This window comes from Physella acuta, unplaced genomic scaffold, assembly GCF_028476545.2.
Source record: "Physella acuta isolate Inbredline_101_S28 unplaced genomic scaffold, ASM2847654v3 ptg000641l, whole genome shotgun sequence".
NCBI lineage: Eukaryota > Metazoa > Mollusca > Gastropoda > Physidae > Physella > Physella acuta.
The window spans coordinates 117,863-235,418 of record NW_026732160.1 but is presented as its reverse complement, the minus strand read 5'-3'; the positions used below and the strand labels follow the sequence as shown (position 1 = coordinate 235,418).

Below are 117,556 nucleotides of genomic sequence, written 5' to 3'. Positions count from 1 at the left end.
TTCCTCTGAGGATTGTTGTGGTTTCTAGTTAAGTAGTCCGCTATTCTGGCGCTGATATGATCAGGATTTTAAAATGGTTTATAATTGCTTTGTCTTGTTTATATTTTGATGTTATTTATTCAAACTTTGTTTTGGAGTGTGGCTCCACTTTGCTTTATGTCCTGAATGTTAGTTATTGTTGTATTAGGGACTGTTTTCTTGTGCGTAGTATTGTTTTTTTTTGTTCGTGAATGTGGTGTGTGTACAGGGAATATCGAGACCTGTGCGTTGAAGAGTTTCTGCGTTACATTTATGTGGTGTATGGACGGTGGTCCGAAATTGGGTGTTTTGTTCCGTTGAGTTCTGTTTTTGTTTTGTATGTCTTGGGTGTTTTGTTTTGTCTAGTTTTTTATATAAGTTTTGGCTCCATATTTTGTTAAATACATTTTATTATATTGTTAAAGTTTTTGTTTTACTCTTAGTAGTTTTTTTTTAATTTGGACTAAGGTTAAGGATAAGATTTAACCACCCTGGGTTTCACCACGGTTGCACTGACCCGGACAGTTTTATTGATAATCCTAGGGCAGATAGTATAGTCGTCCTCCCCCTAGCAGGGCTTACATTTATAAACGAACGAATACACTTTAAAAATTGCAAAGCCTTTAATAAAAATTATTTATATTTTTAATTAGTGGTTTGCTAAGTGGAAAAGTGAAACGATGACAGAAACCGGAGGAGGGTCGCATGACCTGTGTGGCAGAAAATGAGTCAAGAGCCAACCAGGCAGTCCCTGTGTGGACCAGACTTGATGACAAAACTTTTTATTTGATAGAAGCGGGAGAATCACTGCCAAAAAATATGGTAAGCATACAATATCTATACGATACTTTTTTTTTCAAAAGATGCTGGGGGGACCCTTAGTCAACTTTCTTGAAAATCTTCATTTTTTTCCTCTAAAATCACATTTGTTTACCTTGATTTTTGGTGATCTAGTAAAGATTGGCATCAATTTTTTTTTTAAATTCAGTAAATTGCTGTTTTCCCCAAAAATGTTATCGGAAAAGTAATTATTTGTCAAGGTTATTCAATATTTTGCTAATACATGCACTTATATGACAAAATAATTTATATAGTCAATAAAGCTTAAATTTGAGTTTGCTCACTTTTGTCAATTTTACGGTATAGATCTCGTGGGAATTAATTTAACTCAAAATTCACCAATCAGAAATACTTCAAATGGCCACAGTATGTTGCGAACATATGTATCTATTATGTAGTAGAAGGGTTTGGCTGTACTTTAATTTTTTTTAAAAACTGTGAAAGTTTTAGAATTGTTTTCATAGAAAATCATATGATAAAAAATGTATGCATTTTAAAAATTTATCAACTAATTCATTTTGTAAGATATCAAAATTTCCTTATAACAGATAGTCATTTGTGTAAGCCCTGCTATGGGGAGATACCTAAAATCTACCCTTCTAGGCTTAATCTAACTAACTACTGTCCGGTCAGTGCAAGTCCGGTAACCCAAACTGGTTAATAACCTAACCTTAGTCTAAATTAAAAACAAAAAAACTTTTAACTATTTAATAAAATTTATTTATCAAAAATCTGGAACCAATAAAAAAATCATAGAAAAAGAATAGATAAAAACTGACACAAAACAGACAAAACAAAACCAAACAAAACATTACGTTCGACCATTTGCTGGTGTTGCACCGACTTATGTCTAGGATGGTCCAGGCCCTGACACACAGAAACCTCCCTTCATCCATTCTCGACATCCAAAAGTCCACACCAAACAAAACACTACGTAAAACCACTACGTACAATACATTACGTAGAAAACAATACGTACACAACAAACCTTTTACGCCAAACAAAACAATTCATATATAACAAAACATTACGTTCGACCATTTGCTGGTGTTGCACCGACTTATGATGTCTAGGATGGTCCAGGCCCTGACACACAGAAACCTCCCTTCATCCATTCTCGACATCCAAAAGTCCACACCAAACAAAACACTACGTAAAACCACTACGTACAATACATTACGTAGAAAACAATACGTACACAACAAACCTTTTACGCCAAACAAAACAATTCATATATAACAAAACACCCAGCCAAGTTGCCCAAACAACCTCACTGGAAGGGGGGGGGGGGGAGAGAAAAAGAAAAGGAAAACATAAGAAAAATGCACGGTAATGGCAGATATATACATAAATATATACACAAGTTCAAAATGCTACCTACTACTTCTATCTAGCTAAAGCCTCGAGTAAAACTAATCCTTACTATACAATTCTAAAAGCAATTCTCAAAAACAACTAACCACTGTCTAAAGAAGAACTAGCAACTTAAAAATAACGTGTAAACAAATTCATTGTAGAACCAATCTTTCCTACACAAGGAGCAGCCCGAAGCCATTGGTCTACATCAGGGGTCTCCAAACTTTTCAGTCCGAGGGCCGCATTAACTATCAAATTTCAGTTCGGGGGCCAGTTTCTTCCACGTATGTCTTTGATTTTTCTGGGCAAATTTCCTCAGCAATCACCGACAAACGATTTTTCCTTGGAGAAAAAGATCTCCGCGGGCCGGACGAGAGGACTTCGCGGGCCGCAACCGGCCCGCGGGCCGTAGTTTGGAGACCCCTGGTCTACATAAACAATATCCATATTGATAACATTAAAGTTAACACACTCCGCTAAGGCCCCAATGAAGGCAGACACAAAGCAAGCGATACTCAACATGACGCTGCACGAAACAGCACACACATTAATTCTAAACAACCTAAAACTCGAGGCAACTAAAATATACTAATCTAATTACTGTCTAAAACAACTGACTATTGACTAAGCCAATCCTAGTCAATAACAACACATCATAAAACAATCAAGTAAATGCACACACGCATTCACACCAGTTTAGGAAACACTCCTAAACACACTGACCTAAACCACGTGGTCCGAAACACACGCCACGGGTTTAGAAAACACAATAATACATTTTTAAAAATAACAAAATAACACACCACGCGCATACCAGACATGCCGATGCTCGCTATCTCGTTTTAGACGAAAATGAAAGAAAACGAGAAACATCGGCAGTCTCATTCATACAAATCACTTAAAGATAAAGTATAAAAAAAAACAAATACCTCCACGCGTGAGGTGCGCCACGCGCCCACACAGAAACCTGACCCGACCTACATCTCGCCGCGGGTCAAAAGAAAGGAAGAAAATCGTCCGAGCGGTCAATTTATACTGACCGCTTCGGACGGAAGGGGACCCCGTGGCCGTTCCCCATTGGACCACCATGCACTCCCAGATTCGCAACAAATAAAATAATACAAAATAATCCATTCACCCGCTCACATTTGTCATGTCTACTAACAATATGCAAGGTTACTTTGCATTGTTTTTATTTTTTTTTTCAGATATTTTCATTCTACTCTGTACCTAAAAAATGTTATATAAATCGTCCCCAAAAAAAATAGTATTATATTGTTAAAAAGTATTTTAAAGTTAATATAATTCCAAAGAAGCACGTATTTTATAACTTGTAAGAAAATGTATACGAGAATATATATATATATATATTGTGACCTACTTAGGTCGAGTCAGGTTCTATTTTTATTTTGACATTGTATAATTCCTTATATGGAGTGATTGTGCAACAACCGGAAAATTTCCACTGACTTATTAAGGGGTCTAAGACATAGAAATTTTCCATTAAGATCTGATTGAATGATTCTAATCAGATGACTATCCCAACCAATGGCTACATGAGTTGAGGATAATCTCCCCTGTTGCAGAAGTCTTTAATTGCCCCGCACACTCGCAACACGAGGCAGTCTACAGGGCGATTTTACCTTGATCAGACCAGGCCGTCCATATTGTCCGGCTATAGACTCTGACCATTTGAACGTGAGAGAAATTAAGTCCTGTGTGTGCCTTGCTTTCTTAAGTTGATTTAGGCTTCTAGTATAATATTACTCGTCGCTGAGTTATTCCAGAAGCTATAGCAGTGTTGTGTGGCCTGTAGTTATTTAGACAGTGTAGAAATCTGTGATAGTGTTTTTCCTACATTTTGTAAGTTGTGTTTTGATATTTTATACATTAAATATTTTAACTAGTTCAACCTTGTGTTTTGCCACAACTGTGTTCGCTGATTAAAGTTGTATGTAGATTGGATGAGTGTTAATTACAATAGTATCACTAGTTTACCCTAGACATAGAATTCGAGCCCTAGTGTGCCGTTGTGTTAGTGTTCATCCACTTAGGCCGTAAGGCATTTGCATATGACCCCGAAAAAAGAATCCGGGGACGTTCACCGTCTATTTGGCTGATAGATAGGGAACGTTACAAAGTGGGGGCTCGCCGAGATTTAGTCTGTCGTTCCAGTTGTTGGTCATATCAGTTAAATACTAAGGTTAGTTGGATTTAGTTGTTTTTCTGTCCAGTAGCGCAGTGTTCTTTCAACGCGCGCAAGCATAGAGTTATCTAGGTCAACAGCCAGACGTGTCACGATAGGAGGTCAAGTACACGGCCCAACGCACCGTGTTAAGTTAGTGAACCTAGGCTTGTTGTGATTTGAAAGTTAGTGTTATGGAGTCTTTTTTGGCTAATCCTACTTTCGAGGAGGTCGAGAAGTTGAGTAGAAAAGTTTTGATTAGTCTTGTTAAGGAATTGAAATTGGATTATTCTGTTACGCAGAAGTCAGAAGTGTTGAGAGATAAAGTTGTTGTTCATTTTATTAATGAAGGTGTATTTGATGAAAGTTTGTTGGCGGATGTATTACTCCGCGAGGAGAAATCTCTAGAAGAGAGAGAGCTTTTATTAAAAGAAAAGGAGTTAGAGGCTAAAATTGCTTTAGATAAGAGGAGGTTGGAATTAGAGTTTGGTCAAGTTAGTGATGTCACTTCTCTGGTAGATCCAAAAAAGTTGTCGGTAGGGCAAGTGATTGCCAAATTTGGGAAATTAGTTCCTAAATTTGATGAAACAGATTTGGTCGTTTTCTTTAACTCATTTGAGAGTTTAGCGAAGACATGTGAATGGCCCGAAACTTCCATTACTGCTTTATTGAGTTCGGTCCTTACTGGGAAAGCTGCAAAAACATACCAGGCACTCTCTCACGACGTTCAAAATAACTATAGTTTGGTCAAGACTGCCATTTTGAAGGCCTACGCACTGACGCCCGAGGCCTATCGGACAAAATTCCGAACACTCCGCAAGTCACCCACTCAATCATATGTGGAATTTCTCTTTGAAAAGGAGAAAATATTCTCAAGGTGGCTACACTCTGAGGAAGTTTCTGAGTTTGAGAAACTCAGGTCACTTATCCTAAGGGAAGAATTCCTATCGTCCCTGCCTGAAGAGATACGACTACACATACTGGATAACAAGATAACTGACATCCAGAAGGCTGCTGAGTCGGCTGACACATATATGTTGGTGCATAAGAAACCACCAGTGTCAGGAAACCGCCTCAACCCTGTGCTTCCCCTTTTTGGCAGCAATCCTCCTGTTGGCCAACACGTGAAGGCATTACAGTCCAGAGAGAAACCAAGATCAACTCTCAATCGTCGAGCAGTATGCCAGTTCTGCAAAAGGCCTGGTCATCTTGTCAAGGACTGTTACAAACGTCGTCAATATAACAGAGAGGTGGTGCGTACTTCTGCGCACTATGCTCTACCCCCTCAAGCAGCCAGTTCAACTATGAACTCTAGAATTCTAAAGGACTCTAACCCTAAGTGTCCGCAAGAAGGTAGTCAAGTCTCCACACATTATGTGCAGTCACATTTTGACTGTTCTCGCCACCATCCAGTTTCTTCCGAGTCTACCGATCTCGAGGGATCGAGAAAAGTTGACTTTTCATCTTTTATTGCCGAAGCCATCATTAGCAAACCAGGTGATCCGTTGTCTCAGCGGAATATCACCGTCCTAAGAGACACAGGAGCGTCACAATCACTCCTTTTGAAAAGTTCAATGGACATTACACCTGAGACGAACACCGGAAGGATTTCCATTATCCAGGGAGTGGGGACAAAATCTACTGTAGTCCCTCTACACAAGTTTGCCCTGAAACATCATCTCGTCGAAGGTGAGGTCATTTTAGGTGTGATAGATAGTATTCCTGTCCCAGGAGTACATCTACTTCTAGGGAATGACCTTGCGGGAAGCAAAGTATACCCCTGTACGGTTTCAGACCCTTTGTCAACAGTTCCAGATAATGATAATGAACTGTATCCTGCATGTGCGGTGACAAGAAGCCAAACCAAACAATTGGCTGACATAACGTCTGAACCACACCTACCATCATCGTCAAGAAATTCGACTCCCAAATTGGAGTCTATGCTTCCAGAAAACACAAGTCTGGGCTTACCCCTGAGGATATCTCAGGAAGACATCATTAAAGCTCAACAAGTCGACGCAGAACTCAAAGCAACGGTCGAAAAATCTCTATCATCTGACGATGGAGAATATTTCTCCGAGAACGGCCTCTTCTTTCGTCGCGCTATACCAGTGATTGCCTCACCAGCCGAACCATGGTTGGGTAGAAACCAGCTGTGGGTCCCTCCACCTTATCGGCATGAAATACTTAAGCTGGCACATGACCATCCAATGTCAGCGCACACAGGAGTCACTAAAACGACGGCGAAGATCAAAGAACTGTTCTTTTGGCCCAGAATGAGAAAAGATGTGTCGCGTTACTGCAGAAGTTGCTCGAACTGTCAGTTGGCCGGAAAGCCAAACCAGACAATTCCTAGGGCCCCTTTGAGTCCGATTCCTGTATTAGAAGAACCCTTTTCAAAAATCGTCATGGACTGTGTAGGTCCCTTGCCTAAAACCAAGGCGGGCAACGAGTACCTACTTACCTTTATGTGTTCAAGTACCCGTTTTCCCGAGGCGATTCCCTTACGGAACATTAAGGCAAAGACTGTAGTCAGAGCCATGACCCGGTTCTTCACTACCTTTGGATTACCTAGAATCGTGCAAACAGATCAAGGCAGCAACTTCACCAGTCACCATTTTCAGGAAGCACTAGCCAAGCTAGGCGTTACCCACATCACCAGCTCAGCCTACCACCCTCAGTCTCAAGGCGTACTTGAGAGGTTCCACCAAACCCTCAAAACCATGCTAAGAACGTTCGCTAATAGTAACACCCAATGGGATGAGTTTGTTCCTTGGATTATTTTCGCTGCGAGGGACTGTGTCCAGGACTCTTTAGGCTACTCGCCTTTTCAACTTGTGTTTGGACATTCTGTCCGAGGTCCCCTGAAGCTGATCCACGAACAGTGGACAGGTACCAGCGATCATCCTGTGGAAAACTTTGACGATTTTCACGTTCGACTGAAAGCCGTGTGCGAAATGGCTCACAAGAACTTAAGAAAGGCCCAAGTGAGAATGAAAGAACTGTATGATAAGAGTTCTTGTAAACGAACATTCAATCCAGGCGACAAAGTTCTTGTGCTAGTGCCTAATCTGAACAATGCGTTATCCTTGAGATATTGTGGACCCTTTACTGTGCATTCAAAATTAAGTGATTTGAACTATGTTGTCAATACGCCCGACAGAAGAAAGAAACAGACAGTGTATCATGTTAACTCACTGAAAAAGTATTATGATAATTGTAACAATTTTCATTCCACAGCTAAAATTACTTTACCTGTATGTTCAAATGTTTCTGATGATGTGATACATGATAAATTGAAACCCCCAAAATTGGTAAATTCTTCCTTTTTAGATAATTTGAATGTCCACCTTATGCATTTGTCCACAGAGGAAAGCCATAGATTGTCTCAGTTATTTGAGACATTTCCCTCTATTTTTGGGGATGTCCCCAAAGAAGCGAAGGTTCCACCTCATGATGTAGACGTAGGTGACGCAAAACCCATTAAACAACACCCCTATAGAGTTAACCCGGAAAAAGCTGCTTTGATAAAGGATGAAATTGACTATATGCTCAAGAATGATATCATTGAGCCCAGTTTCAGCAACTGGAGTTCCCCATGTCTCCTAGTACCGAAAGACGGTGGATCTTTCAGGTTTGTGACCGACTTTAGGAAGGTGAATGCGCTCACCAAAGCTGATTCCTATCCATTACCTCGGATAGAGGACGTTATTGATAAAGTTGGTCAGGCTAAGATAATTTCCAAAATTGATTTACTTTCAGGATACTGGCAAATCCCCTTATCTGACCGTGCAAAAGAAATATCTGCTTTTGTAACCCCTAATGGTTTTTATAGATACAAACGTATGCCTTTTGGTATGCGCAATGCTGGTCAAACTTTCCAGAGGGTCATTAACTCTGTCATTGCTGACATAGACCAATGTGAGGCCTACATAGATGATATAGTTGTATTTTCTAATACTTTTGAAGAACATATTGTTCAGTTGACTAACCTTTTTAGAAAATTGTCTGAAGTGAATTTTACTGTAAACTTACATAAAAGTGATTTCTGTAAAGCTTCAATTACCTATTTGGGTTATCAAGTGGGAACGAACCAAGTTCGGCCCATTGAAGCTAAAGTAGATGCTATTGTAAGGTTACCACCTCCCAAAAATTGTAAAGAGATCAAAAAGTTCCTTGGGATGGCTGGTTACTATAGACGGTTCTGTCAAAACTTTTCAGCTATTGCTGAACCTCTTACTGCATTATTGAAAAAGGGTGTTGAGTTTAAATGGTCAAATAAATGTCAAGAAGCTTTTTTAACCATTAAGTCATTCCTATCTAATGCTCCTGTTATGGCTGCGCCAGATTTCAGCAAGCCCTTTAAACTTGCCATTGATGCTAGCAACTTAGCCATTGGCTCAGTCCTATTTCAAGAAGACAACATGGGAATTGACCATCCCATTGCCTTTTTTTCCAGGAAGTTAAATGAAAACCAAAAGAATTATTCTACTATTGAAAAAGAGGCTTTAGCTTTGGTTTTGTCATTACAACATTTTGAAGTCTATGTCTCTTCTTCAACCAATCCAGTCAGAGTGTTTTCTGACCATGATCCCCTGAAATTTACCTCTAAGTTAGGACAGACAAATCAAAGAATATTGAGGTGGTGCTTATATTTCCAAAATTTTAATCTGGAAATTTCACACATTAAGGGTAGTGATAATGTTGTGGCTGATTGTTTGTCAAGGATGTAAAATCTTATTGCACACATTAATCATGTGACATGTTTTGTGGTTCATTAAGACCACACACAAGTGTTGTGTTTTAACATGGAAATGAGTGGTATGATTTTTGATTTTTTACAAAATTCCAATTCTATTGAATATTTTGTTTATTTCCAGGTGAACCTTAATTAAAGGTGGTTTTTGATTCTATGTAATCTTTTATAATAATATGTCTCTTATGACTCAATTGATATTGTAGCTAGTCATTGAAATAAAGGTCTTACCCTGGCGGGTTTACCACTTTTAATATCCTCATGGAAAAATTGTAATACCCTTTTTTGAGGGATTTTGATGTATAATTACTTTTTGAAGGGTTACTTCCCTTTTACCAATTGTAAAAGTTGGAGTTACTTCCCTTTTATGTTCAGGGATATTTTCATCTGGTATTATGATTTTGATTGCCTACATTTGTAAAACATTTTTTTTATTCCATTGCCAGATTGGTTCCTTATGTATGTTTTTGTGGAACCTATCTGTCACTTCCAAAAAGGGAGGGGATGTGACCTACTTAGGTCGAGTCAGGTTCTATTTTTATTTTGACATTGTATAATTCCTTATATGGAGTGATTGTGCAACAACCGGAAAATTTCCACTGACTTATTAAGGGGTCTAAGACATAGAAATTTTCCATTAAGATCTGATTGAATGATTCTAATCAGATGACTATCCCAACCAATGGCTACATGAGTTGAGGATAATCTCCCCTGTTGCAGAAGTCTTTAATTGCCCCGCACACTCGCAACACGAGGCAGTCTACAGGGCGATTTTACCTTGATCAGACCAGGCCGTCCATATTGTCCGGCTATAGACTCTGACCATTTGAACGTGAGAGAAATTAAGTCCTGTGTGTGCCTTGCTTTCTTAAGTTGATTTAGGCTTCTAGTATAATATTACTCGTCGCTGAGTTATTCCAGAAGCTATAGCAGTGTTGTGTGGCCTGTAGTTATTTAGACAGTGTAGAAATCTGTGATAGTGTTTTTCCTACATTTTGTAAGTTGTGTTTTGATATTTTATACATTAAATATTTTAACTAGTTCAACCTTGTGTTTTGCCACAACTGTGTTCGCTGATTAAAGTTGTATGTGTGAGCGGCTGGAGTGTATTTTTATTATTTGTAACTTAGAAGGCGAATGTATCGTTTCGTTTCATGTCGTAAATTGTTCGTATTTTTTAGTTGTGTAGTCCCGTATTATGGCGCCGCTGTCTCACTGTTTATGTCCCTGGTTATAGCTAGTTTATATATATTTCGTTTATATTGTTGTCATTGTTTATAGTAAGTGTCTTTTTATAATATTCTGTTGCATGTTTCGTCGTGTTTGGTTTGTTATCCGTGAATTAGGGACTATTTGTTTACGTGTAGCGTGTGAGGTGTGTGGAAGTCGGGTTCCGGCTTGTTCAACTCTGTCTTTTGTGTGTAAAGCTGCGGTGAAGGGAGCAGGCAGTCTCTCTGGTCATCCAGTGAAAAGAATAGCAAATTCGCACCATCCAGCCTTATTTATTTTGTGTTTGTGTTCGTCGTAGTCCTGGACGTAGTCCGAAATTGGGTGTTGTGTTTGATGTAAAAAGTTTGTTTCAGTGCAACCGTGGTAGAACCCACAGTGGTTGAACCCTAACCTTAGTCTAAATAATAAGCTACTAAAATAAAACAAAAACTTTTACAGTTAATAAAATTTATTGCATGGAACCAAAAGTTATAAAAAAAGAATAGATATAAACTGACACAAAACAGAACCAAACGAAACAAACTTTTTACATCAAACACAACACCCAATTTCGGACTACGTCCAGGACTACGACGAACACAAACACAAAATAAATAAGGCTGGATGGTGCGAATTTGCTATTCTTTTCACTGGATGACCAGAGAGACTGCCTGCTCCCTTCACCGCAGCTTTACACACAAAAGACAGAGTTGAACAAGCCGGAACCCGACTTCCACACACCTCACACGCTACACGTAAACAAATAGTCCCTAATTCACGGATAACAAACCAAACACGACGAAACATGCAACAGAATATTATAAAAAGACACTTACTATAAACAATGACAACAATATAAACGAAATATATATAAACTAGCTATAACCAGGGACATAAACAGTGAGACAGCGGCGCCATAATACGGGACTACACAACTAAAAAATACGAACAATTTACGACATGAAACGAAACGATACATTCGCCTTCTAAGTTACAAATAATAAAAATACACTCCAGCCGCTCACATACACGCCCCCTAAAGCTTGCGGTCACCGCAAGCTAACAAACTTGAAAAAAACAGCCCACAGGGCATAATCATAAATGTTACCAAAAAACTTTGCAGGAAGAACTTGCAAAAAAATCAGCCCACCGGGCACAATCATAAATTTTACAAAAAAACAATCTTTGCCAGAAAATCAGCCCACATGGCATAATCATACATGTTACAAAAAACAAAACTTTGCAAAAGAACTTGCAAAAAAAATCAGCCCACAGGGCACGATCATAAATTTTACAAAAAAACATTGTCAAAAAAATCAGCCCACAGGGCACAATCACAAGTCTAGCCTACTAGGGACTCTGCGCTCCCTGACCGACCTACGCAGAGGTATGTCAGGTACTGTGGGGTTACCGGCTGCTCTGGTCCCCGGCAATTGGAAAAAAATCAGCCCACAGGGCACAATCACAAGTCTAGCCTACTAGGGACTCTGCGCTCCCTGACCGACCTACGCAGAGGTATGTCAGGTACTGTGGGGTTACCGGCTGCTCTGGTCCCCGGCAATTGGACCTTATAAATTATGTGGCTGTAGCCTGGAGTAGCCGGCGGTATCACTTTGACCGGCCTTGGGGAGGGTGGTTGAGCCCGGGGAGGCACATATCTCCTGATCTGGGTGCTGGCCACCCGGCGGGTGCCAGAAGGGCCATCTTTCTTTTTAATGGCGTAACACCCGCCGGTGATCGGAGGTACTTCGACCACGACGTAAACTGTCGGGTCGTCCAGGTCTGCCATCTTGCGTCTGCCTAGTGGGGGTTGTCTCAGAAGGACCAGGTCGCCTATGGCCAGTTCAGCTACAGGTGCCTTTTTGACCTGCTTGTCCTTCTTGCTCGACTCTGTCTGGGGGCATCCCCCAGCACCACCACCCGGTGCCTTAATTAAGGATGGGTTAGGTGGAACCATTGCCTCTAGTTCCTTAGATTGGTCCACCTTTATACTGGTTATGCTGGCGTGTAGGCAGGATGTTGGGCCTGATACCACTGACGGATCTGGGTGAAAAGGTTGGTCTAATGGCTGTACCACCTTGTCGTCTTTCATTCCGGGGTCCCCTTTCGTCGCCTGAATGGTTGGTACACTCTTGGCAGACACCAGAGTCCTTTCGCGGGGGCGGAGGACCTTGTCCCCTCGCCATACCTTCGGTGTCACCCCTGGGGGCTTGATCAGGTGGGCCAATGTGGTCAGGTCCTGGAGAACGTTCATGCCTAACAAACAGGGTGGAGCTGATGAGCCACCCACTGGATCCTTTATCACAAGGAACCCCTTGTCGCGTATTTCTTCCTTGTTGATCTCCAGGTCAGTAATAAAATAGCCATTGTATGGGATGGCCAACCCATTTGCTGCCCTCAAGGACAGGGGTGTGTCTGTTCTTAGGATAATGTTCTTGAGGCTCCTGTTACAAAATGTTTCAGTGACCGTGCTGACTTGTGAACCACTGTCTATAACGGCCGTCACCGGTACACCTTGTAAATACACAGTCAGGGTGGGGCACTGTCCAGCCAGCTTGTGAATGGTGGAGCTTAGGCTCTGCCCACCAGCAGTAGTAAGACTCTGAATCACTGCGGCCTCCTGCTTCTTTGAGTTTCGACAATTGCGGGCGAGGTGACCTTGCTGGTTACAATTGTAACACATTCTTGTTTCCGCCTCTGGACGTCGGCGGGGTACCCTTCGGCTAGATGACACTTGAGGGTTCTGTGCCAACTGAGTCAACAGTGCCGATAGCTGCTCTGCGAGCTTGTCCACCCTGTCTTCCAGCTTAGACCTGGGCAGGGTGGGTTCTTCCTTGGGGCGGGCATGTAGAGCTGCCACATAGGCAGGTTCTGTCCCTGGGTCCTCGTCTCCAGACCATCGAATGGCCGCATCCCGTATGGCCAGGAAGGGGATCTTAGGGTCCCTGAAAACTAGTTCTTGCAACTGACGTCTGACTGAGGACTGGCTCAGCTTTTCCATAAACTGGTCCCTTAGGAACTCAGCATTCGTCTGAGGGACCTGCAGGGTGCCCTGTCGGGCAACAAGGGCCTTGAAGGCCCTGTGCAGGCGGTGCGAGTAGGCCCTCACCGACTCGTGTTGGCCCTGCACAACCATTTGGAGTTGCGCCATTAGCTGGGAGACGCTCCTCTTCTCCCCATAGACTTCTCGGAGGAGCCTGATGGAGGCCTCTGGGTCACGTTGCAGGTCATCTCCCCTGCAGCTCAGTTCTTCTCTCACAGCTTCCCCCAGGTACTGCCAGAGAAGGTCCTTCCTCTCTTCCACTGAGACGTCTCTTCTGGCCCTCCAGAGAGACTGGACCTCGTCAATGAATCGTTCCACCTCATAGCCGTGGCTGTCCCCATGAAACTTCCGGATGAGGATCTCCCTGGGTGGAACGATGCTGGTGGTTTGTGCCACCTCCGCCATCTCGTCCGAATTGGGTGTTAAGACTACAAACAATTCCTACGCTAAACAAAAACTAAACACATATGGTTCCATAAAGGGCCTATCAAAACAAAAAAATCTAACTAAGCTACACCTAGCCCTAGCAAAAAAACAAAAATTTAACTAGACTAAAGCACTGACCCCACTCGTGCTACCAATTTGTAAGCCCTGCTAGGGGGGGATACCTTAAAATCTACCCTTCTAGGCTTAACTAACTAATCTGTCCGGTCAGTGCAACCGTGGTAGAACCCACAGTGGTTGAACCCTAACCTTAGTCTAAATAATAAGCTACTAAAATAAAACAAAAACTTTTACAGTTAATAAAATTTATTGCATGGAACCAAAAGTTATAAAAAAAGAATAGATATAAACTGACACAAAACAGAACCAAACGAAACAAACTTTTTACATCAAACACAACACCCAATTTCGGACTACGTCCAGGACTACGACGAACACAAACACAAAATAATTAAGGCTGGATGGTGCGAATTTGCTATTCTTTTCACTGGATGACCAGAGAGACTGCCTGCTCCCTTCACCGCAGCTTTACACACAAAAGACAGAGTTGAACAAGCCGGAACCCGACTTCCACACACCTCACACGCTACACGTAAACAAATAGTCCCTAATTCACGGATAACAAACCAAACACGACGAAACATGCAACAGAATATTATAAAAAGACACTTACTATAAACAATGACAACAATATAAACGAAATATATATAAACTAGCTATAACCAGGGACATAAACAGTGAGACAGCGGCGCCATAATACGGGACTACACAACTAAAAAATACGAACAATTTACGACATGAAACGAAACGATACATTCGCCTTCTAAGTTACAAATAATAAAAATACACTCCAGCCGCTCACATATGTAGATTGGATGAGTGTTAATTACAATAGTATCACTAGTTTACCCTAGACATAGAATTCGAGCCCTAGTGTGCCGTTGTGTTAGTGTTCATCCACTTAGGCCGTAAGGCATTTGCATATGACCCCGAAAAAAGAATCCGGGGACGTTCACCGTCTATTTGGCTGATAGATAGGGAACGTTACAATATATATATATATATATATATATATATATATATATATATATATATATATGTCTGCTGCTGCCACCAGATCCCCCCTTTCACATGTCTTCTGCTAATTTGCGATTTCTTCATCACGACAGACTGGGGAGGAAGTGAGTTAAATTAAAGCTTGTAAAAAGCCAGCATTTTTAAAAGTACCGAAAAATTCAAAATAGCGGAGATTTTTGGGGGGGTGCAATGACAACCAAAATTGTTTTTAACCCTTTTTTTTTTTTGCTGTTTAATACTTTTACACTTTCATGTTGTGCCTAACACGATTCAAAGTTTTTACTTTTTAAATTGTAAAAAATAGAGAAAAAAAAACGCGCCTATGCCCCTTAATTTGATTGTTTTGTTACTTCCATGGACTTTTGTTGTGTCCTAATTTCGCTGTGCAGTTTTTTAGTCGCTGCACATCTTGTCGCAGGCAGGTTTTCTCATATCGTGTGGCACTTAACCATACACGGACAAGATTGCAAAACTTTTTTTTTGCACGATTACAACAAGACTTTCTCTTTTGGTATAGAGAAAGTAAATAAGTAAACACAATTCGTCAATTCGTCAATTTACAAGGATAATTATTTTTCAAACAATTTTATACTATTTTAAAATGACGAAGTACATTTTCAGTAAACAATTAAATTGTTAATGTAATTCCCTTCCCCCTGTCCATACGTCTACAAAAGTCGATTTTTTTTCTTTACAACACAGCATTTAGTCTGGCCCCTACCCACGAAGATCTGTCCGGCAAAGGTTAAACCTGCCAGGAGCACGGGGATCCCACCGGCATAGAAATTGTGGTCATTGGGGCACACAAGCCATCCCACCTCACCAAGGCGCTTTGTCGTTAGGATAGTCCGGGTGCTGCAACGACGCCATAGGTGGTCCGCCTATGGCCTAAGAGTGTTCTGCCCACACGCTCACACGATTAGGCATTGCTACTTCGCGAGATCAATACCAAGGACCGCGATTGCACGGTGTATAAATCATTCTACACAATGCAAGGGAAGTCGTTTGGCAGCCAACTTTCTCCGTGACAATGGCAATCGTTATGAGCGGGAGGACATTTTAAAAAGTTAAACACCCTCGGCAAAACCACTGTTGACGTAGCTTCATCACCCAGGAAGGGGTCCCGGAAGACACTGAAGTTGAGCCAGATGAGATAATGAGATATATTCAGACACGCGGACGTTAAGGGAGCAGTATCACCCAGACTAAGGGAGAGAAACAATAGTAATATAACTTTTACTTCGGCGCCCCACGTTTTTCATCGCTTATAGTAGAGTGATCGCTTGCATTATTGTGATGTATAGCATTTATTTTCTACTTTTTAGTTCAATCAGAAAACGTGGGTTTTTTCAAACTTTTTTAATGATTATTATTTAATGCTGCCTTTTATTTATTCTATACACTGAACATACTGTCACTAATTATTTTTTTAAACCAATAACATTTAGTAAGCCAGGTCCTACAAATCCTATATGTTTATTTCTTTACATTTACGGATAAGCTTGGAGTATTACAATTTTGTTTACTAAATTGAAATAGTCGCGTCCGCCGGCGCCCCTGCACGGTTCGATTTGGCGCCCTGGGCTATCATGTGAGCGCTATGCTGCATAATTTCGTTTTAAACAGTGCGATAGACTATGGATAGAAAGGTTACTAAAGTCTTTAAGTGAATCAAATCCGGGCGTCCTCCGGCACCCCGACAGGGTCCTATTAGGCGCCAGGGCCTTCCCGTGTACGCTATGGTACCTACGTTCGCGTAAGTGAGTTCAAAAGACTATGAATAAGTTGGGTACTATATTCGTTTACTAAGTTGAATCAGGCGGTTACGCCGCACGTCGTCATGGTGCGATTTGGCGCCCCGGGCTAGACTGTGGACACTTTGAGTTTTTCTTTGCGTTTGTGTTTTCTTTGTGTTTGAGTTTGGGTTTGCGTTTGTGGTTGTGTTTGCGTTTGGATTTGGGTTTGGGTTTGGGTTTGTTTTCGTTTGCTTTTTTTCTTTGCGTTTATGTTTTCTGTGTGTTTGTGATTGTGTTTGCGTTTGTTTTTGTGTTTTCGTTTGTGTTTGTATTTGCGTTTGTGTTATGTTTGCGTTGTTTTTTTGTGTGTTTTGGTTTTGTTTGGTTGTGGTTGGGTTTGTGTTTGCATTTGGATTTGTTTTCGTTTGCTTTTTTGATTGCGTTAGTTTTTGTGTTTTCTTTGTGTTTGGGTTTGTCTTTGCGTTTGTTTTTGTGTTTTCGTTTGTGTTTGTTTTATGTTAGTGTTATGTTTGCGTTTTTTTGTGTGTTTTGGTTGGTTGTGGTTAGGGTGGGCAATGCCGGGTTTATGCTGATTACTAAACACACAAGTTATGGTCCTGGCCGGGACGGCTAGTAGTTATTTAAAATAGTAGTGTATAATTTGGTACCCTGTCAAAACGGCCCGGGACAAATCGGCCCCGTCAAAACGGCCCCGTTAATACGACCCCGTCAAATCGACTCCCGACAAACCGACCCCGTCAAAATAGCCCCGTCAAAAGGGCCCCGACTTATTGGCTCCCGTCAAATGGGCTCCCGTCATATTGACTTGCGACATATAGGCTCCCGACAAATGGGCTCCCGATATTTAGGCTCCCGACAAATGGACTCCCGACATATTAACCCCTGACAAATAGGCTCAGGACATATTGGCTCCCGACAAAGCGGCTCCCGACATATTGGCTCCCGACATAAGGGTTCAAGACAAATGGGCTCCCGGCAAATGGGCTCACGACATTTTGGCTACCGACAAATGGGCCCCCGACATATTGGCTCCCGGCAATTGGGCTCCCGACATATTGGCTTTTGACAAAATGACTCCCGACATATTGGCTCCAGAAAAATGAATGATATGACCACTATTGGCATAAAAGTAACCATTGTGTCCTACCTCCAATACCACCATAACCTCTTTTTAATGCCCGAATGAAATTATTTTTTCATGAACCAACATTAATTCACAAACAAATCGAGCCCTTAACAGCTAAATTCCACCAATTCTAAAGTTTTGATAATGTTTAATTTACAACAGAAAAGATCTGTTGCTTAAAAGCGAGCACAGAAGTGTAAATGTATGATATACATGATGTTAACATGATAACAGCATTTTATTTTGATAACCTACAAGCACAGTGGCGTAGCGAGGTCGGGTGTCACCCGGCGCGGCACTTAATGGTGTCATCCCCCCCCAGAGGCGTTGCGACACTTCCCGGGGACAAACTTTCAAGTTTTCGATTTGCACCCCCCCCTCCCCCAAACTTTCGATTTGCACCCCCACCCCCTCAACTTTTTCTCTATATATTTTGCTATTTTTTGCCTTTGTGTCACCACCCTAAATGGTGTCACCCGGTGCGGTCCGCACCCCCCGCCCCCCCCCCCCCTCGCTACGCCCCTGTACAAGCATACTGCAGTTAGGAAGGTACAGCGTGGACCCTTCTCCCCACACAATGAGTTGGAACAGCCTATAACAATTATGGATGTCATAGATAGATGACCCTTAAATTAAAACATACTATATTTTATAATAGATAAACTAATATAAAAATAAGGCCTGCCGAACAAGAGATGCATACGTTGTATTACATAAGAGCGTTGGATAAGCTAACTCTAAAGAATATTGATGAAGGGGTCCCACTGGCAGATGTCATATTCAATGAGACCGCTTTGCCGGGAGACTTAGTCTATACAGAAACGGTATTGTCAGTGCAGTGGCGTAGCTAGGATTTTTGGGCCCATATGTAAAAATTATCAGTGGGCCCCTTCGTCAGCCGTTAGACCAGTGGCGTCGCTAGGTCGGGTCTCAGCCAGTGCGGCACTTCGTATTGTCACCCCCCTCCCAGGAAAGAAAGCATATATATATATATATATATATATATATATATATATATATATATATATATATATATATATATATATATATATATATATATATATATATAAGTGTGTGTGTATATATATATATATATATATATATATATATATACACATATATATGTATATATATATATATATATATATATATATATATATATATATATATATATATATATATATATATATATATATATATATATATATATATATATGTGTGTGTGTGTGTGTGTGTGTGTGTGTGTGTGTGTCGGCCTACATAGGCCTAAAATTTTTATATATGCCACATACTGGTACACGTACGTGTTTAAGCTTTAATCACTGCTGACTTAATAGTAACGATGTTTATCTACAGTCTGTTTATAATACAGTTGGATGTAGCATTGTTTTCTTTATAGTTTACGTTTACGTCGTGGTGTCACCCCCCCCCCCCCCCCTCTTGATATAATTTTCGATTTGTACTTAGAAGACTATTTAACTTTAACTAATGGATCTGGAAAATGGCATTTCATTCTATAAATTTTACAATTTTTTGCCTTTGGTGTCACCCCCCCCTAAATGGTGTCACCCGTTGCGGTCCGCACCCCCCACCTCGCCTTCGCTACGCCTCTGCGTTAGGCTACAGAGGAGTTAAACGGCCAATGTGAAAAAAGGCCTTTGTGCCTACAATTGTAACCGTTGTTTGAATAAATTGAATAAATTGATCAACTTCTACTTACGATGGATATTTTTTAATATATAAATATTCTGAAGGCAACATTTTGTATTTTATATGTCCTGATTTTGTATTTATACTATATTATTATGCTTGCCTACTACTGCTAAAAAGTTTATTTATAGGCTGATTCTCTCAATGTCTTCTTGCACGACAAAAGTGATATAGCCGGTAGTGTTATTATAACGATTGGGCTCTGTTTGACCCACAAACACTGAATCCCACTGCCGAAACGGTGGGGGGGGGGCTTTTTGGAACTTTTAACCTTTTCTTTTTTAAAATTATTTATATGTAACAAATATTAAAATTCCATTGTAAAAGTTTTAATTTTTTATGAGGGAAAAGGGCCCCTATGTGCCTTGGGCCCCCATGCCTTGCTTACGCTAGCTTTACGGTAGCGACGCCACTGTGTCAGTGGTCCTTTTGTCTGGAGCCAAATTGACAGGAGCCTTTTTGTCGGAAACCAAAATGACGCTAGCCTATTTGTCGGGAGTCGTAATGACGGGGGCCGTTTTGTGGAGAAACTAAATGGCGGGAGCATATTTGTCGGGAGTCGTAATGACGGGGGCCGTTTTGTGGAAAAAACTAAATGACGGGAGACTATATGTCGGGAGCCAAAATGACGGGAGCCTATTTGTCAGTAGCCTTATTGACTGGAGCCCTTTTGTCGGGAGCCTATATAACGGGAGCCTATTTGTCGGTAGCCTAAATGACGGGAGCCTATTTGTCGGGAGCCTATATGACGGGGTCCATATGTCGCTGGCCCTTTTGACGGGGCCGATTTGACGGGGTCGTTTTGACGGGGTCGTTTTGTCGGGGTCGTTTTGACGGGGCCGTTTCGTGATTGGCCGAATTGACGCCGCACGGTATAATTTATTTTCTCCTTTTTAGTTCATTATTACATGAAAGCTTGTTATTAAAACGGTTTTTATGCATATTTTTTTCAGTTCCGCCACTGGTTGGACTCCTATCGTGTAGTATAAGTAGGACCTTCACATTTAGTGTTGGGACTCCTATCGTGTAGTATAAGTAGGACCTTCACATTTAGTGTTGGGACTCCTATCATGTAGTATAAGTAGGACCTTCACATTTAGTGTTGGGACTCCTATCGTGTAGTATAAGTAGGACCTTCACATTTAGTGTTGGGACTCCTATCGTGTAGTATAAGTAGGACCTTCACATTTAGTGTTGGGACTCCTATCGTGTAGTATAAGTAGGACCTTCACATTTAGTGTTGGGACTCCTATCGTGTAGTATAAGTAGGACCTTCACATTTAGTGCTGGGACTCCTATCGTGTAGTATAAGTAGGACCTTCACATTTAGTGGTGGGACTCCTATCGTGTAGTAGAAGTAGGACCTTCACATTTAGTGCTGGGACTCCTATCGTGTAGTATAAGTAGGACCTTCACATTTAGTGGTGGGACTCCTATCGTGTAGTAGAAGTAGGACCTTCACATTTAGTGTTGGGACTCCTATCGTGTAGTATAAGTAGGACCTCCACATTTAGTGCTGGGACTCCTATCGTGTAGTATAAGTAGGACCTTCACATTTAGTGGTGGGACTCCTATCGTGTAGTATAAGTAGGACCTTCACATTTAGTGGTGGGACTCCTATCGTGTAGTAGAAGTAGGACCTTCACATTTAGTGTTGGGACTCCTATAGATGTGTGTGTTGTTAAAGGACCTTCACATTTTTTAGTGTTGGGCTCCTACCGATAGGACCTTCACATTTACAGTGTTTCTTCCAGACTTTTTATCCGGGGGGGGGGGGGCACTTGAAATCTTCGGGGGGGGGGGGGGGGGTCGGTAAACTTTCTTCGGGGGGGGGGCGGACACTGTTAAAAGTATATATTTGCTATATAAATTATATAAATTTCATTTCGTTCGGGGGGGGGGGGGCGGTAAAAACGCTTTTAAGTCTTGGAGCACATTCATACCAAGCAGGCATGGTGACAGAGATGCCTGGAAGAAACTCTGCACATTCAGTGTTCTATCGATGTGTAGGACCTTCACATTTTGTTGGACACGTGACGTAGTTTAGTTACTTTTTACTTTCTCGTATATGCGAAGTATAGAGAAAGTATTGTAATCGTGCAAAAAAAAAATCGAGATTACACCTCAATGATGTAAGCCCTGCTAGGGTGGGGGATCTCTAAAATCTACTATACCCTTCCCTAGGCTTATCTACTCAACATCTGTCCGGTCAGTGCAAGCCCGGCTAAACCCAGACTGGTTAATAACCTAACCTTAGTCTAAATGATAAAAACAAAAAAAAACAATTTAATAAAATTTATTACATGGAACCAAAATTATATAAATAAAAAATAGATTAACAAAACAGAACTTTAACGTAACAAAACAAACTTTTTACACCACACAAAACACCCAGCCAACAAGCAACAAGCAACCTTACTGGAAGGGGGGGGGAAGAGAAAAAGAAAAGGAAAACATAAAAAATGCATGGCAATGGCAGATATATACATAAATATATACACATGTTCAAAATACTACCTACTACTACTATCTAGCTAAAGCCTCGAGTAAAGCTAATCCCTACTATTACAATTCTAAAATCAATTCTCAAAAGCAAAACTAACCACTGTCCAACCAAGAAACTAGCAACTTAAAAATAACGTGTAAACAAATTCATTGTAGAACCAATCTTTCCTACACAAGGAGCAGCACTAAGCCATTGGTCTACCTCTACAACATCCATATTGATAACACTGAAGTTAACACACTCTGCTAGGGCCCCAATGAAGGCAGACACCAAGCAAGCGATACTCAACATGACGTTGCACGAAACAGCACACACATCAATTTTAAACAACCTAAAACTCGACGCAACTAAAATATATTCATTTTTGCCTAAAACAACCGACTATTGATTAAGCCAATCCTAGTCAATAACAACACATCATAAAACAATCAAGTAAATGCACACACGCATTCACACCAGTTTAGGAAACATTCCTAAACACACTGACCTAAACCACGTGGTCCAAAAACACACGCCAAGGGTTTAGAAAATACAAAAATACATTTTAAATCTTCAAAATAACACACCACGTGCATACCAGACATGCCGATGCTCACTATCTCGTTTTAGACGAAAATGAAAGAAAACGAGAAACATCGGCAGTCGCATTCATACAAATCACTCATATGAAAGTAAAAAAAAGACAAATACCTTCACGCGTGAGGTGCGCCACGCGCCCACGCAGAAACCGACCCTATCTATATCTTGCCTCGGGTCAAAAGAAAGAAAATCATCCGAGCGGTCAATTTATACTGACCGCTTCGGGCGGAAGGGGGACCCCGTGGCCGTTCCCCATTGGATCATCCACTCGCAGATTCGCACCAAATAAAATAATACAAAATAAATAATCCATTCACCCGCTCACACTGATACGGAAAAACAAAATTTTACAATCTTGTCCGTATGTCTGTGTGTGTGTGTGTGTGTCTGTGTGTCTGTGTGTAAACACGATTACTTGAGTACCGTTACAGCCAGGTTGATGAAATTTCATAAATAAGTATTTTATCAAAATCGTAGATCCGTAACAACTTTTGAGCGATTTCCGATAACCCATAAGTGGTACTTTTTCTACTTTGAATTTTTCAAAAGCCTATTACTTGAGTACTATTTCAGATAGATAAATGAAATTTCACATGTAAGTAAAAGATCTAATTTTCTACCTTCTTTCAAATTTTGAGTAATTTCCGTTGATCGGAAGTACTAATTTACGCTATTTCCGATTTATCAAAAAAAAAAACGCACGTAAATTTATAAAGTACTAATAATATCCCGCACTATTATGCACATTTTTTTAGGTGTTCACTTAGTGTGCAATTCTTTTTTTTACGAGATTCAATTCTATTATAAAAAGTTTAAGTAATTAAAAATGGATTACAAATATTGTCTATGTCCTGAGTTGCCATCCCTAGTAGTTTTATATTAGAATATCCGAGAAAGTTTAGGGGAGATCACTCCCGGTTTATTTACTTTCTCGATACGAACAAGAAAGAGTGCGACTAAAAAAATTGCACAGCAAAATGAGGCCACAACAAAAGTCCATTAGAGAACGGAAAAAATTACGCACCACGCCAACTGTTTGAAAAGATGGATTCAGAAAGTGATGATGAACGACGGTCTTGTTGTTGTGAAGACGAGTCTAGTGACGACGAGAGTAGACTAGATAGAGCCAGCAGCAGCAAACTGAAGAAAAAAGGTGGTGGTCGCAGACCTGCTGAAAACAGCAGCAGTGAGGAGGACACCTGCTGTCCCTGCGCAAAAGTCTTACAAGGTTTGAGAGCTGATAATCATGGTGACGAACAACGCGATCCATGTGCGGAAGTTAGACGACTTTATGGTTTATTGACAACTGCTTTTTTAGAATGTCACAAGCGAAACTATGTTAAAAAACAACGAGAAAAAAGTAGGCTCCATAGAGATGATGAATGCCGCCATCACAGGCAGTTGTTTGAAAAAGGCGCAAGGAAAAGAAGGTGTGTATCACTTCCACCAAACTGGAAGGAACGTGGCGCGCAAAAAATTCCACCACAACAACAAAGTCATAAGCAGCCATCTTGCAAAAAATGTGGAGGAAGAAAATGCAACCCTAAAAAGAAGTAGAGTGTTTTTCTTCAAAGAGAGGCGCTCCACCCACCCTCCACTTCCGCTCAGCAAACCTTTCATTTCAACAAACTCTTGAACACATCCCCCCCCCCCCCTTTTTGAACAGTGGACTTTGTTTGAAACTCAGTCGTAGTCAAATAATATAATTTTTGAAAATTGGTTTTTAGTACGTCCCCAACAAATCCTGCTGCTCAATACCACTCTCAAAATAATGCCAATGCGGAGCCTGTGGCCTGCAAATGCCCTCTGCCGCAAATGTGTGTTCACTCACACTAGGGGTCCATCGACGGCTTTGAGGTCCTTTAGCTTGCCCTGCCGCAGAAATGGGAGTTTCGCACTAGGTGATCGAGCGATCAGAAGTGAAGGCCTTGTCGTGAAGTCTCTCCTCTTCAAGTTTCGCAGATCGTCGTCGCCTCGTTAAAACTTAAAGCGCTTATTGAGCCCATGGATTTGAAGCCCACCACCGTCTACATTGCCTAATCTATCACGAGTCCCTGGTTATCTTAAAGAATTGACAGGAGCTCGTTATCAGTGAGTGTGAATATGAACAGTGAAGTTACATACTTCCACCAGGAATAATAATTAATAATGAACATTAATCTTTTCTTTTTCTGAGTGAGGGTGGGCGTGAGGGCGGGTATTCTTTTTCGGTTGACATTCATGATTAATTTGCAGTTTATTTGAAGGTTATGTGGATTCAGTTTCTTTTGTTATTTTTTTTTTCAAAAATACAATACAGTCCAGAAAAAATCCTGTACAGCATATAAAACCATGTCATTGTCTGAAGGTTATGTGGATTCAGTTTCTGCTATTAACTTTTTTTCAAAACTTTTTTTTTTTGAAGAATAAAAAATAATGGCATAGTGAGGTTTCATTTAAATTTATTTAAATCCCAAGTATTGTTTTAAAAGTTGTGTGATGTTCGTCGTTGGTGTTAGTCACTTTTTGAAATTAAACACTTAAAGATAGACTTTATACAAAACAGGACTTTTCAATTAATGAACACCTACTGTTAATGTTTTGCTTACTTAGAGCCTGAAGTTTCTATAAGTAATTGTCTGCTGTGGCAGAGAAAAAGTACCGGATGTGGTCCTCTCAGTGACATCATCAGCAGAGTTGTATTGAGTGACCGCTGTGTATAGCGTAGACTTGTCCAGTGGCCAGCCATTCTTACAAATTACTTTTAAAAAACAACAACATAATGACCATTGAATAGTTAGATTTTTAACGGGATCATTTAAGTCTCTTAATCAGTGTGTGCATTTAATATGGTGTTCTGTTGACTAATAATGCATATAATTTGGTTTTAATTTTTGGAATACGTATTGTTAGTCTATGTTATTTTAAATGTGTCGGGTTTTTAGCTATTTAGTTATATCTTTGCATGGTCATTAATCTTGTTTAACGTGTAGTAAAGCACATTGCGTCAGAGGCGAAGCGATGGGAGGGGGGCGGGGGGACATATGTCCCCGGGCGCCGACCTTAGGGGGGGGGGGCATCAATATGGGTTGGGAAACAAATTGAAAGTTCGAGGGGGGTGGAAATCGAAAGTTTGAGGGGGGGGGTGCTAATCAAAAGTTCGAGGGGGCGGTGCAAATCAATCCAAATCAATCGAAAGTTTGAGGGGGGTGCAAATCGAAAGTTTGGGGGTGCAAATCAAAAGTTCGAGTGGGGGGAGGTGCAAATCGAAAGTTTGTCCCCGGGCGCCGGGAAGGGTCGCTACGCCTCTGCATTGCGTTTTGACCATATTACGTTCCTCTACCACTGGCAAAGGTAACCCAATACCCGGATTCGTTATGAATGGTCATATACTGATTTCTACGAAACGTAAAGAATACCAGACAACAAAAAGACTCTCCGTGGACTCGAATACAACTGTCTAGGGTAAAAATGACACACGAAAACTTTCTGCCAACTAATATAACTTTTAAATAAACTACAACCTTCTAATATGACACAAGTTCAAATAATAAATAGTATATTAAACAATGAGAATATACAAATAATGCAAGACCCAATTTACGAGTTAAGGAATAGCACACGGAGACTACTAACGATGGTCAAGGTACTAAAATGATGAACACAACCTACGTTCTCAAATAGAGACACAGAATACACAGAGTACGTTGGTACTAAAAGATAAATGCTTCTGTTACTAGAGACTACAACGTGGCGTCGTACATGGCTCTCTCATGGATGTCTGGTCTGGACTGCCACGAGAGAAGAACATTCCTGGTATTTATGTGAGCGGCTGGAGTGTGTTTATCTGTTATTATAATTATTTGTAACTAAGAAGGCGAATGTCGCTTTTTATGTTCCTTTGAGGATTGTTGTGGTTTTTAGTTAAGTAGTCCGCTATTATGGCGCTGATATGATTTTGATTTTACAATGGTTTGTAGCCTGGTTATTGTGTCTTGTTTATATTTTAATGTTATTATTTATGCAAACTTTGTTTTGGATTGTTGCTCCACTTTGCTTTATGTCCTGAATGTTACTTATTATTGTATTAGGGACTTTTTTCTTGTGCGTAGCATTGGTTTCTTTGTTCGTAGTATTGGTTTCTTTGTTCGTGAATGTGGTGTGTCGACATGGAGGGACATTCTGCTGGAATGTCGAGGCCTGTGTGTTGAAGAGTTTCTGTGTCACGTTTATATGGTGTATGGACGGTGGTCCGAGATTGGGTGTTTTGTTTCGTTGAGTTCTGTTTGTTTTGTATGTCTTGAGTGTTTTATTTTGTCTAGATCTAGATTCTGGTTTTTTTATAATAACTTTTGGTTCCATATTTATTATTTTGTTAAATAAATTTTATTATATTGTTTAAGTTTTTTTGTTTTATTTTAGTAGTTTTTTTTTATTTTAGACTAAGGTTAGGTTATTAACCAGTCTGGGTTTATCCGGGCTTGCACTGACCGGACAGTAGTTAGTTAGATAAGCCTAGAAGGGTAGATATTAGGTATCCCCCCCTAGCAAGGCTTACAAATTGGTAGCACGAGTGGGGTCAGTGCTTTAGTCTAGTTAAATTTTTGTTTTTTTGCTAGGGCTAGGTGTAGCTTAGTTAAATTGTTTTCTTGATAGGCCCTTTATGGAACCATATGTGTTTAATTTTTGTTTAGTGTAGGAATCGTTTGTTGTTTAAAACACCCAATTCGGACGAGATGGCGGAGGTGGCACCAACCATCATCATCGTTCCACCCAGGGAGATCCTAATCCGGAGGTTCCATTGGGACAGCCATGGCTATGAGGTGGACCGGTTCATCAAAGAGGTCCAGTCCCTCTGGAGGGCCAGGGGAAACCTCTCAGTAGAAGAGAGGAAGGACCTCCTCTGGCAGTACCTGGGGGAAGCGGTGAGAGATGAGCTGAGCTGCAGGGGTGATGACCTGCAGCACGACCCAGAAGCCACCCTCAGGCTCCTCAGAGAGGTGTACGGCGAGAAGAGGAGAGTACCGCAGCTCATGGCCCAGTTTCAGATGGTTGTACAGGGCCAACACGAGTCGGTGAGGGCCTACTCGCACCGACTGCACAGGGCCTTCAAGACCCTGGTTACGAGGCAGAGTGCCCTGCAGGTCCCACAGACTGATGCAGGGTTTCTTCGAGACCAGTTTGTGGAAAACCTGAGCCAGGCCACAGTCAGACGCCATCTGCACGAGCTGATTTTTCGGGACCCCAAGCTCCCCTTCCTGGCCATACGTGATGCGGCCATTCGATGGTCTGGAGACGAGGACCCTCTTGCTGAACCTGCCTACGTGGCAGCAATAAATGCCAGGCCCATTGAAAAATGTTCGTTCAGGTCCAAGCTGGAGGACAAAGTCAACAGGCTCACCAAGCAGCTTGCTGCTCTGCTGAAGCACTTTACGCGGGACCCCAAATTTTCCAATGTGCGCCAAGCACCTCGCAAGCGCGCGGAGGTCCAATCAAAGGGCTGCTATAACTGTCACCAGAGGGGTCACCTCGCCCGTCATTGCCATATGGCAAAGAAATATGAGACCAAAGGGAATCAAGTGACACCGAAGGTATGGCGAGGGGACAAGGTCCTACGCCCCCGCGAAAGGACTATGGTGCCTGCCAAGGGTGTACCAACCATTCAGGCGACGGAAGGAGACCCCAGAATGAAAGACGACAAGGTGGTACAGCCATTAGACCAACCTTTTCACCCAGATCCGTCAGTGGTATCAGGCCCAACATCCTGCCTACGCGCCAGCATAACCAGTGTAAAGGTGGACCAATCTGAGGAACTAGAGGCAATGGTTCCACCTAACCCATCCTTAATTAAGGCACCGGGTGGTGGTGCTGGGGCATGCCCCCAGACAGAGTCAAGCAAGAAGGACAAACTGGTCAAAAAGGCACCTGTAGCTGAACTGGCCATAGGCGACCTGGTCCTTCTGAGACAACCCCCACTTGGCAGACGCAAAATAGCAGACCTGGACGGCCCGACAGTTTATGTCGTGGTCGAATTACCTCCGATCACCGGCGGGGGTTATGCCATTAAAAAGAAAGATGGCCCTTCTGGCACCCGCCGGGTGGCCAGCACACAGATTAGGAGATATGTGCCTCCCAAGGCTCAACCGCCCTCCCCAAGGCCGGTCAAAGTTGTACCGCCGGCTGCTACAGCCACATCGTCTGATTTTTTTGCAAAATTTTGTTTTTTGTAAAATGTATGATTGTGCCCTGTGGGCTGATTTTTTTGCAAGTTCTTTCAAAATTGTGTTTTGCAAAAATTGTGATTGTGCCCTGTGGGCTGGTTTTTTTTTTGCAAAGTTTTTGTTTTTTTGTAACATTTATGATTGTGCCCTGTGGGCTGATTTTTTTCAAGTTGTTTTTGTAAAATTATGATTGTGCCCTGTGGGCTGATTTTTTTCAAGTTATTTAGCTTGCAGTGACCGCAAGCTTTAAGGGGCGTGTATGTGAGCGGCTGGAGTGTGTTTATCTGTTATTATAATTATTTGTAACTAAGAAGGCGAATGTCGCTTTTTATGTTCCTTTGAGGATTGTTGTGGTTTTTAGTTAAGTAGTCCGCTATTATGGCGCTGATATGATTTTGATTTTACAATGGTTTGTAGCCTGGTTATTGTGTCTTGTTTATATTTTAATGTTATTATTTATGCAAACTTTGTTTTGGATTGTTGCTCCACTTTGCTTTATGTCCTGAATGTTACTTATTATTGTATTAGGGACTATTTTCTTGTGCGTAGCATTGGTTTCTTTGTTCGTAGTATTGGTTTCTTTGTTCGTGAATGTGGTGTGTCGACATGGAGGGACATTCTGCTGGAATGTCGAGGCCTGTGTGTTGAAGAGTTTCTGTGTCACGTTTATATGGTGTATGGACGGTGGTCCGAGATTGGGTGTTTTGTTTCGTTGAGTTCTGTTTGTTTTGTATGTCTTGAGTGTTTTATTTTGTCTAGATCTAGATTCTGGTTTTTTTATAATAACTTTTGGTTCCATATTTATTATTTTGTTAAATAAATTTTATTATATTGTTTAAGTTTTTTTGTTTTATTTTAGTAGTTTTTTTTTATTTTAGACTAAGGTTAGGTTATTAACCAGTCTGGGTTTATCCGGGCTTGCACTGACCGGACAGTAGTTAGTTAGATAAGCCTAGAAGGGTAGATATTAGGTATCCCCCCCTAGCAAGGCTTACATTTATGCCACCCCAGAATTATGGGATGTCCACCTTAAAGCAGAAATTAAAAAAAAAAAAAATTATGCCCCCCCCCCCCCCCCAAAGGCGTAGCGACCCTTCCCGGCGCCCGGGGACCAGAGTTTCTTCCAGCCCCCCCCCCCCCCCCCCGAACGAAATGAAATTTATATAATTTATATAGAAAATACAGACTTTTAACAGTGTCCGCCCCCCCCCCCCCAAAGAAAGTCTACCGCCCCCCCCCCCCCCCAAAAAATTTAAAGTGCCCCCCCCTCCGAGAAAAAAGTCTGGAAGAAACACTGCCGGGGACAAACTTTCGATTTGCATCCCCCCCTTTCAAGCTTTCGATTTGCACCCCCCCCCCCCCCTCAAACTTTCGATTTATTTTTCCAACCCATTTTGTGTCTAATCTAAATTTTAAAATTTCAAATATTTTCGATGATTATATAATGTTAATGTTGATTTAGCGCATAACGTGTAAAACGCGTGTAATTTTGATTTTTAATAGGACGTGTAAGTCTTGTTTTCTTATACTTTCAATTAGAAATCTTGTTGGCACCACAAGACCCTAAACAGCGTTTCAAAGTAGAGTTCTATTACACTATCTTGCATATATGAATGCAGTATTTGGAAGAGATGTTCCAACAATTAGAACAACATAATAGTCCATTTGGCTATCTTTATGTTATATCCTATATCAACAAAAAGACACCTGCGTATTTATTTACTGACTGCAAACGTTTAGAAACGTCGTGAATGCATAAAGTTAATAAGTATATTGATTATTGATGCTGTAGATCTTTGCAATGAGCTTCAAGTAGTAGCTTCTTAAGCATAAGTCCCCATCAGATGTGCTTCTCTACATAGTACAACCAAAATTGGAAGATTGTGTACCAAGTGGTGTTGTTTCCTTGAGAATACTGTAACACTACCAGTGTCCGTGGCAAGTGGAGAGCGCAGTTTTTCAAAATTGAAATTAATTACAGGGTCTGAACTACTATACCGCCAGACCCATGCAATGCGGCGAGAGGGGGGGGGTATTTAGGGGGAAGGGGGAGCAAAATCCGATACAAAAATATACATTGTTTGCACCTTCATAGACTAGTGGTTTTGTGATAACATAAAATAAATAGACTACAGCAGTGATTGTTCTACAGTAACTAACACACACTGTTGAGTAGAGAAAAACAACTACATAAGTTGTAGTTGTAGTATGAAAAATAGCAAACCTTTAAATCACTTCCATGACTTTTTTCACAAATTTTCGGCGGGCATAAATAAGATATTTTAAAACTAGATTATTTCAGACCAGAAATGAGTTTTAGCCTATCACTGTGTTGTTTGTCTTATGGTGGATATACTTAATAATTTAAAAATTAATAAAAAATTTAGTGCGACAGTCTACAAATATATATATATATATATATATATATATATATATATATATATATATATATATATATATGTCTCAGCTCCATAGAGTAAAACATGTTTTACTAGTGTGTTGAAGATCCGGAATTTTTATTCCAAGGGTTAAATCTCCAGAACCCCAAACATTTTTTAGTTGGTTGAAGACTGCTCTTGCCTTGCCCGTCCTTATTTTTATGTCTGCTTCTGTCCCACCCTGCTTATCAACAATACTTCCAATGAAGATGAATCTATCCACCCATTCTAGGGCTTCTTCTGCCAATGTTATAGGGTTACTGTTTGATGCATTGACTTTGAGAACTTTACTTTTCCCTCTGTGGATGTTCAGGCCCAGGCATGTAGAGAAATTAGCAACACTGTTGGTTTTATCTTGCATTTCCTGTTGTGTGTGAGAAAGAAGGGCCAGAAGTCGTCAGCAAAGTCCAGGTCATCCAGCTGGCTCCACAGTGTCCACTGTATACCGTTTCGCGTTTTCTCTGTTGACATCTTCATAACCCAGTCTATGGCCAGTAGGAACAGGAATGGTGAAAGTAGGCAACCCTGCCTTACTCCGGTCCGTACTGGGAAGGCCTCTGTAGTCTGTTGGCCATGCACTACTCTACATTTCAGACCTTCATTTGAAGACATAATAATGCTGACTATTTTCTGTGGCACCCCGTAGTGTCTCAACAAATTCCACACTGACTGTCTATCCAGGCTATCAAAGGCCTTCTCGTAAATCTATGAAATTAATATAGAGAAATTAGTTCCACTCTTGGGTCTGTTCAATGATGATGCGCAGGGCAGCAATTTGGTCTACGCATGACCTTTCCTTCCTAAAGCCTGCATGTTGATCTCAAAGCTGGGGGTCTATCGCTTCCTTCATTCTGTTTAATAATATTATGTTGAAGACTTTTCCTGAGATGGACAAAAGTTTTATCCCTCAATAGTTAGAGAATGCACTAAGATCGCCTTTCTTTGGAAGTTATATGAGTAGACCATATATATATATATATATATATATATATATATATATATATATATATATATATATATATACACCCAAGTCATATGCTTCATGATGGGATTTTGTCAGTGAGGATGAAAGAATGACCAAGAAAAGTTCGGTGAATGGGGAAGAAACTGGTGGAACCACTGATTTAGAGACTTGAATTATTACAACAGCCTAATTTTCTGTCTCCTCATTAAATTAAAACAAAATTAATTATTTACTATTTGATTTAATGTTTAGATATTTCAAAACAAATACAAAATCAACTTTGAGAAACATAATGCTTGAAAATACATTAAAAAATGACATTAATTAAATTGCAATTGGGGAGAAGTCAGTGATCAGCTGTAGAAAGGCCAAACAGGAAGTGGTTGTAGCAATCAGAAAGTTCAACCACACACATGGAATTCACACAATTTTACAATGCTATTGAATATCACAGTTGATGTGTTTAGCACATGTAATGTTAAGTTAAATGTAAAATATAGTACAATCTTTTGCCATGTAAAATTTAATATATCAATAGTAAATGATCATTATAAAATATTTCATACTAAATAAATTTAAAAATTACTGTTAGTGTTACATAATTACAACAAGAAATAATGACATTCCATTGAACAGCATGACTATCATTAAGTACAATATAACACTTTAAAACATACATATCCACAGCAGTTTTCATAAATAATACATAATAATTTAGGCCATTTTCTAAACATTCTTATGAAACATTTACCAATACTTTTATAAACATTTCAATGTAATTCATAAAATAATACTAGTTGTAAATTTTATTTGTTAAAGACATTTGATGTATTAAGTTATTTAAAACAAGTAGATTTCCACATTGTTAATCTATTGCAGTCTATGATTTACAAGTGTGGTACTGAAATTTTTTTTTAATTTGATCTGACCAGTGTTGAGGATGAAACACAATGTGGAATATATTCTTAAGTTAATCAGTGTTGAGGATGAGACACAATGTGAAATATATTCTTAAGTTAATCAGTGTTGAGGATGAAACACAATGTGAAATATATTCTTGAGTTAATCAGTGTTGAGGATGAGACACAATGTGAAATATATTCTTGAGTTAATCAGTGTTGAGGATGAAACACAATGTGAAATATATTCTTGAGTTAATCAGTGTTGAGGATGAGACAGACTCCCTGTAAGACCCAATGTGAAATATGCTCCTGGGTGGCCAGGTCAGCTTCAAACACAAGACCAACGCCCATTGCATTTCGTCTCTGTGAGGTGGTGTATACAGGTGTCCTGAATGTGTTCTGGAAAGAGAAATATTTTTTTTACTTGCATACCATATCCGAAAAATTATTAAAATTTACGTCTGTTTGCATTAGGAACTCACAAGAATTTAATATTTTTTTACTTGCATACCATATCCGAAAAATTATTAAAATTTAGGTCTGTTTGCATTAGGAACTCACAAGAATTTAATATTTTTTTACTTGCATACCATATCCGAAAAATTATTAAAATTTAGGTCTGGATCTGTTTGCATTAGGAACTCACAAGAATTTAATAAATAAACTATTCATTAGTTGTTTTTTTTGGCTTTTTTTTAAAAAAGATAGTTTTATTTAAAATAAATCTACAAACTTACATTGTATAAATTATAGGCCCTATATGTTTTATTTTTTCTCCTACCTCTGCACTCATCATAACTAATATTTAAAAATAGGTTGACTAAAATAATAACGATAGGGTGAAGCCACCTGTTGCAGTGGCGTCACTAGATCAGGTGTCGCAGTGTGCTGTAACTGAAGGTGTCAACCCCCCCCCCCCCCCCTTCAGATATTGGAAATATTATTTTATTTTATTTATTTATTTTATTTTATTTTTATTTTATTATTTATTTTATTTTATTTATTTCTATTTAATAATTCTAATTGGATTAAAAAAAATTGTTTTTACAAAGTTTATGATCTTTGTGTCACCCACAAAATGCACCCCTGCCCCCACCCCCCACCCCCCAACATCACCTCCTTGTTTTGTTATATCATCATCATTGTTGGCATTTTTATAAAAAATATGTTTAGTTATAACATCATCATTATTGACATCTTTATAAAACTATGTTTTGTTATAACATCATCATTATTGACATCTTTATAAAACTATGTTTTGTTATAACATCATCATAATTGACATCTTTATAAAACTATGTTTCACATAAAGTACCTGAAGTTTCAGCCTGTGAGCTTCAATGGGAATGATCTTGAGGACAGGAAGTTCTTGGATTAACTGTTTTGGTTTCTGTGGCACCAGCTGTTGTTCCCAGCCTGCTCCTTGTAGGTACAGCCCGGACACAAAACATCCTGCAAACATATAAATCATATGTCTTTGTATGTCTGAAGGTTATGTGAATTCAGTTTCTTTTGCTATTTTTTAAAACTGTATTTAAAGCCCATGAACAAAACATCCTGCAAGCATATAAATCATATGTCGTATGTCTGAAGGTTATGTGGATTCAGTTTCTACTTTTATTTTTTTTTTGTTCAATTACAGCCCATGAACAAAACATCCTGTACAGCATAAAACCATATGTCATTGTAGTAGTCTGAAGGTTATGTGGATTCAGTTTCTGTCATTAACGTTTTTCACTTATTCAATTTATGCGAAAACCTTTTTTTTAACAATAATAAATAATGGCATAGTGAGGTCTCATTTAAATTTACTTAAATCCCAAATAGTATTTTAAAAGCTGTGTGATGCATTCAATGTTGGTATGTTTGTCACTTTTTGAAATTAAACACTTAAGATACACTTTTCAATACTTTATACAACCAGGGTTGTTTTTTTTTAAAGAATTCACACATACTGTTCTGACTGTAAGTTAGAGCCTGAAGTTTCTATAAATAATTGCCTGCTGTGGCAGAGAAAATGTACCTGATGTTGTCCTCTCAGTGACATCATCAGCAGAGTTGTATTGAGTGACCGCTGTGTACAGCGTAGACTTGTCCAGTGGCCAGCCATTTTTACGGCATGTAGCCTGCACCAAGGCTGTGAGATACGACTCGGGGATATGCAGGCCAGACAGCCACATCACTGGGGGTTCTGCTTCGTTGACCTGCAGAGAATAACAAAACGTACTCAATATTCAACATCCGTTCATTCTTTTCATTAGTTTAATTTTAGTGTATTAAGTTGGTCTATGACTCTGGTCTAAATTTGTGTCTGACTGTAATGCATGGTTGTGAGATCATCATTTGATCTATTCAGCCGCTTCAATTGCGGAAAGGGATATAACCAAGTTAAGTGGACGGAGCCGAAATATTTAATTGAGTTATATCCCTTTATGAGAATATTATTATAGCTTTTTACAACCTACTGGTTGACATTTCATTGAAAATATAATTAATCATTATAAACTTGAATTTATAGCTTTGTTGATTAATTTTAATCATACATTTACACACAAAAATTAGATAAAAGTAAAATAATGTATTAAAAGTACATCTTCACTTTCCCTTCATCAACATCATCACAAAACTCCCATCCTTACTATGAATGTGATATTATTTATGAATGATCCTAACATTAAAATATTATAAAATTCTATTCAACTTTTGCAACTATAGAATGTTATTTTAAACAGAAAATGTTAGTAAAAATTTGAAAAACATCCATGCATAAAATCAAAGACAAAGACAAAACCACTTTCATTTAATTTCTAATGTAATAGTCAACTTACCCAGCTGTTGTATTGTTTGAACCTCCTCTCAAAATGTAACATCCAGTTGCCAAGGGACTTTAAGGTATCAGGAGCTAGACGTCTCCAGATGACAGGAATTTGACCATTGAACATTGACCGAGCAACATCGTCCAATTCACTGGACATGCCTACCTCTCCAGCAAGTGCCTGGATGGAACAAGATTGTAATTGTGAAATATCTTTGGCAACCACAGCTAAAATAGCGCTATATAACTACATAAGTTGGTTTTTTAACTACTTCAATATTTATTGATACTTTTACTAGAGATACAACACAAATTAATAATTAATTAAAAAATGAAATGTCTTAAACAGAGGATATACGTTATTATTATAGATCTAGATCAGGGGATAATGTGTTCAGTGGGGAATAGTGCTGATGACACTATCCTTTGGATGCCAGTCATTTAAACCCTTTACTTTATCTTGCTGTGGGGCGGTGTGGCCTAGCTGTTGAGCACTAGACTGCTAACCCGAAAGTCTCGAGTTCAAATCCGGGTTCAAGTCAGTAGAACGCGCCTTAACCCACAGAGCTCTGATGGGTCTCTAACTCAGGTTAGGGAAAGTAAAAGCGGCTGGGCATTGTGCTGACCACGCTATACCTTCTGATGCCGAAGTCACAAAAAAACAGGTAAACTCTACTTCACCTGCTCTGTGGACCATCATCTACTAGCTTCATCATCCCCATGTGTATAGGGCACAAAAGGGAAAAGATGATACCATTTTATTGCATCATCTGCAAATTAAAAAATATATATAAATTGGCAGGGTTGAATTTGACATACCCTTTTTAAAGTGACAAGTGATCGCCTCATCCGACCAATGAGAAGATTAAACCTCTCCAGCTCCTGAAGTAGGACAACAGTGGTTGGGCTGATGTCTATGCCCAGATTTTTCCTGATCTTATCCAAATCAAACTCTGCTGGTAATTTATTCAACACATCCTGTGCGATTTGATCAATGAATTCCTCCCTGCTTATTCCACTGGATGAGTCACCTATTGATAATTTTAATCATAATTTAGATTTAACTAACACATTTTTTGCCATAGTTTATACAAGCTGTTTTTTTTTTTGCAACAAAATATATAACTTTTTTTTATATTTTTAATGAATGGTATTTTATTATTGTTTAAAAAAAACATGAAATTTATTAAAGTTGCTTTTAAAAAATTTAAAGTTGCAAAAAGTTAGTATAATAACGGTTACAGTTATAGCTTATATATTGACTGTATAGGGGATTAATGCAGAATGTCCACTTTTTTTGTGAAATTAATACACATTTATACTTTTTAATTGGCAATAGTAAATGCTACCAAAGCATATATATGCTAAATATCAGAAAACAAAATTCAAAATATTTTTGAAACGTTATATTTTGCATTATTATAATATGAGAGTAAGATTAAGAAACTCATTTTTCTCTACATTATGTTTTTGGACATACTTCATCTGTCCTCTATACAGTTATGGGAAGATTAAAGCATTGGTTGAATAAAAACATGGACTCTAAACCAACCAGTTTGAGGCTGCAACTCCACCAAATGGTTCCACATGTCTCTGGCAGCTTGGGTGTAGTAGCCAATCTCTGCATTAGGGTGGAGACCAAACACTTCTGGAGTATTTGCCAGTGGTAGGCTTTCAATGTAATCTTGATAAGAAGACACATTTTCAAAAATAATATAATGATAAGGTAACAAAGCTTTAAAAATAGGATAATGATAAGGAAACAAAATTTTAAAAATAATATGCCTTGACATATGTTCAGTTTTAATGTATAGACAAAGCAAGCTCAGATTTTAAGGTGTATTGAACTATTGGATTTAGAATCAATGTGAATGCTGTTGGGAAATCATACAGAAAAGTATACAGTTTATGTATCTGTTTGTGGGATGGAGTGGTCTAGTGGTAGAGAGCTGGACTGCCAACCCGAAAGTCTCGAGTTTGAATCCGGGTTCAAGTCAGTAGACCATCCCTGAGTCCACCCAACTCTGATGAGTACCTAACTCATGTTGGGGAAAGTAAAGGCGGCTGGGCATAGTGCTGACCACACTATCTCTTCATATGCCAAGGTCACAGAAACAAGTGAACTAACTTGCCCTATAGACCATCAGGTTTGAAAGGGAAACTTTACTGTTTATGTATCTGTTCACAAAGCTTTGCTGCCTTTCCCTGTGACTGTACTCACCCACATACACATCCCTGGGGCCATCTGCTGGGATGTGGTAGTCCACAACTTCATCGTGGTAGAAGTGGAAAGGCTGGAAAGTGTCAAAGATGAAATCTCCCATGTACTCATCCATGTATGTCCTCAAGATACGTCGGTCAAAGTCATCAATGGCTCGACCTCCGTACATCACCTAGTTATTGAGGAAATAAAAAGTGTTAATTTTATAGTACTGATATTGAAGTATTGGTATTAAATACCAAAGAATTTGAACTAAGGCTATTTGTTTGTTTTTTGTTTTAACAGAGTTATTTATTAAAAATCACATATACAATTCAGAATTCATTTATAGACTTTTAAGTAAAGCTAATTATAATGATGGTTTTAAACACACACAAAACATTTGATATTACAGATTATGAAGTAAGATTGTATTGGTTTTAAAAGAATGAACCCACCTCTCCTATCAAATATTTCAAGCTGTTCCAGGGTATTTTAGTCTCAGAGTTTTCAACAGCTTTGGTCAAGTAAGTGTTCAAGATTTGCATACAGACTCTGAAATCACTTTCATTGAAGTCATAGCTGACATTCCAGCCAATCTGAAAATAGATTTAATTGCTGAATGTAAGCTTGACATTAACTTTTTTTTAAAATATGATTAAAAACATAAACTGGCAAATTATAAGCAAAATGTGAATAGCTTTACAGAGTTACTGACCTTGCCATACTTTCTTCTTTCTTGAACAACAGCATGGAAAAATGCTAAGGTGAAAACTAGTGATGAGAAGGCTGGGTGTTCACACTCAGCCAGAGAGGATGCTGGGATCTTGTGATAGGTGCTGCGCATGTTCAACTTCAGGCCATTGGGCGGCTCAGTCACAACCTACACAAAAAACAAAACAAAAAATTTAGAAACTCATAGAAAGATAAGGAGACACTATTCAAGTGCTACAATAATGGTTAATTTTAACTTTATTTAGCAAATTAATTTGTCTTAATACATATGGCACTAGATTTTTATCAAATTAAAATAGATCATTATAAAAATATTTTTAAGATTTTAGCTTTTTATTGCTTATCCTTTTACTTTAATGTATTGCAAATATATATATATTTTCAAGTTGTGTAACAATTTTAATTGTTTCATTACCCTAAGGTAAAAAAATTTTTTAAGATAAGCTTATAACTTATAACTTTTTACTGCTTACCTTTTTCTTTTATTGTATTGTGAATACACATATTTTCAAGCTGTGTAACCATTTTAATTGATTTCCTTACCTTAAGAGAGCGTTGTAATATGCTGATGGGGAAAGATGGTGTGGGTTCTGTGGTCAACCACAAACGGAAGTCTGGGTGGGGTTTGGTCATCTTTTCCAGCTGCTTGTCCAGCTCTCTCAGCCATCTAACAAGCAGATGGCAGTTCTGTAGCATGAGCCATTGGCCACGGGAGATTGCAGTCTCCAGGAGCTGAAGAGCTAGCTGTAGAGTAATATTTCATTGGCTGTTTGGGTTATGTTGTCAAGAAATATTAGATTAGTAATATGAGCTATGTTGTAGAGTAATATTTAATTGGTAATATTGGTTAAGTTATAGATTATTGATTGGTAATATCGGTTATGTTGTAAAGTAATATTTGATTGGGTTATATTGAATAGTAATATTTGATTGCCCAATTTTGTATATTATCAAGTAATATTTGATTGGTAAAATGGGTTATGTTAAGTAAATAAATTTTATATTTCTTTTAAAAAAAATTTGTACTACATATAGGTCTACTCTAAATTACAATTTCCCTTTCCCATGTAGTGAGGAAAGCTAAAGAAATGTATCCTACTTTCAAGAAACCTGAAATCTTATTGTATTATTCATTGATAAGCATATTGTATAAGACATAAATCTGTGTTTTAAAATCATTTAGTAGCTTAAAGCTGTATAAAATCATTTAGTAGCTTAAAGCTGTATAACATCATTTAGTTGCTTAAAGCTGTATTATCCAATCATTTAGTAGATTAAACCTGTATGATCCAATCATTTAGTAGCTTAAAGCTGTATTATCCAATCATTTAGTAGCTTAAAGCTGTATTATTCAATCATTTAGTAGCTTAAACCTGTATTATCCATTCATTTAATAGCTTAAAGCTGTATAAACCCACCTTTTCTTGACCTTGACCCATGGACAAAAATTTGAGTTTATTGCTGCCAAATTCAATCCGGTCAGCCAGTTTCATGAGATCGCTTGCGGGATCAGAGCCTGGGCTCAGTATAAAAACTATCGGAGACATCGGAGTGCTCTGCTCGTAAACAGTCTCAAAACTGATGATCGGCGGGGTGACGTATTTCTCACCCATGGTTTTGGTCACGTACTCGGTCACCGCTCTGTAGATCCTGTCAATACGGAAACAGCGGACCAGCATAAGACGCTGGAATTCACTCAGTTTTTCATCGTAGTTCATGGGGAACTGCTGAGATTCTGGAGTGTCGTGGTCAAACCACTGGGAAAAAAAACAAGTTCAGAATTGCAGTTTAAAATTATATTTTCTCATATTAGTAAACTTGTCCAAACTATTATTTTCCTTTTAGTACATTAGTATGTATATATATATATGTATAACATACATATTTTGAAAAAATGTAAAAGCCAAGTGGCATGGATTTACAGAAGAAACTATTATAGATCTGGCAAGGTGAATCAATGCCATTTAGAGATCTAGGCATGGTTTGTGTAGTGAGACTTGGGGATTAATTTTACTACAAATATATTTTTCTATTTTTGATTGTATTAAAAAGCATTGAAACTTTAAACAAAATACAGCTGATTGTTAATATCCATAGTTTTTTTTTACCAACTGTTACAATGTTATAACTGACTACAAACCTTTTTCCAGGCTTTTTCATTGTGTTCAATATCTTCCAGTAAAGAAGAAAAAACAGGAAAGTCAGTTGCCAAACGATTACAGTCTTCCCATCCCTCGTCGGGGAACCATGGGAATGGTTTTTTGCGCTTGCTTTTTTCAAGTGCTACTTTGCCCTAGTGATACAATAAAAAATATATATTATCAACAGTACCACATTTAATTATAAATATTGCACCCTAATAAAAGCTAAGAGAACTGACATAAAAATATTTTTATTACTAAAATTTCTTACCATTCCCTATTTAATCTCTACAATGCAAATTATAAATTTATAGGTAAGATTTAAATTTACTATAATGATAATATTTTGATACTTTCCATTACACATATTATAAATGATGCACACCTAAAACAGCTAACAGAACTTACATAAAAATATTTTTAATACTAAAATTGTACACGATTTCCTAGTTCATCTCTACAATACAAATTATAAATTTATAGGTAAGATTTAAGTTTATTTTAATAATACAATTTTGATACTTTCCATAACACTTGTTCTGACAAATCTTTACTTACCTTGATGAAGAAGTCCAGTTCCTCTTGAGTAACAGCTTGCTTGTCTTGCTCCAACTTGATGTTGATTTGGAAGGAGAAAAGGAGCTTGTGCTTCTCAAATATACCTAGAAAAATGTAGAGTAAAAAAAATTGAATTTTATAAACAGTAATAAATAAACAATTTTAAAATTTTAAATTGCATAGTTCAATCCTGAAAATCTTTTTTTTTTTAAAAATCAATGATAATTTATAGTGTTAGCAGCATTAAATAAATTTATCTTGATTTTGAATATTTTTTTTTAAATCACAAAGAGTAACTTAATTGACCTGTACAACCGTAGTTGTAAATATTGTGGGTAAGTGTGTGCATAATTTTTTTAATACAAAATTAATGATTATTTATAGTGTAAGTAGCATCAACTAAATTTATCGTATTTTATTTTTGAATGTAAATTTTTTTTTAAATAACAAAGAGTAACTTAATTTACCTGTACAACCGTAGTTGTAAATATTATGGGTAAGTGTGTCCATGATGTTGCGCAACCTTTTGCTAAGAATGGAATCGGGCAAGCTTTTCTTGAGTGAGTGCCCAAACACCTCCAGGTACGAAGCCAGTGAATACTGGTACATGGAGTTGACCTGGGACATCTCAGCAAGGACGAAGAACAGGATGGCTCCTCGCTTGGCAGCAAGACGGTATCCGTCTCTGAGCTTTTCTATGTCTATGGCAGTTTTTGCCCCTAGTTTCAGTTTCTCTGACACCTTGGGAATAAATTAGTAGATGCTAAAAATTAATGTGTGCCATAGTGTAATATTAATTTCTAAATTAAAGATATAATCTCTTTGAGATATAGTCATATATACATATATATATATAAATATATATATATAGACATATATAAATACAGTTAACTTCCCCCCTGCAAACCTATGTATAAATATAGATATAATTCAGATAAGTGGGTGTAGTTTCCAACCTCTGTAGCCTTAGTTTTTGTTTCTTCTAGTGTCTGGACCAGTTCAACGTTGTCCAACATGTTGCCTTGAGATGTAGCCAATTCTCTTAGAAGAGAATCTTCCAGATCTTTCAGGAGTTTCTTGTTAACACTTTCAACAGCAAGAGTTAGATATTTTTAAGGTTGCATTTTTTAAATTTAAAAAGTAAATTGTATCTAACACTGTTATAAAAACAAATATTGCATAGGCATTATCATCAGAATAGTTACTGTAAAGCCAAAGAATTATTTTAATAAGTAATATGACAGTAAGTTTATATATTAATAAGATACAAAGTCAAGCATTTGATGCACAAAAAAGAAGACCAATTAAAAATTTAAATGAGATCATGAATATGAAATAATTTACCTAGTTTCCATGATTAATCTTTCTCTTTGCTCCTCTAATTCTTTTCTTTCAAACTTGACAATGACACTGAGAAGTTGGTCCTCAAGTCCCTATAAAACATATAAAAGTGTTAATAGTGTTTGTAAAAAAAAATTTGTTTTATTAGCCTCTCTTTAAGAAGAAAAAAAATTGACATAATTTTGGTATACTTAAGTTAACTATGCAGTATGGAACTGCATGGCCTGGCAGTGCTAGACTGCTAACCCGAAAGTCTCAAGTTCGAATCTGGGATCATGTCAGTAGAATTTCCCTGAGTCCACCAAGTTCTAATGCATACCTAACTCATGATAGGGAAAGTAAAGGCAGCTGGGCATGGTGCTGACCACACTATCGTTTCTTCATATGTAAAGGTCACAGAAACAGGTGAACTCTAATACTCTTTCCCCATTGACCATCAGGTTAGAAAAGGGAACTTTACTAACTATGCAGTAACCATGCATTAAACTATTTCAAATTTTTAAATAGCAATAGAGGTATACAATAAAACAACCATGTTGTACATGGGATTTAATTAAAGGAATACATTTTTCATATACTAAATATTTTACTTCAAGAAATTTTGAGCTAAAACAAACCTTTAGTGTTACAGTGTAATTGATAACCATTGATTTCCCAAAAATGTTTGGTCCATATTTTGGATTTGCCAGCTTGGTGTTGAGGTAAAGTCTAAAATTGGGATCATAGTCAACTTCTTTGTCACCCAACATGACAAACTGTCTACCTTGATTTCCTAAACAAAAAAATTCAAATTAAACTTTATTAACCAATGTAATAAAATTTTAAGCAATAAAAACAATTAAACTGAAACCAAAAATGACACTTTTTTTTTTACTTAAAAATTAAAACATAAATAAGGTGTAACTTATTACCTTTGATATTTTTTTCCAGCACATTGTCAATAACAGGATCAATGTACTCATCCACATCTTGAAACAGGAATGGGAAGCCATATTTGATTGCCAGTTCCAGTTGTTTTAAGAAGTCAGGGTCATTAAATGTACAGACCTGTAAAAATTATGTTGGTACAAATGCACAAAAAATTATATTAGTTTTCAAAGTATTATTTTGTTTATTAAAAATTGTCATTTTCTAGTGTCAATGTGTTGACTGGCAACTTAATAATATAAGGATATGTAAAGTAACGTTATTATTAAATATTATAATTTCTTTGTCACTGTGACTAAAATGTCGAATCAAGAGCTATGCAACAATGTAAATAAACTTTGCAAAGCTATTAACCTTTAAATGTCACAGTGATTCAAATGTTGAATTAAGATATATGCAACAATGTAAACAAAGTATGTAGAGATATAAACCTTCAAATGTCAGTGTTATTAAAATGTTGAATTAATAGCTATTTCAACAATTTTAACAAACTGTGTAGAGATATCAACCTTCAAATGTCATTTTGATTTAAATTTTAAATCAAGAGCTATTTCACCAAATGTAAACAAACTATGTAGAGATATTAACTTTTAAGTGTCACAGTGATTCAGATGTTGAATGAAGAACTATATCAACAATCTAAACAAACTATGTAGAGATATTAACCTTTAAGTGTGACAGTGATTCAAATATTGAATGAAGAGCTATATCAAAAATGTAAACAAATTATGTAGAGATATTAACCTTCAAATGTCACATTGATTCAAATGTTGAATCAAGAGCTATATCAAAAATGTAAACAAATTATGTAGAGATATTAACCTTCAAGTTATTAGCTTCTTCTTTCTTCTTGATCCAGTTAAGGGCTTGCTGCTGTGGGTCAATGCACATGGGGAATCTGCTGGCTCGTATGGTCAAAATACCATTCTGTATAGAGAGCTCATCTGGGGGTAACCCTTCTGATGTCCACCTGATTAAACAATGAGTTACAATTTATTTTTCTATTTTCTGATTGCATTTATACCAAAAGTAATACCAAAATTGTATTACGTTTTTGCTATCTTAAAAATTTATTTTCAGACTTTGGACTCACTTGCTGATTTCTACATCATTGGTCAACAAATCTTCTAGTTTGAAGGGGTCACTCAGGGGAACTTGGCGTTCTTTTAGGTCGTTGACCCAGTCTTTGTAAACCAGGTCATTACGGAATTCCCAGCTGAAGGCGCCGACATAACTTAAGAAAGCTGAGCTGACAAGACAATCACCAAGGAGCTGGACTCTCTTTTGTTTCAAGTCTTCCAAATCTTTGCTCCATCTGGTAGAAATATATGTACAGATATATAGGGCAATGAAGTAGAAACATTAAGATTGTCAACATAAATTAAATAAGATAAAAAAATCATAAAAAACGTTTTAATAACAAGCTTTTATGTAATGATGCACTAAAAAGTAGAAAATAAATTATAGACTACTATTTAAATAACTATAAAGAAAAGCGTGGGTCACTTTAGTATCTATTGGATACCTTTACTAATGTTAAGGAAGACACCCACGCTTTTCTTTATAGTTATTTAAATAGTAGTCTATAATTTATTTTCTACTTTTTAGTGCATCATTACATAAAAGCTTGTTATTAAAACGTTTTTTATGATTTTTTTTTCAGTACTTTACATGTTTTATCTACAATAGAGTTACATGACTAAAAACCATTGCGCGCCTACTGAATATCACGTTCAGTAGGCGCGCAATGGTTTTTGAACGCAGCCATTACGTGGTCGTGATGGCGCAGCTATTGATGACGCGTGTGGTGTGGTTGGCTAGACATGCCTACTAATTCGGTCCAAATTTTAATTAATTCATAACAAATCAATTAGGCATCCAATTAAGTCAAATTTAGTTTCAGATTGCATTGTCTTCATGTCTTGACCCACGTGCCAAATGTGAATCGTATCGGTCAAGTAGAACTGTCCGAATTTTCACTCCTGCGTTTCCGTCTAGACCAGGGGTCTCCAAACTTTTCAGTCCGAGGGCCGCATTAACTATCAAATTTCCGTTCGGGGGCCAGTTTCTTTGATTTTTCTGAGCGAAGTTCTTCAGCCATCATCAACAAACGTTTTTTTCCGTGGACAAAAAGATCACCGCGGGCCGGATAAGAGGACCTCGCGGGCCGCATCCGGCCCGCGGGCCGTAGTTTGGAGACCCCTGGTCTAGACTGACGACTGACGAGGAAGTGAGTTAAATAAAAGCTTGTAAAAAGGAGCTTTTTTAAACCTATATTATGTACCATTTAAAATTGCTGTATAATCATGTTTTGAGAACTAATTTTTTAAAAAGGAGATTTTAACTTTTATAATGATCTATATAAGAAACATAGCCCAGAGATTTACAAAGTGTAATGTATTTAATTTTGGCTACTTTGAAAACTGCAAAAATATCAAGCTTATTATGAAGGATGATTACTCTCTAGCCTATGGTTCTATGAAACTGATAAAAGCTTTTTATTCCATTTTTGGAAAACTGACCTGATATTTTCAGAACCAAGACCTGAAATCAGCTTGTCTGCTGCAATCAATCTTCTCTCCATAATCCTGGCTTCCTCTTCCAGAGCCTGTTTCTCAGTCATGGCCTTCTCATATTTACTATTTAGCTCTTTCAGCTCTTCTTCCAAAGCCTGAACTTCTTTAGTAACTTTTTCTAGATCACGTTTGGCCTGTCATATAATTTTAACACCATTAGTTGTCATATTTCTTTATGATAAAGACATAGATCATAATTAAATAACAATATTATAATAATTTTTTTAAATATAATTATATAATTATATAAATATAATACTTATATTATATATAAATATAATAATTTAATATAATAATGATATTATTTTCTCTATACATCCAATGTTTGAATTTAGAAAATAGAATTTACCTGGTGGAAATTTCTTTCCAATTTGGCGACTTTTTCTCTCTTTGGTTTGATCTCTTTGGCCACGGCACAATAGCCACAAACTGCTTCAACAAACTTGAGCAGGCCAGCACCGGCCTTGCTGATGGCTTTCATTTGGTCAGGTGTCATATCAATATCCTTCAACAAGCCTGTGGACACAATTTTCAGCCAATCAGAAAAATTCAACATTAAAAACCTCTATTTAAAATTTATTTGGCCCTCAGCTAATAACAAAAATAAGGTCTTTGAAACGTAATGATGCCCTGTGTCAATGACAAAATGTTGCCTTTTGTTTAGTTTAAAATACTAAATGGAGACCCAAAACATTGTCAGCAAAATAAGATATCTTGTAAAATTGTTTTTTTACCAATATGTTTTTATTCTTTTTTATATAGTGCCCTAAGAAGGGTAAATAATCTTAGGCACATAATAAGAAAAATATATTCCTAACAAGTTCCTTAATGCAAATTACCTTTTACAGTTGTCAACTGTTTTTGTCCAATGTTGTCCACATCCATCTCTTTGAGGGCCCTCAAGAAATTGGCCTCAGACATCATGCCCCTAGCAGACTTCCATGAGACCTCACGTATTCCCTTCATGACAACAATACACTCACACACTGTCTGGACCTCCCTGGGTGGCTTGGCAAAAGATCTGAAGTTAAGAAAAGTTTAATTTAGTGGCAGGCAAAAGGTCTGAAGTTACGAAAAGTTTAATTTACTGGCGGGCAAAAGATCTGAAGTTAAGAAAAGTTTAATTTAGTGGCAGTTTAAAAACATAAAGTTGAAAAAAGTTTAATTTAGTTTCAGACAAATAGATATGAAGTTAAGAAAATTGTAATTTAGTAGCAAGCATTTTTTTTTAAATATAGAAATGTATTTGACTAAAATCTTTGTAAAAAATGAAAATGAACAAGACTACAATAATTGATTTAATACCTAATTTCAGTTACATCCTGCTTATCAAGGTCATCTAGTGCAATTCTGGCAGCTTCAAGTGCAGGTAAAGCTTCTGCTAATGCATCTTCTGCATCTTTCTGTCAAAAGAGAATCATTTATGCACAATACTTCTGCATAATGTTAATAACAATGATCAATACTTTATTACTATCATCAAGCTTTAACTTTAGAATAGGCTATATTTTTTTTAAAACGACCTGTAGCTTTATTTTAACACTTGAAATCTCTTTTGTGTAAAAAAAAATTTTTTGAAAACCCCAACTTAGTCCACTTCAATGATTTTGCTTAGCTGATGATGTAAAAAAAAAAAAAAATTCCAACCTTTTCCACTTCAATGATTTTGCTCTGCTCAGCAATCTCCTCTCCCTTGGCCTCAGCAAAAGCCTTCTTCTCCGTGGCTGCTTTGGTGCCTCTTGCTATTTCATCCAGCAGGACCTCACAAGCAGCTGTCTTCTCTGTGACTGCAACTTTCTGCACCGCCAGCTTCTCATTCAACACAGCCAGCATCTCACTGGCATCAGCAATTTTCTGGAGACCGCCTTGCAAGCGCTCACACTTTAAAAAAAATATTGAATCCCTAAAGTAGTTCTTTGGTGTGGATGTCACTTTTTAAATTTTGAATACTATACACAAAGGTTTTGTATCTCCTGATACCTACTGAGACTCATCATGAAGAGAAATGAGTTTTTGTTGTTTATTTTATAAGATGCTCTACAACAAACCTAAATATAAAGCTGACTCTAATGATTCACTCACAATTTACCATAAGTAATGGAGTGCACACAAATAAACAAATACTTAGAAAAGGCTTTTAAACTAGAAAATTATAAACAGTTTCTTTCAGGCATATATCTGGGGACTAGCATAGTGCTGACCAAACTATCACTTCATATGCTGAATTCACTGAAACAGATGATCTCTAATTCGTCTGCCCCATGGATCTTGGACATGAACAGGAAAAGATAATATATCTGTGGGGAAGGGCAATGCCTCCCCTGAGCACATCCACCACACCCCACTCCCCCAAACAAAATAGAAAAGATAAAATTTATATAGAAAATAATATATACTTTAACCATTGTCAGCCCCCCCCCCCCCCCACTCTCCTTCCCCTCCCTGTCTGAAAGAAACACTGATTACATAAAATATTTTAGCAATAGAGATGCAGCAATAAAGATACCTGGCTAAGAATAAACTTGTCTTGATCGTCCAAAAGTTTAACGTATGTGTTGATGAAGTCCAGATAGTTTTTAGGAGTGACATAGTTGTTTCTGCGGAGCCGCTGTAAAAATTTGATGCTGTATGCGCCAATAGACTGATGCACCATGACAACATGGGCGACAATGTCTTCACGCTTGTCTGTTGGAATCAGCTGATTCTAAATTAGAAAGTTTTAACATATAGTCCCGACAATTTCAAAATTTTTAAACATCACCATTTGTTGAAACGTTATGTATTTAATTAAATTTCACAGTACGTAAAAAGCAGTCATCCAATTAAAAAAAAATTTTTAAATTAGAACCAAGAGCAATGTTTTCCAAAAATTAATCATTTACCTCTGAAGAAATGAAGACGCTTGCCACTGCGTACAGTGCTTGTTCTGGCCATGGGAAGAACCAGTCAATACTTGCATTGTTGACAGTTCCTAGAGAAACACTTCATTTATTAGACCAACAGGCATTGTTAAATCTCATAATTTTCTCTTTTCTTTTTTTAAATACTTTAAATTATTATTTGTTTATAGTTTTTTTTTAGTTGTCTTTACATTGCTTCAAATTTGCTAAACTTGTAAATCCTTGTTATTTTTTTTTAAAATCTTTATTTCTCTATGTAAATATGTGTTTTTGTTTCTCTATGTAAATATGTTTTTGTTTCTCTATGTAAATATGTGTTTTTGTTTCTCTATGTAAATATGTGTTTTTGTTTCTCTATGTAAATATGTTTTGTTTCTCTATGTAAATATGTGTTTTTGTTTCTCTATGTAAATATGTGTTTTTGTTTCTCTATGTAAATATGTGTTTTTGTTTCTCTATGTAAATATGTGTTTTTGTTTCTCTATGTAAATATGTTTTGTTTCTCTATGTAAATATGTGTTTTTGTTTCTCTATGTAAATATGTGTTTTTGTTTCTCTATGTAAATATGTGTTTTTGTTTCTCTATGTAAATATGTGTTTTTGTTTCTCTATGTAAATATGTGTTTTTGTTTCTCTATGTAAATATGTGTTTTTATTTCTCTATGTAAATATGTGTTTTTGTTTCTCTATGTAAATATGTGTTTTTGTTTCTCTACGTAAATATGTGTTTTTATTTCTCCATGTAAATATGTGTTCTGGTGTTATGGAAAGAGTAGGCCTACCTGGGAAATTCCTGCACCTTGTCCTCAGGGTGTCTCCAACAGGGGACATGGCCAGGACAATGTGAAGGTTGTTGGCACATTTGTTGATGAAGTATTGCCAGATCATCTCCTTAGCATGACCTGCTCCAGCCCTCAAAGCTTCATCTCTCAGCTGTAAAAGTGTTAAAAAATAGTGGAATAGTTAGTACCTTATACAAAATGTTTTTTTTTTAAATTATTTTTATAGAAATGGTGTATGTGAACATGAAAGTGAAATAGTACCTTCTAAAAAATAATTTAAAAAAAAAATTTCTTTAAATAGAACTGGCAAGCGTGAATACTTTTTAAAATCACAATTTTGGTGTTTAGAATTGATAAGGACACTATGGACCTTGAATAATTTAAAATTTCATGTACCCAAGTAACTGACTGTATACCTGACTTATGATTGGCTCCTTCTCTTCATCAGCATACAAAGCTGGCACCATGCCAGACGTCAACATGTTGTTGATCAACTCCAGAAAACCTGGCATTAAAATAATTTAATTTTTTTTTAAAATTAATGTTCACCAGCATAGTTAGTTACATGAAAAAACAAAATACTTTATAGGTACAGGTACTATTTTTAGTTTGAGATATTTTGTCTTTAGCTATCTTGTCCAAAAAATGTTTGATGATATTTTCTCTTAGAAATATTTTACCCTGAGATATTTTGTCCAGAGATATTTAGCCATGTGACCACCACACAGACATGATTTAAATTGAGCAATAAAAATATGATCAAACAAACAAAATATTATGAACAAGAAAAGAATCTTCTGGTTCACAAATGATATTAGGATATTTCATTTTACTGACCTTCTTCTACGACGTGCTGGTCAGTGAACAGGAAAACAATCTTCTGGTTCTCAATGCCCAGCCTGTTGTAGAGGACTTTCAAATCTTCACGGAAAGAGTTTTCACTGTAGCCCCTGCTGAGCATGATCTCAAAGACTTTACAGTTGGCTGCATAAGATGCCAGGCGACACAAGCTCTGCTTGCCACTACCTGCAATACAGAAGTGTAAACAGTTTGAGTCTACTGCCTGAAAGGAATATATTAGAGAATAAATTATTCAGAGTTTAAATTACTATATACATGACGAGAGCAAGTTTCTGTGATTTTGGCTAAGATATGAAAATGAAAAAAAAAAAGATGGATCTTGAAAAATTATATTTACAGAAAACAGAATTTATTAGCATGGTTTATGAAGTAAAAGAGATATTTCAAGGGAGGTAATTCTTTTAAATGTCAGCTATTTATTTTTTTAAATATCAAAACTAATAAACAATTTTAAAAATCACAGAAATTTACAATAAAAATTGTGTATAATAAATTAGAATTCAAATACAGAAAATAGGAAGAGAATGTAACAAACTTTATCTAATGTACACTAGGCCTATTCACAATGAAAGTAAAAAAGTGTAAGTAACTCACCACCAACACCAACCAAGAGGGCATGACCTCTGTCCATCCTCAGCACCCTGTGAATGCGAGTGAGGTGCTCCAGTGCATCATCAAACAGAACGAGGTTCATGGGAGTGTTGCTCTCATTGTACTCTTCCAGGATCTAATGGGTCATTTGTAGAGGAACTTAATACATCTATATTACCTTATGCTACTTAACAAACTGTACTTTTAGTATATTGTATCTGGAGTGAACTTGTGTGATAGTAGAATACCTGGCCAAGTGATGTGAATAAAGTAAAAATAAAGTTCCCTTTTGAAGCTAACGGTCTATGAGGCTAGTTTCTGTGACCTCTGTGCATCAACGGATAATGTGGTCAACATTATGCCCAGCAGCCTTTACTTTCCCTAACAAGAGTTAGGTACCCATGAGAGCTGGGTGGACTCAGGGTCATTCTACTGACCTGAACCCAGATTTGAACTCAAGACTTTCTGGTTAGCAGACTAGCACTCTATTGCTAGGTCACGCCATCCCACATCATATGTTACCCCACAGATATTTATAGAAAAAGAAAGGAAACAACTTAAAACTGCTATTCCTATTTTACTTGCCTCCTGAAACAATCCTTTGGCTGCCTCGTAGTCTTGTATGTCTTCATAAAGTCTTGGTTCTCCCTCATCTAAAGCTGTGCGATAATCCCCAAAGAGCGAGGGATCTCTGTTGACATATTCTAAATGGGACTTGTAGTTTTCTTCCAACAAGCTGGTTAACTTTTTCTGAAGATAAAATAACAGGAAATTCAAATACAATGACTAAGCTCGTTAATATTATAAACCAGATATTTCAGCATGAGGATACCATGCAGTTCAAAATAAAAACTAATAATACAAATGAGAATGAAATAGTGCATTAGTCATTTTTGTGCAAAAATTAGAATTCAGTCTTACAGCAACTAAACCACTATTTAGAATTAATTGTATGTAATGCTGATAGCCTTTGCAGTTATAATTAAGCTTATGCTTTTTCATAAAGAAAGAAATCTTACTTAATATAAAGTGTTCATAAGATGTATTAGAAATTTTTATAGACAAATTTTTCTTTAAAGTAATCATATAGTTCTAGCTTATGTATATTGTTTTTTTTTTTATTAGAAATAAATTATTATTGTCTTACAGAAATCAACTCTTTGTCCTGCTCATTAATGAGCCTGTCACTGATAACTCTGTGGCACTCATTGCGCCATAGCCTCAAGAGTTGCTCCTCTTTGATGAACCTGTCAGGCGTTGACAGGCAGAGGCCATTATAGATGCGGGACAGGTCTCGGAGGTTGAAAATGTAATGGAATTTGGATGGCGTGGGTGGCAACTCTTTCACAATGTGGCTGATGGAATAAAGATCACACATTTATATTTTTATTTTCATGGAATAATGATTACACATTTTAATACAAAATAAAATAAATTTACCATCTAAGCTCAATTGAATAAATTTTACTCTTTTTATATAATAAAGTAAAAATTTACTATGTAAATAATATTACACATTTTATAATAAAATTTACTATGTGAGCTCCATGATGTAATGATTAACCATTTTAAAATAAAATAAAGTTTACTATGGAACCTCCATAGAATACTGATTACAATTTCTATAATAAAATACAATTTACAATGTAAGCTCTGTCTCACATGTGTCTTATGACCAAGATAATGTAAAAAAATTGTGGCCTTACTTGTAAAGTTCCATTGTCATGTTGGTGATTTTTGAAGACAAGGCCTGCAACTCTGCAGAGAATCCTGACAGATGCCCCTCCAGGATGGAGTTGTAGATCTTGAACAAAGACTCCAGATCAGGGAATGTCATGTTGAAGACAGAGAAAAGGGAGACAAAGCGAGGGTCAGTCTCATTTCTCCCACCCCCAGCTTTGCCCATGGCAGCGATGTAGCCCATGTCCCTCATGTTCTTCCAGTTGAGATCTTTGCCTCTGTCATACAATCCACCTCTTTCAAGCAAGAGCTTCAGTAATGCGATTGGCTGTTGTGTACCATATGTGTCAACCTGGCAACAGAAATTTCTCACTAACAATTATCTGTACACTTTCTGCAGCACCACAATACAGAAACAAGTAATTTTAAATTATCTACACAATTTTTTAATTCTACAAAAGGGTAACAACTAATTTTAAATTATCAGCACAATTTTCAAATTTTGCAATACTGAAATAAATAATTTAAAATTATATGCATAATTATCAAATTCTAAAATATGGAAATAACTAATTTAAAATTACTAGGTAATTTTTTTAAACTAACTAATCTAAATTTATTTTGCAAAATTTTTAATGCTACATTACCAATATAACTAATTTATAATTATCTCTGTATTTTTAAGTTCTAAAATACTGCCATAAATCATAAAGTATTTTAAATCTTAAACCTGAGGCATATTCATATCATCAATGAAGATAATCAATCTTTTCCCTGGGGGTGGTCCATAGGTGTCCTTGGTCCTCTTCTCAACATTGGACTCGACGTTACGTTGCACATCCATGGAAGTTGTTCGGGATGAGAAGTTCATGTTCAGAAGGAGCTGTTTTAAACATTTTTTTTAATTATACAGAAACAATATATACACCAATTCATATATGTCATAATAAACTTGTTTTTAACATTGATATTACCATATGCTATTATAAAAGACTACTTTTGGTGTAACGTGCTGATGTCACAAAAACTAGCCCCATAGGCTGTTAGCTTCAAAAGGGAACTTTATTTTTACTTTATTCACATAAGTTGGCCAAGTATTCTACTGTCACACAAAGTTCACTAGAATACCTGGCCAACATGTGAATAAAGTAAAAATATAGTTCCCTTTTGAAGCTAATAACCTTTGACAAATATGTTACGATTTATTCTTTTTCTAAAAAATTGCTTTCCAAAATCTTTATTTAAATAATCTATTTAATTTATTCATATAAAAAAGTTTTAAGTTCAACCAACATGTTGTTCTTGGTCCAAAGTCCTCAGGAAATTGGCAATGGTGGCTGTCTTAGAAGTTCCAGTTTCACCAATCAATGCCACAGGTCGTTTGATCTTAACCATGAGCTCAAGTAGCCAGGTAGCCCTAACAGTGTCCACTGTGGGAACCAAAATCTCATAGAACTTCAGGTCAGGATTGTGCTTGTACTTGGGCACCAGTTTGGACCAGGGAATCCATTTCTTTTGCTCTCCGTCATAAAAATATTCATACAATGTTTGCTGGCCTGGAAGTTCACCTGGTAAATAGTAAGATTCAATGTAACAAATACTTCATTCGTTTTTTTTTAAACATAGACTTAATGTGGTTAAATCATCCTTAAAGTTGCTTTTAGGTTGATACCATTTTCAAACTATAACAAATACAAAGCTTCAAAACTGAATGGGACCTGGTGTAAATGTTTGTTTAATTGATAAATGTTTGTAAAATAATTAAGTAACTATATTTATACTTCACTATTTTCCATTGTATATTAAAATGAATCTGCTTTTTAAATGTAAAGAAGCATTGGAAAAACAGTAATCAATCTTATGAAGAGATTAAACTTTTTTTTAAAATAAACGAGTCATCATTTATTTTTAAAAACAATAAAAAGAGTACAAAATAAAAGTTCAGTTGATCAGAGTTGTGCCATGTAAAAAATAATGATTTCATGCATTTAATTACTATAGTACATGCTGTAAGAAAATCTTTATAAAATTTAGGTGACCAAATTTTAAACCTGCAAAGTGAAATTCTTTACAACATGCCATGTGAATATGATGGGTTGATGACTAATGAAAAAAGTATGAAAGAAACTTGTGAGTTGTTTTTTTATTTTTATTTCAGTGAACCATAAAAATCTTTAATTTAAATCTTATCATAGTCTATTAAATGAAAAATAAAATCTATTGTGGTTATACATTCACATCAATTTACTACCTTAAAAACTACCAATGACTTACTCAAAAACTCTTTCATTTTCTTTCGAAAATGCATTTGTGCAACTTGTAAAAGGAAATTTACAAAAAGGTAAGTTTTAAATGGACACAAACTAAAATAAAAAATAACTTAAACCTAGGAAACAAATCAAGATTATTGATGACCTGGGACAAAACTCATTAAAGAAACAAAAATATTTGAAATAAGGAAACTGCTGAAGGTGTTGATATTGAAAAAGTATTATTTCCTATTTGTAATGATTGTGTATAATATTGCTTTACAGTAAGTGTGAATTATTTAATTAAAACAAATTTTGAAGTTCCTTTGTTAAAACAGGAATTGTTTTAGTGGCCTATATTTTTAAGGGAAGTAATGTATTCCATTCCAAAAAATATCAGAAAACTTGAGATTTTAAAAAATCAACTTAACACAATAAACAAGGTGTACATACTACCTGCAATGTATGTAAAAATTTAATTCTGATGCAGACTGTTCTATAATATATCGTATAGTGGGGAAATCATGATCACATTGCCAAGATTAGAAAATAGAATAAAAATTATCATTTAAAAGAAAGTAGTTTCAGACAGTAAAATTTATGAAAAACAGGAATTTCTGAAGGGAAAATCTAGTAATGAACAGGTAATTTGATGATTTAACCTTAGACCCTCTGGAAACTAGAAAACTTTTTAAAAAAAATATTATAAATAAAAATGTAAAAGATATTATTTGCTATGTTTATCTCTAAGATCTGTATTATACTTTGGTGTTTTTCTTAACTTTAAAAAGATTACAACTATTCTGTATGTAAAAACCTAAAAATAAAACAATCATACCTGGGCCAGCATATTTGTTTTCTTCCTGTACCTGGGTCAGCGAGGCGAGATATTTGACATAGCCATCAAACTTGATGCGCCCATCCTCAAGTAGCCCTGCCCCAACTGACCATATAAGGGCTTGCAGGAAGAAGGCCTCCAGTTCCATTGGATCCCCAACTTCTTTGATCAACAGAGCATTCAGCATCTGGCTAAGTTGGTTGACCTAAGTGAGATAACATTTCAATATCAATCATCAGCCTTAATATATTTACTGAATATTTTTTTAAATAATTAAAATAGTGAATGAGTTATGTTTTTAAAAAGTGCAATGTATATCTGTAACCTATTCAAATCAAAATGGTTTTTGATTATTTCTTGCCAATAAGGTCATCTCTCTTTTGGCTCTATTTGGGTTTTTTTCCTTTACATTAATCAAAAAATGTTAAAAACATTAAATTATAAATCAAAATATTTTTAAAACAATATATGTACTCACATAAAGAAACTATGTATTAGAAATATTTATAAACTTACCATGTTCAAGTTAGTCAATGGTACAATTGTCTTCAGTTTCTCCCCTTGCCTTCCATCTTGAATTCCATCAATTACAAGATCAATGCAGTTTTGCACATACTTTTCATACAGCAAATTGAGGTCATCCTGCTCTTGCTTTGTAGATCTTGTGGAGACCCACTTTTGCCAGTAAGGTTTATAGCCCAAATTTTTAGGGTCCACATAAACCATACCACAACGTGAGATGGTAGCAGGTGAAGCATACTGCAGGTCATACACCTTGAAAAACAATATTCATTTTTTGATTACAATGGCTGGTCTACAATGATTATTTAATTAGTTTATTTTTTTAAAGGCTGTTATTAAATTATTTTGCTCTTTAAAGCCTTATTACTAAGGTGTTTTTATATACATTTTAAAAAAAAGCTTTTAAAAATATTATGAAACTATTCTAAACTTGGACGCCTCAAAGAAAAATAAAGCAAGGAAGGCCAAGGGAGACATGGTGGCCCACGGCGGGGAAGCAGCTGGCAGAGGCAAGACTGTCATGGGGTACTGCCAAGAAAATTGCCTGTGGCCAACAAAAGTGGAAAGAGCTTACTGTGGCAGCCCCATGTGTCTTGGGCACAAAAAGGAGAAGATAATGATGAAGAAACCATTGAAACAAAACATGTTTAAATGTGAATTTTTAACTTACCTCAAACAGCATGGCACAATGTTTCTGCAGCCTGATTCTTTCACCATTGGCCAGAGTTAGCAGCCTGTTGTCATCCATAACAGAGTTCATGTTTTCTACCCACAATGCATCCACATCACCATCAAAGACAATGTACTTCCTCTCATTTTTGTCTGTGGGTTTGTTAATGTCTCTGAAAATGTTTGACAGTAACCCGTCGGTCCAGTCCCTAGTGACAGGGTCAAGGATGCCGTACAGTTCAATGACAGATCTGTCCTTGGGGTTGATGACAAACAGTTTGGTTGAAATGCCAAGCCTGGGGATTAAAGATTATACACATTGAGATCCTGGGGATTACAAATTTAACACATTGTGATCAAATATTTAAAAATTAATGTTTTAAACTTTATACTGATTTAATACAGACCTAATTTTTTAGTCACAAACTATCTGTTTTCCTACAGAGGCATATTTTTTACATTAAATCCTTTTATTTAATACAAATTCATTTCACACTAATGTTTTAAGCTTTCAGCCATCATCTTTTCCAGATAAACTTGGTTTTAAAATGAACAACCTTCTTCCATGTAGAGGTATGTTTCCAAGTTTATATAATCTTTAACACAAACCCATTTCACACTTACATTTTAAGCTTTCTGAAAAAATATCTCCTTTAAAAACTTGTTTTAAACTTTGAACCATTATATTTAAAACAAAACATATTTAACATACTAGGTCAATGCCTTGATGAATCTCATGATAAAATCCCAGGTAAATAAATATGACCTACTTGGTCTGAGCCTGTGAGAGTGTGTTGATGACCACTGACTTGCCGCCCCCCGTTGGTCCCACTATCATGGTAGTGTGTCTGGTCAGCATGGTCTCGTACATCTGGACCACTTTATCCACCTAAAGCAGGAGTAAATTTTAGAATCAATAATTGGTGGGTTTGTTGGCTGCTGGGGTAAAGCACAGGATCGCAAACAAGAAAGACTCAAGTTCAGATCCTGGGCAAGATTCAGCAGGTCCAATCAGTTTCTAACTCATTTTATATGAAGTAAAGGTAGTTGAACATGGAAATGAGCACACTATCCATTTGAATGCTGGGGTAATGGAAACAGGAGAACTCTACTTCACCTGCTCTACTGACCATATTTACTTTACTTTTGTTAGTTGTTGGGTGAGGATATTTTGTGTGTTGTACTATAATAATGAGCAAAAATTATCCAATTCAGGATTTAACACGTAAACATCTCTTCACTCCCCACCTGGTGTGGTAACAGGACATAGCCACTGTCCTGTAAGACTTGCTCAACTGCGTCGTTGAAGTTTGGATATCTGACCCTGGGGCAGTCAAGCCCAGGGAAGAGGTCAGAGATAAGTCCCAGGAACAAAGGAACGTCTTCAAAGACAAACTTTGGCAGGTTCATGTCCCTGAGAGCTCTCATCAACACTACATCCTAAAAATGACAAAAAAAAGGTGGTCTGGTTATTTCAACATCAACACATCCTAAAAATAAAAAAAAGGTGGTCTGGTTATTTTAACATCAACACCACATCCTAAAAATTAAAAAAAAAAGGTGGTCTGGTTATTTTAACATCAACATCACATCCTAAAAATGATAAAAAAGTGTGGTCTGGTTATTTTAACATCAACACTACATTTTAAAATTGAAAAAAAAAAATACTGGTGTGGTTATTTTAACATCAACACCACATCCTAAAAATAAAAAAAAAGGTGGTCTGGTTATTTCAACCTCAACACATCCTAAAAATGAAAAAAAAGCTGGTAAGCTGGTGTGGTTATTTTAACATCAACACCACATCCTAAAAATGACAAAAAAAGGTGGTCTGGTTATTTTAGCATCAACACATCCTAAATATGAAAAAAAAGCTGGTAAGCTGGTCTGGTTATTTCAACATCAACACCACATCCTAAAAATGACAAAAAAAGGTGATGTGGTTATTTTAACACCAACACCAAATCCATAAAGTGAAAAAAAAGGTGGTCTGGTTATTTTAACACCAACACCACATCCTAAAAATGACAAAAAAATGGTGGTCTGGTTATTTTAACATCAACACCACATCCTAAAAATGAAAAAAAATAACTTTCTTATTCATTTTTACTTTCTCGTATATACGTAGTATAGAGAAAGTATTGTAATCGTGCAAAAAAAAAAAATCGAGATTTTTACAAATCTCGACGTTTTACACCTCACTGATACGGAAAAACATAATTTAACAATCTTGTCCGTATGTCTGTGTGTGTGTGTGTCTGTCTGTGTGTGTGTCTGTCCGTGTGTAAACACGATAACTTGAGTACCGTTACAGCTAGGTTGATGAAATTTCATATATAAGTATTTTATCAAAATCGTAGATCCGTATCAACTTTTGAGCGATTTCCGATAACCGGAAGTGGTACTTTTCCTACTTTGAATTTTTTAAAAGCCTATAACTTGAGTACAATTTCAGATAGATAAATGAAATTTCACATGTAAGTAAAAGATCTAATTCTCTACCTTCTGTTAAATTTTGAGTAATTTCCGTTGACAGGAAGTAGTAATTTACGCTACTTCCGATTTCTCAAAAAACTAATGTAAATTTTAAAAGTACTAATAATATTGCGCACTATTATGCGCTTTTTTATTTCGCGTTCACTTGGTGTGCAATTAATTTGTCTACGAGATTTTATTCTATTTTTAAAACTTTAAGTATTTAAAATGGATTAAAAATCATGTCTATAGCCCGAGTTCCCATCCCCTGTTATTTTATATAAGAATATTCGAGAAAGTTTAGGGGAGATCACTCCCGGTTTATTTCTTATTCTAAAAAAATTCTGGTTGAGTTAAGTTTTAATTACAAGTTTTAAGGTTACCTCTGCTAAATCTGGAGACCCTCTTTTCAGCTCTCCTGCCATAACCAACACAGATTTCAGAGCTCTGAGGCCAAAGTCATAATGATATTGTTTGGATAGCTGTTCTTTTGCCAGTTTGTACAATACTGTCATTTTCTTAGCCAAAATCTGAAAAGCAATTTCAACATGTTTAAAATTATAAAATTCAATTTATATAATTTTAAGTAATTTTATTTGTTCCTTACAATTACAATATTCATCAATATTTTTCAAACTTAAAAATGTACTTTTACTAGAAATTTTATTTTATGAATGTGATTATTTTAATTGTGATTATTCACAATTAGGAAACTATAAAAAAAAGTGTATAATAATTAACCTTAGCCAGTAAGAAGCCTTCAGAAAACAGCATGATTTCACAAATTTGCTGCAGGTCAGGAACAATGACAACAACAGGCCTGAAGAGAGCCTTGACTGACTCAGGTAGCTCTGTGCGGCCTGCATACCCAGGGTTCATGGTGATAAACACACCCACTCTTGCATCCATGTCTATCTCTTGACCCTCAAACTATGAAAAATATCCAAAGTGAAAGTCAATTTTTTTTCAAATTTTAATGTATTTTATTTTATTTTATTAACATTATGTGACATAATTATAAAAAAAAATAGAGAATTTTATTTGAAAATGTTGTCTAAAAAAAATTTCAGTGCAAATAAAAAAATAACTTACGTGAAATCTCTTGAGATTCAGTACCAGAGCATTCTGAATGGTTTTAAGCTGTGTGGAGATGACAGACAGTACAGACACATCAATGCGGTTGAACTCATCAAAACAACCCCAGGCACCACACTGGCATAACCCTGAGAGGATCTTCCCAACAGCCTGTACAATTTACAAAGGTTTTTTTCATTATTGTAACGTTTGTGGATGATAAATGATAGATGGATAGATGAAAAATAATCGATAGTTAACACAAAAGCAATTGTATTTTGTTGATACACTCTGGTTCATTTACAGATTAGGAATAATTTTTTTTTACACTGTTCAGAAATAACAACACTACTTCTTCTTCTTCTTCTTGGTTCTTAATTTTTAGTGTTGGAGGGGATCGAGCCATATCTGCGAGAGGGTTTGAACTCAAGAATTTTTCAAATTTATCAACCATTAACTTTAGCCAACACAACCACGCCTCCATCACAATTAAGGATACGTGTCAACTGGTTATGCGCCATTGAGGCCATTGACTCTGATTTCAGCCTGCTTTTCTTATTGGTTTTGCTTCTATAGCCTTTGTCCAACCAAGAACAAACTACAAGGCAGCAGTTGTTTTAATTTTGGAGTTGTCTCTCTTAGAAGAGTGGCTGTCCCCAGCTAACAAGCCTCATCTGCCCGAGGGTTCGAACTCGAGACTTTTCGGTTTAGCAACCATGAGCTTTACCGACTCGACCACGGCGACCCATAACAACACTACAACATGGGGCAAATTCTAACAATGCTAAATATTTTATATACTTCAGTTTGGTATTTGATATAAGCTTCAGTTCAACTGCTGATCTGAGCTTATTGATAAAAAAATGTAATTTTTACAATCTATTTTTAGGTGTCACATGACCTTGTAGTCCATGCCCTCTCCACAGTTGGTGACCACACACAGTAAGCCCAAGGCCTTGGCAAGATCTTTTGTAGTTTCAGTTTTTCCTGTACCTGCAGGTCCTGCTGGGGCTCCACCTAACTTCATTGATAGGGCCTGAGGGCCAATCAAATGATGTGTTAGTGTTATGCTAATTTGATGTGTCACACAGGCTTGAAAACAAATCAAATGGTGTGTTAGTTTTATGCTAATTTGATTGGTTACACAGGGCTAAGAACCAATCAAATGATGTGTTACTTTTATGCTCAATTACCATGTCAAACTCACAACAAGAGTTTTTAGCCCTGTTGATGGGACACTATATGGTGACTAATGTTAAATGTTTGTTTCTTTAGTGAAGATTTAGCTTTATTAATTTTTTTATAGGTTGATAGCTACTGTATTAGTGGACTTTATGCCAATTTCTGAAGAAGATAAGTTTTTAATAAATCATAGAAAAGATCTATTTTTATCTATACAATGTATTATTTGACTTAACACTCTTCATTAGATGTCATATAGAGATTGATTTATTTAATGGATATTTTATGTATACTTAACTTACACTTAGTGTTTTTTGTATAGACTATTTAACATTGCATTATTAATCAAAATCCAAAGCAATACTAAATTGTTGAAACACATTGAATCTGAATTCTTAATATCTACAACATTTAAAAGAACTAATACTGGTTCTAATAATTCAATGCCTAGTTAACATTTTTTTCTGAACAACGGTTGATGTATACAAAGACATTACCTGTGTCAGTGTCAGGTAAATACGATCTGTCAGGGGTGTGATGACTAGCCTGCCGTTAAGCCCCATGTACTCATAGCCATAGCCAAACTCTCCCGTACACTGTCGGATCACAAGCTCATCTGGCTCTTTTTCCCAGTAAAATCTCAGCTGAGATTCCCATTCAAACTCACGTGAGTCCATGATGCTGCAAACATTGGGATTTGTTTATATGTTGTTTTTTTTTAAATTCTTGGTGTGGAAGAAATCATACAAAATGTATTGACTAAACTTATCGGTAACATTAAATTAATTAACAATTGAAATATTGTTTTAAAATAATTTAATTAAACATACATTAATTATATATATTAAATAATTAAAATAACTAAAACTTCTTGTATTCTAATGGGAAAAAAACAAATATTAAAAACCCTAACTGTTGGCAATACACCATGGTGAACACACAAAAATCTTTACATTTACAGATAAGCATTAATTATTATGTAGCATCCCTTTAGTTCTATCTTCCTAACAATCTAACAATTTAAAAAGTTTAAGTGAAATATTTTACCTGTCTCTGACAAAGCAGTCAATGATGTCACGAGCATGTACATCAATGATCAAAACTGTGTTGAACTTTGACCTGTCATTCTTTGATAAAGGCGATCTCACCTACAGGAAAATAATCAATTCATAAATTCCAGTACAGCAGCAAATCAAGTCCCATTGTTGGGTGATAAAAATATTTTTGGTGATGAAATATTAGCAGTTATCACTACTAAATACATTACCTTGACAACAAGGTCATCAATTTGCCTGTGCAGCTTTTTGGCATAATCCTTCATGGCTGTTTTCTGACCTTTCTTCACTTTCCTGAAAACATCTTCAACTTCCCAAGTCCACCACACTTGGTTGCCGGCAAGACAAACCATCCCTTGGTAGTCCAACATCCAATCAACTCTGACAAATCAAATTAAGAGTCCAGTCAATTTGATTTTAAAAAGAACCAATAAAATGCATTTATTTAATTTCTAACTAGTTATATTCCAAACCTGCTCTTTTTGTGACTGTAGTAAAAAATGGCTTCCTTGGTGATAAGTCTGTTTGCAGATCTCATTTCTGCTAAAACAGATGTCATCCAATCTTCAACTCTACCATCTGCTGTGACATTATTATGAAAATCCATTTCTTCTTTCTCTGCAGATACCATGCCCATTGCAAGCATTTCATTGGTTGGGCCTTTTTGGAATTTCAAGGCAGCAATATTATCAAACATCTGAAAATGGAATACACAAAAAATTAGTTATGATATTATTTGTACTTTAAATATAAAATAAACAAAAAAAATGTTTCAAAATATTTTACTTGACCTTGATCATGTGCTCCTGTACACACTCTGGATCAGAAGATCCCAGAATGCTTAGCAGCTCATCATCAGAAATGAAAAAGAATCTTGGGAATGCATTTCTCTTTGAGTCCAGGTAATCGTTTAAGGACTTCTGGCATTTCTCTAAACCAAGACTCAGACCTTGGAGATCTTGCAGTCTGTTTGTAGCATGACACGAGATCTTGATCAGTGGAGTTTTGTGAGTTTCTGCCATAATCTGTAAGGTCAAGGATAAACAGCCATTATTGATAAAGGCATAAAATACCATAGCTTATGTATCAAAGGGTCATACAACATATTTTAAGTGTTGTAAAAATAACTGTTTTAAAAAGTGGTGTGAACCTTTTTGAATGTTTTATCAATCTGGTCAAATTTTTTAGCTTCCTCAGGCAGCTGTGAACGAATGTCTCCTCCAATGAAAATGCCCTCTAAGTACATCCATTTGCGCTGGACTATCATCCATACCTAGATATGGAATTAAATACAGTTTTTACAAACATAACTCTTTTTTTAAAAATGAAATAATAAAGTGGTGGTGTTGTCTTGTTTTGTTTTTTGTTGTGTAATGTATGTTTATACTTACATCCAAAACTTCTGAGATGTGAGAAAGAGATTTCTCCCAGTTTTGAACAGTTGTAAGAAATGGGCCAATAAATCTAGAAGCAGACATGCTCTGGAACAAAGCAAAATCATGACATGAAACATAAGACTGTGGAAAATATGAGATTTGTAGAATAGAAATGTATAATAAAAAACATTTAATATAACAGTTAAAATAACTAGCACAAAAAAAAAACTTGTGACGAAAAAAGCAAAATTTGTAATTGATAAACTTGTCCTCCAACCCGTACCTGTAGGTTCATAGATGAATCATCCAAGTTTTGAAGAACCTCATCCACAGAGCCAAGAATAAAACCTCTGTTGGATGTTCCTTTCATGTAAGCAAAAACATTGAACTTCATGTTGTTCCATGTTTCTTCCACTTCTCTCACACCCTGGAAAATGTTTAGATGGTGATCAGCTTTTAAGAAATTCATTTTTCTCATTGATAAATAATAACATACACAAATTTTGAATTGTGGATATGGGGATTCTTTTTTTATTTTAATTACGTACCTTTTCTATGCCCATTTCTTTGGATGCACACGTAACAATTTCTGCTATTGTGTCTCTAAAGTGGTGCAACTCCATTGCAAAGATATTCGCCAGCGTAAACGTGTCTGGGTTCATGTCAAACTTCTGACCAGTTTTTGCCATGAGTTCCTTCCAGTGGCGCTCCCTCAAGGCCTCATGCTTCAAATCTCCAAACAGCGGCAGGGAGTCCCGGAACTCTTTCATTTTTTCCTCAAGACATCTGGCGACATTCATGGACCTGATATCTCTTGGTAGCTTTCTTAATGTTTTCAAGAAGCCTTCAATGCCATCTTGTAGAATTTGCACATTGAGGTTAACCCACAAAGTCTCTGACCACTGTTCTCTGGCCACCTAATGAAGAAAAAAAATATTTTGTTTATGTACATTCATAAAAAAAACTCAACCTTATGTATTTAAAATGAGTTTATAGATTCAAAATAAAATCTAAATCTAAATGTGATATAAATTTTTATTAAAAGTTTATTTAGAATGTCATTTTAAGATACTTATGTATGATGTTAATTATTTATAATCCTTTGTTCAGTTTAAAAATGTTGCTACCTAATACAAAAGACATTCTATTACATACATATATCACTTGGTTTTAATTAATAGTTATTGAAAATGAACTGTCCAGACAATTGTAAATTTATAACAAAGCTTTTTAAATTAAATTCTAAGTTTAAATAAGTAAGTCAATTTCTTTAAAATTGTTATTCAAAGTATAACATTTTCAACAGAGAAAAATAAATCTGTTGGATTATATCAATAATGTGAATACAAATTATTGTGGTATAAACCAAACCTTTTGTTCTGTGTATATTTGGTAAATGGACTCCAGTCCTGCGACCTCTTTCTGAACTTTGAGCAGCTCTGGGTACATTGTGATTGGCAACTCAAAAAGTTTCTCAGCATTGGTCAGTTCCTGTCTGCTGGACTCAAGTTCATGAACTTCCTCTTTGTAGACCTTCAGTAGCTCCACACCTGATTTACAGAAATTGTTGTTTTTTTTTAGAGAAAAGTTGTGAATTTGTACAACAGAATTAGAGCATACATACTGGGACAGAATTTGTTTTATCAAACCTTGTACAGCCAAGAAAATGTCTGCAAATTTAATCCAGTTTTTTTTATGTTATACTAAGTTTTGGTTAAGTGTTCATACTCTGGAAATGTAGAGGATGCCAATTTTTAGGATAAAAGAGAGAATTGAGATTAAATTTTTTTTTTAAAGTATTTCATGAAATCCACAAAAGTTAAAATTTTTATTAAAACAAAATTTTTAAATAACAAACCTTTGTCCAAGTCTTCACCAACAGCTCCAGGTCCTTCCAATAAAAATCTGTCAGCAAAATCATTCAGGCCCTTTTTGAAAGCTGATATTTGTTCTTGAGTGATCTAATTGAATAAAATAGATTACACTTATTTAAAGTATTTTAAAATGTTATAGAAAAAGTTAATTACTTGATAGTCTTAATAAAAAAAAAGGACGACACATTTTTAAAAAAATGTCTTTGTGCCTAGCATTTCAAGCAAAGGTCATTGTTAGGTCACTTACCTCTGTGAATTTCCTCTTGACCTTGACAAGACTGGCATCAATATTTTTAGATTTCAGAACCAATTCATCCCATATTTGAGGCAGCTGGGCTTGGAGCTCTTTCTCTTTTTCATTCACCTGTATTGTATAAGATATATATAATAATATATATATGTTGATATTTAGGTTGACTAATATACAGTTTTAATGAATTGGAAACAGTTCCTGCTTTACTTACAGGTAAGTTGTACATTTCCAATGTTCTGTATCTTTCTTGTATGTCTCTGATTCTGTTCATCACATCCAGTGACATGGATTTGATGTCTGAGATGGTGGATAAAACTGATTTGAGGTCATCCAGGGTTGAAGGTGTTTGTTCAAGGTCATCTGCTTTGTCCTATTAAAGGAGACAAAAAATCTTTTAATTAAAGCGATTTTTAAAAAATATATGGATTTTATAATAATCTCTCTGTCATAAGTTTTTGTGTTTTATTTTATCAGAAAAGTTTGAAAACATTAATTATACTACATCAATGCCTGTAAAGTAATACCATAATGAACCTATAACTTATTATTTCATTCATACTCTAGCAGTTCTACTTTTAAATTTTTGAAGAATCAAATGCCATTTAAATATTAAATTGTATTCTGTTTACACACTTAAAAATCTCCAATTTAAAAAAAATCAATCTTGTTAAATAACTGACACTTACATCTAATAACTTGTGCAAGCTGGCAAGTGTCTCTTTAGCAGAGTCCTGTAGAAGTTTGCCCAGAGTCTTAATCCATTCCTTGGCATGTTCTTTTACTGAGCTAGCCAGTGAGGACATGTGCAGACGAATGCAGTCTTGATCTCTGAAGTCACTCATTGCATTGATCTCTTCAATTATTTTGTAGTGGTACTGCAACTTGTCATCAAAATCAACAGAGCTTGGGTTTTTCTGAAGCCATTTTTCTGCAGTGGCATGCTACAAAATAGAAAAAAAAAAGACTTGTTAATATTAATGTGATTTGGATAACTACATATTATGTAAGTAATCACAGATATGCATGTAGACTTCTTAGCAATTCATTGGGCAGATAAAGTAGAGTTCATGTTTCTTGACCTCTGCATACAAGGGGATGGTGTGGTCAGAACTATGCCAAGCCACCTTTACTTTCCCCAATGTAGACCTGAACTCAAGATTTTTGGGCTAGCAATCAAACTCTATTATTCTACCACACCACCCCCCGGACTACATAGAAGCAAGTGTATATATCCATAAAGAAAATAAATATTAAATACAAATCACACATATTTTCCAAACCTCTGAAGTTATTTGAATTTTGTTAACATTATTTGATAAATATTTTAGAATGAAAAAATAACTAAACTTAAACAGGTAAAAAAAAAACCCTACAGCCCTACAGGTTATAATATGTAGTTTATTTTTTCAAACAGTGAGTTAAAATCTCATACCTTGTCAACTTTCCAAACGCTCCTGTATTTCTTCCACCTTGTAAGGTACCGTCTGACATTGGTCAAGCTTCCTTTGATGTCATTCTGGATCTTCTGGATTAGGTCAATAATGTTTTGATCCATTGCAATATCCAAGAAAAAACTGAACACAAAAAGTTCATCTTCCCCTTCAACCTTCTGGGGAGGGCACTCAATGCAGCTGCCATTTTTCCAGCGAATGAAACTTTTTGATCTGAAAAAAATGTGAAATAGTTTAAAGAAAATATTAAAAACAGACCTAAAAATTAAATATAATTTGACCAATAATATATTAATAAAAATATAGTTGCAGACACAATTAGTATAACAAAAATTAAAACAACTAATAATCCTGTCAGTGTTTCCAAGTTATTTTTTCCAGTATCAATACCTTAAGCCTACAATAAATTCTAATCTAAACATGAGTTAAATCCTAACCCTATACTAACCACTGAAAAAGTTTAGCATTTTTAGAAATAAATTATTACATAGAGAACGCACCCTTCAACACAATCTCTGACACACTGCAGGGTAAGTTTGTAGACCTCATTAGCCTGTGGGTGCAATACAACATCTGGTGGAGCCAGTAGAGATTCCACTTGGAACAGTGGAACATTGGTTTTAATAGCAGAACTGAACAACATCAGGTTGTTTATGATCATCTGGTACAGAAATAATTAGAAAACCATTGTTAAAGTATCATTCATGAGAATTCGTAGGCTTTAAATTAAAAATGGTCTTAACTACATAATTGTTTGATAGATTAGTCATATTTTCCCATTCATGCCCAAGACACATGGAACAGATGAAGTAATGTTAATCTGTTTGGAGACATAGGCATATGAACAGATAGTGTGGTCAGCACTATGCCAAGCAGTCTTTGCTTTGCCTAATGTGAGTCAGGTACCCATCAGAGCTGGGTGGACTCAGGGATGTTCTACTGACTTGAACTTGTATTCTAACTTAAGACTACTGGGTTAGCAGTCTAGCTCTCTATGGCTAGGCCACGCTGTCCCATAATGTTTTAGATTAACACTTGTTTACTACCTACCTTTGTGAGAGCTTCATAAACCTTTCTTTCCCAGAAGGCATAGTATCTTGCCAGCTTGGGTGACCTGCCAGTGTTTGTATGAACAACCAAGCCTTCCATTTTTGTTAGTAAAGGACCAATAGCTCTGTATTTCCTGGCTAAGATCTCTAAATCTTTTACTCTCTCTTGCTCAATGTATTCAAAATATTCCTGTGGAATATAATGCAAGTGTTAGTCTGGAGAACTAAAATAAGCACATTTTACTCAATTTATTATACTTTTAGTCTAGAAAGAAATGAATAACAAATGAAAATGACAAAAAAAAATGAATGGAAGAAATTTGAACAACATTAAAAGGTAAGTTGAATTTACCTTGCAGCCAGGTAAATGACCTGGGAATTTTGGTTTGGGAGCCTTGAAAAGATTGGCATGTTCAACCATTTTCAAGCGTTGGTTGATGTCCCTGGCATTCTTTTGGATCTGGTTCACCAATGATTCAAACTTTGCTATAGCCTGCAAGTACAAACAACAGCTTTTTAATACAGTTTCATAAAAATAATTTATCAATACTCTTTTCATAATGTATGCAAAATTGTTATAAAAAATGTTACGAATAAAATATTTTATAATGTTAATATCAAATGAGATAAAAATCTTACAGAGTCACATTTGGCAATGAAGTCATTGATACCCAAGGAGTTCCAGTTGAGGCGCTTGGCACCAGGTCTCAGCATTCTTCTTAAGTCTCTTTGGTAGTCATCAAGAAGAGCAGCCTGCGAAAAAGTCAATCATATAAGTTCATTTTTTATGGAAGGGTATTTTTTTAAGATAATGATATGACATAGACAAAAGTACTACTTTAAAAGTAGATATCCTACATTAACTTAATGGCATTATAAAATTTTCATTTTTTATTTTTACCTCAGCATAATCAAGGGAAGCTAACAGAGAGTGGTAACGGAAGAGCATTCGGGACAAGCCATCAACATAGCGGATGTACTTCTCTTCCTGAAAATAAAAATTCATTTAAAATTAACTGTAGACCTATCTTCAATTTGTTAGCTCTATGAAACAGTAAACTGCAACTAATCTAGTTGTATAAATACCTGACAGTTTATTTAAAATCGATTGAAGGTCTATGTTTAAATTTTTAAATATGAGATGGTAAACTTTAACAAATGTTGATGCCTACGAACCTGCAAGGCAACATTTCTTGCTAACTCTGGTACAGTGAATCCCAGGGATTCCACATATTTAGTTTCTGCAATGATTTCTGCCAGTCTGAAGTCAAAGTCCACTACATATTTGGTTTCTGTGTTCATCACTACAAATTGATAATATATTTAGTTGTAGAGAATGTTTTTTTTAGAAAGCAGTGTCAATTTTGTGTTTTACATGCGTATGTTATCTTTTCAGAAGCTTAAAACAGAAATGTGAGATTAATGTTTCAGAATTATTTTTTTTAATTCAGATAATGTAACAGATTAAAACATGTGGTAATGTCTTACACTTTGGTGAAGCAACAATTTTTTTGCTAGAATTTTATCTATTAATATATTTATCTTAAAACAACTTTATAGATACTTTTAAATTTACTCAGGGATGCTCTTAACCATCTTAAGTAATAAAATTTAGTTTAGCTTCCTTGGTGACAAAAGCAAAAGAAAAATTAACATGTTTGAAAAATACCTTTAGTCCTATTTTTTTAATATAATCACGCAACATTATTTCTAGATTTCTTATAAAAACATTTAGTGTGAAAATCACAACAATATTTATAAAAATAAAAAATAAGTGTGCCTTTATTAATAAAACAATTCAGCCTGAAAAAAAACTTTGGAACTTAAGAAAAATTAATGTGACAAATTACTATATTTATATAAATGGCCATACATATAAGAAGTATACAAAGCTCTATAATAAAATAGAATATATAAGAACAGGTGGAAAAATAGAATTAAAATCTTTCTAAAATAAAAAAAAACTAGATCTAAATTTACAAATGAAAATGTTTGAATATAATTAGAAAACGAAAGAAAGATGAAGTCATATTTTTAAATATATGAAAAGTTTTGATAAAAACAAGAATCTTGAGACAGAATTTCTAAATATACATCTGCAATCATTTTAGTTACAACATTTATATAAATAAATACCTACAACTATCTAGCAAAAAAAAATAATTGGAAAACATGGCAGAAATTTTAAAAAAAAGAATTATCAAAATAAAGTTGAATAAGTGTTCAGAAAAAAAGTTGGATTTAATATAGACTCACACTGCAAAGCCATCTCAGTAGGTGCATTTTTCTCTTTCATCAGTCCTGATTCATATTACATGACATATGACATGTTTTTAATAAGATGTGTTTGCACATTATTTTTTTTATGTAAGGATTCAATTCATTATTTCCTGTTTCAACTTTAACTTTAGTCAATTTGTAAGATTTAATACATAATTCATGAGATACAAATTAAATATAGCAATTATTACCTGTGATGGAAAAAGATTTCTACAGAGCATTAAAATAATAAGGTTTCATGAATTTTAACTGAACATTCTAAAACAAACAACAAACAACTGGACAAACCTTGAATCTCTCCAATTGAATTCCTCTCCTCATTTGCATCTCCTATTGCAGTAACTGAACTACGAATCTGCTGAGAAGCTGAAGCTGACCCAATCTGGTTTGTTTTCTTGACAAGCAGATTTCTTTTTAAAAGTCCAGGCAAGGAGGCTTCCACATTTTCCTTCCACTGCTCATACTTTAAATCTTCAAATGCTCTCATGCTCTTGCCAACAGACAGGTACTTGGCTTTGGTCTATTCACAATCAATAAAATTATTTCAAAGTAAAATTCGCACATTTTATTTTCATTATTTATGTGTACATAGTTAAGACCATGCTTTGCTATGGTGCAATGTGATTCAGGGTAGCTTAAGCAAGAAAATCAAAACGCACTTGAAAGCAGTAGTGTGCTACCCATGGCTCTTGGGCTCAGGGAACTAGGGTAGTCTCCTTAGTCTCTAATATAAAATACTTAATTTTTGTCAAATTATTGTGAAATATCATGGCCAAGTGGAGAGATTATCTATCTTGTCAATTGTGGCTTCTGAACCCATATATCATAGCAAATTGTGTGGGTTTTTTCTTCACCCTTAGATGGTTATGGTGGGAAATCTCACTGCATGTCATCTATTGAAAGGTTTTTTTAAAGATCAAACAATTAAGAGGGTGAAACTTTGAAGACTTGCATCATACTAAAACAATGCACCACATAATAATAGAAAGAAAACATAACCTACAGATCTGCCCATATCTGTTGTCATCATTTCCTCCAGGGTCAGAAACCTGATGACCGTGTGCTTAATGCGATGAAACAGGGATCTGGTCCAGTAGACTGTGCCCGCTGTGGGTGGGTAGTTTTTGTTTAGAGGTGGACCTTCTTTGAACTCAATGAAAAGTTGATCCATTGTGTCCACCTAGAACAAATGATAGTAAACAAACTCTCTTAAAGTAAAGCATCTCAAAATCATTTTAGTTATTTAGAATTTATTTATGAATTTCTAAAAAAAAATTTAGGATTTATCATTAGCATCAGGAAAGGTAATGTGTTAGATTTAATAAATTTGACATGAATTTGATAAGTTATAACAACTAATTTTGATAAATCCTTTTTTTTTTATATTTAAAAACTAAAAAAAAAAACAACCATAAAATATTACCTCCTTTCCATATTGAACAATTCATGCATGAATTTGATTAGTTATAACAACTAATTTTGATAAATCCTTTTTTTTTTAATATTTAAAAACTAAAAAAAAAAAAAAACAACCATAAAATATTACCTCCTTTCCATATTGTACAATTCATGCATGAATTTGATTACATATAACAACGAATTTTGATAAGTCATTTTTTTTTAAAACATAAGAAACTAAAAAACAACCATCAAATATTACCTCCTTTCCATATTGAACAAGGATATCTTTGAATTTTTGCATCATTTGGTTGTTAATTGCCTCACGGGACCTTAGATGTTTAAAGTTCAGCAACATATCAAAAGCACCTTCAGCTGATCTTAGAGATTGGAAAGATTCATCAATAAAAGTCTTGGCCTCGTTTTCAATTTCTGAAACCTCTGTGTAAAAATTTGACATAATTCTTTTCCAGAGTTGTGAATCTTTTAAGCTGAAGGCATCAAAAGTCAGCTGGCAAAAAAATTATAATATTAAATTTTATATTACTACAGAAGACAAATTAAATAATAATAGTAATAATACAAATGTATTTACGATACAAGATGGACACATTATGAGTCTGGAAAAAAGTGATAGCATTTGAAACTTCAAGTTTGAGTTCAGTTTTATTAAGAAATTGAAATAAATACCATACTGAATTTTAAATTTATTTGTAAATGACTCACAAACAAGCTATTTAATTTATTTAGACCAACAACTACCTTTATAAGATATATAAGAGATAAATTAAATACACAGTATAAGGCAGCCTAAGAATACCTGTTCAATGGGCTCAACTAATTTGTCCACTCTCAGCAAAACTTCTTCAATGCGTTCTGGGTCTCCAGTGACCGCTTTCAGCTCAGGACCAAAAATGTTGTAAAACTCTTCAAGAACCTGTTGTGTATTTTGGTGAAAGAGAAATGTAACAGAATGTGCATTGTATAATAAAAAAAAATTTTTAAAACAACAATAAAAAGAATAAAAAGAATAGTGCTTAAATTTATCTAAAAAAAAAATGTTAAGGTTCTGCCAGTTTTAATACTGTCATCAACTGGTTACTACTCTCAAAACAGACAAGAAACAAAACCTCAAGTACTTTTTATCAAGAGAGGTATTTTGTGAATACAGCAACTAACTGCATTATCAAGAATAGCTAAGTATTTACAGGTCTGAAAATAATACGGCCTTAAATACCTGTGCAATATCATACAGGTTTTGGCAGATGGTACTCATGTATTCTGTGCGATCAAAAAGACGTTTCCTGTCAAATTCCCAACGCTGATCCCTGCCTGAAATTTCAATTTTTTGTCTGACTTCTTTGTAAACTTCTTGCCAAGTAGTTAACATTTTTTTTGCTTCTGAAGTTCTTTGTTTTATTTCTTCTGTTTGAAGACTGAAAAAAAAACTTTCTCTTTAAAATTCTTTAAATTTTTCTTTGGATAGTTTTAAAGTAAAAATAAATCCAACCAAAATTTTGTATTTAAGAAAAAGTTGAATGGCTTATAGCTGCTTACGTAAATAGTTCCCTGACATTGATAACTTTAGCAACTCTTTCTGCTAATTCCCATGCAATTCTTTCCATAAGTGGCACCATTCTTTCATCTTTGTTGTAATGGCGAGATATTATCCAAACCATCCGAAGTGCATTCATCATGGATGGGATAGTTTCTGTAACAATCTTTGTAACAAAAAAATGTTTTAAACAATGTTATTTTTGTTAACAGCATATATGAGTTTTCATCTTAAGAATTAATTAGTTTAAAGATATAATTATAATTACATTATTATTACTAGCTATTAATAATAAGCACACATACATTTTTTTTAAATAACTTTTTTTTACAGTTTTTAGAAGTAAAATAAAGTAAAGTAATTAATCTCCTTTAATTTAATATATTGAAAACTAATGACAACTTTGTATTTTAATGTATTTCAATTGGGACATTGTGGTGGGTTGTTTTTTTTTTTTGTAAAGATTGCACAATCTTTGCTCATATTTCATTGTCTTTACCAACTACTCTTAAAACCTAGACATGAAGATTTTTAAAAAAGTCTCACCTGGAATGTGGCACCATAGGTGATGTTTTTAAAATGTCTCTCCAGAGTTGATAAAAACCTGACATTGTCTTTGGCTTCCACATAATATTTGTTTAGTTCAGATTGTGTGTCCTCAAAGTCTCCATCAGCAGCTATGTGAATCTCAATCATGCGAGCTACCTATAATTTGCACAAGATGTAAAGTATTATGCATAGAGAGAGCATTCTACATCTGCATAGCATAAACAAAATTTGCTGAATTCAAATGCAGATGGTTTTAGATATTTTGATAAATCAGTCATTTTCTATTGCTAAATACATTTTTTTTACATATTTAAAAAAAATATATATGTCAATATAGATCTAATTTATTTAACTAATTTTTAAAACAGTTCAATACTTTAATATTTTTGAATAAGTTACAAAAATTTTCAGACCATGGGAAAATACAATTTATTTTTCATTTTTTTTTTTAAATTTACTGTATGACTTACTAAAGGAATTTTAAGCTGCTCAACTAGAGCACTAAGAGCTGCATTTCTCTCTCTCCAGTAGTCGATCTCGGAGAGTGGACCATTGCCATGGCGCTTCCTCTGCTGTAGATTTTCAAGAGCAAACTGGATTTGTTTCTGCCAATCCAAGCATTTCTCATGAATCATTTCAACCAATGCTTCATCTTTTAATGCTTCCTCGATGTTATCAGGGATTTCCATTTCAGGCACTTCAAGTCGAACCTTAATAAAAAAAATTTAAATGTAAGAGGATTCAGCCAACATATATATTATATAATTAAAAAGCAACAAACTTCATACTTTCATTAACAGATCAAATACTGAACATCAGGTGGCCTGAAAAAATTAACAACTGTGGAGAAAAACTTTGCTAGACCCTATCAAAAAAGACATACAAAAGTGCAAATGGGGATAGATTGGACACACCATGTGTAAACCAACTAGCAGCATCACCAGACAGGTGTTAGATTAAAATCTCAAAGAAAAGAGGAAAGTAGGTACACCAAAACAAACTTGGAAAATATCAGTGTCAGTGAGGCACAAGCAGCTGGAATGTCATGAGCCCAACATCAAAAACCAAACATGGTGGAGAGGTGTGGTTGTATCCCTAAGCTTCACTAGGGTGCCATAAGAATGATGATGATTATTAATTACCCAAAATTTTCTATAGTATTTAAAGATAAATGTCAAGTTCTGACCTCTCCTTCAATTTGCTGCAATGTTCGTGTAATTGCTGCAGCAAATTTTTGCATGTTGATAAGAAATTCATCCCTAAGCAAGGCCTTGGATTTAGATTCAACAACATCCTGTTTAGCTGTCTCTTCTTTACTTGTGGAGGTACCTGTTTCTTGCCTGCTTACAGCACGGGACTGGTTTTTTATTGCAGTAGATGATTCCACTCCACCATTTCTGTGTTGGTTGAAGGATAGTAATGGCATGTACACCTGAAAATAGACATCAAGCATTGAGTTTGTTATTGGACGTCAACACTGTTATGATTCCTTTTTAAAAAGTCACTTGACAATTGATGTTTTACCTTAAACATAATAAACCTATAAATCCATCTATTTTAAGACTGGTTTGGTGAAATATTTTAAGATTATTAGATTAGTTCATTAGATATCACAATAAAAATAAAAAGTCTCTGTGTGTACAATGGCATTATGTTATTTAAAGATGTATATGATATTTAAAATTTACAGTATTTATACAGCATAATTGCAGTTTAACAATTAAAAATTAAAAATATAAAACTACAAAGTGCAGAATGGTAAATTTAGCAATAACTGTGTTACTTGAAAGTTAAAAACATAAAGCTATGAGCTGTAGATTGGGGGTCATCCATAAATTTGTTTTGAAGATTTTTTACCTCACACCTCTGCTCCATTACACATTGTCACAAAAAGCCAGACCCTTCCACCCCCCAAATGGCCATTAATTTTTTTTTAAACATCTAATACAGACAAAGAATAAAACTGATCACTTGTATATGTTGGAATCAAGAATCTGACAAAGCTGTTATAAAAATCCAACATACATAGGAGTAGTAGGCCAAGTGAGTAAAGAAACATCCCACTTAAAGTATTAAACTTAAACCACAGATTTGTATTTACATGTATTAACAAAGTAACTACCTTTGTTATGATTTGCTCCAACATCAAAAGAGAATGACCATTCAAAATTCCATACTCTAAATAAGAAGGAAGGATTTCTTCAGCCTCTGATAAAGTTGCAGGCAATGGTACCATTCCTACTGTGTTGCGTATGAAATAAATGCTCTCATGATCATTGTTTTCTTCTGGAAGATGTTCGTAGCACATTTGTAGATACGTGCGCCACACTTTTTGGATGATAATTTTCTAAAAACATAAAGTTTAATATATGTCAAACATTATTAAGAAAATAATCAATATATTATACAGAAGTTAATCAAAATATCTTTTTTAAAGCTCATATAAACAAAATGTATGGAAACAACTAATTAATAACCTTAAATTTAAAAAAAATAAGATTTACTGAAATAAAAAACATACTGTTTTTGGTGCACTTTCTTGTTCTTTCTCTTCCTCTCCTTCTTCTCCCTTATCAGCAGTCTCAGTGTCAGCAGTTGTTTCATTGTCTGCATTGTGGTCAGCTTGTGGAGTTGGAGTTTGTGACTTTTCATCTTTATTGCCCTTTTTCTTTTTCATTTTACCTTTGTAGTAGGTTCAAATAAGATTAGGCACATTTTTAAAAACACATTTAGGAGTGGTCATTTTATTAACATTATCAAATTCTTTAATTTCTTTATAAAATAAGTTTTAGCATTAGTTCATTACAATTGTTGCTTGTTTATTGCTGGTTAGCCAAATTAAGACAGATAAAAAAGATTAGGGATTAGTATTTTCAATAGTTAATGAGGCATTTGATTTCTTATGCTAGATGCTGTTTATTTTTTAAAAATTAATGTTCAGTTAATTGTATACTCCTAGTTAGAGAATAGAGATTTAAGAAGATTAGAGATTGATATTTACAATAGTTAATACTGATTTTGATTTCTTTAACTTATGTCAGAAGCTGTTTATTTTTTTAAGTAACTGTTCAGTTAACTGTATAGTTAGTCTCACACTTTTTAGTACTTGAATTATAAAAAGATACAAAAAGAATGAAAAATATTGAAATTATTATTAATCTATTTAGCACAAGTTAAGTTAATGAATGAAAAAGCTAATAGTAACTAAGAATTAGGTTGTTTTTTCTGCAAAAACACATGATTTATAAAGCTGTTCTTAACGTAATACTTTCTTGTTCTACCTTTTTTATCAGATGGAGTGGAAGAATCTCTGTCTCCATCAGGTTCTGATGTTGGCAGTGCTTGAACCTCATCTTCTCCTTCATGTGCCTCATCCCCTTCAGTTCCTTCCCCTCCTTCTTCATCATCTTTAATGTCAGGGATCTCTGGTTCTGTAATATAAATGTTGATGTTGTTTCACAGATATTTTAAAGTTCACTAAAATCTTGACTAGTAATTTATAAATATTACAAGTATCACTAGCTACTCTAGTCTATGAAATAGTTTTCAAAGTATTGTATTATTTTAACACTGGAACAACTGCCCTTGTTTTTTCATTAACCCCTTGATTTTCATTTGACTTAGAACTTCTAGAGAAAAAAAAATGGTGGCCCTATAACTATAGGCCTACTATAACTATCGGACTTACAAAGTTCAATGCATTATAATAAATTGTTATACTGTTCATTAAAAACTGATAGATATTTTATGAATAATATGAAGAGTTTAGACACCAAGATTCTATGAGGGAGATAAGTATGTATTATTTTACAATTTTGTATTTCTTAATTTTAATCTACAACAGTTAGCCTACAGTAATTAATTTCCAATAGAATACATTTTTAATTTAACAATTAGGTTTACTATTCAGTTTCACTTTTAAATTTTTTCAATACATTTTTATAGTACTATTTAAAAATAAAAGTATTTTAAAACTAAAATAAAATAACATTGTGTAGTTTTGATTTTTGCTAGTACTACTAAAAAATTAAATTAAATTATTAGGCCTAGGCCTAATTTAGTAATTTAAGTAAAATTTAGTATAGTAGGCAGAAGGCTAAGTATGTTATTAGTATTTTTAAAATTAATAATAGAGTTTAGAGTATAGACTATAGTATAGTATTAGTAAAAAGTAAATTACTAATTACCAGTTGAGTATCATTCATTTCTATTTTCTATTATATTATTTATTAATCAATCTAATCTAGTACTAGTAGTAGGCATGTGCCTATTAAAATTAATGCTAAATGAAATACATTACCACATTCTACTTCAACTTCTTCTTCTTCCTCGCGGACAATTTTGTAAAACAAAATTGATGTTTCCCCCTCTACGGGTGTGTCATTAAGATATTTTCCTAATCTACGCTCGAATTCACCATCTTCTCTTTCAAGAATTTCTTCAAATACTTCTTTTTCTTGAATGTCAAGTGCATCATACACTCGATCTCTTATCCACTCTATCCGTGGATCGTCCATTTTAATTAATTACTTTAATATTTACACAATTAAATGCAAGGTTAATCTCATGGCATTTATTAAAGAAACAGTTGTTGCTACGACCATTGAGCAGCCATTCCCAGAGTAAACAAATTATTGCCAGGAAACGATAAAGGGGTATAACTGTAATAATTATTTTTTTCTATCTGCAAAAGCTGTTTCCCTTACGTACAGTTTAAATAAATGGTAATTTACGCCTTTACGGCATACGGTAATATAAAATTGTGATATGACATTAATTTGCAATAGGATATTTTTGACTATGCCTACCATAATAGTTATAACATTTCTACTCTTCGCTCATAACACTAATAAACATATTATTACTAGAAACCATCTACTATCCCTCTTTTTTTTACACCATTTATACAGGGTTTCTTTCAGAATTTTCTGGAGGGGGGGGGGGGGTATTTGAAACTTTCGGGGGTTGAAGTGCATATTTACTTTACAAGTGGACCCCCCCCCCCCCCCAACGGGTGCCCGAATGAAAGTCTTTAATATTAATAAAGCCTACATGTTACAAATAATTATGATGTTTTTGTCGGAACTAAAAAACCCAAACAGCCCAAACGTGGGTTACTTACATTTACAGCAACTGTTTAAATAATTGGGGAATTTCTGTAATTTACTAGATTAAAAAAATCTTTTTAAAATGCAAAATAAAAGCTAAAATTCAGATTCAAACAAAAAAAAATGTTAAAATTTAAAAAGTGTGTTCTTACCTGTTCTCACCTGCACATCATAAAAAAAAAGTCCGAAACTCTTCGTCTCTTCCTAGATCTATTTACTATGTTGGCTATGGGCTATAACTACTTAGGGGTCGTCCATAAATGACGTCACACTCGTAGGGGGGAGGGGGGTCCGTAATTTTGTGACGGTGTGTGATGAGGGCGAGGGGACTAAAAGTGACATCACTTTTTTGCATTATAAAAAGAGAGTGTCTATTCGTACTTTACTACAAATAGCCCTTAGAAAAAAAGCCATGTTAGAAAACTAATTTTAGACGTTATTGTACTAGGAATTGATTAAAATACTCTATATTCTATATAGACAGAGTTCAGACAAGATTTTGGAAAAAATATCGATGTTTTAAGACAAATTCAACTGCAATTTTGAGGGGGGCTGTAGGCTGAGGTGTGACGTCATTTTAGGGGTGGGGGTCTGGCTTTTTGTGACGGAGGGGAGGGGGGGAGGTAAAAATCGTCAAAAAAGCGTGACGTCATTTATGGATGACCCCTTTATATTATATTTTTATATAGATTCTACTACCTATATAATCATCTTTAGTTATAATGTGACGTCGTTTATGGATGAACCCCTTAGGAGAGGGAGTTTGTAGATGACCCATTAGTAGTGCTTTAACTTTAGCACATATTGTCTAAGGTACTCTATATGTTGTAATATAAGTACAAAGTATAAGAAGTTTTCAAAAGGATTCAAACGCGTGACGACTGGAATATAAATAAATTCTTCTTGCAAGTGCCATTTTCATTTTTACAAAGATTTTTAATAACATTATATTATATTTAGAATCTATGAAATAATTTATTGTAATAAAAAACAGTAGGGAAGCTAGATCTATACTATATCTAGACAGATCTATACTATACATCTATACTAGTCGTCTATACAAAGTTTAAACTAGGCATACAGAACGCGGTTTAGGCCTAGGCCTAGATCTACCACTCAACTACTAGAAATAGATCTAGATTATTAGTTTTTTTGTTCGTTTAATTCTGTGATCGTTTTAGTTTTACATAACTTGGAAATACTAGTGCTTGCCACATTGGTAAATTCATTTAATTGATTTATTTTTTAGTATTTTTTTAAAGATTTTGTTTATTAATCGTTTAACAGAATATTATAACTGTGTCTTAATTAAAAATATATTACTCTACAGACTAAACATTATAATTCAAATTTATGTTCATCTTCCCCGCGAATAATATGAATAGAATTAGATCTAGAATCTAAATCTATGCTATTACTTTTTGTGTTTGATCCTTTAATATAACTTTTTTACTGGCAGCTCATAAGCAAATCACAATCAAAACAAAAAAAAAACATAATATATTAGAACAAGTCTAGATCTAGAATCTAAGTAGATCTAGTAGCAGTACTAGATCTAAGTCTATATCTAGATTCTAGATCCTAGTAGTAGATTGACGTAGAGTGTAGACTTTCGACTTAGCACGTAGATCTAGATTAGATTTAGATTAGGAGTAGATCTAGATTCTAGTTACAAAAGTGTCAATCAAACAAAAGTCCAAAAGTAAAGTAGTTTGTTGCTGACTTCAGAGTTCAGACATATCACATCACTTAACAGTAACACTACAAGTAGATTCTATATACTATAAAACTTAACAGTAACTTACACCAATACACTTCATTGAACTAAGTAACTTAGTTTAGGCCAGTAGGCTTTCTTTACTTAAACTGTCTTAACTTCCTTAAGTCTTAATAACTCTTAAACTTATTAGTAAGTTATTAGTACTAAGTATTTAGTATTTACTATTTAGTTTAGTTTAGCAAATAGTAAAGAAAGAGGTAAATAATAGTATTTACTTCTTATGCAAACTTAACTCCTTTTTTTACACTTTACACATTGATAGGCCTATAAAATATAATTATAATTCTACATTAGTTAGGCCTATTAGTTAGATTTATCTACAATACATTAATTGAAATTAAAATGAAATTATCTACTCTTCTAATTCTAGCAGAGTAAACTCAGTAATGCAACAAGCTGGGGGTTCGTTTTGCAAGGGATACAAAGGGACGGGTTGATTCAAAATATCGATAGAGTAGACTACCACAGCCCACATTGGTTGACAATGGAGATTTTCAGTGCCTACATACTTTATTTTTTTACATTTGCCTTGTGTGTCATATTAACTTTCTTAATAATTTGGCGATTTAACAAGCGGTATTCACAGAAATGTACTATTATTAGTGACCAGAGTAAATCTGGAAATAAAATCAGAAACAGCTACACACTGTGCAATTCATTAGAGTGTGTCAGGTGTGCTGGAGGACACTCTACCCTTCAGACGGCCCTTACCAGACTAAGTTATTTTGCTGATAATGATCCCTCAGTAAAAAAATATGATGTGGAAAGTCTGTTGTTGGATTTGCGAAAATCGCTCGCCTTAATAAAAAAGAAAGAAGAAGTCACGGATATAAATACCCTATCATCTCCCAGCATTAGTAGCTCGACTCCAGTTGTTTTTAAAATGTCTGGACTAAGAGAGAAGACGTTCTGGTCAAAAAATGACTTTCCAGCTTTACAGATCCTAGACAAGTATTTTCACCAAATATATTCTGAATTTATCAATGTTTATAATAGTCCTGAGAAAGATATTCAAGGTCTTTGGAAAACAAATAGTAGTGCATCTGGTAAATGGAGTATTTTACATATTTTTGATCAAGGCAAAGCAACCAAAGTGGCTGAATTGTGTCCATTTACTTATGATGTTCTGACAAAAATACCATATTTTATGAATGGTAATATTTTTGCTAATGCTGCATTCTCTGTTGTTCATCCAAATACTTTGATTGCAAAACATTGTGGCTCAACAAACTGCAGGATTCGATGTCATTTAGGTAAGTTTGCTTGTTCAAGCTTAAAAGATTCCTCTTGAGACCAATGATCAGGCAGATGAAGTGGAGTTCATATGTTTCTTGAACTCGACATATAAAGGGATAATGTGGTCAGCACTATGCCCAGCCGTCTTTACTTTCCCTAACGTGAGCTAGGTACCGATCAGAGTTGGGTGGACTCAGGGAAGTTCCACTAACTTGAACCCGGATTCAAACTCAAAATTATCGGGTTAGCAGTCTAGCGCTCCACTGCTAGGCCACGCTATCCCAAATTGTTCAAGCTTAGGTATCAGATTTTTAGTTTTTGTTAATGTGTGTTTTGTTTTCCATTTCAGATTTATAGCAACAGATTTTGTCCTTATTTCTTAATCAGCCAAACAAACAAAAAATGTATTCTTTTTGAGTAAGGCATAGGGTTAGGTTTGAGTTAGTTGTCCCTCTTGTCTATGCAGATTCAGAATATCAGATTGTTCTACCTTTCTAATTTCTGATTCTTGCCTAATATAGGAAAATACCCAGATACTGTTAATTATTGATTCTGCTAAAGCTAGAAGAGTTATAATTTACTTCACAAAAAATGTTCCAGATTTTTAAAAAGAAAAACTTCTTTATTTTAGTTTTTTTATTTAGGCTTGATAATAATTTTTGAATCAAAGATAAGCTGAATCTATTGAAATGTCCAACTTCTTTGTTTTTGTTGTTGTTTATTCTTACTTCAATTAAAAAGATGAAAATATTTTAATAATTATAATTATTATGAATAATATACTAAAATTTTATTATTTGAATTACTTGTTACCAGTATAATTTCCATAATAAAACTTTTTTATGTTGTCAGGACTAAAGGTTCCTAAAGATGAATGTATCCTTGAGGTTGGAGGAGAAAGCCGTATTCATGAAGAGGGCAAAATAGTTTGTTTCAATGATGCTTTCCCCCACTCAGTCCAACATAAAGGACTGAATGAAAGCCACATCAGGGTTATTTTCATGTTTGATATGTGGCATCCAGACATAACAGATAGCCAAAAGAAAATTTTAAGTTATGCCTTTAGTGCTTAAACTAAGGTTTAATTTGGTAGTGTTTTGCAATTAATTTTTAGCAGTGTTCATCAGTCACAATAAATGATACTGGTTACATTGTGATTTTTTTTTATTTATAAAGAATAATCCACTTATTGCTGATATAAGTAGTTCAGAAGTTTGTTTATTTAAATATTGATGATGTACAAAAGTTAATCAGTTGAGCTTATTTATATTGTACCTGTATGTGTTTTAAGCAACATTGTTCTTGAGATCTACCTAGATCAGTTATCGATTATTAAACGTAAAAAAAGCATATTTATGCTAGTGTATTGTTTAAATATATTGTCACTGTGTGCAATTTTGCTCTAGCTAGTATTTTTAAATAGATGAACTTATGTCATGTATTATAAATATAAAATAAATGTATTTTTTAAGACTTATTTCATTATGAAATAAGTTTTACAGTAATGCCAAAACAAAGTAAAATGCCCTTGAAAAATTGACTGCCTAACAGGATATAGATTTTCTAAGAAAAAGTATATCTATGCAGTTTTATCTTAAGAAACAAATATATTAATTCTGAACTTCATTTCTGTTATGATTTTATTTATTCTGCAACAATATGTCACATAACTGAAGCTTGTACAACTATGACATACATGTACTTTTTTTTTGTTAAACATCATTTATAAATATTTGAATACAAATTGTAACATTACTTTTTCATGGTAACATTTGTGTGTATACAATACAGATAATATTGTGATTTTCAACTCAAAATGTTTTAAGATTTTTATTACAAAATATAAAAAATCAGATTAGGTCCTGGTGCACTTTCTGTCTTCTATTTTTATATTTAAATTTAAGCACATCAATAAAGGTCATTCTAATAGGTAATGCACTATTTTGATTAATGAAGACCTGAAAAAATCAAATACAAGTTTTCTTTTCCTGCTTAACATATTATTTTCAAATCATTAACTATAAAACTTAGACACATACTTTTAATTATCAAATGTGAAAACTTTTCTACATTATTTACAAGATAAATTAATAACAGGTTATGAAATAATCAAACCATTATAAACAGGAATACATAATGAATGAGCTGCTTCAATAAACAGAAAAATATACATAAACAGCTGCCATATTTCTCACTCAATTTCATAACCAAAAAACAAGGGGCAGGAAAACAGAAATAATACACCTCATACCAACACAAAACAATATAAAGTATATCTTAAACAGAAAATGTTTTAAGCATTTTAGATAGCACTTTGTACATGCATCATTAAAATACACAAAACAATACTGATTTCTAGTAATTCTATAAGCACTATGTTCCATTTTTTAAATAGAAAAAAAAATAATGAGCTTGCTATTAACAGCTTTCTGTGCAAAAATAGGGATCTTGAAATTAATTCAGAATAATTAAAATTAAGGAAATTAAAAAATGTTTATCAACTTTTTTAATGAATGCAAAGAACAATAAACACAAAGTCCTTAAAGTATACTAAAAAAATGTCATCACAACTGCATTTCATCATCCATGCTATCGAATATATCAGAATCTTTTCCTATTATGTTGCAGTTCAGATTTTCAGTTCTATCTGACAAACCAGCATTAGTAGGCAAGGAGTTGAGAAAATGTGCAGTAGATAGTTTGAAAACATCTGTCTGATAGTGTGGTGATAAACTGGGAGTATGTGTAAGATCAGAACTGTCTTCCATGATGTTATCACGAGACAAGAGAGGTAATCTAGTTGGTGAATTTGACATTTTGTTGGAGTCACTATCAGATGAGTCAGGGTTATCTTCTTTTTTTATTTCACGAATAAGCTCCCCTGGTGATTTCCACAGCACTATTTGCATGCATGGTTTGGTGCTGTAAGGAAAAATAGAAATACAAATTGTTAAAATACTGGTAACCATTTCAATAATGCAACAGAAAAAAAGATTAAACCTAAAGAACTATTTAAACTAAGTTAAGCGAAAATTATTGTTATATTATTAATAAAAATTCTTTTATATTAAACCCTACTTATAAAAAAAAGTTAGCTGCATTTTTATTTTAAAATGAGCCAAGAATAGTTCATTTTTAAAAACTAACACATTTTAAAATCCATTTAAAGTTTAACAATTTAAGCTTAATGCTTAGGCATTGAAACATGTTTCCTCTCCTTGAGGCAGAACATCAGGATGACATATTTTAAAACCCACATTACTTAATTATATAAAAAAAGGCTATACTATTAGTATTACTATTAAAATATCTAATAAAGTTGAAATTTAAAATAAAAAAGCAATACACAGGAAAATGAACTTGGTTTTCAATGATTAACTGGTATAATAATCTACAACAAAACAAATTGTGATATAAAGTATCAAACATTTTCTTAGAAGTAAAAAAAAACCTATACCAGTATTACTAATAAGATTATAGTAAAATGCAAAAAAAAAATTTCAACATCTTAACTGGAAATGCAGATATTTTCTTTATCAATTATTTTATTATATTAATACTAATAGTTTCGCTGTCTGACAAGAACGCTCTGTCTGTCAAGAACGCTCTGTCTGACAAGAACGCTCTAGAGAAAACACAAGCAAAATAAAAACATGCACAGTAATTCGAAAAACGAAATATGACGTCGACACATTTAGCGTAGAGTAGAAAATAATCTCAAACCCAGAGAGTGCTCACAGTTATATGACGTCATTGATTTTCGCGTTAACATTGAATAAAAAGGAAATGTTGTCTAATCTTAATGGTTTGCGTGAAGAGTTTCTTGCATACAATTCTTCGGGTAGGGGCGAAGCCCCACCCCACGCGTAAGAACGTCTGAGCCCCCCCCCCCCCCTCCCCAACTCAAAAGAAATTTCTTCATCGATACTCTATAATAAAATTACCGCCTAATTAATGTGTCTAATCTAAAAAGTGGTTTTCTTGCAATTTCTTTAATGCAATTCTTCGGGTAGTGGCTAAGCGCGACACCAGTGTTTCTTTCAGACTTTTTCCTCCCCGGAGAGGGGTGGGGGTACTTGGAATTTTCGGGGGCGGACACTGGAAAAAGTATATAATTATATTTCGTTGAATGGGACGGTAGACATGTTTTTTGGGGGGTGGGGGTGGGTGGGTGGGGGTGGGTGGGGGGTGGTGTGTGGGGGGTGGGGGTGGTGTGTGTGGGGGTGGGGGTGGGTGGTGTGTGGGGGGTGGAGGTGTGTGGGGGTGGGGGGTGGGGGTGGTGGGGGTGGGGGGTGGGGGGTACTTGAGGTTTTCGGGGGCGGGGGTAGAATTTTCGGGAAGGGGGCGGACACTGGAAAAAGTATATAATTATATTTCGTTGAATGGGACGGTAGACATGTTTTTTTGGGGGGTGGGGGTGGGTGGGTGGGGGTGGGTGGGGGGTGGTGTGTGGGGGGTGGGGGTGGTGTGTGTGGGGGTGGGGGTGGGTGGTGTGTGGGGGGTGGAGGTGTGTGGGGGTGGGGGGTGGGGGTGGTGGGGGTAAGGGGTTGGGGGTGGGGGTGTGTGTGTGGGGGGGTGGGATGGTTTTAGTTTAGAGAAAAGAGACAGCACTATCAGCCTAGCGCCCGTTGTACCCTTCCTCAACGGGCCATTTATCTAGTTATTAAATATTTGCTTAATTCACCATTAGAAACATTTTTATTGTTATAATTTTCCTCTGTTTATTAAAAAACAATCCTTGAACTTTTAAAATATAATTGAAAAAATCTTTCAACGTTTCAAAGTAATAGAAAATAACTGCCACAGGACACAACAGTAAAGGAAAAATTAAAAGTTATTACATCTGGCTTTAAGACAGCAATTTCAAAATCTTGTTAACAGTGAGACTTTAGTTACTACACAGCAATGAAAGTACTTTATATAGATCAGGCTTATGGGAATATATGATAGAAGAAAAATGCTGGGCAGTTTATGGGGAATTATTCTTTGATCCAAAAATCTCCCAGAATTTCAACTTACATCTCTTCCATAACTTTTCGTGGAAGAATCGGAGAGGGTGTTTGAGCAGACTCTAAAACTCCTTCAGCTACCTTGAGACGAGGACCTTCATCAGACCAACTATTGGAATTGTTTATGTTGAAATCAACATCTTCCTCAAGTTCAAAGTCTAGTCTAAAAAAATATACATATATATGTTTAATTTACATGGCAGTGAAGTAAAGAACAATAGTTGATGTTAAAATTAACTGTCTGAACTTATTTGTAAGGCAGAACTCCTGAGTTTCTTTGCCTCAGCTTATAAACGGATTGTGTGGTCAGCACTTTTACAGTCAGCAAAACTTTCCCAGCTTGGGTTAAAGCAGGGTAGACTCCATATGTCCTACTAACACTAGCTCACAAATCAGTTTACTTTCAAGTAGGATATAGTGTATCTACCACAACACATAAATAATGACGTTTATTTGCCATGTAGATCTTAACTAAAGCTTACCTATCTTCTATTTCTCTAAACCTCTGCCAGGCCTCAGCATCTGTTCTACATTGAGTACCTGGCGCACCTATGAAGACCTGTACACCTCTGTCTTCTGCATCTATTTTAACCTGATCAAACATTGATTGCTCTTTTTGTGTTATTTTCATATTTGCAAACTGATCTGCACACAGGTATACTTTAGACATTGGTGCTCTGAAAATTTCAGATTGTGGGTTACTAAATTTGGTGAATTTAATGTAGCTAATATGAAAATTTGGTTTAGAAAATGTTTATCAAGGACAATTGCTGTGTAAAAAAAATATTATAATCTAAAACAAACAGGTTACTTTTATAAATTATATTTCTAGTAATATTGCCAAACATTCACATAATAAGAACACATTCAAACTTACTCATCTGGTAGTTCTAGTGCTTTGCGCTTTGGTCTTCTAAACGGTTTATCGCATGAGATATTTAATTCAGGACTGGAAAAAAGAATTGCCAACAAATCATAAATATTTTTCAGGGAAGATTGAACTTAATACTAAAACAGTTATTTATAACACAAAACAAAAATTAGATTAAAATTATTCTTAATTTGGTTGATGTTAAAGTTTTTGGGAATAATACTTACTATGAAGGTAATGGAGCGCCTGTAAAAACTGTAGTAGTTCCTGCAGAACTCAAGTCTCCCCAAGGCATAGTTACAGGGATGGAGTGCTGCCAAGAAGTGCCAACACCTGGTGCACTTAGATTGCTGATACGGCTAGTTGTCTGGAATTGATGATGGAAATTGTTATAAATACTTTTGGACATCTTGAGGTAGGGTAAAACTAAGAGTCCAAATAGGTGGTCAAGCTTTTTTACTCAACCAACAATATATGTGTTCTTAACTTGGATCTCAGATTTTAAAAAAAAACAACTCTGGATCTATTAACCCACAGTTTTAAGTTTATATAACTGTACAAATTAAAAAAAAATTGTTTTTTAAGGCTATCTAGTAGATAATTTTTTGTAACTAAAAATCTTGTTTGATAAAGACACCTAATTATTGAACTCAAACATAAGCATATTCCTATTTAGTAAAATAAACCAATGGAGTAATTTCTAATAAAAAGAATTAGCTAAAAACTAATGCTGCAGTAGAAGAGTAAAAATACTGGCATATAGGTCCACAAAAAGGAAGCATAAATAAATCAAATGTTAGGTCACATTGTTTGACCATAGATAAGGAGAATTTTACAGAAATGTCCACCTATTCTAGAGTAACATTATCATGTAAATATAAGATTAAAACATTTCTACAGAATCGTATTGGTTGAAGACTAGTGTGGATTTTCTCAATTAAATACTGAGCTTTGCTTTTCTGTAAAAATCTAAAATAAAAACTTTTAAATACTAATTTTCAAGTTTTTACCAGGGAGAGCTTTTATGCCTAGAACTAGAAGGGATATAAACAACCCATAATTTAGTGCTGCTGATAGTAAGCATAAGTATGCCCTCCATTTTAGTATATCACATCAGTACCTGTATGCTGGGCCTATGAGTTAAAAGTGTGCTGCACTGGGTGGGAGAAGTGAATGTAAAACTGTTTTGGGACACAACAGGGCTACGGAACTGTGGTGAGGATGGGAATGAACTGAAAGTTGAAGTCTGCATATCTGAAAAATAAATGTAAAACATCACTACAATAAATTACTGTTTTGATTACAACAGTGGTAATAATGTTACAATACTGCTAACGAAAATAAATATTTATTCTATAGTATCCTATTATTCTAGCTTAACTCCCAGAGATGGCATGGTCAAATGGTAGAGCGTTTGGCTGTAGGACTTCCCTGAGTCCATCCAGCTATGATGGGTACCTGACTTATGTTGGAGAAAGTAAAGGCGGCTGGGCATATACTGACTAGATCATCCCTTTGTATGCCGAGGTCAAGAAAAATATTAACTACTTGATCTGCCCAATGGATTGCTAGGTTTAAAGATATTTTTTACTTTAAATCAACACCCACATATTCAGCTCAATTTTAACAGATTTATTAACCAAGTACGCTCACTGAAAAATATCAGACAATACCACACAAAATAGCAACATGTTATTCTATTTAATACCTCTAACAAAAACTACATGTTCCACTTTACCATTATAAAATCCTGGCAGGTAGTTGTTATTGCTAAATTCACTGTAGTTTGCCATTACCATGTCAGCAGGTGGATCTGTTAAGTCCAAATAAATTTCATAACACTAGCACCAGGTTTTAGTTTTTTTCTCTTCCTTTGTTGATCTAAAAAAAAGATATACTTTAATTAAAAACAAAGCATTCAATTAAAGCATAAAGGTATTAATTAATGATTTAGAACAAAATCAGTAATAACTTTCAAAAATATTTTTTGAGGTTTAATAAGTCAAAGCTTTCACAGTTTCATTAGTAATTTAATAATTAAATTAAATTAAGAAAACCTAATAAGTAGCCTAGAGTAATTTTATTAAATAGTGTAATACAGTAATAGTAATACTAATTCAGTGCCTAACATAATAATTACTAGAAACTAGAATAACTAGATGAGGATGTCTAATAAACTAATAATAATGGGACCACTAAATAAAAAATAATTAGCCTACTAAATTAACTATTAACTAAATGGTAATAGGGCTAATAATATTAATTGACATTAATAGGCTAACAAAAACAACCAGGTTGTGACTAAATTGAGTAAATTCTAAATTCATAATAAATTCCATCCAAGCCATGCAATCAACTTTTAACTTTTAAGTAGACCTACTAATATTAAGAAGTTTACTTAAGAATAAACAGCCTGCAATACAACTCACTGGTACATCACACGCTGATCTCAGTTTATTCTGAGTAGGCCTAAATGATCACACACACACATGGATCACACAACACGGACAATAGGCTCGGATGACAGATTCCAGTTTTCCTATTTTTCCCAGAATTTTCTAGTAGTCAGTAGATTTAATCCGTTAGCCTGGCAACGTTTCGACAGGTAATAATTCATTAAAATGCAGTTTGCAATATCTATTTTTTTTAACTAAGCAGGAAAATGGTGATAAAATGTGTATTACTTACATATGTGGGTATAAAAGCCGCACAGTTTCTAGATCTCTGGTTATTTTAGCGAACTTGTTTACGTGTGATAATTGAAAAACCGAACAATGGAAAAATTATTGAGAGAATTATAATTAAGTCCCCTTGCTCTCCTGTAAAACTAGAATTTTCTACAAGACATTTTTCGCAAACAAATACTATTTTTTTTTAAATTTTAGGCGTATAAAAGAGCTTTATTGAAATATCAAGCATCAAGCAATTAGGCCTACTGAAATTTAATGTAGTGAAAGCAGTGGCGTAGCCAGGATCGTCTCAAGGGGGGGGGGTTCCAATTTTTACCCGGGGACAAACTTTCGATTTGCACCCCCCCCCCCTCAAACTTTCGATTTGCACCCCCCCCCCCTCAAACTTTCGATTTGCACCCCCCCCCTCAAACTTTCGATTTGCATCCCCCCCCCTCAAACTTTCGATTTGCACCCCCCCCCTCAAACTTTCGATTTGCACCCCCCCCCCCTCAAACTTTCGATTTGCACCCCCCCCCCCTCATACTTTTTATATATACCGAGGGGTCTATGGGGGGGGGTTATGACCCCCCCTAACCCCCCCCCTGCCTACGCCACTGTCAGTGAAAGAATAAAATTAATCGGTTCTGATGCGCTTTCTTACACATTGTGTGGGAGAATTATTATAATCAGAATATTTTCAAGAATGTTGTTGTGAAGTTGGTCATAAGCACAATATTTAGGCAATATAGATTATATAATCCTATAATAACAATTGCAAAATCAGGATTACCCCCACCCCCACCTCGATTCCTGACATATTGGCTCCAGACTTTCTTCTTCTTTTTCGTTCTTTTTTTTTTGTTTTGGCTCCAGACACATAGCCTGTATTTAATTACCACTTATGGTATAGTTTTAGAACAGACTCTCTCAGGCATCACTACGGGAGACACCCCCCCCCCCACACACACACACACCTGTCGTCCTCTCCGGAACAGAATTATTTACCAAGTAGGCTCACTGAAATATCAGACGATACCACACAAAATAGCAACATGTTATTCTATTTAATACATCTAATAAAACTACATGTTCCACTTTACCATTATAAAATCCAGCTCACTACCGACTCATTTGTGTGAACGCCATAACCAGATACTTAAATTATAGCCTCTCGATCCCTCCGCTGGATACGTACATTTAAAAAAAAAAAAAGAATTATTTCTTATACAAGATACTATAATGGAAAAATAAAGCTTGTCGACCAAGAGCTAAATTCATTGTAGTATTTAAGCGTATCGTCTTACACCGAATGGCATTGATGCAGGGGTTTAGTTTTACTTCTTCGTTCTTCACTGTAAATTTGGACGGGAATTCCTCTAACGCAGGGGTCGGCAACCTACGGCTCGCGAGCCGCATGCGGCTCTTTAGGTGTCAAGATGCGGCTCTTCAGCTCCATGCACAAATATTAAGAATTATTATATTTTATTTTTAAAACTCATAAATGTATTAGTCTGCAACACTCAGTAATGAACGATATAATAATAAATATAAACATTAAACACTCGCTATTCTATTAGAACATTTAGTTACTCGATATTTCAATGTAGAACTACTTCCTTGTTTCTTAAAACGTGAGTTATTTAAATGTAAACAATTCCTGTGTTTGGATCATATTTATCGGGGCACTGGTTTCCTACACTACCGCCCACCACCATGGCGTGCTGTATGAAAGCCTTGAGTGTAAGTTAATCACTCACCGTAATATCACCGTTAATCACTACCGACGGTAAGTGGCGCTCTCGTGAACCCGATAACACTACCGCCGGGGCGCCGCGTACGGCCCCTAGCTCGGTTTAATTATCGAATGTTGGAATGTCGTTGTGTAGTGTGCTCCTTAAAACTAAGGTAGGTGCTTAGTGCTCACGGGATAGCCCTGGGCGCCAAATCGCACCCTGCAGTGACTCAATTTAGTGAGCGACTATAGCAATCCATTGTATCCATAGCCTATCGCGCTGTTTGAAATGAACGTATTGTTGCTCATCGAGTCTTTATTGTACAGACTAAAAAAACGAATGTAGGCACTATAGTGCTCGCAGGTGAGCCCGGGGCTCTTCGGGTCGCGCAATGGACGAGGTGCCGGCGGTTGCGTCTGTTGCAGTTTTGCCGCTGAATATAGTAGTACCCCTTACGACTTGGCAATGCAGAACGCCCGATTAACGGATGCTAAGTACTAACATAGCCGCTCTGGAACTCTGGGCGCCAAAACGTGTAATGACAAAAAAATGCACTAACTCGGGCGCCGCCCATAAGAAATTAAAAAAAAAATTTTTCGCAGAATTTCCTCTCGGGAGTATTTTCATTTACTCCCCAAAGTTTCATGGCACTCGGATAAACTGTGTTGAACCGCATACACATTTTTTTTACCGTACATAGAGAAAAATCGCACCTCTACCCCCCCCCCCCCCCCCGGGCACCGCCCTTGCGAAATAAATTTTTTTTGCACAAATATATATATATATATATATATATATATATATATATATATATATATATATATATATATATATATATATATATATATACTAAATCCTAATTAAAGATCATAATATTAATAATAATAATATAAATATGTTGGCGGCTCTTTAAAAACTTTGAAATTTTGTAAATTGTCACTTTTGGCTCTTCTGTCTCAAAAGGTTGCCGACCCCTGCTCTAACGCAATACGCGTCAACATGTTATGCGCCATACAGACCGTTGATTCTGATCTCAGTATGCTTTTCTTTTTGGGTATGCTTCCAAAGCCTTTGTCCATCCGAGAACAAACTACAAGGTAGCAGTTGTTTGATTTTGGAGTTTTCTATCCTAGATGAGATTCCTAACAGGGAGGAGGAGTCCTATTGAAATGTGAGGGTTTTGCCGGGAACAATTAAATTGTAGGGAGCTGTATAGATGTGACCTTTCAGTCGGGAGTCCTAACGGCGGGAGCCTTATTATCAAGAGTCATTTAGTCGGGAATCAAAATTACGGTAGCCCATTGTCAGGAGTCTTAATATTATAACGGGAGCCGCATTCTCGGAGGCCTAAATGTCGTGAGTACATTTTCGGGATCTTATTGACGGGAGCCTAGTTGTCGCCAGCCCTTTTGATGGGGTCAATTTGACGGGGACAATATGACGGGGACGTATTGTCGAGGGCGTTATTGCTTATCATCGTCTATGATTTATACACGCTTAAAAGGCTAAGTAAAAGTTTAAAACAACAATTTACTTGTTCCTGTTATTTGTAACTTGTGAGTTTACTCACTCCTGTAAGCTCTATTCTCTCGTCTTAAAGTGTTTACGATAAAATTATAAAAAGTAAACAAAACACAACGAAGAACAAACCACTTAGATCTATAAGTGGTACAAAATAAATAATGTTATTTCGTCTGCTATTATTTTTAACATTTTTTTCTGGCAATGTGATCAAATAAGTAAACTTCCGGTCTAAATGTTTTCATTTTTTTCTTCGTCATTGCAGTTATCTTCTAGACTTAAAACAGCTTAGCATTAGATTCTAGGTCTAGATCTAGATCTATACAGAAGGAAAGGAGCCAAATCAACTGGCCTTAAGATGGTACTTTGGCATTTTAATAGTATAAAATCAAAACTGTTTCTATTTAAATCGGACTTTTTTATTTTTTTCATTTTTTTGTCATGTTTTTCTGCTTGTGACTTGCCTCAATTTAAAATTTAAATTGTAGTGTTGTGTAGCAAGGCGAAGTAGTTGTGTATGACTAAAAATTTTCTTTAAAAAGTATATTTTTTTATTTTGTATGTGACTGAAGTAATAAGGGCCTACTAATCTTTTACTAAACTAACGGTATTAACCTGTTTTTAAGTCATACAAAGACAAAGGCTAAAATGATGGTAATCTATCGCCTTAGGGCTTAGGTACGTAAAACTGGCCGAGGCTAGTAATGTGAAAAGAAGGTGCCTCATTAAATTTTAGTAATTATTTCACATTTTAAGGAACATTTATGTTTTGAAAGTTACAAAAATGTTTCAAAGTTTCATTCATATAGCTGTTTTTAAACAAGTGTTAAAACTTTTCAGTAATAAATAAAGACTAGCGATGTTTTCATCAGGTGCAACAAAGCTCGTTTACTTCAGCAGCCATCTTGTTTAGGTTTTTTTTTTTGGTAAACTGATAGCGGGAGATTCAGGGGAAGCCACTCTATTTTACAAATGGCTGCTGTTTATATCAAATATTGCTCACAAACACTGCTGTTTGAAGTTAATTTCTGGCCTATATCATTGATTTTGGTTTATTATTCAATTATCTATAATATTTGACACAAATATACCACAATATACTTCTATTAAAGCCTTAATAATGATGGAACTTTGTGGCCCATTACTAGCCTCTGCTAGATTACCAAAATGACTAAGTAGTAAGTACCCCAGCCCTAGGTTTAATAACACTGCTAAGGGTAAAACTGGTCAAACATAGAAAATTAAATGTCACTCCATAATAAAGTAATTCTAATCACAAAAATTCATGATCTTGAAGAAAATAGATTTCCCTAAAAATAAAAATTGTAATAATAACATGATTGAGACAGCAGCTAATTTACTGAGCTTACCAACCACACACTGAAATAAATTGGGTCATAACATCAATCCTTGCCTTAATTAAGCCAACAGTTAACCCACTGTTACAGCATTATTAAAAATTATCGGTCTAATTTTTAAAAAAAAGGCCAGAAGTTAACTTTAAACAGCATTATTTGAGATAAACAGCAACTATCTGTAAATTTGAGTAGTTTTCCCTGAAATCCTAAGTTTTAATCTTAAGAGTTCTAATTTGTAAACATTTTCAGTTTGGCTTTGGAAATAACTTTCCAGACTTCACAGCAGGGAGGACATTTCAAGAAACATACAAATGTTACAGTGTCACTATGCTTGGAGACAGAGAAGATGTGGAGAGAGGTGGAAAAAGTAAGTTAAAATTTAGCTCTAAATACTTAATCAAAATGTATTAAAGTAATAAGTCTACAAAATACTAATCTAATATGAAAAGTGACAACTTATAAATATAAATTAAAACTATCCAATGCAAGGGATGTTACTCTGATTCTATTGTAATGCTTACAAACAGTAGGGCTGGTAAGTAGGTCACCAACCAGTTCTATGGCTCATGCAGGTTTTATTGAGCAGTAGAACTGGTTGGTGATCTACTTACCAGCCTTATATCCATGACAACTACATCTTGCAAAATCCTAATTATTATTACCAGCACATTATGCAGTTTCCAACCTGGAAGGTGCATCTCCCTAAGAGGTGTGGACTAGTGCTTGCTATGGATGATGCCAAAAATATACAGATAAAATATAATACTAGTAAACTTTTGTCTCAGGATACTCAAATAAAATTTGATCTCTGGAATTTCTGACCTAAATAATGCCTTGATCAAACACTCTCAATAATTTAGGCAGGGGTTGGGGTTTATTTTAAATATCAGTTTGCACACAATATGAGGCGTGTCATATTAAATAGCTTTTGAGTGCAATACTTGGTAGCTTTTATACTCCAACTGATAACTACATATTATTGTAATCATTTTGTAACTTAACTGCATACTTTAAAAATTGCTATACAATACATAGCACAATCAAGTTAGCTATAGATTTCTCATCTAAATGCATATGCTTTATACAAACCCACTAGAAAATATTAGTTAGTGGGACAACAGCATTTGGCTTTATTCATTGCAGGTCTAAATTACCAGAAGTTTTTTAAATACACTAAATGCTTAAAAAAATAGATCCTGTGTATATTAAGAAGCTGCAAAAACATAAATACATTTTTTTATGGTTTTGAAAGATTTTAACAAAGTAATAATGCAATGCAATTTTGAAAAGTAGGATTGTTTTTCATTGAGTTCTGTTTTGTGTTCATTTCTTCCTGTTTATAATTAATTTAGTGAAAACAAAAATTTTCTTTCACAGTTATAATGCCACCCTCTGCGCTTGATAAACTGAGTAAGTAAATTATGGCTTGAGAGTAATAATTACAGTATTTAAATTTGTTACATTATTTCATAACCTTAATAAAGTGTTTCATGCCCATTTAGCTCAGTATTTAGAGAATATTTTTAAGAAGCAAATTTTTTCATAGCAAATGTTGACAAATAATTACATGCTTTTTTTTTTTACTTCTTTAAGCTCGCCTAAACATCCAGTATCCGATGTTATTTAAACTTACAAACAAGAAATCAAACACATTTCGTGAAACACATTGTGGTGTTCTTGAGTTTGTGGCTGATGAGGGTCGGATATTCATTCCATATTGGGTAAATTTTAAAGTTTAAAATAATCTCCTTCAACAAATTTCTTAGAGAATAGCTTTGTATTTTTATTTATTTATTGATTGTTTTATAAGGTTTTTTTTTGGCAAGAGCAAGTTTTGTTAATAAAACGCTGCAGATGTTGCATCATTTCTCCACAATTTTTTTATTTAAGATCTGAGTTGTAGTTTGTTTTGTATTTTAAATTACCAAAAAAGTAAACTCCTTTAGATTTGACTATTTAGCCCAAGTTTTGTAAGAACAGTGTTATTTTTTTATTTTTTTTTAGATGATGAGAAATCTTTGTGTTGATGAAGGAGATTTCATTCAGATAGACAATGTTTCCTTGTCTGTTGCTACATATGCAAAGTTTCAGCCTCAGAGTGTGGATTTCCTTGACATCACTAACCCCAAAGCTGTGTATCCTTTCAAAGATATTTTTTGTTTGTTTTGTTAAATACTTTCCTTGGCTTCCATTTTTTTTTTAGATTTAATTTTTTAAATTACCAAAATTACAATTTTCTTTAATTTTTAATTCAGTCTTGAAAATGCTCTCAGAAACTTTGCTTGCCTCACCCAGGGCGATGTAATAGCCATAAAATATAATGACAAGGTAAATTTAACATTTTATTGGTTAAAACAAAAATAAGCTAATTTTAATAAAAACTTAAATTTCAGGATTTTATGTAACAAGGTGGGTGGTGCTCATCAGTATATTGCTTATGTTGTAAGTTTTTTTATATCTCTAGGAATATGAATTATGTGTGCTAGAAAGCCAACCCGGCAAGGCTGTGTCTATTATAGAGTGTGATATGCGGGTAAGTAATTTCTGCAATTTTATAAATAACATTTTTTAAAGACACAATATTTTGGTCTAATTGTGTTTAATAAATAACTCTGGCCCTCAGATAAAGTATTTTTATAAACAATTTTATCAAGCACATGCTATACATAGAAATAATTTTAGAATGTGTTTTTTACTCAGTTGTTTGTTTTTTGTAAATTTAAACATTCAAGCAATGTTTGCTGTCAACTCAACAGTAACTTGATAGCAACACAACAATCTTGTAGATCTTGCTAAAAGTATATCTGTCCCACAAGCCTTGCAATATATGGCTACCTTTAAAAAATAATGACATTGTCCTGTCACCACTTAGGTTGATTTTGCACCACCAGTAGGCTACAAAGAACCAGAGTGGAAACCTAAAGTCCAGGACAGTTTAGATGGTGTTGTAAGTATTGTTTAGTTGGTGTCGATAATTATTTAGGTAGTTTTCTTTTGGTTAGGTGTCATTGTTATAATTTAGATCACGTGATTGGTGTTTAGACACCGGTGGTTGAAAAATACACTTAATTTTTTGCTTTGATCCAATCCTCAAAAATCACTTTTTAAAATTATTTTCGTGTGTAGCTAAGATTATAAGGGTGACGTTTCAAAAAATTTGTTTCAGGATATGGAGGCAGATACAGCAGATGATATTCAGTCCTTCAGGGTTTGTTTTTAATCTCCCTTTGAAAATTATTTGCCTATTTTAATTTCAAACATGTTTTTTTTTTAAATTTATTTTCATACTTTTATTGAAAATTAAATTTTTAGCCATTTGCTGGTCAAGGGAACAGACTGGATGGCAAGAAAAAAGGAACAGAAGCTTCATCTAGCGGATCTGCATTATGTGGGCCTCAAAGAAGGTAGTAGCAATATTTATATTTTTCATATGGATTAAACCTTACTTGTTTTGTAGATTATTAGGTGATTTTTACATTCATGCAAATACTGAGTGACTTGTGGAATTTTCAGGGGGATTCCTAACTACAATTTTAAACGTGGCACAATAACTTTCATAAGATCTGTCCGTCCAGCAACAAATGGAAATTCAGAAGCAGAGGAGGAAAAAGCTTTTGAGGCTTTCTCAGGAGAGGGCAAAACCTTGAAGAAAAAAACAAGAACTTAAAATTAAGTTTGACATCTATAAATATTTGTTTTAATTTATTGCTGCATGAGAAATTAAATTTTGCTATTACACTTTTGCATTTGTGTGATAGTATGTTTGATGGTTGTTTATTTCTATTTCTGTCACCTGTTTCCTTCTGAGCTTTGATTTTGAACCTTGATGAATGGGTTCAACATATATCAGTTTTAAATCTCCAATTATGAGTGGAATTTTAATAAACCTGTTACTGTTTTAAAAAAAAAAGAGCTAATGGACCTTTTTTAAATGAAAAAATCTTCACAAAAATAAAACTACATGTTGAATTCCTTTAATCAGTGACAATGCATGATATACAAATCAAGATAGTAACAATTTTAGATAGTTTTAAATAGAAGCAAATGTGAATTTTAATGTTTACAATTAGTACGATTTGGTTGTAAGAAGCTTGTTTAATCATTCATCTAAAAGAGATGGTTACAAGCTTGAACAAATACTAAAATTAAAATGCATAACCTAATCTAAGTAGGCCTAACTATTTTAACGAGTAGTAATACTAAATATTCAATGCTAAAATACAAATTCATACAGATTTGTGTAGAACTACTTTATTGCTTTCAGACAGAAACATAATTAGCAGTTACTATCACGATAAAAAAATGTATAAATATTTGATAGCTAATTAAGAAAATCTATTTTTTAAAACCAGTTAAGAGCAAAAGGAGATATGTAAGCAATATCAAATACTCATTGACAGAGGTATCATACAATGTTAACCATTCATTCAAATGCTCTTTTTTTTTTTAATCTTGAGTGAGTAAAATTATTAACTTTTTGAGGATTTATGAATTACATTATAGTTAAAACTAAGGACAAAAGTCAAAGATAATGTACACAAATGTTTAAGACAGATAATAAAATGGTTCTTTAAAAAAATACACCATTAATCAACCGAGCTATTTCTGGTGTGAATGGTGGTATTATTTATTAAATACATTTTTTACTGGCTTATTTAATATCAGCGAATTTTCATGATGGTAAAGTAAAATATTATTTTCTGTTGAATTTTTCATAAACAATGAAGCTACAAATATCTCTATCAGCACAAAAAAAAAGTCCCTCCATAACACATAATTATGGAGAGTTAACCTAGTCCAGGAGAAAAAACTCCAGATTAGAGTATGTATTGTAATTATCAGATCTGTAATTTCTTTTTTTAACTAATTTGTACATAAAATTACAGCTTTGAAGGCTTAAGTTTCACAGCAATATTATGAGTTTTTCTTGGATAGGGAATAAAGTACCTAATTTATACCAAAACAAAAATAAACAACTAAAATTTTTTTACCATTTTTAATCTTACTACAAAATACCTTTAAAAAGTTGTAAGAATGTTTAGATTAATACTGCAAATCTATTAAAAACATATATATTAATACTTCATTCATTTCTCATAGCTGGCTAGCAAAGCCATATAATTTAAAAAGCCAAACTTCAGATGAGCAATCATTTACACATGAACTATTGAAAAGTGCTGTATACATTCATAACACTTTCATATTATTTAATACCACATTAACATGTGTACGATTTTAAAATAAGTGTACAACTATTTAATGTATACAAAAATCCAATCACTAAAAACATTGTTTTGAAAAATACTCAAACTTTTTGTCTTTACATGTAAATGTTAAATTTCTTAATGAGATCCCACAAGCAATTAATGTCAAGTAACCTAACTAAATTATTAACTGGTAGAAAGACAGGTGTATCCCTCTTCACTAACTTTTCTGGTCCCAAGCCTTAAATAACTGTTCCCTGAAGAGTGGGAAAAATTTGGAAGTAGCTTATAGATAGCACTCAAGTTTATACAGATGTTACTAGTCGTTAGCAAACTATAATACACTAATTTGTAAATATTGCACTTTTTAAAATGGCATTGTGAAATACAAATGCACTTAACCATTCAAGAACATGTCCACTAGTTAAGTTTGAACATTGAAAGGTTGAATTAAACGAAAAGCTGAATTTTGTACATCAGTTAAGAAACAGCTATGATACAAACATTTTTAGTAGTTACTTGCCACAATATAATAGTAAATGAATAACAGCCGAACGGAAACAAAAAAGCAACTGGAAAACAACAACTGACAGCCAAATATAAATTTAAAAAGTAAATCTAAAAATAAGATTATTCTCTTTTTTTTTTTAAATGTTAATGAAAGAAACTAAATGATTTGTGGAAAAGAAAATGTTATTTTTAAAAAATCTTTCATTTAGACATACCTTTAAACAAAAAAAAAAGAAAGGAAGTTACAAATCCATACTTATGAAGAAAAAATTGTATGGCTTTCAAGTTTAGGTATCACAAAAGATTTTCTCCCAACAAAATAAATAACAAAAATACAATCCACTTATCAAACCATTTGTACATCATTATCTATGGCTCAAAAAAAAAAAAAAATTCTATAACTATCAGGAATTAATCAGGTGTGGCAGGTGGATCGGTGCTAAAATACGGTGTGGCATCTTTGACCAGGATAGTGTGGCAAACATCACAGACTTTAGCTGGCCGAAAATGTGGGCCAGAATTAACTGACTTTGTGATACAATCTGCACAAAATATCCTACCGCAATGTCGACAGTGATGCTAGTAAATAAAGTAAATAAAAATATATTAAAAAATAAATATTTAAAATTAACTTATTTAGGTAGAAATATAGAATTTATATGATGGGAATTTTTTTTTTTTAAATTATGCATTCTTACTTTAAAAATAAAAAGGAAAATACTGATTTTTATATCTTTAAAATTTTCAATATAAATATGTCAAAGCATCTGATATAATATACATTTTTATCAGGTTTTATTTATTTAGTTTTTGAAAAAAATTAATTTTGTAATCCCTCCCCCTGCCTCTCCCCTCCTCCCAGCAACTTCAAACAGCAACTAAGAACCGGCATTAAACTAATGGAACAGTAAATCTAGCAAAATCTCACCTTGCGTTTTGTGACACTAAAAGGTTGTCTACAGTTGTTACAATCATCAATATCTTCTTCGTGTTGCCACCGCACCTCATTCTCGGCTTGACGGATTTTCTCCAGTTGTATCTATAACCAATCAGAAACACGTCAACAGTATAAAATTTTATAATTATACATTGTCTTAAAATTATTTTAATGTATTTTTGACACTAATGAATTACCTTATTAAATTTGAAATTAAAAGTTTTATTTATTGAAATATTTTTTTAATTAATGCACGTAAATGACTATATTATAAAAAAAAATACAGCTATACACTACATTTTATCATTTCATTAAAAAATATGTAAAACTTTTTCCAGCTCGTTTGCCAATTCTAATTTAAAACAAACATTAAATTGTATTGAAAAACATACCTGCAAAGATTGAGATAATTTTACAAAGTCCCTCTGTACTGCCTCACTGTTGTCCAGGTCTATCTGTAAAGACTGCACTTTGCTCCTCAATGTGTGATTCTCTGATTCTAATTTACTCTGGAAAAAAGGGAGAAAAAGTTAAATTAATAATCTTTGAAGAATTTTACAGGTAACATTGATATTTTTCTAAAAAAGAAGATTTAGCAGTGACTGTATTTATTCAAGATAGATACAAAACAATAAAATTCTCTGATTCTAATTTACTTTTGGAAAAAGAAAGAAAAAACTTGATTATCATTTTGAAGAAATTTAAAAGTAACATTTATACTTTTTAAAAAAAGAACACTTAGCAGTGATTGTATTTATCCAAGATAGATGAAAAAAAAAACACAATAAATTAAAACTATTTACTTTTCTCTTATCCATTTCTTCTAATCTCTCCTGCATTTTGGTAATGAGTTGCTTGGTCTTGGCTTGTATTGTTTTAAGAGCAGATTCTGACTCTCTGTTCTTTGTTTCTGTTTCTGCCCTGAGTGTTGATTCCTTTTCCAAGTCTTTCTTCAAAGACTCAAGTTCAACTAGTGAGAAACGGTTTACAATAATTGAACAGCCTGTTGCTAAAAGTACTAATCAAACCAAGCAATGATTGATATTTCTCTACTTAAGTTTTATCTTATGTACAAATATTAACACTGAAGTATTAGGTGCCTCTTTCAAACAAACAACTAAAATAAAAATGTTATGTTAAATATCCAATTAAAAATTTTGAACTCTGTCTCAAAATGTTGTGACTTGAGTGCTTTTAGCACCAAGTTCTTAATTGTTTCACAATCATGGCATTAGGATATTTTGATCACGTTAGATTTATGATGTATATACAAGTGGTTTTTTTAAATCTGGCAAAAGTGAAAAAGAATTGACCTGTAATCAAAACATTTCTTACCAACTTTGGCCTGGAGAGCACTAATCTCTTGAGTGAGTGTTTCCTCCAGGGTTGTCTTTTCTTGCTGCTCACCCATGACTTGAGACTTCAAAAATACAATCTCACTTTTCAATGTCTCTTCTATGTGTTCTTTTGCTACTTTGGCAGATATAATTTCCTCCCTGTACTTAAGCAGAAGTAACTGCATCTCCTACAAATGAGAAGAAAAAATTTGACTTAATGATTTGTAAAATAATAAAACAGGCAAAATTTTTGCAGAAATTTAAAATGTAGAAAATGTAGAATGCAGAAAGTCAAATGTATTTGTTATCATATTAGAGATGCATTTCTACAGGAAACTATCAGAACTCATTACATATTTTAACATTAAAAATTCTAAACATTATACCTCTAGATTGTTTGGTAAATTAATATCTTCATTTTGAAGCTGTTGCGCTGTCTTGGAATGTTTATCCACCAAACTATCATTTTCTTCTTGTAATTTTATAAGCTGGAGAGACAAGCATGAAGATTTATTGATTCTGGTTTAAATTATTTCAAAGTGAGTCTTATTTTTCTATAGGAAATAAAAGATAACCACCTCATTTTGCACTTCTTGACGACCCTCTGTTAATGTTTTCTGTTGGAGAAAATAATACATTTTAACAAAATATATGAACGTGTCTTGTAGAAAACATTTGTTATGTGAGATTATTGAACTAGACTTACACAATGATCTTGAAGCTGCAAGTGTGTGGCAGAAAACTGATCTTTTAAATCCTTAACATATTTCTCACAGTCCACAAGCTTACTGGTTAGATGTGAGATCTGCAAGTTAAGGGGATAATATTAAACAACAAAAAGGGAGTTAAATAAGTCAGTTAAAGCCTTGGGTCATAGGTCATGTTTGTGAAGTTGTTTGGTATGATCTTGAATTATGTAGTCAGTTACTTGAATCTAAAATGCAATCTGTAACTGTGCATACACAGACTGAGTTATATGTTCTGACCAGGATTCATGAGATCGTATTTATTCATGTAGTTAAATGTCAAACAAATTAAGTAATTTGGTCTGACCTAGGGTCATGTGATCAAGTTAACAGCCATTTGGTCTACTTTAGAATCATGCTGTTAGATATTTGGACAAAAAAACAGCAATTATAAATAGCTTTATTTAGCAATTTGGTCTGAACTAAGGTAAAGCGATCATGTTTATAAATTCATTTGGTCTGGTCTAGAATCATGTGATCAGATATTTGGACACAAAAAAAAAAAAAAACCCCAACCTGTGACTGTGCATCTTCTGCTGCATTCTTTAAAGCCTCCTCCAGCTCTGTTTGATACTTTAATAAATTCTTGTTGGTCTGTTGTTCTGTGGCCAGGGATCTCTCCACTCTTTTCATTTCTGTCTTGACCATCTTCAACTCCTCCTGGACGGTCTGAAGCTGGGCCTCGTAGTTTGAGCACATGCTACAGGGGCGACCCAGTTTCTCTCTGGCTGATTTCATCTATGACAAGAAACATCAAAGTACATTAGGTTTATTTTTTTTACTAAGCTTGGTTGGTAAAATTATTTTTAAAATATTTTTCTGCTTTGATACTGTGTTGAAAACCTATTTAAAGTTATACTATACAGATTCTTACCTCTTCTTGCAAAAGAGACCATTCTTTTTCACTAACTAATCTTTTGCCTTCTAAATTCTGTTTACTGGCACCTGCTTTCGATTTGACCCCTGCCACTAATGATTTGTATGCTTCCGTTTCTGGCGTAGGGTCTAAAAAACATTAAAAATACATTTTAAAAATACAAATATTTTGCATGAGAAAAGAGAAACTTTATAAACCTTTCTGGTGTGAAACATCTAAGTAAAACACATCTTACCAGTGATTGCCTTCAGCTGTGCGGCTGTCAATGATGGGAGATTCAATATTTTCTCTGGGCTGATTCTAATGGTTGTCATGCCCTCTATACTGTCCTGACTGCCCCCTAATCAGTAAAAACATTTAGTCAGGAGGAAAAGAATAATACTTTGATAATTTTTTTTTTTTTTAAATTAACTAAATGTTGTTTAACCATGTAAGTATTTGTTTTAAGCTGAATAATAAGAAATAGCATCTACGAAACAAAAACAATTAAACAGAAACTCACTTAAAATACCATCAGCTTCATTCAATGATCTGGTTTCATGAACACCGCTGTCTAGAAATATGGCATCATCATCATTATCATCCCGCCCAAAGCCATCACAGATATCAGAGCTGGATGCTGACCTATGAACCACTGCTGAACTGGAGGATGTTCGTGAACCACTTGCACCTTCAGAAGCTTCTCCATACACCACTTCAAATGGTGAGTTATCTCCCCTGCCTCTCTCCTACACAGCAATTCATAACAGTTTAGAGCAGGCACATAAAACCTGTTAGGTTTAGTATGTTAGTTTTTGTATAGTAATAGAAGAAAAATGGGAAGGAAATGTTTCTTTTTAAATTAAGTAATCTACCAAATATTTATATTTATATGGATAGTAAACATTAGAAAAACAATTTATTTTAATTCAATGACACTTTTAGCAGTTTAAGATTTAGCCTTACAACGTTTTAACATGAAACAAATCAAAAGATAAGGAGTAAATATAACTGTTTTTTTTAAGCAAACCAATTGTTAAAAATACTATATAAATTTTACTTACTGATTTTTTCTTCTCATCTTCTGTAAACAAAAAGATAAGAAAATAAAAGAAATTAAGTTATTTTTAATCTCTTCTATTTCTTGAGAATGCTTACTTTTCTTCTACTTAAAAATTCTCAGTGGATTGGTTGAATATTACATTTTTTCCTTTCTTTACATTATTGACAATTAAAAATAATTCCCTAAGTTTTATTAAAAACTGTCTAAGGCACAAAAGTACATTGTAATTGATATACTATTTCATGAATAATACATTCTTCTTTATTCTGCATACATTTTAAAAACCAAAGAGCATCATCCCACCAACAGCACTAGATAGTAGAATAAATCTCAAGTTGCTGGAATGCCATAGCCTAAGATGAAAAATATTTCTGAGAACCGTTTGATGAAATAAACTAACACTGTCTAGATGCATCCTTGAAAGCGACAAGAAACAAAAAGAAGACAGCCACTATTTAAGTAACTCATTTAGAATCTTACCTAATCTTGTCTGGCTCAATTTCCTTCTCTCCTCCTGCTCTTTCTCCTGCCTTTCTCTTTTCTCTTCCAATGCTCTTACTTTCTTCTCTTGAGCTTCCCTGGCTTCATCCTTCTGCTGCAACTCTGTATAAAAATAATAAAATAACCATCAAACAATAGAAAAACAACGTTAATAGAACATTTGAACCCTTTCTTTTTTATCTGTGTGACGTCTTCCAAAATTCAATGTGCTGCTGAAGGTGTTATCTGGGTACTATGTCTAAATTTTTGCAGTCTAAATCATTAGCTCAGACAAAATGGATATCAATTTAAAAAAACATATTAAGTTATAAGTAGGCTGTGAAATTGTAATTTTTATAAAAATGTGATACATTTTTAGAGTAAAATAAGCAGAAAAAAAATAGCTGCAGTAGTTTATTTTTTTACATTAATGAAAATAATGTAACTAAATGAAATTTTAAAGTTTGGGTATATTTTAATAACTTGAATCATATGATTTTTTATTTGACGGGTTATCAAAACAAAACAAAATTTTCACAATAAAGTTGAAACAATTGTAAATTTAAAAAGCAAGAGCAGGAAACTCTTAAGTCATTACAAATATTAAAAGGGAGAGATCATATTTATAAGGGTAAATGTCAGGATGTATTAGATAAAATATTTGGGGTGGTAGGGGGTTAACAACACAGCATTGTATACATCATGACAATTGCAGGGAAGTGGTGATAGGTAGCAGGTCTGTGGAGATAATGTCTCTCTTACTGTGTCTATCAGAGAGTTTAGTTTCATGAGCTAAGTGGCCTGGTTTACTGTCTCCTTGGTGAGGTAAAGTTTCCAAATTCGACTTGTTCTTAAGTTTTGATTTCTTTTCCTTTTTAGAACTATTTTGATTGGTATTTTTGGCAGGGCTATTAGAGTTTTCATTAATAATGCCCTTTACTTCATCTGGAGATCAAATCAAATCAACAGGACACATCATGCAACAGGATTCTAAGAGCTGTAGGAAAATGTAGAAATATTTTCGACAGAAAATATTTTAAATCAGAAGTCCCTTGGATTTTAACAAAAAATTATTTAAACAAAAAATTATTTGAAATAGCTAAGATATATTATTAATTTGAAAAAAAAAAGCCACTCAAAATATTTTTACTTTAATGTCTAGTTTATTTAACCAACAATACATTATTTCTAAATGTCTAACTCAGTATGAGCCTAATCATTATGGTTTATTTAATACATAGGTTTTACCATCAAATACTTAACAGAACATTTCTAGCATTTAAAAAATGATATAATTGAAAAAGGAGATAACATTTCTCAGAAATCAATTGTAAAACATGTACCAGAAAGTTGCAAAATTTACTACACTAAATCAGAAACAAACAACAACCCCAAATGCTATTTTGCTTGGGCATGCTGTGTTCTCTGGAACTTTGAAGTTAAAAACAAGAATGCTATAATGTTTCAATGTACCTAATAACATCTGGCATGCAAGGTTGAGTTGATTTTTAAGGTGTATGACTTAGCTTACAACACAAAGTTGAAATGTGTCTAGACCAAAATTTGCATGTAATGAGCCTTCATTCACTAGCTAGACAAAAATGAACATGTAACCAGTGCTCACCTGCTATCTGGCGTTGCTGCTCTGTTGTCAAAACTCCTTCCATGCGCCTGAGATCCATCATCATAAGCCTCTGTGACTCAAGAAACTGATCATTGGCCATCTGCCAAGTTTGCTTCAGTGAATCATGAGCTTGTTTTTCTTCATCCAAAAGGAGGCAAACTGTACAATATATAATAATCATTTAACTATGGCTTCCTTTATATAATTTCATTTCAATATGATATCCCTATATGACCATTAAACCTAAAAAAAAAATAGCTCCTTACTAGAATGAAGTTTAGATAATTTAAAAATACATAAAAAATTAAAGTCTTTCTCCAAAAAAAAACTTTAAGTGATATTCTTATAATACTTGTGTTTTTTTTTTTACAAAATATATTTAACAGTAAAATAACCTCATGCATGCACATAACCAGGCAGTTCAACAATGTGTTACCATTTTTCAGCTCAGCGTTGACTTTATCTGCTTCATCCTGCAGTACATTTTTCTGTGTGCTCAGCACAGCAACATACATTTCTAGATCAGTTCTTGCAGCTTTCTCTGCTTTAAGATAACTATATAATTTTTCAACCTGTTAAGGTATACAGCAATTTATTGGCATCGATTTTCGCTTCAAGTGTTATAAGTAGCCTATATTGTTATATACATGGGTTAATCGGTATTTGGGTTTAACAAGTGAAACTAGTCATGTAAAATTTTGATTCCATTCTCAATACAATGGAAAAACACATTTATAATATATATACTTGAATAAGTTATAATACATAACTAAAAATTTTCTCATTAATTTATAATGGATGGTGGGATAATAAACAAGGCTTGTTTTGTTTTATTAGTATTTTCCTCATTGCCAAATAAATCCTAGGTAAACTAAAATGAATAAAATTTCAAAGCTTTAAATGTAAATCCTACTAAAGATAAACAAATTATTTACTTTTTCTGTCAGATCAGTAACAGAATCAAGGTCTGGTAATGATGGGGACTTCCTATCACGGTCTGGACTATTCTGTAACAAAAGGTCTCATAAATTAATTTTTAAATAATGCAGTGGATATTGTTTCTTAAGTACAAAAATGTTATTAAAAGTCATAACAATGTGAAAAATTTAAAAAGAGTAGTCCCATTTCCTTGCAGAGTGTTAATTCTAAAAGTAAGGTTGCACAGATATTTTTTGTGTGAAGTGTCTGATATATTCAGTTTATTTTCTAAATTAATTTTGTTTTAGCTGAAGCTGCTAGGGAAAATATTTATCATTTTGTTTGTCAAATTTTCATCACCTGATGCTGGGCACATTTTTTCTGAGCTTCAGCTAATTTTGTTTCTGTAGCTTCTAGCTTGGCTTTCAGAGATTTGATTTCTGTTTCAAGAGGAACCACTACGGACTTTAAAATTTGGGCATCTTCCTGGGCCTGTGCATTAAAAAAACAAAAAAAAATAAAATGAAAAAGTCTTAGGCAATGATAAATAACTGCAACAAATAACGCAATTTTAATTAAAGATATTTTGTTTACTCCAGAAGTAAGAAATTGTTATATTTGTTAGTACTATAAAAATGCTTATGACTGTGTTAAAAAACTTAATATAATAATCCCCCTACAAACCAAATTAAAAGTAATTTACTTTTCTCATGCTTTCTTCCAAATTCTCATGCTCCATGCTTGTACTTAACGACCCTACAGCCCCTACACGCTTGATTGATTTGGCTACTGTAGACAGAAACCCTTCTCTGAAATAGAACAAAAATAATGTTTACAATCCAAGCTGTTTTACCAATAGTTTCTTTACATTATAACTATAAATAAAATCAGCTCTGATTGTACACACCTTTCTTGACTGAGTTTGTTTCTTAATTCTTGTATTTCCTCTTCATAATTTTCATTCAATGACACAAGTTTGTTCCTCTCTGACTCATAACGAGCTGCTGTATTATCTGATGCAGTTTCAGCTGCCTCTGTGGACAAGATTAACGCACTATTTAATACAGATCTGACATCAAGGTTATGAGTACTTCAATGCTTGACATCAGTTTTTCTTTCAAGAATCTTCCTGGAGAAAATGTCTGGAAGAAGAAACCCTGCCCAACAGTAGCTGATCAACACTGAGCAACCATCCCAATTTAATGTATTCACACCTATTTCTCTTAAATTTGAACATAAGCAATGAGCTAATATTTTAGCATTTAAATACGAAGTACTTTAAAATATAACTTAAAATGTGGTGCTTTTTTAAATAAGTTGGAAATTGCATTTTTTCAACTTTTCTACTTCACTATTTTTGGCTATCTCACCTTTTAATAACTGTTGTAGACTAGCAAGTTCTTGTTGGTAGTTTGCAATAATGCCAGAAATCTCCTCTTGTTTACTGCTCTCTGACATGGCTGCAGCTGTTCTTACACCCTCAAGCTCCCATCTCACTTTGTTCATATCATCTTTCATGCTGGACAACTCTTCTTCCATAGCCTTGACCTTCAACTCACTAGCTAAACATCTCTCCCTTTCTTTTTTCAGCTCATCTGTTTTTTAACAGTATGTAAATATCTTAGTGCAATGCTTAAATTAGATTAGAAATCTTTTTTTTTTGTAATATTAAAACAAAACTATTTCTTTTAATGTAATTAATACTAAAAACAAGATCTATTAATTGTTAATATTTTAAAAGGATATTTGCTAAATGTTATGTGTCAAAAGCATTTTAAAGACTTATTTCATTATTTAAGAGAATATTGTCGATGCTATCAGTATCAGGTTCTTAAATTCTTCTGGGAATATTTTTGAATGACTTAGGTTTTTCAGCTTTAAAAAAATGTTCACAAGATACCCTAAAGCATGTTATGCCAAAGCAACTTTCTGTTTTTTTAACTATTAGCTAGTAGCTATAAAAACAAGGGTAGACATAAAAACTTTAATACACTACACTCTTCTAATTAGCAGGTTGGTCATTATTTTACAACTTTTATTATTATTTTAAACGAAAATGCTGCTAAAAACAACAAACCTTCTTTCTGCAAAAAAAGTTCTCTAAACTTTGCTCGTTTTAATCCAAAGTCATTCTCTAGGTCTGTTTTCTCCTTCTGAAGCTGGAGAAGTTTTGCTTCGAGCTCTTCTACAACACAAAATAATTTATGAAAATTTAGCTTAACTGACCAAAGAAGTGGCAATGATGCAGATACAACAAATTAATACCATCAGACAAATAAAAAGCCTACATAAACATAAGACTAAACATTGTTTTATTTTTGTTTTAAACTCACAAAACCTTTTACTAGAAAAATAGAAAAAATCTACTAAGATTTTAAAAGTTTAATCAGTTTAACTGCAAGCAAGAAACTCCAGAGTTAATCTAGGTCTCAAGTCTGTAGAATCTCCCTCAAATCACCCAGCAGTAATGGGTACTTAACTTATGAACAAGCCTACAGAGTAGCCTCAACCAACCATTAGGCTTGTTGCATTGAGTTGAATTTAAACTCAAAACAATAAATTAAATAATCTCATTTGAATGGGTCAGGCCATATAGTGTTGTGCCTTCATTATTAATTTTAACTAGCTAATTAATATAATAATATGGGCCACCTAATGAGAATATTACTGAATGTTACAATAGAAAAAAGCCTTAAATAGCCAGTTTACAGGTCACATGCCATCAGCCACTGAGAAAGCATGCATTTGATTGGTTGCTTAGAAAGCACGTTGGTTGGCAGCTGACACTATGAAAAGTACCTGGGTTTTTATGAAATTGTTTATATTATTATTTTAAGTTTATATTTTAAGGCCACTATGCCGATGGGGTGACGTTCTGACCGGGATTCAAAGGGACGACTCAAAATATCATCCCTAGATTCTAGTTAGTAGAATCTAATAGTTAGCCTAGTGATGTTAAGTTTTTAGTTTATATCTTTTATTTAGATCTAGAATCTAGACCAGGATCTAGATCTAGATAGTTGGCCTGCCCTAACTTTTTTATACTATAGTACATAATTAGGGATTTTGGTAAAAAAACACTAATCATCAGATAAAAATAACAATTACATATTCTTGTAGAGCTCAACTATATGAAAACAAAACAAAAGATTTTCTGTCTAGCTCAAATAGTTTTTTTTAGCGATTTTTTTGTGAGGGGTGGAATCCCCTTGTTTTTGCATTGGCCAATTGTGACAAGTCATGGTATGCCTGAATAAATTGAGCATAGCTATTTTACTTGCATTTGTATTTTGTTCATATTTGCAGAGTTTAGCTAGAATGATATATAGAACTTGTGTATGCTGTTGAAATGAATAAAAATAATACAGAAGTATATTTTTGTATTGGCTTTCTTCCATAACCCCAAAAAAACTGTGCTGCGCAAATATGAAAATGTTTCTAAAGCAATGTTTTACAGTGAATGAAAGAACAACATAGTTAGCAATCTAAAGTAAATGACTTGAACACTGTAATGTGCATATAATTGCCTTATTATTTTGGGCAGGTGAAGTAGAGTCCATCTTTAAGCCATTTTGTTAAAAGTGAACTGAAGTTATCTGATCAATGTTTTTATGTGTGTATTGTGTATGAATTCTGATATTCAGCATATAAATATAACTATAAGTAAGGGTAAGTAGAACTTGAATACTTAAAATTACAGTTAGCACATAGCTAGTGTAGTGTATTCTAGCAACAGACAGGTAACCTATGTCTGACTCTGCAAAATTTTACTTCAAGCAAAACTAGAACCAGAGTTGAAAAAATGAAAGACAGGTATATTAAAATATTTTTAAAACAACAAGTAGGAGATTTGTTTGTACATTCATTACATAAGAATACTGTTGTTAGTGTATCAAAACTAAAAGCCGACAGATCGGGATGAAGAAATATAACATTGGCGTCAATGGGGGCAACGTGACCTACTTACGGTGACTACTTTCAAATGAGTATTTACTAATGTCAAAGTCGAAATATCCAAAAATAAATATCATTTCTATAAAAATGGGATGTATCTGCTTTGGAAACTTTCATTATCTAAATGGAAACTTTTGAAGTTAACCTTTATACAGCGGTAAGACCAAAGCAGAGACAGCATGCAATCAGATCGCTAAGCCATCAAAACAACTGGAAAACCATTCTACTTTTCATTTAACATTAGGAAATGACCTTTTAAACTTAATTACCATAAATTAAAAACTTATTAGTATGCAAAACCAAATCTCGTGCGCCCGGTATCAGAAAGTAATGGGAGATTTCGGGTCATGTTTTTACTGCGATCTCGGCCGATACCGACAACCCCAACATAATAGTAGTATTAGTAGGCCTATAGAATACTATAGATTTGAGTATAGATCTAGCTAGATCTAGATCTATCTTCTAGAGTCTAGACTAGAGTTATCTAGAATCTAGCTAAAATCGAAAGAGATTCAATTCTAAGGAATTCTTAGAGTGGCCTATTTTTACTATTTTTATAATATTTTATATATTTAAGTTTAGATAGTTTAGAATAGTCTAGTTTAGAATCTAGATTACTCTACCCTCTAGTCTATATCAAGATCTAGATTCTAGATCTAGATCTGGACTTCTACAGTTCTAGATCTAGATTCCAGATCTGTAGTTCTAGCTAGACTCTAGACAGTCTACTGAGACTGACTCTACTCAGTCTACTGAGACTTTGTCTACGCTAGACGCCACTAGACGGTACGGAGTAGTGTCAGACTCAGACTGTCACAACAGACAGAGTAAGAGAGTTAGTCTATTTTTCATATTGCAATCTGTACAACGTAACTGATAAATGTAGCTGTATTTTTAAACCAATAGGTGCACCTTTAGAGAAAGCCACCTTTCCTGCTTCAATCTCAGACTCCATTCGTACAGATCACAGTAATTGTTTATGTTTGTATCACTGTATCATTTCTACAACTTCACGTCATACATTACTCGCCATCTATTTCCGAAAACTCTAATATGGGAGAGAACTCTCTTGTCACAAATGTTTAGTGTGGGTGTGTTTGTGTAAAGGCATTTTGTCAAATACAATCTGTGTGTGTGTGTGTGTGTGTGTGTGTGTGTAGAGAATCTATTGTGGACTTTGGACAAAGTTATTGAAAATCGATATAAAATTACGAACACATTTGTAGACAAATATGATTATTACATCTTAATGATTTTGTTAATAAAAATAAGCATGCATTTTAATTATTATTTAAAATTTTCATTCTACATGAGCAAAGTAGGGGAAGGAACACTGTATTTTATTGACATTTAATTATTAACTGGTTGTGTCTCTTTCCAAAATCGTGTTGATTTGCTCGAATCTCGGTTAAAATTCAAAGCATGATAATTCAGCAAATAAATGACATTCAGAATTCAAACAACAGATATTTCAGACATGTTAAACTAGATTACTATTAAAATAAATTGATACCGAGACATGAAATATATTTAAGTTTTAAGGTCATTTTAAGTGTGTCAAGTGGAAACTGCTTGATAGGACATTTATCTAAGAGTTTAAAAAGTTCAAGGCTGTATGCTCAGTGTACGCCTAAATGAACAGTTTGGAAGTGGGGTGGGAAGGGAAAAGAGAAAAGCGGTAAAACAAAAAAAAAAATACATTATGGTTAGGAACGCTTAAAATAAAAATAGTTGGAATTGTAGAGTTAGATCTGTAACTGTTGTACTTGAGTCGGGTTATTTAATTTTTTTAGACGTGGTACTATAGGTTATGTATGGAATTAAAATTAAATAAATTAAACATTTTAGAAAATCGGCCTTTTAGGATAGACATTTTCTGCCTATTTTTTTTGGGGTATGAAAATACAACATCAATAATATTACTTTAGGCTACACAGTAAAAGTTGTTTTAGGTTAGTCCTCGATAAAAAAAATCGCTAACACTATTTAACACGTAACACTTGTACTCACTTATATAGACCTACAAATATTATATTTCTTAAATTTTTCAACTGTAAACTTCGGAACAAAACGATGATGTATTCACTAATTTATCCAGATACTGCAGTAGTCAGTTTTTATCACCCTCTTAACCCTAGATGCCTCCAACTTGACTTTATATTTTACAAAACAAGTGAAGCGTCAATTCCAACTTTCTGTTTTAAAAGTCCACACCAGTCAGTTGTTTAGCGTAACGTGGGGGCGTAAACAATGGCATATCTAGCCCACTTACGTCGCAGCTGATAAAGATGGGAATTGTCGAATTGTCATAAAGCGAAAAACTTGTTCTAGATATCAAGGGAAGTAAATCTGCTTAAAACCTTATTAGCAAGAAAGTATTAGCTGTACTGTAATGGCCTAAAACATTGTATGACTAGTGGTGAAGTCCTAAAACATTGTATGACTAGTGGTGAAGTGACATACAGTCGCTAAAAATAGCGTGATTTTAGTTGGTTTTATGCAATTCCACAGAAAAAAAGAAAAATCGATATCTAAGGAAATGCTTTATAGTGTGACAAAAATTAATTGAACTATAATTTTGAAGAGATCTTTACTTAGATAAGAACGTCTAATTCCAATTATAGTTTACTATTATAGATGGTTAGTTAGCAATCGGCGCCCATTTTTATAATGTATTATAAGCAGTATACATATACCTTTATCAGTGCCCCCCCCCCTCCCCCCATGAGAAAAAATCCTGGATGAAACACTAATGGCAGAGTTTCTTCCAGGCATCACTTCGTCTGGCTTTTCGTGACGATGTGTGACGGAGGGGAGGGGGGAGGTAAGGATCGTTAAAAAAGCGTGACGGCATTTATGACAGCATTTAGTCTGGCCCCTACCCACGAAGATCTGTCCGGCAAAGGTTAAACCTGCCAGGAGCACGGGGATCCCACCGGCATAGAAATTGGGGTCATTTGGGGCACACAAGCCATCCCACCTCTCCAAGGCGCTGTGTCGTTAGGATGGTCCGGGTGCTGCAACGACGCCATAGGTGGCCCGCCTATGGCCTAAGAGTGTTCTGCCCGCACGCTCACACGATTTACATTGCTACTTCGTGAGCTCAATGCCAAAGGACCGCGACTGCACGGTGTAGGAATCAGCTACATCATTCTACACAATGCAATTTAAGTCGATTGACAGCCGACATACTTCATGACAATGGCAATCGTTATGAGCGGGAAGACATTAAGTTAAACACCCTCGGCGAAACCACAGTTGACGTAGTTCATCGCCCAGGAAGGGGTCCCGAAGGACACTGAAGTTGAGCCAGATGAGATAATGAGATATATTCAGAGACGCGGACGTTAAGGGGGCAGTATCACCCAGACTAAGGGAGAGAAACCTTTGCGAATTGTTTTGTTACCCTGGAATGTTGGACTCAGTTATGAGTAGTGGTAATCTAATGGTTCAAGAAATGTGAATTCCCTGTCTTGCATTTTATACAAATGTGGAACTGAATTTTTTTTAAAAATGTTTTAGCGTATTTTATTTTAAGTTGTAGTAAATGTTGATCCTGATCAATGACAATTT

General features: G+C 34.7%; 5 protein-coding genes across 13 annotated transcripts; 2 read left to right on the top strand and 3 right to left on the bottom strand.

The window, feature by feature from the left end:
• Positions 1-32,706: 32,706 nt before the first annotated feature.
• LOC131948360 (dynein axonemal heavy chain 10) lies at positions 32,707-79,690 on the bottom strand. 2 transcript variants are annotated; one of them, XM_059309950.1, is made up of 80 exons: positions 79,367-79,690; positions 78,348-78,497; positions 77,588-77,748; positions 77,189-77,413; positions 76,253-76,498; positions 75,537-75,776; positions 75,064-75,222; positions 74,520-74,683; positions 74,200-74,398; positions 73,783-73,899; positions 73,225-73,473; positions 72,568-72,744; positions 71,853-72,084; positions 71,541-71,585; positions 70,461-70,588; positions 70,186-70,272; positions 69,924-70,037; positions 69,637-69,777; positions 69,286-69,474; positions 68,736-68,896; positions 68,217-68,448; positions 67,471-67,725; positions 66,996-67,154; positions 66,779-66,895; positions 66,516-66,618; positions 66,029-66,207; positions 65,206-65,574; positions 64,941-65,084; positions 64,673-64,762; positions 64,432-64,554; positions 64,073-64,306; positions 63,755-63,978; positions 63,494-63,662; positions 63,274-63,374; positions 62,724-62,907; positions 61,946-62,080; positions 61,063-61,215; positions 60,712-60,900; positions 60,354-60,500; positions 58,744-58,935; positions 58,266-58,384; positions 57,497-57,791; positions 56,821-57,078; positions 56,305-56,509; positions 54,511-54,785; positions 53,948-54,100; positions 53,244-53,569; positions 52,685-52,892; positions 52,123-52,287; positions 51,541-51,673; positions 50,923-51,111; positions 50,502-50,590; positions 50,086-50,236; positions 49,286-49,374; positions 48,910-49,107; positions 48,051-48,284; positions 47,709-47,806; positions 47,243-47,424; positions 46,753-46,919; positions 46,350-46,537; positions 44,921-45,142; positions 44,650-44,797; positions 43,812-43,947; positions 43,518-43,672; positions 42,904-42,992; positions 42,516-42,645; positions 42,027-42,300; positions 41,560-41,663; positions 41,001-41,153; positions 40,279-40,617; positions 39,404-39,604; positions 38,844-39,008; positions 38,584-38,724; positions 38,147-38,318; positions 37,478-37,609; positions 36,745-36,956; positions 35,939-36,106; positions 35,134-35,314; positions 34,426-34,562; positions 32,707-33,509 (listed from the first exon to the last, which is right to left on the bottom strand). In XM_059309950.1, the coding sequence occupies exons 1-80, from the start codon at positions 79,581-79,583 to the stop codon at positions 33,363-33,365; spliced, it is 14,028 nt and encodes a 4,675-aa protein (XP_059165933.1). In that variant the 5' UTR covers positions 79,584-79,690; the 3' UTR covers positions 32,707-33,362. The 2 variants fall into 2 exon arrangements, with proteins under 2 accessions (XP_059165933.1, XP_059165934.1); XM_059309951.1 differs by lacking the exon at positions 71,541-71,585.
• Positions 78,845-84,826, top strand: LOC131948362 (aspartate beta-hydroxylase domain-containing protein 2-like). 5 transcript variants are annotated; one of them, XM_059309960.1, is made up of 3 exons: positions 78,845-78,861; positions 82,325-83,207; positions 84,043-84,826. In XM_059309960.1, the coding sequence occupies exons 2-3, from the start codon at positions 82,439-82,441 to the stop codon at positions 84,261-84,263; spliced, it is 990 nt and encodes a 329-aa protein (XP_059165943.1). In that variant the 5' UTR covers positions 78,845-78,861; positions 82,325-82,438; the 3' UTR covers positions 84,264-84,826. The 5 variants fall into 5 exon arrangements, with proteins under 5 accessions (XP_059165943.1, XP_059165942.1, XP_059165941.1 ...); XM_059309959.1 differs by lacking the exon at positions 78,845-78,861 and adding an exon at positions 81,676-81,876 and having other exon boundaries at positions 82,328-83,207; XM_059309958.1 differs by lacking the exon at positions 78,845-78,861 and adding an exon at positions 81,676-81,876.
• A 6-nt stretch (positions 84,827-84,832) lies between these two features.
• Positions 84,833-92,959, bottom strand: LOC131948361 (uncharacterized). 3 transcript variants are annotated; one of them, XM_059309953.1, is made up of 9 exons: positions 91,759-91,849; positions 91,500-91,657; positions 90,809-90,951; positions 90,191-90,324; positions 89,298-89,437; positions 89,077-89,148; positions 88,682-88,876; positions 88,210-88,362; positions 84,833-86,112 (listed from the first exon to the last, which is right to left on the bottom strand). In XM_059309953.1, the coding sequence occupies exons 3-9, from the start codon at positions 90,867-90,869 to the stop codon at positions 85,755-85,757; spliced, it is 1,113 nt and encodes a 370-aa protein (XP_059165936.1). In that variant the 5' UTR covers positions 90,870-90,951; positions 91,500-91,657; positions 91,759-91,849; the 3' UTR covers positions 84,833-85,754. The 3 variants fall into 3 exon arrangements, with proteins under 3 accessions (XP_059165936.1, XP_059165938.1, XP_059165935.1); XM_059309955.1 differs by lacking the exons at positions 91,500-91,657; positions 91,759-91,849 and adding an exon at positions 92,843-92,959; XM_059309952.1 differs by lacking the exon at positions 91,500-91,657 and having other exon boundaries at positions 84,834-86,112; positions 91,759-91,855.
• A 2,251-nt stretch (positions 92,960-95,210) lies between these two features.
• On the top strand, positions 95,211-100,092 carry LOC131948351 (ubiquitin recognition factor in ER-associated degradation protein 1). Its single transcript, XM_059309933.1, has 11 exons — positions 95,211-95,357; positions 96,604-96,721; positions 97,732-97,764; positions 97,948-98,075; positions 98,359-98,489; positions 98,610-98,682; positions 98,819-98,887; positions 99,227-99,301; positions 99,521-99,562; positions 99,667-99,758; positions 99,868-100,092. Exons 1-11 carry the CDS (start codon positions 95,355-95,357, stop codon positions 100,019-100,021), a joined length of 918 nt encoding a protein of 305 aa, XP_059165916.1. The 5' UTR covers positions 95,211-95,354; the 3' UTR covers positions 100,022-100,092.
• Positions 100,093-100,172: 80 nt separating this feature from the next.
• Positions 100,173-115,030, bottom strand: LOC131948350 (rab GTPase-binding effector protein 1). Of its 2 annotated transcripts, XM_059309931.1 has the most exons (24): positions 114,896-115,030; positions 112,107-112,214; positions 111,400-111,624; positions 110,937-111,063; positions 110,733-110,838; positions 110,390-110,521; positions 110,047-110,118; positions 109,548-109,683; positions 109,112-109,270; positions 108,250-108,432; positions 107,488-107,610; positions 107,009-107,028; positions 106,468-106,693; positions 106,201-106,305; positions 105,963-106,093; positions 105,605-105,826; positions 105,049-105,147; positions 104,921-104,959; positions 104,729-104,830; positions 104,341-104,530; positions 103,809-103,975; positions 103,398-103,514; positions 102,997-103,107; positions 100,173-102,647 (listed from the first exon to the last, which is right to left on the bottom strand). In XM_059309931.1, the coding sequence occupies exons 1-24, from the start codon at positions 114,936-114,938 to the stop codon at positions 102,480-102,482; spliced, it is 3,111 nt and encodes a 1,036-aa protein (XP_059165914.1). In that variant the 5' UTR covers positions 114,939-115,030; the 3' UTR covers positions 100,173-102,479. The 2 variants fall into 2 exon arrangements, with proteins under 2 accessions (XP_059165914.1, XP_059165915.1); XM_059309932.1 differs by lacking the exon at positions 108,250-108,432.
• Between the last annotated feature and the right edge of the window lie 2,526 nt (positions 115,031-117,556).

What these genes read in the sequence shown, in the direction of transcription:
- LOC131948360 (XM_059309950.1), bottom strand. Translation starts at nt 79,583, where the DNA reads ATGGACGATCCACGGATAGAGTGGATAAGAGATCGAGTGTATGATGCA. An exon ending in TTGATGACCTTGTTGTCAAG is followed by an intron (nt 63,375 to 63,493) that starts GTAATGTATTTA and finishes ATTTTCCTGTAG; the next exon opens with GTGAGATCGCCTTTATCAAA. An exon ending in TCAAACAATACAACAGCTGG is followed by an intron (nt 35,315 to 35,938) that starts GTAAGTTGACTA and finishes TATTCTCTGCAG; the next exon opens with GTCAACGAAGCAGAACCCCC.
- LOC131948362 (XM_059309960.1), top strand. Translation starts at nt 82,439, where the DNA reads ATGGAGATTTTCAGTGCCTACATACTTTATTTTTTTACATTTGCCTTG. An exon ending in CAGGATTCGATGTCATTTAG is followed by an intron (nt 83,208 to 84,042) that starts GTAAGTTTGCTT and finishes TTATGTTGTCAG; the next exon opens with GACTAAAGGTTCCTAAAGAT.
- LOC131948361 (XM_059309955.1), bottom strand. Translation starts at nt 90,869, where the DNA reads ATGGTAATGGCAAACTACAGTGAATTTAGCAATAACAACTACCTGCCA. An exon ending in CCTGCCAGGATTTTATAATG is followed by an intron (nt 90,325 to 90,808) that starts GTAAAGTGGAAC and finishes TTTATTTTTCAG; the next exon opens with ATATGCAGACTTCAACTTTC. An exon ending in GCACTAGAACTACCAGATGA is followed by an intron (nt 88,877 to 89,076) that starts GTAAGTTTGAAT and finishes TGAAATTTTCAG; the next exon opens with AGCACCAATGTCTAAAGTAT.
- LOC131948351 (XM_059309933.1), top strand. An exon ending in TGTGGAGAGAGGTGGAAAAA is followed by an intron (nt 96,722 to 97,731) that starts GTAAGTTAAAAT and finishes TTTCTTTCACAG; the next exon opens with TTATAATGCCACCCTCTGCG. An exon ending in ATCACTAACCCCAAAGCTGT is followed by an intron (nt 98,490 to 98,609) that starts GTATCCTTTCAA and finishes TTTTTAATTCAG; the next exon opens with TCTTGAAAATGCTCTCAGAA.
- LOC131948350 (XM_059309931.1), bottom strand. Translation starts at nt 114,938, where the DNA reads ATGGAGTCTGAGATTGAAGCAGGAAAGGTGGCTTTCTCTAAAG. An exon ending in AATTATCTCAATCTTTGCAG is followed by an intron (nt 103,108 to 103,397) that starts GTATGTTTTTCA and finishes GATTGGTTATAG; the next exon opens with ATACAACTGGAGAAAATCCG. An exon ending in TTAGTGTCACAAAACGCAAG is followed by an intron (nt 102,648 to 102,996) that starts GTGAGATTTTGC and finishes TTTATTTACTAG; the next exon opens with CATCACTGTCGACATTGCGG.